General features: G+C 42.0%; 8 protein-coding genes across 16 annotated transcripts; 3 read left to right on the top strand and 5 right to left on the bottom strand.

Annotated features, from left to right (window-relative positions):
• Window positions 1-4,258: 4,258 nt before the first annotated feature.
• On the bottom strand, window positions 4,259-17,117 carry LOC135502132 (N-acetylneuraminate lyase B-like). Of its 3 annotated transcripts, none has more exons than XM_064794722.1 (11): window positions 17,019-17,117; window positions 15,601-15,636; window positions 14,032-14,093; window positions 13,277-13,347; window positions 12,599-12,686; window positions 10,682-10,739; window positions 10,285-10,360; window positions 9,875-9,967; window positions 9,202-9,347; window positions 7,325-7,496; window positions 4,259-6,289 (listed from the first exon to the last, which is right to left on the bottom strand). In XM_064794722.1, exons 1-11 carry the CDS (start codon window positions 17,028-17,030, stop codon window positions 5,841-5,843), a joined length of 1,263 nt encoding a protein of 420 aa, XP_064650792.1. In that variant the 5' UTR covers window positions 17,031-17,117; the 3' UTR covers window positions 4,259-5,840. The 3 variants fall into 3 exon arrangements, with proteins under 3 accessions (XP_064650792.1, XP_064650791.1, XP_064650793.1); XM_064794721.1 differs by lacking the exon at window positions 9,202-9,347 and adding an exon at window positions 8,103-8,248; XM_064794723.1 differs by lacking the exons at window positions 9,202-9,347; window positions 15,601-15,636 and adding an exon at window positions 8,103-8,248.
• A 207-nt stretch (window positions 17,118-17,324) lies between these two features.
• Window positions 17,325-24,900, top strand: LOC135502165 (platelet-activating factor acetylhydrolase IB subunit alpha2-like). Its single transcript, XM_064794792.1, has 5 exons — window positions 17,325-17,505; window positions 18,137-18,226; window positions 18,533-18,649; window positions 19,193-19,315; window positions 19,876-24,900. Exons 1-5 carry the CDS (start codon window positions 17,419-17,421, stop codon window positions 20,128-20,130), a joined length of 672 nt encoding a protein of 223 aa, XP_064650862.1. The 5' UTR covers window positions 17,325-17,418; the 3' UTR covers window positions 20,131-24,900.
• A 4,999-nt stretch (window positions 24,901-29,899) lies between these two features.
• Window positions 29,900-66,385, bottom strand: LOC135502117 (transforming protein p54/c-ets-1-like). 4 transcript variants are annotated; one of them, XM_064794696.1, is made up of 9 exons: window positions 66,174-66,385; window positions 65,865-65,977; window positions 64,758-64,902; window positions 41,135-41,257; window positions 35,248-35,448; window positions 34,912-35,082; window positions 34,402-34,581; window positions 33,788-34,045; window positions 29,900-33,638 (listed from the first exon to the last, which is right to left on the bottom strand). In XM_064794696.1, the coding sequence occupies exons 2-9, from the start codon at window positions 65,964-65,966 to the stop codon at window positions 33,295-33,297; spliced, it is 1,524 nt and encodes a 507-aa protein (XP_064650766.1). In that variant the 5' UTR covers window positions 65,967-65,977; window positions 66,174-66,385; the 3' UTR covers window positions 29,900-33,294. The 4 variants fall into 4 exon arrangements, with proteins under 4 accessions (XP_064650766.1, XP_064650767.1, XP_064650771.1 ...); XM_064794697.1 differs by having other exon boundaries at window positions 33,800-34,045; XM_064794701.1 differs by lacking the exons at window positions 64,758-64,902; window positions 65,865-65,977; window positions 66,174-66,385 and adding an exon at window positions 61,138-61,306.
• Window positions 66,386-69,339: 2,954 nt separating this feature from the next.
• Window positions 69,340-73,928, top strand: LOC135502108 (zinc finger protein 267-like). Of its 4 annotated transcripts, none has more exons than XM_064794679.1 (6): window positions 69,340-69,480; window positions 70,293-70,353; window positions 70,937-71,047; window positions 71,248-72,054; window positions 72,466-72,526; window positions 72,993-73,928. In XM_064794679.1, exons 3-6 carry the CDS (start codon window positions 70,964-70,966, stop codon window positions 73,811-73,813), a joined length of 1,773 nt encoding a protein of 590 aa, XP_064650749.1. In that variant the 5' UTR covers window positions 69,340-69,480; window positions 70,293-70,353; window positions 70,937-70,963; the 3' UTR covers window positions 73,814-73,928. The 4 variants fall into 4 exon arrangements, with proteins under 4 accessions (XP_064650749.1, XP_064650748.1, XP_064650747.1 ...); XM_064794678.1 differs by lacking the exon at window positions 70,293-70,353 and adding an exon at window positions 70,150-70,248; XM_064794677.1 differs by having other exon boundaries at window positions 70,150-70,353.
• Window positions 73,929-74,434: 506 nt separating this feature from the next.
• On the top strand, window positions 74,435-80,167 carry LOC135502119 (protoporphyrinogen oxidase-like). The gene is made up of 10 exons (XM_064794704.1): window positions 74,435-74,600; window positions 74,962-75,205; window positions 75,802-75,944; window positions 76,461-76,608; window positions 76,987-77,174; window positions 77,476-77,536; window positions 77,801-77,919; window positions 78,063-78,176; window positions 78,406-78,555; window positions 79,131-80,167. The coding sequence occupies exons 1-10, from the start codon at window positions 74,502-74,504 to the stop codon at window positions 79,317-79,319; spliced, it is 1,455 nt and encodes a 484-aa protein (XP_064650774.1). The 5' UTR covers window positions 74,435-74,501; the 3' UTR covers window positions 79,320-80,167.
• Window positions 80,168-80,522: 355 nt separating this feature from the next.
• On the bottom strand, window positions 80,523-86,308 carry LOC135502152 (uncharacterized). The gene is made up of 8 exons (XM_064794780.1): window positions 86,216-86,308; window positions 84,825-84,899; window positions 84,265-84,449; window positions 83,468-83,542; window positions 82,984-83,113; window positions 82,384-82,555; window positions 81,621-81,715; window positions 80,523-80,725 (listed from the first exon to the last, which is right to left on the bottom strand). Exons 2-8 carry the CDS (start codon window positions 84,889-84,891, stop codon window positions 80,616-80,618), a joined length of 834 nt encoding a protein of 277 aa, XP_064650850.1. The 5' UTR covers window positions 84,892-84,899; window positions 86,216-86,308; the 3' UTR covers window positions 80,523-80,615.
• Window positions 86,309-86,400: 92 nt separating this feature from the next.
• Window positions 86,401-94,888, bottom strand: LOC135502085 (neprilysin-1-like). The gene is made up of 14 exons (XM_064794626.1): window positions 94,595-94,888; window positions 93,634-93,705; window positions 93,201-93,362; window positions 92,611-92,900; window positions 91,798-91,977; window positions 91,587-91,673; window positions 91,032-91,168; window positions 90,536-90,758; window positions 90,193-90,291; window positions 89,743-89,986; window positions 89,238-89,289; window positions 88,644-88,908; window positions 87,668-87,763; window positions 86,401-87,156 (listed from the first exon to the last, which is right to left on the bottom strand). The coding sequence occupies exons 1-14, from the start codon at window positions 94,824-94,826 to the stop codon at window positions 86,980-86,982; spliced, it is 2,316 nt and encodes a 771-aa protein (XP_064650696.1). The 5' UTR covers window positions 94,827-94,888; the 3' UTR covers window positions 86,401-86,979.
• Window positions 94,889-98,697: 3,809 nt separating this feature from the next.
• LOC135502130 (protein C-ets-1-like) lies at window positions 98,698-101,657 on the bottom strand. The gene is made up of 4 exons (XM_064794718.1): window positions 100,929-101,657; window positions 100,084-100,140; window positions 99,486-99,675; window positions 98,698-99,284 (listed from the first exon to the last, which is right to left on the bottom strand). Exons 1-4 carry the CDS (start codon window positions 101,632-101,634, stop codon window positions 98,939-98,941), a joined length of 1,299 nt encoding a protein of 432 aa, XP_064650788.1. The 5' UTR covers window positions 101,635-101,657; the 3' UTR covers window positions 98,698-98,938.
• Window positions 101,658-101,974: the final 317 nt, after the last annotated feature.

The following is a 101,974-nucleotide window of genomic DNA, read 5'->3' as shown; positions in this document are numbered from 1 at the left end:
TTGTGACCAGAGATGTCTTTGGTCTGTGCAACTGGGCTGAAGCAGCTGTCCCATTCAGCTGTCCCCCTGGCTTGTCAGGCCTGGAAAATCCGCCGTCTTCCCAACACGATGAGAGAGATGTGACTATAACAACAAGATCCAAACAGGCATGGCGACAAGACCATCTTGCCAACAAGGTGAGAGAAAAGAGACCATTGCACCCAGACCATATTGGGCTGGGTATTGCCAAAATGGTACGGAAAGCGAAACGACCAAAACCAAAACGAATCGGGGATGGTACCGCCGCCATTTTGCTATAAACATGGTCAGCACGATGAGACAATCACAACCATATGAAATTGTGCCCAGCACGTCAACCGTCTCGCCAATACGGTGAGAAAGACGAGACAGTCACAACCAGACCTGAGTGAGCCTGGTACCTCCTCTGTCTTGCCAATATACGATGAGGGATGTGACAATGGGTGATATGAATAAAGACTAGCAAATGCTTTTATCTAAAACTCCATGTACATTTACACCAGACCTTTCTGTACAAAATTGAAGTAAAAGCATTTGCTAGACTTTATTCATATCAGCCATTGACATGGCGACAGAACTGCTACAATTACGACCAAACCACATCGGATATGGCAATGGCAACTAGGCCGTCTCATTTCCAACATGTTGAGAGAGATGACACTGTCGCAACCACATCGAATTGCACCAGGAACTATCACCGTATTGCCAACACGGTGAGGAAAGCGAGACAGCCAAATCAAAAACGAATCGGGGATGGTATCACCAACATCTCCCTACCTTGGTTAACGAGATGAGACACAATCGGATCAAATTGGACTTGGTACCCCTTCTGCACTCCTACTGCCTTGCCACACTATGAGGGACGTGCGACAGTCTGGACCAGAACGAATCGGGCCTGTCACCTTAACTCCATTGTTAACCCAGCGACAGAGTTGAGACAATCACAACTAAACGGAATTTGGTCTGGCACCTCCACAGCGACAGAGATGTGACAATCACGAAGACTGAATTGGGCCTGCCACCTCCGCCGTCGAGCTAACATGGTGACATGGTCGCCGCGTCCTTGCCATACCACATATAAACTATTCGCACGGGAGAAAAACCACTGGCGGCTCAGCCCCCACTGGCGGCACATGACCGCGCCGGATCACGTATTCCTACGGGAGAAAAATCATTGCAGTTTTAGGCTACACGCCGCCCAGGGGTGCCAGGATGGTAAAGACGGTCAGTGGAAGTCAGCAGCCGTCCGGACATGGAATCATCTCGCTGAGAGAGCGAAATATCGCTAGTACCAGGGGTGCCAGGGGCTAGACGCTGTGGGGCTAGACGCTGGAGGTGCCAGGCCGAATTCGGTCTTGCTGTGACTGTCTCATCTCCCTTACCATGTTGGCTGGACGGTGGAGGTGCCAGGCCGAATTCGGTCTTGCTGTGACTGTCTCATCTCCCTTACCATGTTGGCTGGACGGTGGAGGTGCCAGGCCGAATTCGGTCTTGCTGTGACTCCCTCACCATGAAGTATCGTTAGCACCAGGGGTGCTAGGGTGGTAAAGACGGTCAATGGAAGTCAGCAGCCGCCTGGACATGGAATCATCTCGCTGAGAGAGCGAAATATCGCTAGTACCAGGGGTGCCAGGAAGGTAAAGACGGTCAATGGTAGTCGGCAGCCGTCCGGACATGGAATCATCTCGCTGAAATGAGAGCGAAATATCGTTAGTACATATGGACGAAGAGAGAAGAATTTAAGGGGGAAAAAGGAAGGACCGTAGCCTAGCCAATGGGGTAATTAGACTTGACGACGCTAGTGGAGATTGGGTCATCAGAGACATCACCTAATAAGAGAATAGCTAGTACATGTATATCATAGATGGCTGTTTAACCCCTAAACTGACCTTGCTTATTTCACGTGTAAGAAGTAATAGAATGGGCATGTAGCCCAGTCCAGGACAAGTCAATTTTATTGAAGACAGGATGAGATCCTAATCTAAAGACATGGGCCAGCCTGACCTTACTTATCATCAAGGGCTTAAGACTTGATATGAAATCAGCTATTGGCGGAGACTACGGACGCAATACCGCTGGAAGTTCAGTATGATATAGAATAGGCATGCACCCATTGAACATGTTGATTAAAGACATCATTAGTTCCCAGTTTAAAGACAGGAACCAACCAGCCCCTGCTTGTCTTCAAGTCCTCTAACAGACTTTAGAGAAGGCATGCACCCCTTCAACGTGAGGATTAAAGACATAATTAGTTCCCAATCTAAAGTAGTAGCAGCGAACTATATGATATACGCGTCAGACGAAAAGCCAACCTATACAGCAATCTATTTGAGATTTGACCGATGACACTGCTTTAAGAGTAATTGTATATAAGAGAATGCATGCAGTGACCCTCCCGTTTGCGACTGATGTGGAAATCTGTCTTTCACAACCACGCATGAAGACAATGTCACCGCAAGACAATACAAAAATAGGCCGTTCAAGAGCCTTCCATGAAGACGATACACATATTACTGCATGTCCTCTTGTGATCAGATTGTGACATTGTCGTTAAGTACTCATAGCGACAGTCATTCTTTAACAGCGTTTTCCGGGTTTTCGTTGGGTTGTGCTCAACCAAGATCGCCACGCCCTGGGACCGATTATTTTTGTTCCGTGGCGCCGCAAATCCTTCTTCCTCCCGTTTTTTCTTGGAACAAGATCGCCGTGACCTGATACACGGTGCTTTTTGTTCCGTAGTGCATGGCGCTGTAGTATTTTGGAGATTTTTTCGAGTTTAGGCATGGAACAAGAGGGTTCCGGTCTTGACTGCCTCATCTCCCTCACCAGGTTGGCTAGACGGTGGAGGTGCCAGGCCGAATTCGGTCTTGTTGTGGCTGTCTCATCTCCCTCACCAGGTTGGCTAGACGGTGGAGGTGCCAGGCCGAATTCGGTCTTGTTGTGACTGTCTCATCTCCCTCACCAGGTTGGCTAGACGGTGGAGGTGCCAGGCCGAATTCGGTCTTGTTGTGACTGCCTCATCTCCCTCACCATGTTGGCTGGACGGTGGAGGTCCCAGGCCGAATTCGATCTTGCTGTGACTGTCTCATCTCCCTCACCATGTTGTTGACTAGACGCTGGAGGTCCCAGGCCGAATTCGGTCTTGCTGTGACTGTCTCATCGCCCTCGTCATGTTGGCTGGACAGTGGAGGTGCCAGGCCGAATTTGGTCTTGTTGTGACTGTCTCATCTCCCTCACCATGTTGGCCGGACAGTGGAGGTCCCACGCCGAATTCGGTCTTGTTGTAACTGTCTCATCTCCCTCACCATGTTGGCTGGACGGTGGAGGTCCCAGGCCGAATTCGGTCTTGTTGTGACTGTCTCATCTCCCTCACCATGTTGGCTGGATGGTGGAGGTGCCAGGCCTAATTCGGTCTTGTTGTGACTGTCTCATCTCTCTCACCATGTTGGCTGGACGGTGGAGGTGCCAGGCCGAATTCGGTCTTGTTGTGACTGTCTCATCTCCCTCACCATGTTGGGTGGACAGTGGAGGTGCCAGGCCAAATTCGGTCTGGCTGTGACTGTCTCATCTCCCTCACCATGTTGGGTGGACAGTGGAGGTGCCAGGCCAAATTCGGTCTTGCTGTGACTGTCTCATCTCCCTCACCATGTTGGCTGGACAGTGGAGGTGCCAGGCCGAATTTGGTCTTGTTGTGACTGTCAGGGGTGATATGAATAAAGACTAGCAAATGCTTTTACTCCGGTTTTGTACAGGAAGGCCTAGTGTAAATGTACATGGAGTTTTAGATAAAAGCATTTGCTAGTCTTTATGTTGCCTGGACGGTGCAGGAGACAGTCCCAATTCCTTCTGGTGACAATACCAGGGCAAATTCGGTTTTGCTGCCATAGTTTCATTTCCCTCTCTATGTTGGCATGATGGAGATGGTGCCAGGCCCAATTCACTGTGGTTTTGTCCGTCTTGTTAATTTCACCATGTTGGCAAGATGGTAGAGTTACCAGATCCGAATTGTTGTACCAATCCCATTCCAAGCGAGGACAAGTAAGGACTACAAATCCAGAATGGATGTGATTAGTATTCATTCATCCCAAATTGGTCCTAAGGGGACAGGGGACAAAGTCACAACCTGGTTGTTAAAAACAAATCACCCACTATCATCTTGGCATTATTTCAAGATGAAGCGACACAAGTTGTTTTGAACAGTGGAATCCTGAAAGCTGGAATAAGATAATTTAAACAAAGCTTTCGGCGTATAATTTGTCAGAAGACTGCTCATTTAATCAAGAACATAAGTCATTAAAACAATGGCACTTTTTAGCTTAATCCCAGCACTGACAATATATGACGAAATTCAGAAGACATATTTTGATAAAGTCCTTTCGGAGTTGTATTGAAACAATGCACTGATTACTAAAACTAAATGCATTAAATTTGCAGCGCAATTATAACTGAAGCACCATTTGATGAGATACCCCATTATGAGGTATCACAACATACTAAACTAACAATCACACACTTTCCCAGACGAATATGAACATTCTCCAAATTGCAATAGCTACATGTGGATTCAATCCCTCCGATGAAGTCATATGAACATTCTCCAAATTGCAATAGCTACATGCGCATTCAATCCATCTGATGAAGTCATACATGGAATTCTTCACAGAATCCTAATCTAAACCTTTATCTGCAGATTTTGAACTCAAGAATTGGTCAAATCAGGAATGATACAAAGTTCAAAATTAAATGCAGCATGACATATCTCGCCTATGGAATGTTACAGGTTGACAACAAAGAAACAATTGTATTGATGTATGCACTGGTTTAAGCTGACTAAGGAGTGTGTATACCTTGTACACGATGCCTATTTTGACCTGTAATAGGCCTACGCCATAAAGATGCCCCTTGATCAACTCAAACAATGCACACAGTATATTGACACAGCTACACATTGAGATTTGCTATGCCTTTTCACATTAGTAAAAGTTCTGTCAAAGAATACAGGCTATTTTGATAGTAACAGGTACCACTATATCCTTTATTTTGGGGTTTATTTTGGCCTTTTCTAACCAAGGTTCCAACTTTAACAACCATCACAACATCAATTTATTCTTTATAAACATCAACATTTTGAACACATTAACGTCGACTATTTTTCAAAATATCTATAAGTGATATCTGATATCTGCGGCATTCAAACATGGCAACAGAACTAGTCTTACTGGTGTCTAACAACAAATGGAACACCCCACCCCTAGCAATTCATTTTTGTAAGTTTACAGACCAATCTCAAAAAGGACAATTTCTTCTAACAATATAAGTTGCCAACAACATTTATTGCAATTTTATGCAACTACTTCTACACAGGCAAAAGTGTCTGTCACAGAATCATTTAACAGCCAATGGAACATGCAGAATCTGTGATGATTAGTCTCAGACATAAATTCTATGATGGATTCCTTTGCCTGTGCAAAACTTCGAGTCCTGAATTTGTGCCCACAATAATCACTGGGCTAAAATATAACTGACCATTTTTAAAAGGAACATTTTTTAAAGTGATAATTCAATTCGGAACCAATTAAAGAATTCTCTATCACCTCTATAATCAAACTTTTCCTGTGTTTTTGGCGCTTTTAATAAAATTCAGATCTAATGATTTCGTTACCAATTTGTTCTTGGCAACCGGTACTAATCCTCAACGACAATAGACACGACTTATAATCATTAATGCATCTCGGCATGACTACAGATATTCGAAATAACATTTGTATCACAAATCAAAGCACATCAATAATATATTGACAGTCATCTAAGGTCAGCGCCCTCTAGCCTTCCGTCAGGAGACTAGTATTTGACGTCTGCTTCTCGAGGTGTGACCCACTGCCACTGCTGCTCCCACTGGCGTGACGATGCTTCGTACCGTGACCCATCGACCCAGTATGGTGACCATGGCTGAAGGAACCATGACTGTGAGAATGGTTGAACGATCCATGTGGGTCGGTCGTGGCTTTAGGAGACGATGGTGGGTCGCCGTCGTCCGTGAGAAGACTCGTCGCCCGATGCAGCGTGCGTCGTTTGTCCTTCGTCCGCTGCGTCAGCGGCGATTGGGGTGGTGTCAGGTGATCCTTCGTCCAGTAGAAGAAGCCAATATTGGTGAGTTCCTGTTTGAGGCCGTCTCTCTTCTCTGCCGATAGTGGCTTGAGGGGGAAGCGGGGCGGACCGACATCTGGTCCGACGAACCGGAAGATCTCTTTCAGTTCGGCAACACCACCACCTGCAAACAAAAGTATAGATAGCTGATATTACTCACCAATCATGATTCGAGATTTTGTGTTGGCGCAGAGACCAACAGCAACACCAATGTTCGAAAAAGGGCATTCCAGTCACAGTTATATCAACATCAGAGTGGAAAAGAATCCAACTTTGTATACTCATCTGATAGAGGACGACTCTCTTTGACAACCTAGGGTTCCTACAGGTTTTCTCCTGCACTACAACGCGCCAAAATATTGTCCAAAGAGCCAGTAATGACCATGCAAAGTTTGCTAAGGTGCTCTCAACGTGATGATAAACAGACTAACAGCAACACCAATGTTCAAAAAGGGCATTCCAGACACAGTAACATCAACATCAGAGTGGAAAATAATCCGACTTGGTGTACTCATCTGATAGAGGATGACTCTCTTTGACAACCTAGGGTTCCTACGGGTTTCCTCCTTCACTACAACGCGGCCAAATATTGTCCAAAGAGCCAGTAATGACCATGCAAAGTTTGCTAAGGTGCTCTCGACGTGATGATAAACAGACTAACAGCAACACCAATGTTCAAAAAGGGCATTCCAGTCACAGTTATATCAACATCAGAGTGGAAAAGAATCCAACTTTGTATACTCATCTGATAGAGGATGACTCTCTTTGACAACCTAGGGTTCCTACAGGTTTCCTCCTTCACTACAACGCGGCCAAATATTGTCCAAAGAGCCAGTAATGACCATGCAAAGTTTGCTTAGGTGCTCTCGACTGGATGATAAAAATAAGGCCGGGTCTATTTGGCAAGCCGCTCGCCCAACAGGCATCTTTTTTTGTCCTGTTTGGAGAGCCGCTTGCCAAACAGCACTAAAAAGCCACCCTGTTCGGCCAGCCGGGCTTGCCAAACAGGTAAAAAATCTACCCTGTTTGGCGAGCTGGAGACTTTACTTTAATATTACTGAGTTCGGCTCTCCATTCAGGACAAGAAAAAGTCGCTGTTTGGTAAGCCGGGCTTGCCAAGTAGTCACTTCCTAAAAATAAACCACCATTCTCCACTCACCGTATTTGTTCCTGATGCTGATGACATCCTGCACACGTTTCTGCTCCACGCGTGCCGTATAGTTGTCACTCTTGTTGAACGCCTCGACCATGCGATGGACGACGTTGGAGAGGAAGTTATAGGTTGATCCGACCGCCCAGTCGATGCCAAGGGCCATGGCGCCAAGGTAGACCTAGGGAAAGGAACACTCTGTCATTGACTCAAATTGGCCACAAGAATCTCTGAATGTGTCTGCCTAGGTTTCTACGGAAATATTTCTGCAGGATATTTGTGGTTCTTCATCTGTTTCTTCAGGTTGGACAAAATCATCATTCACGTCGGTTCTCACAACCTCATAGAATCAAAAGACCTGGTCAGTATTTCTTGTTTGTCCGTTGGGCGTTTCATAGTCACAGGTAGAATCAGCTAAGAGTCCTAACAGGCCTGGATATTCAGCAACAACAAAAAGTTGTGGCCAGTGCATAGGACGTGGCTGGATGATCTTGATGTAAAGACTGCTTTTTTTGGCTAGTTATTTCTGTGAGTGACCTGTATTCCTTTCCAGGGATGCCAATGAGGTATGGCCTAAAGGCAAAAAGTCTTGTCCCAAGATCAGCTCACCATTGCATAGAAATGCCTCTTAAGTGTTTACTTACGGCCCAATTTGAAAAAATCTAAGACCCAGAGAGAGCTGAGACAGAGATCTATTGATTCCAGCCATCAAATTTAGCATTTAGTAAGAGGAAAAAGTCCAGAATGCAACTAAAACTGGTGATTTGACGTCCTTGGTTTTTCTTACCTCGTCCAGCCCCAACATAACCTGGAAATGCCCATTATGCATGCACTGCACCTGGGACGCCTCCATCAGATGCGTCGACTGAAATTTGACGCCCGCCAAATTCGGGATCGTATTTTCGGCCTTGTCGAAGAAATCTCTCATATCAACTGGAAGGAAGGTCAAGGTCGTACGGTAAGGTCAAGGTCAGGTGGTGACATTCAAGGTTGTTGATGTGATAATGAAATGAAGGTTCCCTCTTCTTACTTGAACATTCAGTCTAGGATGAAAGGGACCGTCGACTACTTCTCAAAGCCAACTCGTAAAGCATCGATCCCCCTTACAAACTTTCCCCGGGCTCCGCACCCTTGTCAAGGAAAGTACCACCGACATCTTTGTTAAAAACTCAGCTCAATGTGTATCATCCGTGTAGTGGTGGCATCATTCCTACTAGCCCAGGCTAGAGGGAAATTCCCTTTAGCTCAGTCGGTAGAGTGATGGCCTTATAAACGAGAGGTCCCGGGTTCAATCCCCGGTTGGACCTTGATGTTTTTCCTCTGTTACATCCGTTAAGCATGTTATGAGTTTCAGAAGCCACTGAATCCATTTCAGATCGTTTCATGTGGACGCAACTTTCATACCGTCACTCTTAACATTTTTTTTGCATAAATAGTGACATCGTTATCATCAAGTTTTGATAGCACTTTGTGTGCTTTGGTACACAGACCAAGGGTGCTGTGAGCTTTATTTTACCAGAGATATCTCATTTTTTTTCCAAATGGTGTCCAGCTGCTTTTGCATCAAAACTCTTCATGCTAAGATTGACACTGCCCTATGCACCTCATCCGTGGCAAAGGGGTTAAAAATTCATTACTGAAAGCCGAGCTTTGAAAAATTTTCAGTCAAGTTGTGAAGGGAAGGAAAATGGCTGGAATGGAAATGTTAGAATATCATGGAAGAAGTTGGTTATTGAGTCAGGCAAGGATGATGTTAAACGATGTTACTGATTATCAGGTATGAATTGACTGGAAAGCCAAATCAGCTGCAGTAAAAGGAGGGTCTGGATAAAGGATATTTTTTATATTATTAGGTTAAAACTGTGACCAAAAACTCTGCGACTCACGTCGTCCGCACCACAGAAAACTTGATATTTTCCTCCATGCATGTCCATGATTTTGCAAGCTTCATCGAACGAGGTGTCTGAATATTTGATACCGTGCAATGTGGGTATCTCATCCTTGGCCAGCTCAAACACCTTCACCATGTTTACTGAAAGAGACCAGTTGAAACCAGAAGACCGCCAGGCACTTGGGGATGAAATAGCATCAATGGAATACATAATGCATTTCTTGTTTACCATACCTCAAATATTGTTTATTTTAGGCCTCCTTTGTAAAAGTAAACAGTAATGGGATGGTTGACTAAAGTGGCAGGCAGAGAAGATCATGTCGTGACATGAATCGGTGATGTAGGGACTTAGGATCACAGTCAAACCCAACAATGGCCAGTTTTACCCGCAGATAAGAGATATTTCTGTCCCATATCGCAGCGATCAAACCGTCCGTTCGCACAGCACCGACATGAATCAGTGATGTAGGGACTCACGATCACAATCAAACCCAACAATGGCCGGTTTCACCCGCAGATAAGAGATATTTCTGTCCCATATCGCAGCGATTATGATCGCAGGTCTCAGTGACAGAAACCATCCATTTGCACAGCACCTTAGAGTCAAGATGACTAAACTGACAGCACAAGACCATGTAGTCTCACAGGTCGGGGTTCTCCATACTCACATGTGACCCCAGTCATCCTGGGAAGGTGGTAATAGTAGAAGGGTAGGTCTGGAGCACACTCCGCGATCTGCCGGCAGTACTCAACTAAATCCTCTGAAAAGGCAAAAGTACAGCTGTTTTAATACTCTGTCAGATTTTCAGGAGTATTTCTTGGTGTTGTGGCTGGCAAACTGAAGTCGTGAATAAAATCTAACCCACAATGGCTAGAGCCATAGTAATGTGAACTGTTAAATGCTTGCAAAGCTAAAAGTTGGCAAATTTGCTCATTTTCAATTTGGGGAAGACTACTCTCATTTTTGCAGATATGATTTTGAAAAAATTTCTAACTTTAGCCAGACAGATTTCTTCAAGATGTCACAAAGGGATATCATGTGTTTTGAGATGAAACAGTTTTTTATAATAATGCATACCCGCTGACTGTGGTTTGAAGAAGAATGACGGTAAGGCGGCAATCGCACTGGCTCCGATCTCCTGGGCGTGGGTCGCCTGGAAAGAGGACGAAAGACGTGAGACCAGGGCAATTTCCTTACCAGGAACTCCAAGGCCGAAAACCTATCTGTGGAGATTACATGTATACTGGGTGTCTCAAAATAAAGTTAATTCACTCTAAGTCATATTCACCTTGATAGAAAGGTGTACCTTGTGTCTTAGGTAAGGACGTCTCCCTCTCTAATGACAATGTCATCATAGTCAAAGAAACTGAGCTGCACTAAAGTCTTGTTCTAATGAAATGGGTCAAAATTAGGACTCTTAGCTGATTTTACCTGTGACTATGAAATGCCCAACGGACAAACAAGAAATACTGACCAGGTCTTTTGATTCTATGAGGTTGTGAGAACCGACGTGAATGATGATTTTGTCCAACCTGAAACAGATGAAGAACCACACATGAAGCACAAATATCCTGCAGAAATATTTCCGTAGAAACCTAGGCAGACACACTCAGAGCTTCTTGTGGCCATTTTGAGCCTGTTGAAAGTACTGTCTGACACTGGCCAAGCCTTGAACCAACAACCCTCAGATCACCAGTCACATGTTCTGCTACAGTGCACACGTTCATTACACTGTTCTTGCTCCTTACAATACAGGTACACAACTGTTGGTATCTGGCCTAGTCCGCGTCATATCTAAATGTACATTGTTCAGGCCTCTCAATTACATGATTCCTACACCGTATAACGGTGTAGGCCGTACAGGATGTCCCCAAATTAGGTCTATTTTTTTTATTTATTTTTTTTATTTTTATTTTTTTAAAAATAATATGACCCCCTGAAGCGTTTTTTGACCCCTAACATAACCAAATCTCATCCAAATGGCCTAATTTTATAGTTTTACCCTAAAATTATGATTTTTCAGGTGTATGTGGTGATATCAGTCACTAACTTTGATTTATGACGTCGCTGTTCAGGCAAATTGGCGCGATGAAATGTCCCCAAATTAAGCTAATGAAATGGCCAGGGCCATTGTGCTCACCTCATGTGGAGGAAAGATGGATAAAGAGCATCGTATTGTGTCATGTAGTGTTAGGTTTGATGTAGGTCCAAGCAATTACAATTTCCCCAAAATGGCCAATTTACAGTACATTCGACCTCTGTGACCTTGAAAAGTAGGTCAACCAAAGAAGACCCGGGTGACACATTGAATGGTTGTTAGAATTAGATGTACCTATGATATAAAATTGGTGCCAATCGGGCAAGTCATTACTATGAATAATGGCATTTTGAAGAATTTAGGATTTGGCCCCCTCCCTGGAGGCCAAACGGCAAATCAGATCGCACCAAACTTCGGTACCTGAGATCACCTGACCAAGGGGTACATGTGTACTTAATTTGTGATCAATAGTCATTGCAGTTAAGAAATGTGCCATAGTTACGGCCTGACGGCGAATTTACGCCATTTGACCTCTGTGACCTTGACAAGAAGGTCAAATTAAAAACCTGTGTGACATATACTGTATGGTGGTTAGATGTACCCATGATATCAAATTGGTGGCAATCGGGCAAGAAGTTAAGGAATAATCACATTTTTAAGGTTTTTGGATTTTGCCCCCTGGTGGTCAAGTGGTGAATCATATTGGACCAAACTTCGGTCCCTGAGATCACCTGACTAAGGGGTAAATGTGTACCAAATTTGGTATCAATAGTCATTGCAGTTTAGAAACGTGCCATCGTTACATCCTAACGGCCAATTTACACCATTTGACCTCTGTGACCTTGAAAAGGAGGTCAAATCAAAAACCCGGAGGATATATGATGCACCTTTGCTAGAAGTACCTACCATATTTTTTTCAAAATTTCCCGACTACTATTAAGGGAGATATTGCATATTTTCACTTTTAACGTTTGGCCCCCTGGTGGCCAAACCATGAAACGAATCGGACCGAAACTTGGTCTCCAAGGTGTCATTACATAAGGGTACATGTGTACCAAGTTTCAACTCAATAGCTCTAACAGTTACGAAACGTGCCCTGCTAACGGACGACGGACGACGACGACGACGACGACGACGACGACGACAACGTCGACGACGACGACGGACGACGGACGCCACGGTATGGGATAAGCTCACCTCTGCTAAGAGGTGAGCTAAAAAGCAAAAAAAAACATGTCCCCAAAATAGGCTAAAAAAATACAGGGTGTAGAGGTCTCAACGTAATTGAAAGGCCTGTTGTTTAGACTGTGTCAACTCGCAAAATTACAAGTCTAATATGAAAGTAGGCCTTACTTTCCAGCACCAGCTTTGACCCACATCTCTGCATGTCTTTTCCTTTCTTCTATCGTCATAGACAAGCCCTCACCAGTCGTACCATTCACTGAAGGGGAAACAGTCATTAGTCCTGGGCCTGATTGCTCAATCGGCTTTCGCACAGGCAGTATGAGCTTGTTAGAGGGTAACGCGTGTAAAATTTCACCATATAATGTTTTTGCTGTTTTTGACAAATGACTACGTCACTTTCTCATAAATCGGTAAGGTTTTCGAAATGCACATTTTCTAGAAATTGATGGTTTAATCCTGCCCGGACGGCTCGCTTCGATGCCGTTTTCATTGATGACGTCACAACATGAACATTTTCGCGGTCGCGGTGGTTTACATTCAGCGATTTTATAATAAATCTAATCAAAAACGGAAAATTTGAGCTTTACATTTGTGATCAACAATTAAAAACGGACGTATTGCCGCAAAGTTGTAAATCACATCATAGTATCACTTTAAGGACTATCGGGACTGACAAGGGCATGAAATTTCAAGGACACATGCAATTAGAAGGAGTCGAGAGAGAGATCCCACTTCGATCCTACAAAAAAAATATTTGAACCCGGGCCAAATCTTGGCAGTACTGGAAATGTTGGCACCAGTTTTTACCATTGCGACGAAATTTAAGGAACTTTCTATTCTCCTTACCGAAGACATTGACAACTTGATTCTCATAGAGATGATCGATGTACGGCTCAATCACATCCAAGTTGAGGTCCCTGGAAGAGAACGAAATGTGAGAGCATCAAAATGAGAATTTCGTCCTTCAGATGGCAGAGTTAACATTGTGAAACTACTTCATGATTCCTTTCAACACCTGTAACTTAAACTCCAACTGAACCTATACAACATGATGTATAACTTGGTGCGACCTCTAAAACTTACATTTGGAGATGATAGAACCACTGACTGGGCCTACGAACGACAACATTCTTCAAACCACAGTGACAACTATCTGCGCCTTTTTTTAACAAATACAGAAATGAAGGTTCCTTATGATAATAATAATAATGAGTCTTTTATATAGCGCAATTCCGTGACACTATAGTTCTCGCTCAAAGCGCTTTGGGATATCATATTATTACCCCGGTCTCCACAGAAATCAATCAGGGGTTTCAAGGGGCAACCAGAAGGTGCTCACTTGAACTCGACCAGTAGGGAAACTAAGCAGTGACACGACCGGGAGTCGAACCCACGACCTCCTGATCATGAGGCCGACTCTCTTCCACTGCGCTACTGCTGCCCCATGATGCCAAGCTCCAAACCACAGGACTTTGACATGAACTAGCAGAGCACAGGCACTGCGCTGCTAACAGCCATGGTGACGCATGCACCCTTTACACTTACAGCTGGAGCAGTCGAACACGGCAGAAGAATGAAAGGATCGTTTGTATTTAACTTACCCATTAGCGTTGAAGGGTGTGAAGACAGCAGCCACAAGGCCACACACCTTGTTATCATGGCCCTGAAAATAAGACCGGAAGTGCATAGTGTAAATTGATCACTCTTTTTGAGCAAGTTTCCTAAGCACGTTCTGGTCATACACGTATCTGATACAGGGCTTCAGTTAAGGCCCGTGTCCACTGGGTGCGTTATTACGTGCGCTATCATGCAGCGCACTGCGCATATGTAACGCGTTGCGTAATACGGGCGTAATACGGGCGTAATACTATGTCCATTGGTCCGCATGCCTTCCTTGATCCCTTTGCACATATTGCCACCCTTTCATATCCTAGGCCTATGGTCAGTTTCTATTGACTGATCACATAACACATACCAGAACTACGTTGCGTGATCCGCTTCATAAAGAAAATTTCTTTATGGGCCGTATTACGTAGCGCAGTGCAGACCGTGTCATGCACAAAAGGCCAGGGTTCTTTGAAAAGCCATTGAACTTTACAATGCGCAGTTTCTATGCGTAATACGCTCCGTGATAACGCAGCGCCAAGGCAGCCCAAAACGCACAAGTGGACACAGACCTTTAACCTCCAAAACATGTCTGTTTACCCTTCAAAATGAAGAAAGGACCCTTTGTATGTCATTGGAAATCTCTTCGGAGAGCTCTACACTAAGCGACCGTCCAAAAATGATGTGGGACCCTTAAAAATCAAATTTTGTGAGGTTCAAGCGGCAGCCCAGAGGCTGAGTATCATGAACAAACAGGATTCTAATATTTTAAAGAAAGCAGCATTCATGGCTTCGACATCTCCGAAAGCCTCTTTGAACACAGAATTTTATCTCGGCAACAGCGACGTCCTTTCAGCTGTCATGGAGGCAAATTTGATTGAGGAGCGCAAGGCTGTTGGAGTTGGGGGAACACCGAGATTGCCCCCAGGCCCCACTCAAAAAAAGAATCGTAACCTTGCTGAAAACAATACTGGATTAGCATTTTCTAGAAGACAGCACAAAATGCAGTACATGAGGACCATCAGGACTCTCATGCATTTGCCTGCACACAACTATCGAGCTTTGGGTGAGTGATTTAGCGATCGCAGAACATTTGCGGGTCAAGATGCACGAGCACAGGCAGGTGAGGAAAATAAACGAGTTAGACAGACGCATTGGCTGATATTTATAAAAGACTAGTAAATGCTTTTACTTTAAACTTCATGTACATTTACACTAGCCATCTCTGTAGAAAACTGTAGTAAAAGCATTTACTAGTCTTTATAAAAGACCAGTAAATGCTTTTACTTTAAACTTCATGTACATTTACACAAGCCATCTCTGTAGTAAACTGTAGTAAAAGCATTTACTAGTCTTTATAAAAGACCAGTAAATGCTTTTACTTTAAACTTCACGTACATTTACACAAGCCATCTCTGTAGAAAACTGTACTAAAAGCATTTACTAGTCTTTATAGATATTAGCCAATGACAGACTAGCAAAGCCTCTCGGTCAACCTTCACATCCAAAAGCAAGAAGCGGATCAAAAAGAGGGAGGCATGTATTTCTGTGACAACGATACCTACATCGGTAACAGGCATTTTGGTATGCTCAAGTTCCAACTGAAATTATCCAAAAAGATAGAAAAGATTTGTGTTGTACTGAAAGCTGCGTGAAAATTTATTACAAACATGACATGAGAAATATACTGCCCCCTCTGACAGATTTTGAGTCCCATGAGAAAAATATAAATCCAACTGTTCAGAAGACAATCACGAGTACAATGGCATTGTGCAGCCATTCCCATAGGCTAGCATGTACATGTATTGTAAGCAATTGAGAGCCGACAGACACTGGCAGGGACCTGTCAATTGAAGCATTTTCTATTCTTCATGTAATGATTTGGATGATGGCTCCCTGACCCTATTTGCACAGTAATAAATTATGAATGATTTCTCAGCTTAATAAAACCAACTGGAAAATATCATTCTGTACGGGTGAACTTTAAAAAAAGAATTTAGGAAAACTCCTCTCTTTCTAGCATGCAGTAAACACTCCGAGTCAATGGAATGACCTTGTCCTCATCCTCACCATCACACCAGCTGACTACGCCATATAATTTATTCCCATCAATTCAACCTCAACCCAGACAGAAATCAATAAAGTATCACGTGTACATCAAGCATTACGGAAACCATTCACCCTGGCTGTAATTATGTTGCTGGTGGTGAGATGATGATGGATGTGTGTTTACATTCAAGAAAACCAATATTGTTGGGTGAACTATGGTATTGGTAGCATTAGTACTGGGATGTGAGGGGGCATTCTTCAAACCATGCATCGGGTAATGGCATCGAATATGTGCTTCCATCTACACTGTACAACATTTTAAGTCAAGTTAGGTTTATGAAGAAGAGTAAAGAGTAAAGAGAAATGGGTTCTTAAAATTAGTAATCGACTTAATATTATGATAAGATTAAGAAATTAGCATGAGGCAATCATCATGATTGAAATTTTAAACTGGTGTTTGTTATAAAACAAAAAACTTGGCCCCAAACTGATCGAAGATATAAACTGTATGACCATGTTTAAGCGAGTGAGCAAATTACGTCACTTTTAAACAATCACATCCATCCATCCATAGGCCTATTTAAAGGCCGAATAATCATATCATCCATCCATCCATTAGGCCGAATAATTTTAAGTCCCGAGGGCTTTAGGCTGTACCATCAGTATGCCATGTTGATATGTACATGTAGCTATAGTACAGGGGGATCATGTACACAAATTTGAAGACTTGACCTACCCCCCCCCTCCACTGCACAGACACAGTCAGTGCATATAGATGTACTGATGTAGGCCTATGTTGTTATGGCACATCACTGACTTGGAGTTTGGACTTTGGAGAGAACTTCCATCTTCTAACCTATTTTTCACAAAGATACACCATAAATGTACAATATCAAAGACCATACATTGGAAGAAATGTATACTTTATACTTACATCTCGTGGCATATTACCGATTTATCAATCACACGATTATTTTAAGCAGTTTTTAGATCGAAAAATGTTAAAGTATTCAACATTAGCCTTGACCTTTGACCTTTGTTACTTTTCAAGTCGGCTGTAACGAAACAAATTCGAAAACTATGTTACAGAAAAGTTATCACCTGTTTAATAAATGATAAATGATAACACCTAATGATAATCACTTTGAATCGATTAAATTAATTATACATACAAATAGCTTTTGCGCGCTGTCGTAACCACTGGTGCATTTTACGTTTGTTCCAATTTTAAGGAATAAGACGTAAGCGGATGCACCTGTCGCGCCTGCGCAGTGTTAACATAGTCCACGAATTTCCAGAATTTCTCCAAATTTTGGTATTTTTAACATTACAAAATGCACTGTTCCAAACCAAAAGGGAATCCTGCAGCCATTCCAGTCAAACAAGAAGATACTCATCTTGATGGACGATGGATGAGCTTGGTAAGACAGCCTGAATTTGATTGCTGATTTTATGTACCGTACGTCCATAGGTGTAGTGACTTAGTTGGTGTTTGTTGAAAGAAGTGAAATCGATCATCAGATTATATTCATGGACGACATGGATCTGATGATCATCATTCAGATTCATGGCCCATGGGCATGGCCATGAGACATTTAAACCGCTCCAAAAGAGACGAAAATGTAACATCATTGAAATAAGCCTGTGATTCCAAAATGAAATGTAATGTTGGTTACTGATTCAGTTATTGTCGGATGAGGATCAGGAACGTTCATCCGATGATCAGTCTTCTTCTTCCATAAGTTTCGAGTGCATCTGCACCGACCCTGTCTAGTGTCTTCGGGTGTTTGCCCCGGCTCAACAATTGATCCATGCCTGATTGCCGTCCCAGTTTGCCACTGCAGAGGCCGCGCATATCCTGGCCGGCCAGAAAAATTTAAACTTTGCTGGGGCTACCCAAGGCCAAACTCGGGGCCAAACCATACAGTGGCACTGATCGACAGCAGCACAATCTTCAATGCATTTGACTTACTATTTCGTGGCCATCTTGTATAGAGTTGGTCAGCCTAGTATTTGCAGGTTCTTTCATTCAAAACATATTGTTTCTTTCAGCATGAGGATTATGTGAGTGAAGCAATGGGGAAGGAGCCAGATGTTTTGTTCGTTGGAGATAGTTTGATACAGCATTTGGCACAGACTCAGGTAAATCACTGTCGGTTAAGATCAACTTGGCATCATTTTTGGCTGGATGGAAACCTTAGATGAGAGTATTTTCTACTGAGCCACTACATTTTCTCTTCGCTGACGAAATAGCTTTTTCTTCATCATTTGAGTCTTCTCCTAACCCTCCAGTGGCTGAACCTGCTCACACTGTTTTGTCTTGTTGATAATGAAGACAGGAGATATGGGCTTTAAAGTCTTTGGCCAAAGTGCTGTACTTGTGAGACCACTTGAACTACAAACTGAATAATTCTCAAGTTCCTACGTCTTCGAAATCTCTACTTTCAGCATTGGAAGAATATGTTTGAACAACTTCACTGCCTCAATTTTGGCATTGCTAAAGACCAAACCCAGCATGTGCTATGGCGACTTGAAAATGGAGAATTGGAAAATATTTTACCAAAGGTGAGAACATTGTGGTTTCGCTAACGCTAACAGATATATTTGTTCAACAATGTCCTCAGATATGCCTATATGTTGAAAATATAAATTGGAAAATATTTTACCAAAGGTGAGAACATTGTGGTTTCGCTAACGCTAACAGATATATTTGTTCAACAATGTCCTCAGATATGCCTATATGTCGCTGTGCTAGATTTTGCAATAATACGCATTGCTGCCTGAGACTTGAGGCATGATAGGATTAAAAATATTCACGCTGGACAAAACATGATCAGTTTAAAATTAGTGTTCTGAGCAGGGTTTCCGCCAGGAATTTACGTTAGGGGGGGCACAATCCGGAAAAAGAAAAAAGAAGAAAAGAAAAAAAAAGAAATTTTTTTGGCTAGATTCACACCTTATCTTATCTTTTTCATTTAGCTGAAAAAAGATATATTTTGAAATCATTACTCAGCAAAGTTGAGGGGGGGCTAGTGCCCCCTTGCCCCCCCCTCTGGCAGAAACCCTGCTGAGTTTTCTTCGTCTGATTTATTTTAACTCTTTTTGTAGGTGATTGTGTTATTAATCGGTACCAATAACCATGATCATTCAGCAGAAGAGATAGCTGGTGGGATAGAGGCCATCGTTGATCTTTTGTTATCCAAGCAACCGCAGGCTCAAATTATAGTTCTTGTAAGTACAGTGGAAACTCTTTCAGCGGACACCTGTCTATTAAGGACAACCTCTCTATTAAGGACAACCTCTCTATTAACGACACTAGGTTTGGTCCCAAATTGGTGGTTTGCATTCAATTTGACCTCTGTAATCAGAAAACCTCTCTATTAAGGACACTAGGTTTGGTCCCAAATTGGTGGTTTCCATTCAATTTGACCTCTGTAATCAGAAAACCTCTCTATTAAGGACACTAGGTTTGGTCGAAAATTGGTGGTTTCCATTCAATTTGACCTCTGTAATAAGAAAACCTCTCTATTAAGGACACTAGGTTTGGTCCCAAATTGGTGGTTTGCATTCATTTTGACCTCTCTAATCAGAAAACCTCTCTTTTAAGGACAAGTTTTGCCAGGTTTAGTGGATTGTGGGTGAAGCTGTCATTTCGTTCAAAACCTTTGCGAGGCTTCTGGGTTCACATATATTTCAGCTCCTCCATCACAATGTTTGATGAGGCAGCAAATGCCTCCAGTTCTGTATCATGACTGTACACTACTTAACCACAAAACAATCTGATTTTCCAGGGCATTCCACCACGAGGAAAACATCCAAATTCGCTGAGGACGAAACTAGGTGAAGTCAATACTATGCTATTGGGTAGTCTTAAAGATAAGCCTAAGGTCACATTTCTTGACGTCGGGAAGGATTTCGTCGAAGAGGGCCAAATCAGTCGACTCGATATGTACGACTATCTGCATTTTACTCACGATGGTTACCAGAAGTTCTGCGAGCCCCTCCTAGAGGAAATTCAAGACATCGTCGGGATTACGAAGGCGTGAATCGTCCATTATTAGCTCGAGAGATCTTTCATTGTTGTTGTAAGAACATTGGTGGTGCATTCAAGTGACTATAGGTGTCGCTTAGCGTTATCACGTCTCATCGATGTCCGTTATCAAAAATATACAAGCAAGATGTTCATTTATTCGTCTCGCTTGTGTAGTTTTGATATTACGTGTGTATGTGAGTTTGTGTCCGACTGTTACCAACGGTTACCCTGTTCTGCAAAATGACTCAAGTAGTCGAAGGGGGTTAATAAGCTAAAACTGGTAGGAAGTTTTGAAATGTATGGCATTCGGTCTGTTTTCTGATTTATGCGCGGCCTTGGTGTTCTGGGATGGGAGTCCGACTCAAAAGCCAAGGATGATAGGTTAGGGCCTCACTTCTTTCGCTGCCTTGTCCCCCATGGTTCAGCTACTGTTTAATAGAGCTGTATTGGCTGACCCTGCGATGAATTTAATCTTCCGAGTCTTGTGTGGTGCCGGAGCAAAATAGTTTCTAATCAGCTTTGATATACGAAATTCATCCACCTCCCTCGATAAAACTGTTGGTAACATTGGATACCACTGGTCTGATAACCATTTGCTTCAATCATAATTATTATAAAAGTAAGAGCTATATCTGCAATTATTATTTCCGTCGCGCTTCCTGGTCAGAAGTGAATGCATCAGGACTGGTTAAGAATAAGACTCTGTGCTAGAATTGGATATTCCATGTGAAAGATGGGGCGAGCCAATGGGTGGTGTGGGTCGAGCAATCGGATCTTGGTCTGTGACTCAGTTGGTTGTTCAGTTCCGTTGCGACCCAGTAGCTTTGATGTCGGGCCTAATGTTTCAGAGAAGTGTTGAGGTGTAATGTACTTGTAATCTAGTACAATGTAGTTTAAACTGTCAACAACTGGACAAGCTAGGCCTTTTCATGCCAAAACTTGATAATGGGTGATATGAATAAAGACTAGCAAATGCTTTTATCTAAAACTCCATGTACAATTACACTAGGCCTTTCTGTACAAAATTGAAGTAAAAGCATTTGCTAGACTTTATTCATATCAGCCAATGGCTCTGCAGTTCTTAAGAAGAAGAACTGATTCCATATTGTGGGGTCGGTCAAGGAATTTATGCCAGAATTTCTTGGGTCGATGTAGGGATAGGTCCTTTGGTGAATGGCCAAGGGGCTGGACGTAGAGATAGTTTCATTAGTTAAAAGCCTAGTGATAAAGAACTTGTGAACATTCAGATAAAATGGTCATATTAGGTTGTAATCAGACGATTTTGGTCATATTTTGTTTGCATGGTGTCGGCAAAATATTTGTCCTTGCTCTGATAAAATATGTGAATGTATAATTGTAGTATGTCAAAAATGTAGCCATCATAAAAAAGATGTAAAAATTATTTGTAGTGTTTCAACTGATGTAAAATTTAATGTGTTTGGATTAAAAGATAAAATATATTTTCTTTGGTATCCTGTTAAAAAAGGGTTAAACTGAAAAGGTCTTCTCTGCCCATCAGGTGAGTGATTCAGATCGCTGCACCAAGCAATCATGATTGCATGCAACAAAAATTGCTTGTTTGCGATAATCGTTACTTGAACCTCCGACACAACAAAAGGACTCAATCTGGATACGCTAAATTTTACTTCGGTTCTGTATCTTGTTTGTTAATATTGATGTTAATCATGATACATGCTGCTGGTTGTGCTACGTAAATGTCTGTCGTTGGGCTATTTTCATGTGTAGGGGATCACAAAATAGTTGCTAAGGAGACTCACAACTTGATTAACCAGTTAACTGCGTACCACGAGTATACTCGTCTAGCCTTGTTTTCATTCCATTGCGTACGATGGACATACTCGTCCCAGTTTTATGACCCTAAACATTCGCTGCTACACCCTTGGAATCCCCTAAAGATCGTCAGTGGTGCTAGTTCATGCTTCTAACACCATGCGCCGCCACTGTACTGTCGTGTGCATGGCCATTTTTCCCGCTGTTCTTCAAGGGAAGAACAAGTTGAAAATAGACGAAAAACGTCGTTTTCCTGAAATTTTATTACGCAATAGGGTGAAAACTGTGAAAAATTAATTCTGCAGTTAACTTGTTAATTGTTCACAGGGTGGTGGCCGTCAAGTCAAGTCAAGCATTATGCAGGTGGTCCGCTGACAAATGTGACTCGCTCTACCAAAACAAGGCGCTTGTCGCATCTGAACTTGACAGGTTGATACGGACTTGTTGTTCATTTCCCTATTGTAGACCTTTTGTGAAATGTGACCAAATCAGTTTGTAGTAGATTTCACAAAAGGTCTACAATATGGAAATGAACAACGAGTCCGTATCAACCTGTCGAGTTCAGATGCGACAAGCGCCTAGTTTTGGTAGAGCGAGTCACAAATGGTCATGTTCGTGTTGAGTTTTCATCGATAGAGAGATTCCTCTGCAATATTCTGAGGTAGAGCGTAGTCAAAGAGTGATGATGTGAAGTCATTTTTGATATTGCGTTATGCTATCTCGGAATGTCGAGACTCTATGATTGGAACATGTCAGGAAAGTGACAGGAGTCGAGATGTTGGATCACACTATTAGCCCCACTCTATTGACTGGGAGCTGCGTTAATAAATTCCACCAAAACAGCTGCATTCCAAGTAGGCTTACAAAGATTTATCATGTCATGGTTATAGCATGTCCTGCCATTGCCAAAATCTGTCGAATTATTGTCCATATATATATATATGTATGTATACTTGTCGTAATATCATTTCGCAGGCTGTACACACTTCTGAAATCGTGTGATGTTAGCAAAACTTGCGGCATTTTACATGATGCATTATATGATGTGTTCAGCAATTCATCCCTTTCCTGACCAGAGCCCCCTAGTGGTGTGGGGGAACAGTATGACTGTGGGTCAACTGGTTCCGACGTCTACCTGTGAGGTTTCCCTATAATTAGACGAAATTTTTTCACTGCACCACAAGAGGTGTCCATCTTAAAAGAGGTGAATTGTTCGACTTGAGGAAGTGAGTTCCCAAAACGTGTATCAAATATGGCCGAGTATATGTGCTAAATAGTGCTATTGTCATTGCCTTCAAATGTACAACTTGTTAGCTGAGCTGTAATGTGGATTTAAAATTTCACCGCTGGGGAATTCATTTGCAAGACTGGGCCTAAGTCAAACATTTTGCATTCTGTTGGCAGTTTTAGTTGAGATTATCCATGAATTCATTCGGCTTGTATTTTCAGCTGTCATTTTGTGCTTAGTTTTGTAAAGACATGCTAATCTCAATTTCTGATGGAGTAGTATTAGTCGTAGTTCCGAGACCCGTGTCTTCGCCGTGTGTCAAAAAACCCGGGGCGCACTTACACCTATCAGTGGTGTTAGATAATGGTTAATAGCCCCGGCGACAGGTGCGCTGTAGGTAGGGAGCTCCCTGTGTTCACGCATGCGCAATACCGAGGCAACTACACCGCACCATCTGTCACCGGATCTTAGAACTTGCAATTGCCGTGTCTATTCAGATTCCACCTATCAAAAAGCCTGTGTTGAACACGGGTCTAAATTAGCCCCCGATTTGGCGCATCGAGCTAGATGGGGCTAATAGACACGGGGATTTGACACACGGGTCTATTTAGACACGGCAATTCATAAGTGTAAGCGCAAAAGACACGGGGATTTGATAGGTGGAAGTACAACTGTAGTTATAAGAATCCAAACATGGTGTATGGGCTATAGGGCGGCTATAGAGTGATACTGTATCATATTACGCTTGTGTAATTATGAACTGCCGGGTATTAGACTGCCTTGTTGAGTCCAGTGTATATGCTACTCTACTGATTCCTCCAATACGCTGCAACAACATGCCAAACTAATCCATCTTTTCCTCTACCCAGTTGGGTCCAGTGTTTATCATCATCATCATATCATTACCGGCGTCGTAACCCTATTGGATTTTTGCCGGAGGTATGGAGTCCACTATAGGCTACTGTCCACCTATGTAGGATCTTTTACTTGCCCTGGCTCGGGTACAAGGGACCACGGCTTTTAGTCTCATCCGACAGACCCTCGAGTATTTCATACGTTAATGTATGTATTGTGAAGAGCCAGGAATTTTAGTTCCTTGAAAGCCACGCCGGTTCATCCAGAAATACAATCCTGGGTTCTCCCCGGGATCGAACCCGGGCCCTATTGCGTGGTAGCCAGCAGTGTTAACCACTAGGCTATGAGGCTCTTATGCTACCCAACTGATCACATTCACATGTAGTTTAAGTTCAAATATATACCTCAGCTTGCCATTGCCTCATTAGCATTGGCACGTTATTAAGAGAAGAGCATTTTCATATTATGTGCTAGCTTAGCTATTTTTTTCTTGAGTAGATTTAGTTGTTTGCTTTGTGTATTTCATTGCATAAAATCATGTAAATTTCCATTCTCTTTTGTACATATTGTATATTTTTGCTGTCTTTGACCAGCTCATGTCTGTATTCGATTATAAAATGATTTATGTACAAAGTGTACCACATCTTGAATGTTCGAATTCTGCAATGCGAACTTTCACCACAGATTAGAATCCTGCAACTTGATTGGCCTAGTTTCTACGATTCAATCCTGTGCCATAGTTAAATCTCGTCCCATTTATGCAGTTTCTTGGCCAAAAGTTAAATCTGTCACACTTCTATTCAGTTTAACATTGAAGGGGACCACGTTCTGAATGTTAATGACGTGGGAAGGGTTAATGGCCCTGTTCATGTTAGAAAGAAAAAACTTTATTATCAGGAGCCTAGAATTGTCAATATTGTTGAGCATTTGTTGTCAGTTCAGGCGTCCGAATGATCACAGTAGTGCATGGACATGCATTGCGAATTTCTGCACGTCATGAAAATTAGATTTGGAGATACTGATGACTGCCTTTAGCCATACTTTGGTTGTCTACAGCAAATGGCTAACATTTAATTTCATCTCTATATTCTCGCTTTGTAGAAATGACCCGCTTATTGCAATCTCTTTTTTAAAACCAGTTCATTAGTTGGAAAGGGGCTTATTGCCTAAGTACAGCGTAATGTAGGCTTGTAGAAATGGCAAATTCATGTACATTATTATCGTCGCTCTGTGCAATAAATTATTGAAAATAAATGAAGTGTTTTCTCACTTGTATTTCTGCAGCTAGAGTAGTCTATACAGGATGTCCCAAAAAAGTCCAACAAGAAATCAATAGCATTCCGCGAAGATGACGTCACTGCAGCTGCTGCCCTCTATTTTCCCCATCACTGAATTACAGTCAATGTCGGACAAACATGCGGTTTCGTAATGGATTCAGGCTTTCTAACTAGGGCAGTTAGATTCAATCTGGCACATGTCCTAGTGTTGGAAATACTATGGTATCATTCATGCTAAAAACAATGCAGGGTCAAAGATAATTGACTTTGAAATAAGCTCAAATGCGTAGAAATAAGTGTCGATGTCCGACTGTCACGTGACTAAAACGTCATCAATATCTTATGCAAATGACCTTGTAAGCTACAAATAGTAACTTCGCGGAATGCTATTGAAACAGCTGAATCAATCCAGACTTGGTCTTCAAAAAAGGCTCGAGAGCTGAGAGCTTGTTTCATTCGCTGGTTAATTTTGGCTGGGGTTGGTCATCTGGGTTTCTCTGCCAGTCTGGCAGTCAATGGCTGATATGAATAAAGGCTAGCAAATGCTTTTACTTCAATTTTGTACAGAAAGGCCAAGTGTAAATGTACATGGAGTTTTAGATAAAAGCATTTACTTCTCTTTATTCATATCACCCATTTCCTCGATTGGTGCTCAACCGCACTAGTGAACTGCTAACAATAGTATGATTGAACACGAAATGGCTAGTAGGCGAATTGACAAGTAGGCGCAATGGCTAGTAGGCGAAATGTGTAATAGGCGAAATGGCTGTAGGCGAAATGGCTGTAGGCGAAATGATTGTAGGCAAAACGGCTGTAGGCGAAATGATTGTAGGCAAAATGGCTGTAGGCGAAATGATTGTAGGCAAAATGGCTGTAGGCGAAATGATTGTAGGCGAAATGGCTGTAGGTGAAATGATTGTAGGCAAAAGGGCTGTAGGCGAAATGATTGTAGGCAAAATGGCTGTAGGCGAAATGATTGTAGGCGAAATGGCTGTAGGCGAAATGATTGTAGGCGAAATGGCGATACACCATTTAGTACATACACACGAAATCTTGGATTCACATGCCAGCCAACTTATGCAAAGCAACTGATGAAAGCACAAGTATTGTAAGAATAATACATGTGACCCATCGCAGCAAAATCAGGTGCATGTCTCACTGAAGATGAGCTTCAAATGACAACAGGAATAAGTACTCAATTGATGTACTCGGATTTCACAAACGACAGACAACAGTGAAATGAACAACCAGACTGTCTCAGCCTGCCACGCTTAGAGCAACATGTGCCTGGTTTTGCAGTGAAGCATGTCTCTTTTGTTAAATCTGGGAGAAATAGGATTCAACTTACCCATGTGTCAGGAGGACTCCCGCACCCCGGCCATGCAAGGTCAGTCTTCAAGCCCTTGTTGGATGGAGCTAGTCTGAATATCTCGGTTCCTTGTGGCATTCTTCATTCTTTCCATTGCTTGTTCCCGGGTGCAACCAATGGGAATATCCAATAAGCCGACCAAAAGCTCAGTTTGTGAGTGGCCTGCAGCTCACAGGCTCACAAGGAACTAGGAAAAATGCCACAATCAAACAGTTTACGGTTGCATTACCTTGTAGACTATATGTGGTCTCTGTAACAGTTTGTTAAATCTGGGGGCAATAGGATTCAACTTACCCGTGTGTTAGGAGGACTCCCACACCTCGACCATGCAAGGTCAGTCTTCAAGCTGGATGGAGCCAGACTGTGTATCTCGGTTCCTTGTGGCATTCTTCATTCTTTCCATTGCTAATTCCCGGTTGCAACCAATGGGAACACCAATAAGCTGACCAAAAGCTCACTTTGTGTGTGGCCTGCAACTCAGAGGCTCACAAGGAACTAGGAAAAATGCCACAATCAAACAGTTGATGGTTACATTACCTTGTAGACTATATGTGGTCTCTGTAACAGTGTTCCTGTCGTCTTTGTGGCTAGGTCTGATGGATGAATGGGCCTTGAAAAGGACCACATTGCCTTTTATAGGCCTCTAGACCTATGAGATAACAGAGGTGATCATTAAGTAGGCCCAATTACACAATAGACATCTTCTGTAAGCCATCATGACAGACGTCTTCTCTGAGCCATCAGACTGCTAGTGTGGAGGGGTAAATCTTTGAGTCAGATTTGGTAAACTGTGGACATCTGATTATCAGCCTTATTTTAGACAATGGAGACATCGCTGCCCAGTTACAAATCGTGGTCATCAGAAATCGATATCTCAGACAGTTATCACACATGTCCCCTTAGGATGGAATGGCACAACCAGACATATTTGAGACTGAGCTTCGAGTGCAGATGTTGGTACTGTAAACACACACAGGAGCTACCATGACTCAGGATCAAGAGGCCAGCTCCTGCCTCGTCTTGGCGTGAATCATGACAGACATATTAAGGGATGAGCATTTTTACATGCCACTATGGGTAGGCACCAATTGGTGTTATTCCAGTCACTTAGGCCTTGGCTGCAGGCAGGCCCGAGGGTGAGTCCATCACAGGCACCTGTCAACTTTGACGGGGTGTTTGGCTTGCTCATTAGGTACAAGAGACCTCAGTTTTAAGTCTTTTGAAGCATAAGTGTCGTGGTCAAGAACCTGGTGACCAAACAGCCGTGATCCTTCCGTGAGTTGAACCCAAGACCTCCCAATCATGAGCTTGGCACAGACGTCACTTGAGTAGATAATAAAGGGTTAACAAAAAGAATGCAGAAACAAACCAAGAAACGAAATTTTATGAATTTATATCTTTAATTTCTTTCACCTTGGAATTTGAACAAGAGTTGAATATGTCATTGGAACATATTCTTGATAATAATATCATGACACTATTTTTTTGTAACTGCTAGTTTTCATTCAATTGAATTAGCTATAATCCACTAAATTTCCCAGTAAATGTGATATCAAGACTAGCGCCAAATGAAAAAGAGAGAGTTTACAGTATTTCTGGCACTTATAATGAAAGTGAAACAGGACTATTTCTACACTAAAATCTCGGACATGGAATCAAAATGCTGCTTCTTTCAAAACGAGCAAAGTTTAGAATAATTTTGGCACATCTTTGCTAACTTAATCAACTAAAATGCACACTAATGTTGTTCCTATTAAAGACCCCCCCCCTAAAAATATTTGCATTTTTTTCACAAAAACACTCAAGGTGGACATTTTCCTCACATGATAACACCAAAATAATGGTTATAAGCAAAGTTAGTTTTGCTAAAAATATTCAAATGCGGAAATTTACAAATCGAAGCTGTAATTTTTCCCTACAATTAATAATCATCGACAGGCAGCTAATAAAATTACACTGATTCACTTTAAACAAATATTTCTTCTGCAGCCAGCAACTGATTTTGTACAGAATGTCAGTCACTGGTACACATTATAATTATACTTAATCATAAAACATACATTAGTTTCAATCAATAAATCTCTGAGATCCATCTTGTATTTATTTGCATATGTCTTATAGAAAATCGATATTTTTTCAGATATATTTACAGAAAATAGTACTGGGTGTTCAAAACTACTGCTACTGACTTCCAAGTAAAGGGTTAAAATCGGGTCATCCTGCCTTTGGCGATTCTAACATCACATTAGCAGTGTCCACCAGTGACGTCAAAATCATCAGAGGCTGATTCCATAACACGGCAAAGTTTAGTCAATCTACCAGAGGAGGTAGGCCTACTCATCAAGAAATGGAGGAGTCAGCTGGTTCTTTATATACAGTAGAACCTCTCTATTAAGGACACCCTCGGGACTGACAAGTGCTGTCCTTAATAGAGAGGTGTCCTGATTAGAGAGGTCAAATTGAATGGAAAGTACAGTAGAACCTCTCTATTAAGGACAAGCACTGTCCTTAATAGAGAGGTGTCCTGTTTACAGAGGTCAAATTGAATGGAAACAACCAATTAGGGACCAAAGCTAGTGTCCTTAATAGAGAGGTTGTCCCTAATAGAGAGGTGTCCACTGTACTTGTATTTGTAAGTAGATTTTGTTTTAAAATAACACAAACAACTGGCAGGATCTGTTTTTTTATGGGGGTTTTACCGGACCATTTCAGTTAAGAACACCCAGCACTAGCAGAAACATGTAAAATCGCTTATCTTTCAATAATAATGTTAAGCATTCAGCCTACAATTACAATCAGAATACGAAAATAAATGCCCTTATTCAGTGTCAGTTTGCATAGCAGATTTGTTCAGGAGAAATCACCACTAAATTTCTAAAAAAACATTTGAGAAAGATCCCAATGAATAAAAGGAGGTTGTCTGGAGATAATGCAGAAAACTCCACCTTTAACAAGTTTGAAATAATGTAAAGGACGTCACAAAATACTGGCACAGACACAGATATCACCTTTTTACAACAATTCTTCATCGCAAATGATTTCAACAGCGTTTCACGGATATACAATATTTCAGCATTGAGTGCGCATCTTAAAGGACGCACTGAGTCCATTGGGAAGACTTTTATGACAAAGTGTGAAATGGAGATACAATTTGTGGGTCTATCAAAATATAAACGACATTCTCCCTCTCGGAGCTGACCTTAGATTTTTCTTAAATTGTACATCAGTTGACAACCCACCCTGCCCGCCCTCAACAGCCCTTACGAAACCATTTTACCACGGTAAATGTTCATGCAATATCTGAATTCATCATGGTGAATAGGATTTCACTGTGGTAAAGTTGACTTTACCATGGTGAAGATTATCTCACCACGCTCACCATGGTAAATCATGACTTCACCATTCCAAATTCACAATGGTGATTTCTTGTCAATTACCATGGTAAATAGAGCAGTTTACCATGGTAAATAGAGCAGTTTACCATGGTAAATAGAGCAGTTTATCATGGTAAATAGAGCAGTTTACCGTGGTAAATAGAGCAGTTTACCGTGGTAAATAGAGCAGTTTACCGTGGTAAATAGAGCAGTTTACCATGGTAAATAGAGCAGTTTACTATGGTAAATAGAGCAGTTTATCATGGTAAATAGAACAGTTTACCATGGTAAATAGAGCAGTTCACCATGGTAAAAATCGATGAGAGTTTCGTAGGGGAGATTTCCCTATTGACGAAGACAAGGGATTCCCTGAACAGTAGGATAAACGAATACTTCGGCCGTAGATAAGACCTGCTGTCATCCAATAATAATAATAATATACCTGATCAGAATATATGCAAGTTAAAAATATCAATATGACTTTAACAATTTTGAGTCATAATCTCGAATAACAACGGGAACCAAGGTTGTTGCACTTGCCACAGTTTTCTCATAGAGTAAACTGCTAAAAAAATTTACGTTTTATTTTTGCATGAAAAAAATCACAAAAATATTTTTTGTAGAAAACCACCAGAGAAATTTCCGCAAAAATAGAAGTTAATAATTTTTTATTTTTGTGAATCGTGAAAATAAAACGGTGGAAATGTTTCAAGGTTGACAGTATGAATACCCCCAGCAGAGTCACAGAGCAACACGTCTTTGTTTTGTGAACATTATACATTATACTTTGAAATAAAATTGGAAAGTAAACCATTTTTGTTGCCATCAGTAATCTGTGGGGAGTATGTTACAGGTCAATTTGAAACCATCTACATGCCATTTTCTTATGAAGTCAACTGTATTATTCCACCGCTAAATGAAAGGCACCCAAAAGAGGCAAATCTATATACCCAAGCCAGTTTTGATGGCGAAATGATTTTGAGCCCACTTTTCCTACATCAATATCGAATGACCAGCACTGAATTTCAAGTCAACTGGGAGATTTCTATTTTCATAATCCCGGCATTCTTTTTTTAACTGGAGCGAATTTCATAAAACATTTTCAATGCTGATTCACAATTCAACCTAAAAAACTTGAGTAACTAAATTACAAAACTTTTGCACTATCATAAGCATCAACATATACAACAATTTCTGAATGAAAACATAGAGATTTATTTTTATCTACAATTTTGTTTTAGATAATTGACTATTTACAAAACAGGGATTGCATTTATTCAAACTCTTTACAGTACAGCAGTATTGTGACCCAATACAAAAACGAACAGTGTGGTACATGTTTTATGTTTTGCTCAACAAAGTCCTTTCTTCTTCCCCTCCCTCAGCGATTTGTTTATGTCCAAATTTTCAAGGCACCATACTTTTACACACCAATTTTTTAACATTTCAGTGGGTCTTGTAAAAGTAGACCATTTTGTTCAGCCGGGTCCCCTTCCAGCAGGATACCAATTAACACGGACAACCAGTCTGGTCCCAAATGTCGAGAATTATGCTGACCTCTTCAGGTTTAATATAAACATTCTCAAGTCCCACAATCCATCAACCAAAATGGTGCCCATACTCAAGACGCTGAAGGCTCAGTCATTTCTTTTATCATCTTAGGGCTTAAAAACTAGGTGCTTTAACATTTCTAAACATTGAGTAGTTCAGACTCACACCTATTGTGAATTTTATACTTGGTCGGTCCCCCCCCCATCAAGAGCACATTCGGTACAGCACAAGTGACCCCCTAGATAATCAACTAAGATGACCATGCAATCGTTGAACACCTTCCTCCCCTCCAAGTGTTATACCAGATAACACAAATCCTTATATAAAACTATAAAATAGCCTGGGGTGATTGATATTCCCAAAAACTAAAAAAAAGCCGTTTGCTAGGCCCCTATATTGCGCCGGAATCTCCCCATATCTTACACTAACTGTCTATTAATTGACCCTTATAAAACGTTTTCACTCACAAAAATACAAAATGTTACAAAATTACAAATTCTTAACGAAAAACTTGTTCCATGCAGCAGTATTCGTGACCACAATGGCCGCAGGAGAGTCACGTATCACATGTACATCATATGGATCCATACTTTTAAGAGAGCACCGTTTAGTTTTGTAACATCCATATATGTATAAAACGCATTCAAAATCTTCAAGTTGAAAAATATCAGTAAAATTCTTAAGAAATGCAGGCATGGCTGAAAATTTATCAGAACTTAAATTATTTAAGGGAGCTTGTACATGTAGGCAGGAACCAAGTAGGACAAATTAGGTTACACAAGGTCACCAATAGGGGTCCCTCTCGTGTGATAGTACAATGAAACTATTCACACGAGCACAAGGAATCCATTATGCTGAATCAAACACGACCCAGTCCCTTAGGCCTATAGTCACCTGATAACCAATTTAGGCCCCTTATAGCTCCTGCCAATTGTGCCCCTTTAAGTCAGCTAAAATGCGCTTTATGGCTTCTACACTCAAAATGGATAAACACGTTTTGTTCATTTGCAGACAAATTTCACAATGGCAGGCGTAAAAATTATTGCCCAAGATACCCAATGGGGTATTGGAACCAAAAATTTAGTTCATGATGTAACATACATCGTCAGAAATAACAGTTCAGCTCGCAGACTTAACCTCCTTGTGCGTATCATGATAATAGTGAAATATTTACAATTTGTACAAACTTCTCACTGGCAGAGTCCCTTTTCAGGCATATGCCTCTTTGAGAGTTAAAAAAAGTCCCTTTTCAGACATATTTCTCTCAGACAAAATGCCTCTTTGAGAGTCATTCCAGACATAATGTAAGCCTCTCTGAGAGTTGGACAAAGTCCGTTTTCAGAATTGTGCCTCTTTGAGAGTTGGACAAAGTCCGTTTTCAGAATTGTGCCTCTTTGAGAGATGGACACAGTCCCTTTTCAGACATGTCTCTCTGAAGTTTGTTCCAAGTGGCTGTTTGTTCCAAAAGACTTCGATGAAAACAGCATCACTGAGTCAGACGGTTTCAATCTTTTTGCTTCACGTTTTTCACTGGCAGTGATTGTGCGCGTCCTGTTAACAAAGGACGCTAGACAACCGGAGATCGTTATCTCCAACAGAAAAACTAACAACTTTACAAGACACACCTCCGATATCACATTCGTCACCAACAGATGGCACTTTCGCGAAAAACCTTCCGAACTGGACCTGATCCCGCAACCATGGCAACCAAACAACATTCCCACAATGCACTTCATTCGTCCTCCTTATCGCTCTGTGGCGTGAGATCACAAGCTGCGAACAAGTCCTCCGGTGTGTATCCCAGAAGGCTTTGCAAATCGCAAACGAATCGATACACGTAGCGTTTTCCCGCCGTCTTGTGTATAATGTTTTTGTCATAGTAATATCGGAGTCCTCGACTCAGTTTTTCGTAGTTCATTTTCGGCTTGTTTTTCCGTATGCCCCAACGCCGTGCGACCTCGTCAGGGTCGGATAATTTGAACTCCCATCCATCGCCAGTCCAGCAGACGAAATGTTGGCATTGTTTGTCGGTGAGAAGCTCGAGGAGAAATTGCCACAGCTGTATTGGACCACTCCCTGAAATAGACAATGAAATACATCAGAAAACTGGGCTCGACCAGAAAAATTTTTCGATTATCAGCGGCGCTAAAAATCCAAGATGGTAGAAATTGCAAGGAAGGAACGATGAGGGGTGGGAGATAAAAGAATAAAAATTCCATAACTACCTTTGAACATACCTGAGTAGCCAGCCAGCTGAGCAGCAGGTATCACAGGCTTTGTGTCGTTGGCAACCATTGCGTCGTTGCTAAGGCCGCCATTGTGCATTCCGTTGCCATAGCAACCATTCAGGCTTGCACGGAGATCTGTACTCGACCAGCTTTCGTTGAGTTCCGGGTGAGGCCAGTGGTCGTTGGTCATGTTCGGTACCATGTGATATTGGTGGGAGTATTGTTCACGGCTGTGGGGGTCTAAATAATTACCAGCTGAAATGGAAGAGGATGTATTAGAGTGCTATTGAGCAACTAGGCCCATGATACAACTATTACAAAGGCTTTAACATGAGGAGAAGAACAGAATATGTGACCCGCAATTGCAAAATGAGCCGCATGTCGCTCCGAGCTTGACATGTTGAGATGGACTGGTTGTTCATTTCACTATTGTCTGCCTTTTGTGAAATCTGAGTATATCAATTTCTTCTATTATGTCCTGGTGTCATTTAATAATAGGCTGATCTTCTGTGCGACATGCGACTCATTTTGCCGTGGTGGGTCACATAATGTTCCTTCGGACAAGGTACGGATTTCCCACAAAATGAACCCAAATGCAAGTCTGTACAAACCTTCGATCTTTCTTGGCGGCTGATATTTCTGTTCTGGCATTATGGGATAGAATTCTGAGTGTTGGTTGTCGTAGTAACCGTTCTGAGTTTGTTCTGATAGCGTATGATAATCGACTTCATCGTAACCGTTCTGGAGAGGTTCGCACTTTGGAATCGTATCGGGAGACATGTGATAATTTCCTGAAAACGAAAATTCAAAACGTTTAGTTATATTTCACAGTTACCATCTCTGTTTTTGCTGTCACGAATGAACCTTGGTCAGGCTGCTACTACACTTGGGCTCCAATTGCAGTAATTAGCCCAGTGTATCCCGTAATTAGCCAGGGATAAGGAGCCATTTGCAATCTACTTATGTTATAATCAGTACTTGGATGCCTGTGGGGATTGGGGCCATTTTCTTGTTCTGGCAAGGCACTAGGTACTTGAAAATTGGGCGAAAATAGGTAAAATTCGTTGTTTTTTTCTCAGAAAATTTTTATGTATCAAAAAAATGACAGGCTTCCATCTCACCTTCAAGATATGGCTGTGGAGTTGGACAGGTCACCGGTGGCTTCGTATCTGGAGGGATGTAGTTTTGATTGCCGTTATAAAATGTGTCGTTTGTGAATTCCGGAATCACAACTTGAGTATCGCTGAAATCACTGGGTACGTTGCATAATGACGCGCTGTCCTGGGCGACCTCTGGAAAATTTAAAATTTATTGTTATAAAAGAGAAAATGGTGGCAAAGTCAAGAACCTGGGTTTTTAAAAGCAGGAGCTCCAGGATTCAAATCTATGCTAAACATGAAATATTGTTTCACCCAAGAGTGAATTCAAATGAAAAACAATTTTGAAAATCTACGCACCTTTCTGAAGCACATCCAAGTGTTCCCAAAGAATATCCCCCATAAAAGGTGGCGCCAGCGTCAGGAAGACCTCTTTGGGAAGTTCGCACATCTCGCTTCCCTTGACGAGGAAGTTCTCCATGGTGATACCCTGAAGGTTGAACTCTTTGACGGCCCAGTTCAACCACTGGTTCACGTGTACCTCACTCCAACGTTTCGGGTCTGAAAGTATCAAAGAAGGGGGGAGTTTTAAAATGTGAGGAAATACTCTGGGTTTTGATTCATAAGGCATGGGAAGACTGGCCTCCTTGGCATCGGCCGGCAATCAATCTAGGAGAAGAATCACTATGAACAACACATTCCTCATTAGCCTTGGACGGTAAGACATCTGGGAGGAGACTCAAAATCAAGCCCAGCCAGCATCTGGTTCATGTGGGTGCCTCCTGTAAAGATCCAAGCATTTGGACTTTGAGGAAAATTGTGAGGTGTTCTGGCAAAACCAGGCACTTCTCGCCTTTAGAGAAAAGGGAGAAAAAGGGGAAAAGTGAAGAAAAAAAGAATTAAAAAAAAAATATATATTTTTTTTTAGAAAATAATTTTATGAGTCCTGAGAACCCCCTGAAAGCATGTAAACATGTCTAGACACCATTATAAATGAGTAAAATAGTATATAAGGTTCTGTTTCTAATGCTTTTCATACTGAATAAGTTCTCTTTAAAATAAGGTTTTCTCAAAACAATGGTTACTAAAGAACTTGATATATTGTGAACTCGAACATTCATATCTCAGTAAATTGTCAACCAATAGTCATGTATCATACCTTATTTTAAAGGTAATTTCCTGCAGGAGCAGCCCATACCAATAACTCATTTTCAAAATTTGGAGAGAAGCGCCTGGTTTTGCCAGAACACCTCACAATTCAGAAAGTGTAAGAGCTTTCCAACTAATGGATAAGTTTTGACAATTATGTTTCGAGAATTTATTTGGGTAGTGGCCAAAATAGATGTCGGCATCAGTCCTAATGCTTTCTGACTCATTGACATTATATCATGGATAGCCAAATTTATTCCAATGTTTAACATCTGAGCAATATTTTGAAACAGGTGAAGTGATTAATATTCATGAGCAAGTGTTTAGGGAGTGTTTCATTCGAAGCAAATGTGCAAGTTTGCATATCAAATGGTGACTCGGGTACAACACTGAGAGGTGCTCCAGCTATTGGAGGGAAATTACGACAGAGAGGAAAAGAGAATGGTCAACAATTACCAAGCTTGCCTCAGTTTACCTCAGGACAACGTGACATAACACAAAGAATTGCAAATGCGGCAAATCGAAACCATGATCGCTACAAAGTATATAATACTGGCGAAACATGATCAACGCTTTCTCCTCATGATGCCGAAAATCTTGCAACAGCATGACCCAGTTACGAGAGAACGCGCCAATCTGTATAACAACCGCCTGAAATGATGCTGGTAGCGATAATATACCATCATGTCTGCTGATGATATCATGTCACTTTTGACCAATAAGTCAAATCACTTAATGTATATTATTAGAAAATTTGTTATAATCGTCCATTGTTTGAAGTGGAATTCATGGAAGTTTCACTTTCTCATATCGATGACAGACTGACCGATTTATGAATTGTGTCATTTTCGTTAATTTGATGGCTGTAATTTGAGGAATTTGGCATGACACTTTGATATAGTTTTATACATTAAGTATGAGTTCAGTTATGTTATTTGAAGCCATGTACAGTAGAACCTCTCTATTGAGGACACCCTCCGGACTGACAAGTGCTGTCCATAATAGAGAGGTGTACTGATTAGAGAGGTCAAATTGAATGGAAACAACCAATTTGGGACCAAACCTAGTGTCCTTAATTGAGAGGTTGTCCTTAATAGAGAGGAGTCCGCTAAGGGAGGTTCCACTGTATATCAATAACACAAAACACTGAACCATATGGTAAGTTTGAGAGCAAGAGAAGTTCCCACAGAAATATCAAGTTGAAGTTCAAGTCGGAGGTGTAAGGCCACATCAAAACAAATCAAAAATCTTTAGAAACTATTGTCAAAATAAAAATCTAATCTCAACTGACCATCAATAATTCATATCAATTCTAAAACGTGACATAAATACACCACGAAGCTGATAAAAAGAAAAGTTGTGAATGTGACCCTCCCACATTAGAAGTTTACATGGTGAGAAATGCAAGTCTTTGCAGGATATACTGAGAACTATGATCCAATATTGACTGACCATCCATCAATAATTTATATCATTTCTTAAAGTGACGTCCATCATAAGTGCGATAAAAAGAAAACTTGAGAATAAGAACCCGGCCGTCTGTGACGAACATTGAGCTTACATCGTGAGAAATAAATAAGTCCAGCATCGCCTGGGGAAAACACAAGTTGAACAATTTGTAATAATACATCATACATATTGTAAACCATGTCTAAATTTATAACGGACGATCCTAATAGACTCTAGACAACAAAGGCATCCATTTTGCCATCAAAAAGTCAATGACGTGCCATGATTAACGACGCTATATTCTCCCTCCTGCGCTAATTTTGGCGCTGGGCGATTATTCGTGGATCGAGTGGGAACATTGTGGTGGACAACGTTCCCAGATCCTGCAGGGACCTGAGGGCCGATACGGGCCGAGAATGGCGACGAGAATATGTCGCACTGATCTACGAATGTCATGCCAGGGCATTAACCCTTTAAAGTACTGATCAGTTATTAGTCCAATGTTTTATGATTGAGAACTGTAAATGTTTATGATTGAGAACTGTGAATGTTTATGATTGAGAACTGTAAATGTTTATGATTGAGAACTGTGAATGTTTATGATTGAGAACTGTGAATGTTTATGATTGAGAACTGTAAATGTTTATGATTGAGAACTGTAAATGTTTATGATTGAGAACTGTAAATGTTTATGATTGAGAACTGTAAATGTTTATCATTGAGAACTGTAAATGTTTATCATTGAGAACTGTAAATGTTTATCATTGAGAACTGTAAATGTTTATCATTGAGAACTGTAAATGTTTATGATTGAGAACTGTAAATGTTTATGATTGAGAACTGTAAATGTTTATGATTGAGTACCGTAAAATGTTTAAACCACCAAACTCTCAAACCCTGGGTTCAAGTGATGACTCATCCATTCAGGTCCTAGTGCATAGTACCATAATGCAAGCCTATGCACTAAGAACCTCTCAATATGGTGCTCAAGCAGCAAATGACAACGCGACCAGATTACGTAGACCTTTCTTACCGGCGGTGGGGTTTCAAATCTACATTCAACTTCTTCACTTATACAAGGCCATATAAACAAATTTCACTGGTGGACTGGCCCTTTAAATTTCTGTTTCCTCCAAAGTTAAACATGTACCTTGAAGAACTATTGTTTACACACCCAAAGTTCTTGTAGTATTGACTTTTCACTTTGAAAAGCGAAAGTCAAATCTACTCCGGCTCAGGCACACCCAGTCTGAATTGTTTCAATACTATAATCCTGATTACATGAACTTGATCAGACCCAGAATCAACAGTTGTCTTAGAAGTAGGATATGGTCAACCGAAGTGGACAATCCTATCCCAGGTTCTTTAGAAAGTGAAAATATTGGACAAATGAACATCACCCCACCCTTGACCCAGGTCATTAAAAACTTCCTGTGAGGGGGTGGATAATTGGGATGGAGACAATGTCTGTTAGATTTGAGACTTTTCACTGTAATTATTGTCCTTTTTCTATATGATTTGTATCAGTAAATGTTATGTGAAACTGTCAAAGTTAGTTGTGGCTCATACAGCCCTTGTCAAAAGTAACATTCCTTGTCATAGGACACAAAATCTGAAAACTTTGCCCCATCTCCTGCCGATTGTGGCTCAGACTCTAAGTCCTCCAAGGAGAGTATTCAGAAAGACTATTGTCATCAGGGGAAAAATTTGATTATTAGCCCCTAGCAACATACGGTGATGCTACCGCTCCACCTGCAATCAGAGTCCAGGTCCATCTCGGTGATAAACCATGACCGGTATGCCCCGCTGCCCTGAGGGTCCCGGTCCATGTACCCTGATGTCATTAGGGGATAGCGGCCATTTGTTAGCGGCAGTAGTGAAATATGTTACTAATCAGAGAGGGCTTAGCGTATTGTCGTTCTAATTTTGGGTGTCGGTACTGGGCAACAATTGAATATGGCATGTCGCTGTTAAACACGAAGCATTGTTTGTCCGAGATTCTGAATCGCGCCTGTTCGGAAATGTTTAGAAATGCGAAGACCTTTTAACAGGTCATGTTTCGTTGAACGGGGTGTAATGAAAGATGTGTAAAGTTTAAAGGTTTCCAACTGTTTCTGTGACCCATGACCACAGGGGTCCGCATGGGTCAGAGTCGTTCCACAAAATCCGTCAAATTACACGGAATATCGAAACCTGTATTTATACTAAACAGAGTAGAGTATGATTGGTAAGTAACATTTACTACAGCCTCCAGCATTTCTGGAGTGAATTGTAAGATTTTGGAGCAAAACACCCAAACCTATTTTGGCAACTTTTGCCTCACAACGAGAAAAAACACCATGTTTATCATGGCTGTGCTGTGATGTCATTTGGCATTCATTTTACCCTCCGACTGTTTTCGTCAAAGTGAGATGATTATCTTAGTCATCTTGTGCACATACATTAAAACCCAGGTCAGAACAATTATCAAATCACAATTTTTTAGGAGTGGCATAGTAAACTATTACACTTTTTTACAATCGAAATGATTCGATCAAAATTGCTCGTTAAAACATGCGTAATTATTCACGCCAGAAAAAAGATAACTAGCAAACATATGCTAGAGAGAGTGCCCACATTACGATGGCTTTATAGGGGTCAGTGTTGAGTATAAACCAATATAGCATGTTTCACCAGTTAAATGTATGTATCAATCAAGTACGTGAATTAGTAATTACTTGCTTCACAGCAAAACGTGGTATTTTTACTGCAATATCAATCGTTTATGTAAGTTTGAATATATAAAACTGATGAAGGAGAGGGACCATTGTCAATGCGTAATCAAGAAAATTTACAGACCTGTTACAAAGTTCATAAAAGCCAATGTTATTCCTTGCCAAGTCTCAGGACAGGCAGTGAGGAATTTTTCACACCATGGATGCCCGTAGTCAGTAATTTGTTTAACGATTACAAACCATTTTTACAAGTCTGTGGCAAATTAATTCGTTAGTAAATCGTACGAGATTTCGTAACACGAGTTAGTAAGCTGTGGGAAACAATTAAACCTGATGCGATTGCTGAAATTATACACGATGTTTGACTTTGAAGTGAGTTTAGGATCACGTTATGTGAGTTTCCCATGATCACTTGGGATGCACGTTATGGCAAATGTGGTAACTCTGAAAATCTCTGCTCTGTATTTTATAAGAATGCCCCTTATCATCGCCCATCCTCTAAATTTGGCATTTCTAGCTAATTCAATCGTTGTCAGGAGACCACTGAGACCAGGCCTATAGTTTGGCCCTACATTTTTAGCCACTGAATAGTTGTGCTCTGTATTATAGAAAGAACACCCCTTATCATTGCCCATCCTCTAAATTTGGCATTTCTAGCTAATTCAATCGTTGTCAGGAGGCCACTGAGACCATATAGTTTATAGTTTATAGTTTATAGTTTATAGTTTATATAGGCCACTGAGATGCATATAGTTTGGCCCTACATTTTTAGCCATTGAATAGTTGTGCTCTGTATTATAGAAAGAACACCTCTTATCATTGCCCATCCTCTAAATTTGGCATTTCTAGCTAATTCAATTAAGAGACCAGGCCTATAGTTTGGCCCTACATTTTTAGCCGTTTGCCCAACGACATGCATGACCAAGTTTTCTTACCTTTAGGTATGTTCATCCGCTGTTGTTCTTTTTCGAAACTTTTGAAGCTCGCCAGGAGAACTTGGGACATCTTCTGATTGGTCCCTGGTGTGAGTGGGGGCACCTGGTGGCTCGTGGGGAAATCTACAACGAGAAGAATTTAAAGACGTCAGAAAAGATGCTTTATCATACGCAATTTGAAATTCTAGGGGGCATATTCAGGACATAATTGAAGCCAATGGGAAACAGCAGCGATGAGCTGGAGTGTCAATCTGAAACTAAATTCTTCAACGTTGAAATTATGGATTATTGATACTGGCAAAAGATGAATAACCTGCCTTAAAAAGAGAAAGCAGATTATCCAAAAATGCACAGATTTTTAACCTACGACCTTAGCATACTGATGCTGACACCTACCGTTTCCATAGAAACCATTCTGTCCATAGCAACAGGGCGAATCGCTTGGTTCCCTTTTGATCTGCGGCTTGCGGTACATAATTCCGACAGGACAACTGGCGAAATCCCGACCACCCATTTGTGACAGAGTCCGGAGAATAAAACAGTAAGGTCCTGGGGCAGATTAAGTCCGAATAATATAATAATTCACAATCCTGATCAAAAGCGCTGACCTCGGCAATTTGTCCTTTTGCCTGTTAAGTGCCCGGTTTCGGATTTCAGGTTTTCAATTTGAGTCAATTTTGCACAATTCTGGTCCGATGTAATTCTTCTTCAGTTTCCTGTGATAAGCCGTTATAACAATCGGAACGGAATCCTTTACTCCATTATTCGCACTCGAGACGTTACGATTCTATTTGTTTGAATTTGGGAAGTAGAAAAAGTCCCTGAAAATTTTAGACGCGGCTTGATTGAATCTTCAAGAAAGGAGTCTGTATTTCACTATGGGATTGATTAAGAAGAATTGATCAATCTTTGACAACAGACAACAAATTGTTTGATCGGAAGAAGCAAAAATCTTTGAGCTAAAGAGTTTGTGTGATAAAATCAGTCAGTGGTGTAAGTGCGAGCGTCCCAAGAAAGAGAGCAGAGCAGAAAACGTCAGAAACGTCTTTGACTTCGAAGAATAACTGAGTAACGATATCCAAAACCAAAATGACGATATCTCACAACGACAACTTAGGCTTTGATTGTATCGAGTGGGAGTAGGCCTAGGCTCCAAGATGTAAGCTTACACAATGACCGAGTGTGAGTTCCATTGAAGCCTAAATGACCATAGACCACTAGTTAAATGATCTTTACTAGAAATCGTCAATAAATCACTTGTTAATTAGCCCACGATTGCCTATTTATGAGTCATGTAATGAGCCCACAAATATAAACTGAATATAGAATAAAATTGCAAATTATGGTTTTATTAGTAAATTGTAAAACCTGACGCCGAGTTTGAAGAACTTTGGCGCACTATTGATCATCATATTTTGATGGAAACAGTTCAAAATGTTACCAACCGACATGTAAGTATAGTATGTGTTTAGCATGTTTATGGCAATTTTATGGATTGCCGAGACACAATTTCGACAGAGACTGGATTATAAATAGGAGACACTTGAGCAATATTTAGAACACATGTCCCTAATGGTTCATCGCAAGAGATTTAAATTGCAGTTTGGAGTGATTGGAATGAAATCGCTTTTTAGCCTCGACCACAGAATGGGACATGAGGTGGGGAAAAAAATCAAATTTTTAAAAACTTTTTTTTCAAAGTAGTCAAAATTTCATAATTAGGCCATGATTGAATACAGGCACCTTGGGACAATTTTAGTACCATTTCTGGATTACTTCAAATAAATTTTAATTCGACAAATTTTCGACAATTGTTTCTAAACTATCAGATCTGGAGATATTCAATGTCAGATTTAATAACTAAATCGCTGTTATAAAATATAATTGACCAAATGACTGGCGGCATGTGTTGGTCTATATTATGCCATTTTATCATCATTTAGTCAAATTAAAAGTCGTAAATTCATACATGTGTCGAAAGCGACAATTATCTATTGGAGAGTCCATCATTAGAATAGCGGTCAGAATGATTCAATGCAGCCATCAGTGTCGGCAACTAGAAAGTCTAGATCGATATTGCAAAACTTTCTTACGATTTTTATTTTTGATCCGTGAGATAGTCCATAGCTTCATCATTACATATGTGATAAAAATAAATTGGGCATAAAATTGCTAATTTGGACTTTTATGGTCAAGGAGGTCTTAGCTAAAGGCCCTCCACCAAGCTCGAATTCATTCACACTCATTTCATCAAGTGTTATGAAATCATGGCAACTTGCTAGGTGGCAAATGTCATGGACAACCTGTTCAAATGTCATGAAAATCGGAACAATCCCAAGTTATGGGGCGGATCCAAGGGGCAAGGTGCAGCGATCACATGTTCCAGAAAAATCTCTGAAACCGACCATCTTCAATCATGGGTCCCAATATCACAGATTCTAAGCCACAATTGACATCAATAGGGAATCACAGTGATAAACACAATTGCACCAATGACAACCACATTAGTCAGATTACTCACCAGGGTGTGGGATGCAATTTTCAACCAGGAACAAAGACCATTTCAATATCGCTAAGCGCTGTCCTAATTAAAATAATTTCAACATCACGCAAAGCATATAGACCCCCATTATTTCGATGAACTTATAATATATCTAGGCCTACACTAATTACCCATGATATTGTGCATGTTTGGCCACAAATGTAATCGTTATTGGGATGCAATTTAAGACCATTACTCCACCACAGAACCAATATTATTATTCTATCCATTGCTATAGGCCTACAAGTAATTCGAGCTAATTTGTGGAGCGTGTGCCAGATTTACATTGTGGGGAGATGCTGACAACCGATCTATCACCGGCACCGACATCTCGAGTTGAGTTGAGTGTTGACATCACGACTCTTCCATCCAAACTGTCCCCTTTCAGACATTGAAAACATTGGACTTCTATAGAGTTGAGTATTGACATCACGACTCTTCCATCCAAACTGTCCCCTTTCAGACATTGAAAACATTGGACTTCTATAGAGTTGAGTGTTGACATCACGACTCTTCCATCCAAACTGTCCCCTTTCAGACATTGAAAACATTGGACTTCTATAGAGTTGAGTATTGACATCACGACTCTTCCATCCAAACTGTCCCCTTTCAGACATTGAAAACATTGGACTTCTACAACCTTAAAATCAGTTACACACCAAAATACGAGAGAAAACCTAGAGGACTTATCCAACCTTGAATAGGCAGCGCACACCACACAAAACACACAGCTGAAGATACATTCACAGCACAAGTTTGATGGTCCTAGTAGTATCTTGATCTTCGCCTCATTGTTACTCACAATGTCCTTGGTCTGTTTGCTCTTTCCAATCTAAGAGCAATGGCCTCTGTGCCCCTTGTGTGCTCATCAGTAATGGTAAGCAAATATTAACCCTTGATTGGTCAAAATACAGATTCCTTCTAGACTTCTTTGAAACAAGTGGCTTAGCAATTGCAACCACTTAGCAACTGTTCTTATTGGATTATCCATGCTAATCTCCAGAGATTAACAAATCAAGGATCATTATCGGCCAGATTGGTTAATAAAGGGTTAATCAACACTGCTCATAAGTCACTGTATTATTACTCATAAATCACCATATTGTTCCAAAGAATAAAATGTTTCCCTGGAATTTCAGCATAATTAGGAACGTCACGGATAAGCAGTTCCATTGTTTTAGATCTAATCCTTTATTTGATCCTTTCACAGCCTAACCCCCTGCCCCTCTACAATATTTACAATGAAAGTCAAATAGGCCTAAAAAAGTTATGATTTTTAGCCAGCAAACTTCATTTGAAAATTACCCAGTCGTTTAAACTGATTTGATCCTTTCACAGCCTAACCCCCTGCCCCTCTACAATATTTACAATGAAAGTCAAATAGGCCTCAAAAAGTTATGGGGCCAAATTCATCATAAAGGGCGTTTAGCTTGAAACAGCGTTTAACTACTGAATAGACAGATTCAGGTCCTTCATGTAAATCTTCACAGAATATGAATAGGCCCTGAAACTGATTAGAGAGAAGTTGGACACGTCTAACCCTTAAACGCCCCTTATGAATTTGGCCACTTTTAGCCTGCAAACTACACAGTCTAAACTGATTATTTTGGCGACATCCCATTCTGTGCCCCACGATATATCGAGGTCACTAGGCCAGAGCTGGTTGACAATAAACAAGTAATGAACCAAGATAAAGAACACATTAGGAGAACCATGAATGAAGGAAGAAACAGAAATACACCTTTTTTGGTGACACATTTCCAGAGTCCAATCACAACAAGCCCTTGTGGCAGGCCTTAAGGTATAAATACAGCTGAACCTTTCATTCCGAAGGCAAAAACAGACTTATATATAAATGTCTTTTTGCTTTCCCGGCAAAACATCATGAAAACTTTAGACTAATATGCTGAATGCTAGTTAGACAAACCACTCTCGGCCCATAACCATGAAACCAGACACCTAACACAAAAATTTCCACTTTCTTTTCCACAGGCTGGGACTGTCTTTCATCAATGAAAACACATTTCAAAGTTGCCTGATGCAGCATAGCACCCATAAACAATTCTAACCAATTTCTGAGATAACTTGACTGTTTAGACTAGCCTGTTCAGAAAGAGCCTTTTCATCATTGAACACATATATAACACAGGTCCAACCGCCTAACTCAAAAAAACATCCCAATTCCTTGAAAACAGACTCTGAGAATCCTCTTTCACCAGCTAGCAACAAGTTGCCTGCCGATGATACCGGTATAGCACCCATAAATTCACCGCTAAAAATAGTGCAACATTAGCCCATAGCAAACACAGTGAAATACAGGCTCCCAATGCTCGAATCCATATCTCACCATCCTATACCTGTAGCGTACAGTTTATATCCCAGGAAGAAGAAAACAAATCGTAATGTTTCTGGTTCACTTTACGAGATATAAAGTCACCAAAGTGTCCGGCAACACGAGACAAATCGTTATATCCAAACTTCCTGATGCTCGAGATCTTTACTACCATTTCCGTCCATTTACACACTCTTATGCGAAGTTGGAAAGTTTTATGAATGAAGTGATTTTGTGAATGACGAGGCCAAATGTTTCTATGGGTATCCTTGGTTCTGATTGGCCGAGCTATGGCGTCTGAACATGAATGAATCCCACATGCTTCCATTCACACTAGCTGTTGCATGGAGCACACTCACCCTCCTCTGCCTATGAATTTGAGTGACTCACATTAGAGAGAAGTTTTAAAGTAACATGCAAAGTTCAATTGATGGAACGGCCCCTAGCGAAACCGATGTAAATTGTAAAATTAGATGATGTGGTTAGACCGAGATAAGTTGATACAAGGGGGCAGAGGTGAGATGCTGTTTAGAGCACCCATGAGAGCCAGGATGGAATTAGATCTATCATTTCAGTAGCACTACTGTAAAAGCCTATAATTTCTAAGCAAATTTGTTTTGGTGATCCTAAATGGTTCAGTCCCTGTTCCTCCGTTTCAGTACCGCACCTGAGTCAAAAGATATGAAGTCCCGTACCCACATTATTTAAAGGAAAGTAACGCAGATACGAATAAGAATCGAATGGTAAATGGGGCGTCATAGAATCACTACGTCATGACGCAGGAGCAATCCGAGTTTCTTGTTTTTTACCTAGTGTCTAGGCTGATTTTGAAAGACGTCATGTCGACGTAGTTTTTCGACCCATCAGGTTTCTGAAATCATGCAGTGGAATATCAGCCATTTCAAAACAAAATGGCAAAATGAACACCTCCCCTCCCGCTCTGAAGGCATTGAAGAACACTTGCTGATTCCGCAGGCATTCATAACAGGAAGAGGAAGACAACAAGACAATGACAAAGTAAACAAAACCACAAATCAAGTCCAAATTTCCTGACAAGTATCGAACAGCTGAACATGTCCAAGTACAAAAACTTAAATTCCCACGCACGATTTGTGAAAAAATTGATTTCGTAGAACAACTGGATCTTGAAATGTGAACTTCAAGATCGGACAACACAGATGCCAAGGTCGATTCTTAGCTGCATGATGCATAAATTAGAATGGGGCGTTCTGGTTCTAGATTCTTGAAACCTGCACGAGTTGAAGATGAAGCTGTCACGATTTAGTTCCACAGCTGGGGGACAAGTGGCAGGAATCTGAGCTCGCATCTTCTATTTTTAGATGAGAGACTTGAGAAAATCATCCCATATTGCTAAAGTTGCCAAACCCTTTCAACTGGAAAAACTGGAAATTATACTTACATGCCAACTGGTAGTTACATTTACAGTTCCCAGTCAGTCAAAATGACATATTTGGATCAATGTATAGCATCCAAAGGTTTTGGAAGATATGCAGAAAATGGTTGGCAGCATGCAGTTTAAAGCATAGGTCTATAAAACCCCCTCCCCCACACACTCCCAAGACAATTAGATTGGCTTCAAAAGTCTTAGCAACAGTTAGTAGAAGTGTATGACATTGACTGATCCACAATACAGGCCTTTCTTATCCAAATAGGCCTACCCCAAGCAACACAGCTTCATTTCACCCCCTTACGATGCCAGCCACCTTGATGAAGCAAATGTGTCATGTTCAGCTAAAAAAGTCACAGTAGCCTATTCAGAAGATTCTAAGTCTAAGACCTGACATTTCTGGCACCCTGCTTTAACCCTGTGTGCCCAACACCAACACCTTATCTGATCCACGTAGACACTAATCCTGGCACCATGTCCCTGTACCGCAGCACCCAACATGGTTACAGTAAATGTGTCATGACCCCCTAATCTTTGACACCCCGGCACTGCTCTGCAGGGGCTGACCTTTTTGTGTGGCACTTATACCAATTTCACAGTTACTTGTAACACCAGTGACCAAGGGGGACCAATGATCGCTTTTGAACCCGGGTATATTATTTGAAATTTTTTCCAAAATCATTTTTTTATTTCACCATCAGAAACGTTTTGTCTTAAAGGGTAACTCGTGTCAAATTTCACCATATAATGTTTTAGCTGTTTTTGACAAATGACTACGTCACTTTCTCATAAATCCGTAAGGTTTTCGAATCGAAATGCAAATTTTTTCAAGAAATTGATGGTTTAATCCCGCCCAGACGGCTCGCTTCGATGCTGTTTTCGTTGATGACATCACAACATGAACATGTTCGCGGTCGCGGTGGTTTACATTTTACGATTTTATAATAAATCTAATCAAAAATGGAAAATTTGAGCTTTATATTTGTGATCAACAATAAAAAACGGACGTATTTCCGCAAAGTTGTAAATCACATCATAGTAGCCTTGACAGGCGTTTCGAAGTCAGGAGCTTTTGTAATGCAGATTTCTCGTGGTACGTTACTAAAACTTGAAATCTTAGAAAGAGGATCAAAAGTATAATTGACGACACCGTGAAAACCACAGTTCATGTTCTGGTCGATTTGGATAACTTGACCCTCGTCATGAGACATCTCAACAAGGCCATGAGCAGTCAACCGGAACCTAAAACTTCCCTCCAAAACACTCCACGGTCACCCAAAGAGCGGTTTAGTGATTAAGACCAGCCCTAAACAAACTTGACCATTTCCATTTTTACAGGAAAATCGAAAACTTGACGATTTCCACAAACCAAACGACAGCAAGGAGCGGCACGGAGCACTCTTCACAATCGGAGGTCAGAAAGGAGAGCTGCTTGACTTATTTGTATGTCACGTTTAATAGTTACTCAACGTTACTTGGAAGATGAAGAAGACCTTTGTGACAGACTCAAGGGGGTCTGACCATCACTCAAAATGTCAACTGAGCACGACATGTTTTGTTCTAGCAGGACAAGGAATCATCCTTTAGATGGTTAGAGATGGCCATCAAGATGACAGTCTATGATTACGACATAAATGGTGACACTTCTGGTTGTTCTTATGTTTCTCTGTGAGTGTCATCCATCATTAAGTTTACTTTGTAAGAAAACGACTCTGACTTTTTCAACCCCTTCTGCCTTTTGTTTCCAAATTGGCCTGACCCCTGTTTTGATCATTCAGCAGCCTTCTACTAGCACAGAGAAGCGAGGTGGTGTAGTGGTTAGAGGGGATAAGACATCTGACCGAATGGTAGTGGGTACGAAACCTTTCCGAGCCACTTTGTTCTTTCCACGTAAGAGTTCCACAGTTTAGTGTACGCGCTTGTCCTCAAAATCCCCCAGAGCACTCCGAGAAGCAAGAAGTGCTTTGAGCAGGGTGGACTTGGAAAAGTCCTACATGAATGCTGAACTTTACTTTAACTTAAAGAGATACCACTACGCTTAAAATATACATGTTTCATCTTATAAATGACACCTCAGTACAATTATTTAGTCTCCCTCTTTCTTATATCACGAACACTGGCAACAAAGATATCTAAGTTTAGAACCCGGCAGTTGTAAAACAAATTGGACTTGTGAAAACATGTATCATCTTTATGATGACTAAGTTTTATAATTGAAATAATGAAAATCACTTCCTGTTCTGGTATATCTTGAAAGTACCGTAAAACGACACCCTGAATAGAAAGTATCGGTTACCTCTAGAGTAAATCATCGTCCAACACAGCTGCCGAACATGTTGTGTTGGCGCTGGCTTAACGATCGCCTGTGATGTCACAGTAGTTGTCAATAGCGATTGGCTGCGTTGTATTGATGAGTACGTCAACTACGCTGAGAATCTCCGTGAAGGGAGATCGCGTTTCAGCAGCGGAAACTGGAGCCGGCGATCGCAGAAGGTCACCTCAGGCAAAACGTGGAATTCCCAGCATCCCGTTTCAAAACAATCAATAAACAAATGGGATAGAAATTAACTGAAATGAACGGCAGGTTTTTGCACAGGTGAGGCATGATGGGACGTGGACATCTGCGGCCGGGCACATCGTTTTGGAGCGTGTGACTAAGCCATGAATGTGAAACAAACCAGTCATGAAGATATCATTGTAATTACAAAAACGTTCCGTAGATTGAAGGAATACAATTTTTGCAACTGGGTCTGTACGCATAATCAATTGAATTTAAAACTTGTATTACAAATGAGAAGACTTTTTTCTACACTTTCGATTTGTACACAGCAAGTGGTACAAAACACATGAATCAAAGACCAACACCATTCATTGCTTATGGCTCAGGTAAATTGGAATAAACATGGCCGCAGTGTTATTGTGCAGGCAAATGTGGTGAAACTTGGCATTTATTGTAAAATCAGTCTACACTATGAGTGAAACGTTTTTTCATATTTTTACACAGTTGAAACTTTTTCAATTTAAGTTCAATTTGCAAATTTTTGAACCAAAGGATAAGAGGCTTCCTCAAAACATGGCATTTTGTCCCTTGATACGACCTTTATGTGTAGCTACTTGGTAGTGACTGATCCCACTGTTTTTATTTCATGAACTACAAGCCACACGGACAAAAAATACAATTTCGCATCCCTGTCGAAACAAAAGATCGCATCGACACACTTGTGGGTGCTGGTCGGCATGAATGGGAATCGGGGTACATCAAGTGCTACACACCCTATTCATACCGGCCCATGGGAACAGAAAGATTTTCATGAAAATTTAACGTGACATCCATTCATTATCGTAAACCTTTTGTCTTGAAAATCGCCAAAAAGTGAATAAGGGGCACCCTCCATGTTTGCACTTGGTGTTCATTGGACAATTGTTGCAAACCTTGAGTGACTTCACTCAGTCCTTCAAAGTGATTTAAAGGGTCTTTGTTGGAGAGCAATCCCAATCACTAGCCTGTGACTGATGTACATTTTGGACGTATGATGCACATGTTTTGACAGTAAGCTTAAAGTGGAATCAAGTTAAATAGAGTTCAATGTGATTCCCTGTACATTATGTACATATAGCTATGCATATTGTCAACAGATTTTGGTCAAAGTGGGCTGAAACTGCTTCAAAGTCATAGTAACCAATCACTATCCTGTAACTGACGTACATTTTGGACGTATGATGTACATGTTTTGACAGTAAACTTCAAGTGAAATCAAGTTAAATAGAGTTCAATGTGATTCCCTGTACATTATGTACATATAGCTATGCATATTGTCAACAGATTTTGGTCAAAGTGGGCTGAAACTGCTTCAAAGTCGTAGTACTATGGATCCACTTTCGTTACCAAAAGTTTACACATTATTTCATTCATAAATTTTTTGAAAAATGTCTCGAAGTGGAGTGTTTTGTATCAGATGCACATGTGAATTGAAAGATCTCAGATCAACTACACAATATACAAGTACATGTATATAACAACTCGATAGCATCAAAATGATGATACCATTTTCGATGGTCGGAGTCTGTTCTCTGGAAAACAAAGAACTCACTCCCACCCTTGAAATTAGGATACATTTCATTTTGAACGAGTTCTAAATGTTTTGGATTTCAATTTCTAGCCAAAATGGAGGTGCCTATGGTCAAACCTTGAATCTGAAGAGATCACACATGGGGGTTGGAGGAGGGAGGTCAACGGACCCCACTGTCATAAGAACCATGTCCACCAACATCATACCTGTCTTTATGGGAGAATAATTGGACCCCGACCACGATGATGGTATTAAAATTACCCTGCACACAAACATATCAGGGAGATGTAGCCATTTTTGAAACTAGGTCACAGACCTGCCCCACAGACAACAAAGAGGAATTGTGCCCCAAGCAAGTGTGAGCTATTCTTAGACCAAAACAAGTGTACACATTAATGCTTGGTTTAATCTTGACAAACGCCGAGAATAAAGCGCTTTCAAAATCGCTGAAAAGGACGATTTAGAGTCTAGAGTCACAAGAGTTCATTCATGGTTTTTCATGAATGAGTCTGTGTTGTTCGATCGCGACCAATCGGAATGAAGTGCACAGGAGTACGCCAAATTTGGAGAAATTTTATGAATGAGCTGTTCAGCGTGATGTGTACTACGGCGTAAAGAGAGGTTGATAATGCTTTAGGAGTGGTTTGTCTGTGCTAAGTAGACAAGGTGCATGTACATTATCGTGTGGAGTTCTAGCCGATGCATTCCTGATTCTCGCCAACTTAAGATGAAAATAATCATAATGCCCAAGTTCAACTTATCATTAGTCAATTCAGTAATGCATTTTACATATGACAGGCACTACCATGTACAGGCCCAATAGGCGATATAAGTTTGTAACATAAATTACACTTTTTCATCTTACACCGACAAGAAAAGCGATTCTGTTTTATAAATGAACTCGTACATTGGCACACAGGTAATTTTGGCTACATTGAGTGATATAGAACCTTATAAACACATGATTGAGTTACCGAACAAGCATTCTATACCACCTAACGTATTTCAAGAATTGTTTTTTAGCACAAACCCACTGGTATAATGTGTTCTATTCGTTACGTTTCTCCGGCTTCAAGTTGTCGGTTGAATTTCAGGAAGAAACTTTTGACGAGACAGAACATGGTGACCATGAGTCAACAGTAAGTCAATATTGGGGTTCATTTCTATTGCAATAGTCTCCTACTAGGGGTATCCGGGGAACTTGCCGACAAACTTCAAGTGGTCCAGAACAATGCAGCTCGTTTGATAACCCGTACACCATGTAGGAATCACATCAGCCCGGTTCTAGAAGATCTTCACTGGCTCCCCGTCCGTGCCCGTATCGAGTTCAAGGTGCTAACTCTAGTCTACAAGGCGGTAAATGGTATTGCCCCTGATTACCTGCAGGATCTTTTGCAGTTATACACCCCATCGAGGTCACTCCGATCATCTGACAAGAACCTCCTATCTGTGCCGCGTTCAAAGACTACATCATTTGGTGGGCGTGCCTTCAGTTTTCTGGCTCCCCAACTGTGGAACTCTCTAAGCTGTAATCTACGGGACACTCAGTCACTCCTTGCTTTCAGGAACACTCTAATGCAAGTATCAATTCTACTTTTTCTTTCGTCAAGACATCACCATCAACAATATATCAGTTATCACCGTCATATAAAGTAACCGAACTAATTTTACTGGGTAAGGCTGTATGTTCGACAAGACATCGACACATTAGCATCCTTATTCTTTCCAGCTTCGCCAAATTTTCACTAAAGGAAAAATAAATACTACTCAAGCATCGGCAAAGATTAGTGGTGATAGCTTAACTACCCTTGAGGAGGGGGGGGTACAAGAAACGAATTGATACTTGCATAAAGACGGTCCTATTTCAGAAGTACTTAGCTCGCTAGGGGGTGCACTCGAACAGTTTAATTGCTGGATTTGAGCGCCTTACAAGTTTTTTTATTGTATTGTATAATCTGAGGGTAGACGGCACTAAAATGAAAATGAGTGAAGGTTGATGCTCCCCGAACACCTGTTACTAGTGGTCCACTAACTCATATTCTATACGCTATTGTTACAGCAGCATCAGTCACCTTGAAAGGACACAAACTAAATACCAGCAGTATTTTGATAACGTGTAGGTTTTTCAACTCATAGACACTCAAATTTAAATGACAAAGTTAGCCATCATACCCCTGGTGTGTCTGGATGAAGACTGATGTCTGACAATGATATATTACCTTTTCAATATCACAGGACTAACAATAGCGACATGCCAGCACATTCTAGTATCCATTTTTTATTACACTGTCCACCATCTTCTGTCCTGAACAGTAATTTGAATCACAAAGTGATGTTCCATATTTGTATGCTATCATTGTCAGAGAGGATTTCAATGTATGATATGAGGGTGTAGTTCATTTGTAAACAGCATCATGACTAAAAGAAATGAAAGTATCATCAAATAAATGTCTAAAACATCTTGCTCAGTGTTCTCCACAGGGTTTTCTCAAGGTACGGTGATACCCTTTCATGACGTTTTACCAGTGTGCAACACAAGGTAGAGCGGCCAGCAATTTGAGGTAGGCCCTATAGGAATCCTCTACAAAGTTTGAGAGCAAGGTAGGGTGGCTCTTCCAAGGTAGGGTGGTAAGGGTGATACCCTTGATTAACATGACGTTTTACAAGTGTGCAACACAAGGTAGGGTGGCCAGCAATTTGAGGTAGGGTAGCCCTATAGGAACCCTCTACAAAGTTCTAGAGCAAGGTAGGGTGGCTCTTTCAAGTTAGGGTGGTAAGCTGCCAAGGTTGGGTGGGCCACCCTGACAAATAGCCTTGTGGAGAACACTTTTGCTTACGATGTTTCATCTTTTAAAATGGACTATGTATTAGCCTTGTTTTGACCACTTTGGGGACAACCCACAACCTTTTCGGTTGGCATGAAATGTGTCAAAGGCAGATTCTTGGTGGATTAGGCCTAAAATGTGTAGAGTTGAGCAGTTTAAGAATAGAAATTGATGTACCTACTGTAGGTATTGGTTGTCCCAACGAACAACGCTTGGGTTAAGATGCCATTTTGCCCAAAACCTCGTCAGTCGCCTAGGGTTTGACCTTGATTTCAGCGCCAACCTTGTTGTGTTTGGTGAGACAACCAGTACCTCAATTTTGTTATCGAATATTCTTTAACAAATTCTGAAATATGTTGCAATCTCTGAAGTCATAAAAAGTCATCTTGAGCAATCGAGAGTTTGAATCGATCTTCTCGTTATGCAAATGTGGACCGAGATGGATAGGTTGCAAATTTAAGAAATGAAATTTGCCAGTTGGCAGAATCTCGCTTTTTTTAAACAGACTTACAAAGTCAAGCTAAGAGCAAGAGCAAAATCTTAGAATTTCCAGGGTAGCCCCAGCTAAAGCAAATAAATGAAGAAAAACATGCTTTCTTATTTCCGTGTATTGTGAGAGGAGAGCTAGTAGGTATGGTTCAATCTGGAATAACATTGGATAGCGCATGTCGATTCCTTACAAATTGTACATAAATACTCTCAGCATGTAATTGACAATTTATAGTTAACCATCCTGGTCTCTTGATACAGGTACGATTCTTACTCTGTGGTTGCAGACTTGAGAGAAATGCACGATGGAAACAGGGCTGGGCGAAGAGACTACGGGATTGGCTTGCGGCTGGGATTCTGGCGTAGCCACATGGTACGCCCACACCTTATCAGACCACACAAACCGCCAACTATTCGAAACTTGAATATTCCAACAGGCTCAAGTTTAAAATTTCATAACGGAATTTGAAATAGCTTTTTGTGGTAGGAATAATTTACAGATTCCATAAAAGTTTTTAAAATAAAATAACATTTGAAATGAAAAATCTGCTACTTACTGGGCATCATAATCATGCTAAAGATTATTTCAACGCAATTTTCCAAATTCCTTGCATCCTAGAATGTCACTCATCAGCAATTACAGACATAACACTTACTGTAACTAGAAGCCTTGTAAATCTAATTAGGCCTATGCATTGTAAATCTTCCTTCACCTCATTAAAGGGAATGTCTCAGACAACACTGTTGCATGAGAAGTGAAGTACCATGGCCTTAAAGTGATACTATGATGTGATTTACAACTTTGTGGAAATACGTCCGTTTTTAATTGTTGATCACAAATGTAAAACTCAAATTTTCCATTTTTGATTAGATTTATTATAAAATCGCTGAATGTAAACCACTGCGACCGCGAAAATGTTCATGTTGTGACGTCATCAACGAAAACGGCATCGAAGCGAGCTGTCCGGGCGGGATTAAACCATCAATTTCTAGAAAATGTGCATTTCGATTCGAAAACCTTACCGATTTATGAGAAAGTGACGTAGTCATTTGTCCAAAACAGCTAAAACATCATATTGTGAAATTTGACACGAGTTACCCTTTAACTATGAAGTTAAAGGAGATGTATCATAAAACGAAGACCCATACAATGAGAGGGCCTCTCTTTTGAAAAGCAGTATGTCACAGCTATTTCCTAACATAACACACCCACTGTCTCAAGTTAAGACACATATTCATTATGAGACATTCCCTTTATTTTCCCTAGGCCTAAAATGGCGTCGGCGTAACTCCTGGGCTGAGGTCAAATATCAGATCACATAATAATCCTTCAATTGTCCTGGGCCCGAGGTTGATATTGTGGTTTCGCATCCAATTAGCCAAGAAAGCGCCCAATTAGAGATCGGTTAAGATATTATCTGTTTTGGCATATGGTGACCTCTGAGACTGGGCTGGAACAGGAAGGAAGCGGGGAGAGTGTTTCTGAGAGTTCTACAGCTGAATCGCTCAGATAACATTATAATTACAACTGACTTTGATTACTGCATCATGGTCCAGATCTAGCATGCCTTGCACTTGTTCTTTCATCCAATTAACCCATATTTAACCCTTTATCATCATAAAGATACGAGAACACTGTACTATAGCTACTTTTTATGTATTTCGTAAAACATGTCATGGTCAAAGGTGAAGTGACTTGTCCAAGTAACACTCAACATGTCCTGCCAGGTTTAGATACAGGGGAAGACGCCCAGCTCATGCGATCCCCTTTTCTAACCCGTAGCTGGCTTTTTGGTCATGGGGCAAAAAGGTTCAGAATGCTTTGTATCTGCCCATGAATTTTTGGGTAAGTGACGCAAAACAAACACCGACTCCTCTGATCCAGCCTTTCTCAGACCCGGGGATCCACATCATGTCAGTAACACATCCACGATGTCCATCAACCGAAAACTTCATCACCAGACCATGCCCCCTCGTCCGCGTTCTAAGAAGTTCCACTTCTTCTCGGCAGATCACTTTAATATCCAACCTTGACTTTCAAGGGCGTTTTGAAGAGACCCATGGAGTCCCATTCAAAGATACCCAACTACCGATGATGATAATCATCAGCTGTCCCTCAAGATTGTCAGTGTCGCCAGCACCCGCAGGAGATGCGGACAAAAATAGTCCTGTGACAATGGCGTCGTTCTGATTATCGGTAATGATGTCACCTTGAGTCAGAGCTAATCGACCGAACCTGTTTAGAGGTCCCGAACACTGGAAATTATGCAAGCCTTGGTAACAAATTGTTGGAGAGGGGAGGGTGTGCTCCGTAATTTGATCTCATCCTTCTTCGGGCAAGATCTTTTGCTTTTGAATTCACTGAATATTCGGGTGAGGAGTAGCGCATTGCATAAACCCATAGCGAAAATGAAAGTGAGGAAGTCAGCTGTCTCTTATAGTTTGCTCATAGTCATGAGGCCGTATCACTTTAGGCCCGAAAATCGACAAAATGGTAAAATGAAAACCAGAGTAAAATTTTGAATAGTTGCTTTGGGCAATTTGTCGAGGGCTGTAGGATGAAACCGGGGCAAGAGGAATGCTATGTGGTCCAAGAGAGTTGCCCTAGTATCTATCACACGAGTAGGGCTGATCTCTAGACCAACTGGAAATCGGAATCCAGGACATCAGAGGTTGCTTCAACTAAACTACTACGACGACAGCCCAGAGCTGCATGCTGATGATGATAGGACAGCCACTTGCATTGGTTTTCAGAAGAAAGCTTTCAGAAAGCATGCATTGTCCTACAAGTTCAATCCAAACCAATTACGATTTTGCTGCAGGGTTCAATCTCGTAGCTCATGGTCCATGCCACTCCTGGTATTCACAGGTGAATCAAAACTGCAGTGATAAACACCAGACCATTTTTGTTGCGACATTGCAGGTATTGAAATTACCAATCACAATTTAGCTGCAGGGCTGGGTAGATCTCATATGTCATAGTCAAAATGGTTGATGCACTTCTGGTATTCGATGACCGATCAAATGGTAATCGATGGCTGTGAGGTTATCTAGCATAACTTGGCAAACTCTATCCAAAATTCTGCGAAAGGAAAGCGCACGATGACTCAGGACAACTTAAGGCCAATGAAATTTGATTTCTTGGTTCTCGTCACTCAGTCCCAAGTCGGCGAACATTCATCTTGTATAACAATTTTGACGGCAAATATTAGGCCCGGAGTATCTGGACAAAAACAGCAGCTGAACCTGTATAGGCCTATAGCAAGGCATCACTCCGCAAAATGTCAACAGCACCCTTGAAAGACAAAATTAATTTGGATAGTAACGAAAAAGCAGTTCTTGAAATCTTGGCACATGTTCTGGGACACTCATGCAATCCTCGACCTACATCAAGTCAAAATGTTGTCCAGCCGACAAACAACCTCACCCTAGGTGCCAAAGTATACAGCTTACCCAAAAAACAACCTCCGCCTCTGTCTTTGAGGTGGGACCACTCATTTTTTTCTGTTTGTAATTTTTTCTCCACCTCGAGGACTTTTAGAAATCATCATGAACCCACATGCAAGAGACACGTGCCTCCATGCACTGAGGCTTTCGTGACATCTAGGTATCAACTTTTTGCCTACGCAAATACCATCAGCATAGGCAGAGTTGTATACCTTCAGCAGCATAGAAAGACAATACTCTAGTTTCACCGCCATAAGACCATTTCCGAATATTCAAGAAACTGGAAATACTATGCATGGTCATTACAAGTAATGCCACTAAAGTCGAAAATGTTCAATTTTAATAGTCAAGATGTCATGTGGTTCCGACCAGGCTTGGTGAAGATTTTGTAGTAAATGATAAAGCAGTCTTACATTAGTGATAGTAGAGTATACACCAAGATGGTTGTTTCACATCTTTTAAAGTCTCGTCAATAGAATCGTCCAGGGTTACGACCAAGAACATCTTTTTCTTCGTCAGAGGCAGCCAAACAATTCCTCCCAACTCAACCATGGAACCTTCTGCCGCTGAGACTACATTTCGGTCACAGCTGACAGACCATTCAGGTCCTAGACAAGGACAAGACACTTTAAACATTCATCCCAAGTATTTTAACAAAATGCTGAAGACTTCAGACTAGAATAGCACTGTTGGTTCCATAGAATATCTCAATAGTTGTACTCCATTCATGGGCGAGCATGTGTACAAGTGCATGACGATGCGTATGGTGAATGGGCGTTAGAAGACTAAACATTGATCATTAAACTCTCCAGACCAAAGATTGATGCCAGGCACTGCGCTCTGCTCCTTTTGCTCCAACGAGTGCAAGCTTACCGCACTCCAGGCACTGAAAGAGTTAATGAGGCCTAAAGTGAGGGGAAATTGCCCAGTGATCACTTCCTTTCATGTGAAATGCAAGGAGAGGAGCATTTGGATGACCCATTAGGACCAGAATGATGGAGACCTCAGACTATGGTACCAAATCCGTTATTTCCAGTCAACTGTGGTATGGTTTCGTGAAATACTCGCCCCTATGGAGAGAAATTGAAACACTAAGGCTGTCCTTCGAGTCGCGTCGAGCAGAGCCAATGCGCGGTTAGGCTGAAAGGGTTAATGACCAAGATTGCTCGACACACATCACCTCTCGATGCTGGAGGCATGTCCAAAAATACAACGCGCCATTCATGGTTTCAATTCATTCATAGTTCTACGAATGAATCATTGTTGTCCTCGGCATTCTGATGCGAAGTAATCTGGGGACAGGACAGATCAGGCATCCCACCATCTAAGGATTCAGCGGGCAATGAGTTATCAAGACTCCTAACTGTGTGGGTATATATCCACATGGGTTCAACACTGGACACAGACACACTGCTTGTGACCTTTTGCAGGTCACTTTACTGCGTGTGGATCTTTTGGAACGACGACCGATAAGCCACCTGACGAAGACAGCAGCCAAGGACTGAGGCAAAACCTCCAACTCAAAAACAAGTCTACGGCCATGAAAAGAACCTGTTCTTGTATGCAGCGTGTCCCTGGGCATAAATCACAGAGGAAGCTGGCGTGGGGTGTGCTGTGATATTGTGCCCGTGTCTATAAGATACAACCTAATTGTGTCACCTGGGAAGATTTTTAGCTAGTTACCGCTGTGTTTTTGTTTGGTAAAAAATGCCCCCTGAAAAATCAGACGAGTTCGTCCACAACTTTTGAATGGCGAAAGCTTTGGAAAATTAAGAAGCAGCGATGTGTTAAGTTTCTATTCATGTGGATAATGAGTTGATAAGTTATAGCTTGTCTTCAAATGGCTGAGAGTTGTGAAGATGAAGAAGACATGAAGACAGGTGATACAACCGGCCTGATTGCTAGGGTGCAGTTTGGTTGGTAGGCCGTAGCTTTTGAAACGTCATTATCATGATCATAAAATAGATGGTTTTACAGAACTGGCATAAAGAGGTGTCAAACCTAGGGATGTTCACACCAGCCCCTAGGTGGGAGACAACGTGGGGGTCTTTGTCTTGGGAACCAGTGTCCCCCCCACACCACAATCTAACATTGAAGATGAGACTGATGAGTTGTTGGCAGCTGTGACATGGAAACTAGTCTTATCACCTTGGGGTGTGTCCATAGAGCAAAACAACTGAACATTTTTTCATCATGTTAAAATGTTGTCTTTGGAAGTCCTCTTCCTTGCAAAACTGTTATTTCTGGCCTGATTTTGAAAATTCAGAGTTCCACCGAGAGCTTAGGCATAGGCCTTCCCATTACTGCTGTCAAATAAACCCTTAAGGAGGAGAAAAACCAGAAATTCTCCAGAAATCAGAAACGACTCATGTCGTAAGAGAGGGATGAATCATCCAACAATAACACAATAGGACAGGAATAATACAACGGCCAAGTAAAGAAAATACCGAAAATATCATATCTGACATGATGAGATACAAAACAGTTGCACCGAGTGACCCTGGAAAGTGACCAGTCATGGGTCACATCGTATTTGTCGAGATTTTACGCCTATCGGTATCTGAATCATGTTTCATTAGTCCGCTGCGGGAATCTCAATCTCAGTCGTCTAAAAGACCGAAGTGTTTTTCCCTTTTTGTCTATGACACACGCCTATCATTTAAGGACAGAGCTGGTCATGGGTCCTATCATTTTGTGACTAACACAAAAGAGCGTTGGAATTTGTAATCAGTTTATGAAAGTGAGCTTACTTGTTATTAAATTGTGAAGAAAATGCACATCATCAACACTTTATAAAGTGATCAAAAAAGGGTAAACACAAATTGTCGAAATCTGGGTTATTTTACTCACATTTAAAACAAATCAACCTCAAATGCAAACATCCACCTACCCTTTTGATGGCAGTAACTCTTGTCAGTGAATTGCTGGTAGCGTTGGGAGTTGTTTGCAGTTTGCGACGTCCACCAATATCCCGCTAAGTCGAACATAATATGCTCCTAAAGTTCGAATTGGTCAAGATCGCCAGTCAATGATTAGACTCCTTAGTGTACTTGAATTCAGTAAGGCCTATATAACAAGTTGTTGAATCCACGACTGCAAAACTACTTATGCTTCAAATTAGAATTGTTCCTCATTAATACTGCCACAATTAACCATCTTCTAATCTAAGATCACCAGACTTTGGCTCTCACTCATACGGCGATTAGAAACAACTAATATGCTAATTACCCGACTGATTTATGCTAATTACCCTTGTCAACTCTTTAAGTAGCTGATCAGCCAATGTCACCCTGACTTCACAGATCAGACTTTACCCAATTGATACACAAAACTGGATCACTATACAGTAATTTAATAATTTTCACAGCTTAAAATGGAATTAACCCCTTGCCAACAATACCGAAACTCCTTAGCAATATGCGTACAAGAAGAAACTAGAGAGACAAAGGGATGTGATAAGGGTATTTTAAGATACACAAAAGGATCAGTAGGTCCATAGGTCATTAACCATGGATCAAAGTTATCCAAAGGCCCTGCAGGGTGCGAGTGTTAACAAGGGTACATAGGCCTGACTTATGTTTATTTAGGGGGTACAAGGAAGGGCAAACAGAGGGAAGAGTTAACTGTTACATGTAGTCCAATGTATGCATTTTGATGGGAGGGCAAGGGGGTAGAATTGTAACCCCTTATATGAAAGTTATGATAAATGTCCATGTTGTTGGCAAGATGATAAAAATTCATCTGAAAAAGTCACAACTTCAGGAAAGTCATCTTACCTAAAAAGCAATCTGAAGCAGTTTAAATTGACAACTACTGTAAAAAGTAAAATTTCATTAACACCCTGTAAAATTCAATTTTCAGAATTCTTTCAGAATCTCGGGTATCATTCCACTGCTATCAGGATTTTTAAAGGTTCCTATAAACGGGTATTACAAATAGTAATGAGATGTATGTCAGTGCTTTAAATGATAGATGATGTTTATGTATGTGATCATCTACTGTGTGAGTATTCCGTCATTAATATTCCTAAAGTAATAATCACGGCTAAAAATAGTTGGTACTTTCCCACGTTCTGACCACAATCGGCAAACACTGCCTGGTTAACCGAATGCTAAACTTATAGGATTCACAAACAGATGCAATATCGTACTAAAACCCATTATCGTGAATGTTTTCAAATTAGCAGCAAGGCGTCGAAAATTAAGACATAACGCACCATTTGTAAAAATCTGTAGCAAATTACCGAATTCCCAGGAGAATCTCTGAAACTAGGAAGCTAAATTTGAGCCGGTTTTCGAAAATTTTCTACCTATGATTTTGACATTTTCGAACAGGTGAGATAATGATATTCAATACAATGAATGCTCATTAGAGTTTTTTCCCCGATACATTACGCCATATTTGGACACGTGGCCGGGCTATACCTTCGAGCTTCCCTGGACAGGAAGTAACCGATAATTTAAAATACGCCAATATATTGCTGCGGCTATCTGTCTAATTGTGTCGTAATTGATAAATATTAGTCTTCTTTAGCGTCATTAGCAGAGAAATTTTAACCGTTTTCTCTTAAATATTTTACGCGGCGTGGGAGGTCATCTCACTTTCCCCAGCAAAACTCAATAATTTGCACTCAATCAACCTCTGCTCTCGGGAACTTTTAAGTAAAGCCAAACTTGATGAAATCATTTGAAGTATTTGAGGAACGCAACTCGTCTTCTGACTACTGCGATACACTCATCAGCACCTCGTTATAAGAATAGAGCTTTTCTCAAACTCTTATACAGTAGAACCTCCTTAAGCGGACACCGCAATATAAAGGACACCCTCTGTATTAAGGACACTAGTTTTGGTCCCAAATTGGGTGCTTTCATTCAATTTTACCTCTCTAATCAGGACACCTCTCTATCAAGGACAGCACTTGTCAGTCCCTTGGGTGTCCTTAAAAGAGAGGTTTTACTGTACTTCCACAAGTACATGTGATGAGCAAAAACTAGGTATCAATTAACTTGTTATGATCGGTGTATCCAACGTCCATCTGGGAGTGTGTGTACATACTTTCCAAGCCTTTCCAGCATTGAGCTAACATAATAACAGGTTTAAAAGAAACCCACAATAAGGATAGGATTATATCATCATCATCATCATCATCATCATCATCATCATCATCATCGGAAGCATCTTCATCATCAGACACCTAAAGATTCTGACTGAGCCATAATTCATTTCAAATATGGTAGAGTTAGGCTACTTGAATGGTCTCTTTTAACTACAGTAGAACCTCTCTATTAAGGACACCCAAGGGACTGACAAGTGCTGTCCTTAATAGAGAGGTGTCCTGATTGAATGGAAATAACCAATTTGGGACCAAAACTATTGTCCTTAATACAGAGGTTGTCCTTATTAGAGAGGTGTCCGCTAAGAGAGGTTCTACTGTAGTTCCAGATTTTTACTTTCATACAGGTTGAAAAAAACGTTTTCTGCCTTGCAAGCCTGATGGTTTTGTCATGAAAGCTGCAACAATTAGACCTAGACCCTCGTCCTAAAGTAAGTTGTCTTAATCTGATTTAGTTTCATCTAGAAGTTCTGTACCAACACAAATCATGGCAAATTACAATACGCAGTCCACGGAAGTGATAACCAAGGGTTAACATTTGATATCAGAATAAGAATAGAGATTGTTTGATATGGTGTTAAGACAAATTTATTCACCTAGAGCTCTTCCACTGCCTGCGAACCATGCACGCTTAGTACCTTGCCCAGTACCCATGTTATTTTCGTCCCCGGAGAAATTTCTGAATGAAATGGGGTCAGGCTATTTCGTGATAGATCGGGCATGTGGTCGACTTTTTCTTTACATGTCACGTGATCAATTTAGATTCTCATTCATACACACGGCATTGATAAAGTTCAAGAGGCCCCAAGTAGGTTGCGATTTTGATTCAGACATATCGAGGCCTAAAACGAGGCCTAAGCTTTACGAATGGCTGGTAGAGCATGTGGAAATTAATAAAACTTATAGCCTTATCTTTATTTTAGACAGTATTTTCCCCATATGGATGTCACAGTAAAACTTTACCACTTTCCATGATGCTTATACAGTAGAACCTCCTTTAGCGGACACCTCTCTAATCAGGACACCTCTCTATTAAGGACAGCACTTGTCAGCCCCTTGGGTGTCCTTAATAGAGAGGTTTTACTGTATTAAAAAGGCCTACACCGTTTGAGGAAAAAAAATCATTCAAAGCTGAAAGGCGCAATGAAGACAATCACACACAGGCAATTAAATTGGATGCGACAAAAATTAGCGACAAAAATTAGCAACTTCCGAGTGTTGCCTATAGTTGTCCTCTCTGCGACTCATCTTGACCACCAAGGTTTTTGTATCTCATCAAGATTCAAAACATTAGCATACATATGGCCCCTTTATATCCTGGCCACATTTAAAGGAGGTATAGACCATGAGGTTCCAGATGACTAAAACCCTGATCAAAGAAAATTGAGGAGACTCACCGAGAATGCTGTCATCTGATAGGTCGCTCATTGATGGAACTTTCTGGATGGACGATCGAGGTTGTGGGCTTGCCTCGCGATCACGGTTCAGCACATTACTTAGTTTGTCAAACTCAGCGCTCCATTCCTCACTCTGCACCACCGCCTGGAAATACGATTAATTCGTGAAAAATTAACGCAAAAATCCCCCAAAATTTTGAAAAGATCATTAGAATTATCTATATGTGTGCGAAACAAGGCTAGGGGACAAGCGGGTAGAATATACTGGCCGGTGCATAATTAACGGTACACAGCATTCAGCATTAAATATTTGACCTTACACTTGTGACATTTGAGTATACTACATTAAATATTTGACCTTACACTTGTGACTTTGAGTATACTACAAACTTAATAAATTGATAGGGTCAATATTCACAAATTGAAACAGAAAGCAATCAGTTATTTTTTCGAATTAAACCAGGTTTTTTTCAACAGAGATCAGCTTCTGACAATAAAGTCCTAGACACTCGAAACAGAAATTGGCATTTTCCTGTCTCAAAAGGCAATTTGGTACCAATCATGTTCACCAGAAACTTGATCACATTCAATTAGAGGCACACTTGAACTGATTAAATTATGTTCAGAGCAAATCATATCAATTTTTAGATGTTACTCAATTTTGATGATTGTCAAAAATAGGGTTATCACATTCAAGAAATTTTCATATCAAATTACCAGCAGAGGATTTTTTGGAGGAAGGGGTCATTAATTTAAATTTCATGATAATGTATGCCCAAATGACAGGCCCCCAATTGTCAAGTTAAAAATATTCTCTTTGAATCAAGTCAAGATGTGAATACAAAATTGAGAAAAGTAGGATGGGTGGATGGAGGGGGGGGGGTTGCCTACTGAGAGTGTGGGAGGGAGGGGTTAGGCCTGAGCTGACTATCATCACTTCCTTGATCCAATTATGTAATCAAGACCCTGTTATCAGAAAGCCAGTTACCATCTCTTATCAGCAACAATGTATATCATGTATACAGCTATGCTAACCAACTGCACAGTATGGGTCCTTTAATACGCATCCCACCTCGTCCTCCAGGCAATGCCTATCATCAACCCTACCTTGAAACTAAGCAGTGGTTTAACGCCACCAAACGGCTTCTTTTCCTTCGCGAAAAACTGGCTGGCCTCGGCAAGCATATCTTCGTAGAACCCTAGGTCCATGCCAACACACTCTGCAAAAAGAATACACTTTGTAGACCCCTCTAATAAGGCGGAAAGAGTTGACCCACTTTAAAAAGTTCACCAGAGACGCATCGGCCATGTTTCGCGGTCATGAAAACGCAAGAAGAAAACGCTCTTAAAGACAATAAATTGGGGTATAAATACGAATCAAAAGGCTTCAATGATACCTTAATAAGATTAACATACCTTTTAGCTGTGTCCGGCTGCGATTTCACGCGTTGTCGTGGTTTCTAACCCGTTAAATACTGCGGTAGAATATTGTGATGAAAAACGGAGAAAACGTTAAGAATAAAGCGTTTCACTTAAGAAGTTAGACGACTACAATGTTGCAGTCTTTAGCAGTCGTCTCGTTCCCAAAGTTCTTCAGCCACCGCAAGATCCAAATGTACTTTCTGAGAAGTCAATATTAACAGCTAACTCACTAAGCATCCACTAGTTGATCGAATGCATGTCCATGTATAAGGATACATAAGCACGCAGTAGTTGATTCATAAAGTTGCTATGATTGATGGCTCAGGCTTACGGTTCTGATTGGCTGATATATGATATCAAAGTGACCACGTGGGTGCCATTCATGTTTAGCTCAATACTATCACCGCATTATGAGCTATCATAGGCCTACCACCACATTATGAGCTATCATAGGCCTACCACCAGAGTTAGCATCAGCTATATATATTTCGGTACCAATATCAAGTCCAAAAATATAGGAACATAACATCCATGATCAAAGTGGAGAATACATTCCCAGTGATGACATGCGGATGGTGGCAATGGAAGTCGAAACGACTCCTATCTGGTTTTACAGTAAACTACGAATCGGCATCATTGCAACGATGAACTCCTCTAGTTTTACCGAACTAACCCTTACGAGAAAAATTTTTCAAATTTACCAAGCTCACCATTGTGAATTCACCGTTCACCATGCTGAATTCAGAGTTTACCATGCTCACCATGGTAAATATTTCTCACCGTCCCAATTCACATTGGTGAAGTGCTGTCAGTTTATACCATGTTGAATCGTGGATTTACCAAGGTGAAATTGAGCTCACTGGCAATGATGAGCTGTACACTTCAGTTCTGTTAAAGTTCACAAGACCTTAAGCCATGACTACCCAAACTACATGTACTTGCTGTTGGTTGAAAATACAAATATCAGGAATATCACATCAAAAGAATCATTTAAGCCGCGTCGGAAGTATGAGGACTGATTCGGTCTGGCTGTGACTGTCTCATCTCTCTCACCATGTTGGCATTACAGTTGAGTAGCCAGGACTGATTCGGCTTGGCTGTGACCGTTTCATCTCTCTCACCATGTTGGCATCACAGTGGAGCAGCCAGGACTGATTCGGTCTGGTTGTGACTGTCTCATCTCTCTCACCATGTTGGCATCACAGTTGAGTAGCCAGGACTGATTCGGCCTGGCTGTGACTGTCTCATCTCTCTCACCATGTTGGCATCACAGTTGAGTAGCCAGGACTGATTCGGCCTGGCTGTGACTGTCTCATCTCTCTCACCATGTTGGCATCACAGTGGAGCAGCCAGGACTGATTCGGTCTGGCTGTGACTGTCTCATGAGAGAAAGGACTTTGGGAGGATTCACCAGTCTTCTAAGATGACTGTGGTCCCAAGTAGTACTCAAGTTGTACTTAAAGAATTTTCAGGTAGATATTGGGTACAGCCAGTCTCGTGAGATCAGATAACCAGCTGGCAGAGGTTGGTTGTTCCACTGTCCGTCCTTGTGAGATGATTACCACGGTACAACCAAATCAGTTGTCTTGTATCACCCATGTAGAACGCGAGTGTAATGTTGTTTTGTACAGCTAAAGGACCCTTTGAAGTTGTGTCAATGACTTCCCAACCTGACCAGATAACCAGCTGGCAGATGTTGGTTGTTCCATTGTCCGTCCTTGTGAGATGATTACCACGGTACAACCAAATCAGTTGTCTTGTATCACCCATGTAGAACGCGAGTGTAATGTTGTCTTGTACAGCTAAAAGACCCTTTGAAGGTTGTGTCAATGTCTTCCCAACCTGACCAGATAACCAGCTGGAAGAGGTTGGTTGTTACGTAGGCTGTCCTGTCGTCTCCAAAGTTCATTAGCGGTAACCTTGGTGTAATTTTTAGGTTGTGTCAAGGTCTTCCCAACCTGACCAGATAACCAGCTGGCAGAAGGTAGTTGTTTCAGAGTTTTTATGTTGTGTCAAGGCCTTCGCAATCTGAATAGATAAGCAGCTGGCAGAGGTTGATTGTTTCGACATCCCACAGACCATGCAGACAGAAAGATATTGGGATTTCACCAATCGCAATTGCCGTTGCCTGTTCCATGACAGAAGACGGACAATAGTGCGATGGGCTTCATGATTCGGCCTGGCTGTGACTTCCTCATCTCTCTCACCATGTTGACAACTTGGCAGAGCAGCCAAGACTTTTTTGCCTGGCTGTGACTGTCTCATCTCTCTCATCATGTTGTCAGCACGATGGAGGAGCCAGGACTGTCAAACAGTTGTGTGAGCTCACTAGAGCTTGCACTTACATAATAGTGTAAAACTAAAATTTATATAATATATATATATATGTATATAAAACCGTCATCGGATGCGCATCCGATATGCCACGAGATCCTTCACCGTCAATTCCCTTACCGTCTTCGGATCCGATATGCCACGAGATCCTTCACCGTCAATTCCCTTACCGTCTTCGGATGCGCATCCGATATGCCACGAGATCCTTTACCGTCAATTTCTTTACCGTCATCGGATGCGCATCCGATATGCCACGAGATCCTTTACCGTCAATTCCCTTACCGTCATCGGATGCGCATCCGATATGCCACGAGATCCTTTACCGTCAATTTCTTTACCGTCATCGGATGCGCATCCGATATGCCACGAGATTTTTTGTAACTTCACCGTCAATTCCTACAGCTATACCGTCATGGATGCCACCAGCTTTGTTCGCGTTGTAAAGGTTTCGGGGATACGACCAATGCATGCGAGCACCGTCGGCGGAACCCCAAACCGCCCTCTCGATCTATCCGTAAGGACAAGCCACTCTCGTGACCGTCACAGTTACGGACTCCGGACCTCCAGACTTTAGAGACCGAGCTTTTCTTTACCTTACAATTACTGTATACTCGGCGCCTCACTTATATGTGTTGTTTTTTTCACATACATTGTTCTCGTGGTTTACGGAAAAGTAGGCCTAAAATGTTATAGTGTCTAAAAACAATATTCAGTTAATGGAATTACACTTTTTTCCATTACTGCTTGCTTGATATTGCCCTAACAACTTTTTCATGAATCAATTTTGAGCATTTTGTTTACAACGTAGTTATTATAGCACGAATTATGAGTCTAAAATGCCAAATACTTGCAACTATTATGTTAATCACTGAAATCTTAGTGTACTAATTGCTCGCTATAAGCTAGGTTATTGCGCCCCTAAACCAACGTACTGACAACGCTACCTCCCCGGAACTCAAACTTTAACGTGAGTTAATTGTAATCTTACTCTCTATATACCAAAGTGATTTACCTAGGAATACAGTTGCACTTCACTGAAAACTAATGATGTGTTGATGAGTTCAATGAATCCTTCGATTCCTTTGGTTTTCTTGGCGAACTGACGTCCGACAATCAATGACCCGTTGACGTGTACCTGCAATACGCCATTGCCGTAGTGTGTAAACAGATCTATTTTTGGACGAAACTCAGCCCCTCACAAACTTTGGTCCATTTCGCCAATGATGACACTGCTTCTAGACTGTACCACAGCACTTTAAGCTGTAGCAGCGCTAAGCAAGAGTCAAGACAAATGTCCGCTGCCAGCCGCTGCTGGACCAACCCCCTTGCCCGCCCCCCATCATGATATCAGATTCAGAGGCCTGGCTGAGCTCTGTGATTTAGCCAAATTCAATATGATTCTTTTCTACTGTGATGTTAAGGCCCTTGTGTCATGCAGCGTATTCGGTAGCACCGGTACACAACTTATGTTAAACCGCGACGTCTGCTGCAATTCAAATTGCATATGACGCCAACGGAATTTGACGACTTGTTTCTCAAATCTTTTAGTGAACAGTTATCACGGGCTGTGGGAATTGCGAAGGGATGGTGTAGAGTATCGCCACAACAATGTTGATATGATCACTCGTCATTTCAGCGGGCATGACTTGGTACATCCAGTGACCCAGCAAAAGTAGCCTCGGTACAGCCAGAAGTAGCAACAAATCGCAAAAGGGGATCCTTCTATACGCATATTGTACGTCCATCACTGAAATTTATGTACTAATTGCTCGCTTTAAGCTAGGTGATTACGCCCCTAAACCAACTGACAACTCTACCTCCACGGAACTCAAACTTTAACGTGAGTTAATTGAAATCTTACTCTCTATATACCAAAGTGATTCATCTAGGAATACAGTTGAACTTGACTGAAAACTAATGATGTGTTGATGAGTTCAATGAATCCTTTGGTTTTCTTGGCGAACTGACGACGTCCGACAATGAATTGTCGACGGGTAAATGCATCATCACAGTGCATGCTCATGCTGCAATACGCCATTCATGTGCCATTTGCCATAGTGTGTAAACAGATCTATTTTTTGGATGAAACTCGGCCCCTCACAAACTTTGGTCGATTTCGCCAGTGATGACACTGCTTCTAGGCTGTACCACAGCACTTTAAGCTGTAGCAGCGCCAAGCAAGTGTGAAGAAAATTTCCGCTGCTGGATCAACCCCCTTGCCCGCCCCCCATCATCATCAGATTCAGAGGCCTGGCCCATGCCCTGTGATTTAGCCAAATTCAATATTTTTCTTTTCTACTGTGATGTTGAGGCCCTTGTATCATGCAGCGTAATCCGTAGCACTGGTACACAACTTATGTTAAACCGTGACGTCCGCCAACGGAATTGTGGAATTGTGACGACTTGTTTCTCCAATCTTTTAGTGAACAGTGAGCAGCCCACCAGGTAGAATGTCCACCATCACCCAAGGAATTGATCGTATTCCTGATTCTCTCGGCTTTCTGGTCCTCAATGAAGATGGTGCTGTACTTAGTGTAAGTTTCTGGCAGATTTGTGAAGCCTGCAAGAGCATAAGTAGGCCTACATGATTATCCACAGAATGATGCCAGTCAGGTTTTTATGTTTACTGGTAAAAGCTGTGCTGAGTTGGATTTGACAATAACGGATTTTGTAAGGATTTGATCTGTAAAAATATGGTGACAATGATCATGAAAATTATGCTAATTTGTTGTAGGTTTTGCAAGCCAAAAGTGAAATCAAGATGGAGGTCGAAATTGATTGTGTTCCTATCAAGATTGGGCCTGTCAAGGAACACCTGGGACAAACTGAACAAAATAACAGAGAAATAGGATCACCAAAAAGTGATCAACGGTCGTGTGTTATCAAAAGAGAGCCATGCCAAGCAGAGCAGTTCTGGGATGCTGCAAATGTATCTGTGTCAGAGAATGGGGTTTGGCGTGACATGAGTAATCCCGATTTACGTATCTGGAATATGCAGACGGATGCCTGTGACTTGAATTTAGCCCGAGTTAAAACTGAAACCAGTGGCATTGATCCAATGCATTTCAAAATTGCGCCCATTGACTCGACCTTTCACCAAGGTCAAAGTGAAACAAACGACAATGTTGATTATCGGGAATTTCAAAAGGTTAAGAGGGAGGTTACGGAAGTCTCTGATGTTCAGTCTCGCTCAACCTTGTATAAAATCTCATCTGATACTGATGTTTACTCAAGTGACCGGCTAAAATTTAAGAACGAGTCGATGTTCAGTGACCAGGCTCTAGTTTGCAACATGTCGGCAGCTACCCTGCTAAACCCTGTTCCCGCTGGATTGATTCATGTGAAGCAGGAAGAATACGGACATGAATCGTTGCTCGGGGGTCAAGAGTCAGATCGTTGCCTCTCAGTCACCGGAAGTAGAGGACAATTAAAGATTGAGGTGGACGACTCACCTAACCCTGTTCCCGGTACGATGCAGGAGCCAGATGAACACATGGATGATAGCTTGTATCACCTTGGTGTGGTGAAAGCTGAACATGTTGTAAGTGTCTGATTATATCACTACAGGCCAGTGTCGCTCTCCCAGCTCGTGAGCAGTATGATTGAGGATGTACAGTAGAACCTCTCTATTAAGGACACCCTTGGGACTGACAAGTGCTGTCCTTACTAGAAAGGTGTCCTGATTAGAGAGGTCAAATTGAATGGAAGCAACCAATTTTGGACGAAAGCTAGTGTCCTTAATAGAGAGGTTGTCCTTAATAGAGAGGTGTCCGCTAAGAGAGGTTCCACCGTATTTGGTACACTTTCAACTGAGAAGCCTTTGCTTCATTAGCTCCAGTTGGGCCAAATTATATGCCTGTCCATCCTTACTTTTGTAGTAACTAATGACTCTTTTGTAGTAACTAATGACTCTTGTGGAATCTGTCATTTACTCATCTAAAATCCATTTCAGTCTTCTAGCAAGTTTGCATCGGAACTCCCAGTAATTTGTGAAACAACTGGACTTAACAGAGGTGAGCATTTTTATTCCAAATAGAAGGCCATGCAACCATTGTGGATTTGAGCTTTGGCCGACCATGAATGTTGTTATTTCAAATAAAGTTTTTATTCTGCTGTTTAAGGACGTTAATGTACGTTTTTATATGGCGCTTCCATGTGGCTGGTTTGAATTTAGAATGTCCTCCTCCTAGAGGTCTTTCTCTATCATGCAGACAAGCAACTTTCTGGGCCCTGGGGTTGTTGTTCAGACAATGGGTGATATGAATAAAGGCTAGCAAATGCTTTTACTTCAATTTTGTACAGAAAGGCCAAGTGTAAATGTACGTGGAGTTTTAGATAAAAGCATTTACTACTCTTTATTCATATCACCCAATGTCAGAGTGTTCCTTCTCCCTGGTCGGTCATCAACCAAGACCAGTCTGCCCCTCGACTTTGGTTTTTTTCTGAGGCCTAATCTCCTTGCTTCTCCTCTGTTTGCAGTATCAAAATCAGATGAAGACGTCCACCAGTCCGGATGTTCAACCAAGACATCGGTAAAAAGCTCTCTCACGGAACATAAGGAAGTTTCGAAATCCCCCAAACCGGGAGGAGAATCTTACAAATGTAAGGAATGTAAGGATGTCTTTTCATGCGAACTTGATCTTTTGATACACAAGCGGGATCACTTGCTGGACCGGAGATTGAAATGTGACCAGTGTTGTGAAACATTTGAGTTCGACAGTTTTTTTGTTCGCCACCGACGTATTCATACAGGAGAAACACCATTTAAATGCGACCAGTGTGACAAGGCATTTAAACAGAAAAGTACACTCATAATTCATCAACGTATTCATACTAAAGAAAAACCTTTTAAGTGTTACAAATGTGATAAGGCTTTTGAGGAGAGAAGTCATTTGACGTCTCATCGGCATATTCATACAGGAAAAATACCATTTAAATGTGACCAGTGTGATGAAGCGTTTGAGCAGAGATGCGACCTTATGACACATCAAAATATTCATACAAATGCACGAGAAAAACCTTATAAATGCAGCCAGTGTGATAAGACATTCATGCACAGAAGTGGGCGAAAGCAACACAAACTTACTCATGAAGAAGAAAGGCCTTTTGAATGTGACCTGTGTGATAAAACATTTACGCAGAGAGGTCACCTTAAGACACATAAGCGTACTCACACTGGAAAAAAACCATTTCGATGTGACATATGTGATTTAGCATTTGCTTATAGTCATCAGCTTGTTCGGCATAAAGATCATATTCATATCGAGGAAGGCCTTCTGGACATCAGCATGATGAAATGAGTACAAACAACCCTGTGCTAGTTCAACGTTTGAGTTTGAAACAAGTCAGATGCACAAACTATTCTGATCCAGCCTCTCGCATTCAGGGCATTTATTGTGTTTTATATGATTTTACAGTCTGTGTTTTTCACAATAAACGTGTTATACTTCAGATTCTTCTTTTTTTTTCCGATTTATAATTTATGTCAGTAAAAGCAATGGCTGAATCTATGAGACGATTCAGCAGGAGGTTATAATCGAAATCCCAACATTGTGGGGTCCAGCTATGACCTTGGGGAAGTCTGTTTTTCTATGATTGCCCCATCCCATGATGAAATGTCAACCAAGATTCCTTATTATTGGACTTGGTGCATAGCCTCCTTGCCCAAGGATTGACAGAATATTTCTTTCATTCAAGTCAGAAAACTGAGAACCTGGCAAATGTTGAGAGACAAGGCCAATTATCCCGATTTGTGTCCAGCTGCAGTTTCACCCAACAAATCCTCGGCATTTCGAATTGGTTGACACCCCTATTTCCTCAGGATGTCCTGTCGTTAGTTCGGCGGTTGAAGACAGTTCGTTTTGAGTGGAGAGACCGCGGTTATCGCGGAATAATCGCGAAACAACACTCGCCGACAATAACCAAAAAAGAAAGGTTCTGCTTGATTTTCGGACTACAAACTTCACGATTTTCGGGTCGATTTAAATAATGGCACAAGTTGCAATTGTTGGAGGTGGAGCAACAGGTCTTGCTACAGCCTTTTATCTGTCTAGATACGCGCATTATGGACGACATATTGTGAAAAAGGTGTGTGTAAGTTGGGGATGTCCGTCTTTAGGTACTTTTTTACACTATGGATTCCAATGGTGACGTTTTATCGGACGGATTATTATATAAAACATATATGTTATAAATGCCTTGGCCTAGTTTTTAATGTTTCCAATGCCAAGTATTTGTAGTCGGGTAAGCCTTTGCAAGACTGGTTACGAAACTAAAGTTATGAAAAAGTGGGGAGAGTGATGAGTGTTCGGGGCTGCGTTTGGCCCTTGGCCTTGGCTTGGGCCTTGGGGTTTGGTACCATACCCCTTCTGTGGGCCTAGTCTATTTCACAACAATCCAAAACATTTCTATTGTACTGCAATGTCCCTATTTATTTCATTCCTTTCAGATAATTCTGTTGGAAGGGGCAGAAGATGTCGGTGGCTGGATACAGACAACAAGAATGCCAGACGGCGCTGTATTCGAACATGGTCCGCGAAGTTTACGCAGTGTCGGCAAGAGTGGCATTAACACATTAGAACTTGCTGAAGCCCTTGGTTTAGAGGATGAGATCCTGGCAGTGCGGCGAGGACATCCAGTCATGAAGTACCGTTTTATTTACATGAATGGAAAGAGGCATGCAGTGCCAAGCAGTAGGTTTTTGTTTAAAATAATAACAATTGCAAGTGTCACTTACAACATTTTGTTACTCAGGATGAACCAAAAGTTGAAAGGATTTGTAGTCTGATATCAAATATGATAGAGGTTATCATCCTGAAACCTTTCTGCATGTCCAGTAGACCACAGATGGGCCCCTCAACCAGCACTACAACTGGAGCATTTCTGACTTGTCCCCATTTGTACCTGGGTGGAGGAAGACATATAAGACAAAGAGACCTGCCCAGACCCGCATGCCAGCTGTGCGGTTCAAACCAAGGTCGAGGGACCTCTCGACTTCAATCGAGATTCCGAGCCATAGCGGCCCTCTATATTGCGTCAAGATGTGATATGACACAATACAGTAGAACCTCTCTATTAAGGACACCCTCAGGACTGACAAGAGCTGTCCTTAATAGAGAGGTGTCCTGATAAGAGAGGTCAAATTGAATGGAAACGACCAATTTGGGACCAAAACTAATGTCCTTAATGGAGAGGTTGTCCTTATTAGAGAGGTGTCCGCTAAGAGAGGTTCTACTGTATATAGTCTAGGGCATGTAACTGACTAAATGCAAGAATTGTTTTCTTACAGATTTGATGTCCGCTATTTTGCCCGGGCCCCCTTTCAACCAGTCACTGGTGTGGACTCTCATAAAGGAAGTGCTCAAAGCGGGGGAAAAGGGATTGAAGGATGACACTATACACAACTTTGTTTCAAGGAGACTTGGGACCAATGTAAGAAACCGAGGTCATAATTTTTGTACTTCGATTCTTGTTTTAATACACAGTTGTTAATTTGTCATCAAACTCATGCGCACACCCTTTCTCCCGGAAAGACCCTTGACAACCACACCCGCCAAGACCGGGACGTCACAACCACCAAGAGTGACGCCACAGGGCCAACCATCCAACGACGACTCACCAACAGGGTGGAGACGTCAAGACGTAAGGACAATCAAACGATATTTTCTCCGATCTGACGCCCAAGTCAGTCGTGCAACGGTCTTGCCACTGGACACAGCAGCAGCTTTTCACTACGTTCTCAAACTCTTTTACCTACCTGGAAAACCAGTGACCTCCATTCAGTTTTCTTTTGGTCAGGTGGTAAGCTTACATTCCCTTGAGGTTAAAGAAGTTTTCCTCAACTTAATGGGCTGGGACTGGTCAGTTTCCTTAAGTGTTCTGGTGAGTGTTTGCCAAAGCCCTGCAGTACCTAAATGGTTAATAAATATGACTTCATCTGTCTTCCAGCTGGCCGACTACGCCGCTGATCCCGTGGTCCGAGGAATCTTTGCCGGCGACATCCGTGAGCTCAGTATAAAAGCGGTTGCACCAGAACTATTTGAGTTTGAACAGAAACATGGTTCTATCATTGTTGGTGGATTAAGGCGCAAGAAAGGTAACACACAAATACAGTACAACTTGCATCAGACTCAGTTGGACCAGGATTGTTTGTCTGATATACAAAATCACTTTGACTTGGGCTTTCGACGACCACTTGTTACATACGAGTGTCGTGTTGATGCAAGTCTGATTTGTATTCACGAGCTTTCTGAAATGTGGGGGCGTAACATGTAATGTCCCACTCCAGTGAATTACAGTGGAACATCTCTGTTTAGGGACTGTTCTCGGAAAGGCAACCAAAATACATCTAGAAGAAAACTTTAGCCGACTCAAGAAGGTTTGGTCCAACAGACTACTTGACATTTTTCATCCTGTCTCTGGGCTGCTGACTAAATATTCATGTACGGAATTTGGATTTGTTTCCTCTCTTCAGAAAAGCTTGAGCTCTCCAGTGATCTTGTCAAGAAGGCCATGGGAGAGAAATGGGGCATTTGGTCGCTGAAGAAGGGTCTGAAACAGCTGGCAGAGGCGATGGAGAAGGACTTGAGGAAGAGAAATGACGTTGAGATCGTGACGGGGACAAAGTGTCAGGGATTGACCTTCAGTGAGGGAAAAGTCAAGGTTTGTTACACTTGATGCTATAAGAAATGAATAGGGGAAGTCATTTCAGGACAGGTCATTTTGTAAACATTTTAAATTGTTTTTAGTTACTTAAAAATGAAATTGATGTGACACAAATGTTACTATTACAAGTTCCTTTTTGAGAGCTTTCCAATGATCATATTGTCAATAGGTTTTGTTTGGGGCCAGAGCCCTGGTCCTGGTGTACACTTACACTATCTCTGTGATGTACTCATGTAACATAAACCAATTATCAGCATCGGTAGGTTGAAGTAACCGCAGGTTTTCCTGTATTTTCTAGGTTAAGACGGAGAAAAAGGAATACACTGTGGATCATGTCTTTTCGACGATATTTGCTCCAAGTAAGTCTGTTTTAGAGTGACGTCCTAGAGTGGGCCTACACTTTGTTAGTAAGCCTATCAAACACTAGCTAATTCTTCAGAAACATTGGTCTTTGCCTTGGAATCAAGAGAGATTTGGTCCGAATTAAAGGAAACCTCAGCATTATGAGAGAGTTGCCTTCTCTGTCGTTTATTGCAAGTGGAAGTGATCCACCCAGAGATCAACTCATGACCACAGAGATGACAGACAGAATAGTTACTATTTCTAACCGTTGCTTTTTTCAGACACTGCTCAACTTCTACCAATAGAACATGTCGATCTCAAGAAGAAACTTTCGAAGATACAAGCAGGCACGGTAGCCGTTGTCAATGTGGAATATAACGGAGTTCCAATGCCTGACCCGGTAAGATGTCAGATAAGGTCCTTGGTGCACTAAACTTACCTTGATCGAGCTATCCCCTGCTGAAAAACTTTAAAAATCTGAGAAAACTTTATTTTGAACTTGGTTTTTAAGTGAGTGACGATATCAACTCTTCTTTAATTCAGGGTTTTGGCCATCTCATTCCATCCAAAGAACCGGAGAAGAATCTTGGTGTTGTTTATGATTCAATGGGCTTTCCTGGTCACGATCGCAAGGATAAGAAGTCGCAGAGATTTACTGTAAGTACAGTACAAAGACGGGGAACCCCAGTTTTGTGTCTATTTTGAAGGAAGAAGTAACGTAGGGTTGGATGCCTTTATCAAGGGCACAGAGTCGACTGTGATCCTTCCAGAAGTGGAACCAACCACCTCCTGATTATGAGCCAGGTTCACCATGCACTTCTCTCTTGAAAATCTAGAAGACATATTGTTTGTTTCCTAGCCTAGCTATTCAGCTCATATTTTTCAGGTTATGTTAGGAGGAGCTTGGTTCAACAAACTTTTCGGTCCTCCAGAGTACGCAAAGAATGCGGAGATTGAAGACGCTGCATTGACGAGTTTAAGGAACCAGTTGGGCATCATGGAGGATCCAGAGAGGACCATCTTAAACGTACAAAAGGTGAGTCAGGTGTCTTCTACCCAGAAGGGCTTCAGAATAGGCTGACGAGAATCTTCTCAATGTGAATGTGGAGCCGGAGACTTGACTCCAGTTCATCTCCTTTGGCCTGCTCCCTTATGAAGAATTGAGAGGAATACTGGCCAGGACATCACCTTGACCGCAAAGCTCTTGGGCTCTGTGGTGGAACTCCCTAGGACAGTCGACTTTGTTACCGGACTGACTGTCTAGTGAGCATCTTGAAAATTCTGAATGCAGGAGAAGAAGAAAAGGGATTCAAGCCTGGGAAGGCTTCATGCTCAACTCTCCGTCAGAAGTCTAGCAGTCTAACCAATAAACCATCATGCTTATGACAAATACAGTGGAACCTCCCTTAGCGGACACCTCTCTATTAAGGACACTAGTTTTGGTCCCAAATTGGTAGTTTTTATTCAATTTGACCTCTCTAATCAGGACACCTCTCTATTAAGGACAGTACTTGCCAGTCCGAAAAGTGTCCTTAATAGAGAGGTTCTTCTGTACATGATTCATTCTAAAAGTAAACACAACTTGATGTTCAAGTGTTTTATCCTTTACAGAACTGCATTCCCCAGTACAAGCTCGGCCACACGAAGCTCTGTGACGATATCTGGTCGTACACAAAGGAGAACAAACTACCTTTAAGTCTACTAGGTTGTTCTTACAAAGGTGTCAGCGTCAATGACTGTATCTATAATGCGCGTCTCGAGGTGGCGAGAGTCTTTCCCGATCTGTTTCGACCGACGTGAGGAACAGAGAACCTGATGGGGTAGACTGGTTCTTGTTCCATTGCTGGTGCTTAGTGGCTGTGAGCCTCTGATCTACAGGGAGTTGCGTACAATCAGTCAAGGCTGGCCAATTGTAAAAGTGCTAGTGTCAGGACAAGGAACTAGTCTAGTAGTGATGAAGTATACTCTGGTGCTGTTTGTATGCCATGCATTTGTCAATTATATGCTGTGCATTTTTCATGATGACTTTCCATTTGTTTAGTCATTGCTCAAGGGCTTTGAACTGCTATATATTTTTAGAGCTTTAGGCCTAAACGCGTTTTTTTCTGTTAATCTGTTCTTATTATTTCGAGCACTACTAATGCCACAAGTACCACGGCGCGAGATAAAACGAGATTGCAAGAAACGTCCTCGTCCCTAAGATCCGTAAGCCAGGCAAAAAGAACCTGGGTGCCGTTTGTCTAGTGTAATAGCACCCAGGGTGCTTATTGTCCAGTCGATCTCGAACCTGGGTACCATTTGTCGGCACCCAGGACGACATCCACCCTTTCAGCCTTAGTTATAATGGCCGGAAATAAGTAGAACTTGCTTTTGTACTGTACCATCAACGACTCTCAGATGATCCACCATTTTGCTGTGACAATCTGAAGTTAGTCTTTCCCATATTTTCGGCTGAATTTCATAATTTCCTTGCCGACAGTGGATCTGATGGGAATCACTGTAAATTCACATATGATCTGTTTTGTATAAAATGGTCATGACAAAATAATATATATATATTGTAACTTGTTTATTGGTGAAGGAAAATGTCTATTTTGATGAGAATTTTTTGCTTTGATATAAAAATTGCTGCTTCTAGACAATAAATGCTGGCAAAGAATTCTTTCCCCTTCGTGTCTTTGGTGTTTCCGGATGTCCAGTCAGATTTCTAAACTGTGATTTTTTGGTGCCACTGTCTAAGTGGTAAGTGTGACCATGACTATTGACCACAGCATCATTCTCAAACACAACATCAGCTCCAGTGGTGCCCAAAGAATGTGTATGGGTCGTCCTAAAAGTGGCTGAATCTCTCACTTGGCTATTGGCAAACTACTGTATACGGTACTAGGACCATTGATACCTATGGCTACCGTGTTCACAACTGCAATGCATCGGGGACTTGGGACATTCTTTAGTCTTTCTTCGAATGGACACACATGGTGAAAAAAGGAAGCAACTATTCCGTGCGAGAATCCTTTATTCCAGCCAATATTCTTTTTACATGCTAAAAGCTACCAAGCTATCATGAGCCACAACATCGGTATTCTTCTCACATACTTAAAGATACCACGCTAGCGTGAACCATAGCGTCAGGAAGAGCACTGAACTTTGCAGACCCTCTGAACCTCTGTTGAAGGGAGGCATTGGCTTCACTACTGGTATTTCACCTGAAATCGAGACAATGGGTGATATGAATAAAGACTAGCAAATGTTTTTACTCCGGTTTTGTACAGAAAGGCCTAGTGTAAATGTACATGGAGATTTAGATAAAAGCATTTGCTAGTCTTTATTCATATCACCCATTGAGATGGGCCTGGATTAATCAAACAGGTTTTGCTCTAATGTTGGCGTTATCATATTCAGTTGATTCCATTTATGTATCATACTTAACACCAAATCGATTAAACGACAGCATTATTGGGGCAAAACTTATTTCGAACAACCGAGATGGCTGGGAAATGTATGTATGTATGTATATACCATATTTAAATTTAAGCGCCCTTTTCAGATTAAATCCATTCAAAGGCGCTTTTACAATATTTACAATATTTATAACAAAATTACAATCGAAAAAAGATGGGTCTTGAGCATCGTTTGAAATGACGCAAGGCTCTTTGCCTGCCGGACCTCAAAAGGGAGCCCATTCCACAAAACAGCTGCGGAGAATGAGAAGCAGCGCTCCCCAGTGGCATGTTCAACATTCGAAGTCTTAATTTCATCAATCTATTCTTGGGAGTTCAGACCTCCCTCAGGTCAACATTCTGGCCACGCTCCTTGTTACCAACTTTCATTTAACTATCTCCATTTTAAGAGTTGATAATTTCCTCTCAACTTGGCAATCGGAGACTTAAATATACCCCCCCCCGCCAAGGTACCACCCCCCATGATTCCTACCCTTCCTCTTCTTCATCATATGTGCCAAGGGTCCTGATTTCTAGCCTTGCCACAAGGGCTGGGCCTTGCCGACTTCGATAGACTTGCAGGCATTTACAGCCCATATTTGCTATCAGTTTCTCTAATTTTAACCTCGGCTTAGAAGGCCAGTCTCCCCCAGATACCTACCAGTTTTGCATGGCCTGATTTGGCAGGGCCGGTGTTGCCATTTGACCTTTGGTTCCGTCACATTTGCTGGGAGTTTAGGGAGGAAGGAGACAGCGCTGAAAAGAGGAGTCAAGGATATGTCTCGGAGGTCAACTGTGGGTTGCAGTGGAACCCTCTCTATTGAATACAACCTCTCTATCAAGGACACTAGTTCGGTCCCAAATTGGTAGTTTCCATTCAATTTGACCTCTTTAATCAGGGAATCTCTCTGTTAAGGACAGCACTTGTCTGTCCCGAGGGTGCCCTTAATAGAGAGGTTCTACTGTATGATGTGTTTGATGTGTTCCATTCATATAAATCAGATCATGATAGAGAGGGGGACTTCGTAGGTGTCCTCCGGGGTCTCCAGTTTCCTCTACGTAAATTACAATCGCTCAATATATATTGTTTATGGAGCTAATGTCCCAGTTGACGCTCAGCCTTTCAACTCAATCCGACAACCCTAGAGGTCAGCTGTTCTCATCGGCATCCTCTGTCTAGACTGCTATGAAGTCCATTTCGTCACCCTGTTCTTCCTTCCGGGCGACAAGACGTAGAGGCCGGTCCACTACGTCCAGAGTGCACCTCTGTCGGCCACAGGATTTCGGCTTTCTAGGGAACGGTTAAAAGGGGTTTGTTTTGCGTGGCATCTGCGTCGCCAATACTTAGGTAAAGTGTTATAATGATCTATTTGACCCCACCCGACCAGCAAGGCGCTACCAGTACCGAACCCCTATTTATTAACCTTTCGTTCGTGGTCTTCTCCGACTCTTTTGACGGCAGCGCGCTGCCAATGGTGTTCTCGTGCCAAAGGTTGTAACCCACGATCTCCATACGGCAGGTCATGTTCCTTGCTTGCTTTCCCGGCCCGCAGTGGGCATTGCACTCGCCCCATGCAGTCCAGTTAGTGCAGTGCTCTGAAAGGAAGGTAAAAATAATTTTCATGAAACACCCATAGGATTAAAGGACAAGTTGATATGTAACAATAAATCTGTCCACCTTTAAATACAAACAGAAAAGGTGCTGGCGCAACTCTGTCAATTCCTGTGCAAGAGATTTTAAAGGAGACACCGGCTATCTAGGCCCTGTATCACTGCTGCATCGTCCCACTGCTCAGCTCACTTCCTGTAGAATCGTTCATCAACTAATTTGGCTTTGCCCTTCACGGTCATCCTACAACAGCCCGAACTTCACATAATATTCACCGTCAGCATGCAATGGAGAGGAGCATGTGAATAGCCCTCCGATGCTAAGATTTCAGGTCAACATCGGGACAGACGTCGAAATTTACAGGAATCAATACGTTTGCGTAAACGTTTACAATCTAAAACTCGAATCAACCTACGGTCGAATTGTGGTTTCGGCCAGCCTTTATTGCAGTCGTCAGTCTCGCAGCAGAAATTACAACGCTCGTCCCCTGTGATGTTACCATGCACGCATGCTTTTGGTCGTTTAGAGATACGGCGATCACATGCCTACGATTGAGAAAATGTTGAAATAATGAAAATGGTGAGAGAGCAACGGGAAGGGCTTGACGACTAAGGGTTTTACATCTCATCAAATTCTTATGTCTTCAGGATGACCCGGTGTCAATCCTAGTGCCGATTAATCGAAGTATCGCCGACCAGTATTGACACCTGCATTTTTTGTCGCTCCACAAAAAATGCAGCCGCAGTACACCGCACGCTGCAATATATATTGCACCTGACATAATAGGTTGGCAGTTATTGCTGGATCGATGATCCACTAATTTCATTGAAGATTCTGGGATAACGGAAAGAAGGAAAAGCATCACAGTGTGATTAGAGCATGGATACTATCCCACTCACCTTTTTCATTGTGCACTGCTTCTCGATTTTCATCTTTGCATTTGTTTGCTGTATCTTTACTATACATGCCCGCGCCTAGAAGATGGACGGTATATATATCAAGGAAGTGACTACTTGGCAAGCCCGTCTTACCAAACAGCGACTTTTTCTTGTCCTGAATGGAGAGCCGAACTCATTAATATTAAAGTAAAGTCTCCAGCTCGCCAAACAGGGTAGATTTTTTACCTGTTTGGTAAGCTCGGCTAGCCGAACAGGGTGGCTTTTTAGTGCTGTTTGGCAAGCGGCTCTCCAAACAGGACAAAAAAAGATGCCTGTTCGGCGAGCGGCTTGCCAAATAGACCCGGCCATATATCAAACATGTTTTTAAAAAGGTAGGCTACATATAGCAAACACCGAGGGTAGAGACCGAAGATGACATCGCCACCGGAAGCGTGTCAACATCAAGGCCGAAAATTTAAGGGTATGACGTGTCGGAAACGTCACAGATATGCAATAGGTCCACTAGTGCTTTTTGTGATGGGAACGCGACCGGTAAATCACCCACATAACGCGACAGGGACACTCCCAAAAAGGGTCCAAGAGACCCGTGTCAGGATCCGAGTGAAATGTATAATGGATAGTTGCAACTCGGATCGCATCGTTACACTCCAAGGCCTCATCCAAGGTTACACTCCTAGCAGTATATGTATGAGTTTTCCCACGTCGGTGCCGTGACTGCCACAGCGGTTTATCCTAGTGGAGTTGGGCGTTTAAGGTCGCTCTGGACACTTCTAAATACTCCATCATGATCTACTCACGCTTGAACCTGGTGGACAGGGTTTTGAGACTTCGCTTTTGGAACATTCTTCAAACGACTCTCCTTGACATTGGACACATTTTAACAGGTGCACAGGTTTTGGTTTTCTCTTGACTGGGCCGTTCGCATGATGTACTTTCTTGAAGTCTCCTCCATTGTCGCCGCCATTGTGCCCTTCGAATCCGCCTGGAATAAAAGAAATTAATATTCAAAACATGTATGCTATTCCCAATCATCATTTCCAGTTAAAATAGAATAAATCAGCTCGCTGATTATGGAAAACATGATGATGATAACAGCTGTCCAAGATTATCAAAATTGGCTCGGTATTCACCCATGATCCGTTTGAAGAAGGTCATTGAAATAGGCCATTGAAATAGGCTCCGATCCGCTGCAACTCTTGTAGAGGGGGATGCGCCTGTTGATTTGGTGGGACAGGGACAATTTAGTCCACCATTGCCACCAATAGGCTTTATCAAGAGCCTGAAAATAAATTCCCTGCGAAATACAGGTTTCTGTCAGATTTAAGAAGAATTTGAGTGTTTTCGACAAAAGACTTACCCACGACTAAGACGAGGCTTATCACGAAAACGACTGTGAACAGTCCGACAGGAGAAAGTCCCGACATCTTCGAAACTGAAAGGAATGTCTTGGAACGTCAAATCGAACATTTAATACTTTTCTGCTAGTCCAGAGAGGCAAAGATCCCTGATTGGCCGATCGTAGCCCGATCGAGCGATCACCCGTCGATCGGCCTGTGTCAGTCTTTACATTGTCATCTCCGACACGACGTGATCAACGCACAGGCATATGAAAATAAGAGCTCAATAACTCCCACAACCCCCCCCCCTTCAAGTGAACCTCCCCTCCCCACTGATAACACACATAAGATAATATTCTTTTACGAAGACCTCACGATACAGCTGTGCCTTTACTTTGATTAATGATTTATTTAATCAATTTTGGCCGTTTGTTTTCAGACCTTGAAACAACTGGACGCTTTTATCCGGAGTTCACTTTGTATATTTGTTCACATGCGGCAATTTTGCGGCCAATACAGCACTCAACAAACTTGTGCCAGTCGTTAGGATCGAGGACAGTTTCTCGGCTATAGATGCAATTCCATAGGCCTATTGGGGGATCAGTGGCATATTCGTTAGAGTTAAGCAACTGGCCGCATAGAATCAGGGTCGTAAAACTCCCATGCAGTCCATTTCGTCGTCCTGATCGCCTCTCCTGCATGTATATACTGCGCGACAAGACAAGGCCGGTCCACTGCGTCCGGAGTGTAGGGGTCCTATACATGTACGTTTTGACACTTATCTCGGAAGGATGACTTCTGTTTCTGGTCCTTCTTCAGTCATTCACGTCGAGTTATAGTTCTATCTCAAATACCAAACTCCGGAAGCAGTGGATGGTTATCCGCGCCCCTCCCTCAATAGGATGACTACAAATTATCCCGAAGGACATGGCCATCCCTCTGGTTACCGGGAGGGGAGCAAATACCACTCTTGTGGTGGTGATAGTGGTAGCGTGTGTGTCGGGATCACATTTTCTTTCCCAATCTACATGAAACCACGTTTTCAGTGACGTCTGGTGCAATTCTATGCTGTCTCTCAAACTGTCTACTGTATGGAAACACTGTTGTATGGGGTACAACAAAAAAGAAAAACGAAATGACGTATTCGGGTCTCAACGGCTACTAACCTATTTTTATACTCCGGACGCAGTGGACCGGCCTCGTTCCTCACCATAAGGAGACCAAATTAGGATGACGCGGTGGGCTGCCCAGCTAGTCTAACCTATTTAAGGAAATGGCTGTCACCGGCAGCGAGGACTCGTCCAGTATAGTACCATAATGCATAAAATACGGCCGATGCACTTTGAGAACCAACTACCAGTCACTTTGGGCGACTGGAGTCTTACTCAGCCGTCGAAAAAAACCTCCCTACCTTCACTTGGTGACCTACTCGAGGAGGTGATACAGTCCAAGCCTTCCCCAACCACTGAACTAAAAGCCAATTATCCAGCCTGCAGTATGCGGCTTAATAAACCGTCAACAACATCTGTTCGAACACTTTACATTAATATTAAAGACTAGCAGATGCTGAGGTAAATAATGAAAAAAAACAACTACTGTTGATTGGATAGATAATTATATGCGTAACAATGCGTTACTTAATGTTTATAAAATCATGCAAACCCTTGCTGCATGTACGGTATTCAATTTCCAGGTGCAATACAACAAAACAAGTTTTATTTGATATTTACAATAAATGCACATGTAGTCTACTCTATAACAATAGAAAACTTAATGGTTGCGGTAGTCTTGCCACCTTGGCACCAGTGGTTTTCAATATACGCCGCCTCTCGATATTTCTATTGTAAACGAGGTAGGAGTATCAAAAACCTGAATCTCAGGATGTAGTCTTTCTGGCCTATTTCAAATGACAGTATATGATACATCTTGACCCGCCAAGTCGTTCAGACAACGCACGTATCAGTGATATTTACGATTTTCTTTAAATATTTGCAAGGAATAAACTTTGGATTAAACACTTCAGGATTACAAAACAAAACAGAAAATATAAACTTTTAGCCTCCAGACAACACCCCACATCTGTTCGAATGTTTATGGCAGATTTGGCAGAGTGACGGCTCCTGATGTATGATTGGTTTCCATCAATGTGACGTCATCATCATCCCTGAACACTTTCTACCAAATACTGCACTTGTCGACCGGATTCATCTTGCTCCCAAGTGGGCAGTTATAAGCCTTTGAGAAAGCGTCTAGATTGGAGAGAGGGCCTATCACACGGAACATGGTGGGACTGTGGTTGTCTGCGAGAATGTGGTTCCTAGCCATCTCCGGTCTCGCATTTGAACACCAGATCTGGAAGAAAAGAAGTTTTACTTGTAAACTGGATAAAAACATAATGATCAAAGGTAAAACCATCTTGACCCTCAATGTATTGACGTTGCTCAGCTTTGAGACAGCGCGCGTCAATGGACGGAGGCAATACCGCCAGAAGTTCAGTATGAGATAAAACGAGGTGGAGTCGGAAGTAGTAGGGAATGGGCAGATCTGCTTCCAAGCACCTTGACCCCCAAGTTTTGGATCCACTCCGCCGACCCGGTGTAACATCTGTGGTTGTTTCCCATGTGTCAGTGTTTCCAAACAATAGGCAGCTAGAGAGACCATGACTTTTCAATAGGGGGAAACACAGAAAAACTTGTCAATCTATCTTTTAGCGTTCCCAAACAATGAGGGGAAACACTCAAAAATAGAAACACTCAAAAACATTACACCGGGCTCCGTTACACCAATGAGAGGAGGTTACGGAGTACCTCTGATGGTTCAGAATGCTTCCCAGACGACCGAGTTACATTTTGGGTTCACGTACCTGCGCAAAGTTAAGGAAAAAGAGTTGTGTTTGCGTGAGGTTGAGGCCTGGTAGCCGCTGCTCGGGCCCATGCTCTTGGACCCACTTCTGGTATGCCTGAAAAAATACTCATTTTACAAAATTTGTGATGACAATCCAATGAGAAAACGCGGAGACCGTATTGAATTCATCCAACGCCTACCTCAATATAAATACACTTGAATTTACTTTATGTACCAGTTTCCAGTGAAAATGTCTCCATGACACGTACACTCACTCATCAGTGCAGAGTAGACGACCGTCGCACGTCACCTTCTGGGGCGCGAATTTTTTTTCCTGGACCTTGGGGGCACCATAGCGTACATTTGTACAGGGACTTTCAGTCAATCAGATTTCGACAATTACATGACGTCAGAAGTCTTAGAAACCTTAGAGCAGTTGGTAGAGCGCTCGTCAGAAATGGCAGAATACGATGTTCGATCCAAAGGTCGCGAGTTCGAATCCGGTTGTGGACAACTTCTTTTTTCTTTTTTTCTTTATATTTTATTTTTATAATGCGCTTCTTTTCCCTATTATTTAGATTTAGATATTTGAGTTATGCTGCCTGCAACATACCTACAGAAAGGACAATAACAATAGCCCATCTCCAAGATCCAAGGGATAGTCCTTCATCATATTGAGTATGAATATACAATGAGACTTGTCTCATGTGAATGGTCTTCCTCCAGTATGAATATGTTTCTCTGCAATGAGACTTGTCTTTCGATACTGCCTCGTGTGTATGGTCTTCCTCCAGTATATTTTGATACTGTATGCTGAGAACAGCGTTATTTGAAGCATCATTTTACAGAAATATCATATTACTTCTAAGTTTCATGATGACGACACAGATTTATCGGATTCTGATTGGCTGAGAACCTGTGTACAAATGTACACTGTACTTCCCGAAAGGTTCAGGAAAAAAATTCGCTTCCGGGGCGCCCCCTTCCCAACTCACCCGAAATGCCTCCTTCAGGCCACCATTGTCAGCGATATTTTCGCCCTGTGTCAGCAATCCATTCACGTTCATATTAACACTATCTAGCCTATAGTTGCCGTACTGTTCGACCATGCATTGGGTCTTATTCTTGAAGTGCCTGATGGTCTCTTGGTCCCACCAATGGTGCAGCTTGCCGTCCCCGTCAAACTGTCTGCCGAGGTCGTCGAATCCGTGCGTGATTTCGTGACCTATCACCATACCGATACCGCCGTAGTTCATATAGCTTCAAAAAGACGAAACATCATAATCTATGATTGATCGTGAGGTCAATGGTCAATGCACTCTCAGTCTGCATATCATAGCACCAACGAGAGTTATGAAAATACAATGTATCGAGAAGGTAAATGTAGCTGGCTCATTAAGGACGCAAGTTGACGCATTTCGCGCCTATCAAGGAGTATCATCGAATAATTCACAACAAAGATCTATGACCGTTATCAGACAACCAAGAAATGTAAACTATTGCTACATAGATATTCGCAGCAGTGCTGATATTCGATAGAAAACATGCATCAGAATGTTGTGGCAACGACTCTGAAAACAGTAACTTACTTAGGGTTGTTCTTGTTGTAGAAGGGTTCTTGTAGAACGGCTGCTGGAAACACTAAAAGACGGATGAACACTATAAAACATGACAACTGTTATGACTAAGAGCCCGAGTTCGACGTCCGGCATTCGAAATCTTTGAGAACATCATTCACGCTTAGTGTAATGCACTCTCGCTTGCCAAAAGTCAAAATCTGTGGCCCTCTCCAACATGTCAAATAAGAGGAAAATATGATGGGATTGCTAGTTCTAAACTTTATGCGTCTTTATCAAGATCGTTCTTTGAATGATCACGGTACCAATGACATCCGGATGCGAAGTGCAGGCCTAACCCCATCCTCAACTTCAGGCCAACACTCGGCTCTAATGACCGCAAATGTGCGAGGGGGGAGGATACGACTGGCTCTGGTTTTTCGAGGATGGCCTGACCCGAGAGTTGAGCTCAAATGCTCTCATACAAGATAGTGCGAAATACGAATGGAAATCTGATCATTCACAAATGTCAATTTACCGAGGTGGTTCTTTGTTGGATCATAATATGCATTGACATCCGCCGGTCTGGTAGCATCCCATTTACTCCTGGCGACTGGTTCCCTTAACTTCCTCAGATACTTGTCCGACTTGAAGGCAATCGACTGGAGCACATTTTCAAAATGGCGCAGCCGGTTAACATTCAGACGACTGTATTCCTGCTCTAGTTCATCGTCGTCAAGGATTCGATCGGGGTAGCCAATGAGGTGGACCATGTCATCTGCCTGAAAGAAGGGTAGCCAACCAAATCGTTGATAAGAGCTGAGGATATTGACTGAGTTGATGGCCAAGCGTCAACCAGGAAAGCCCTAACCAATAGAGGGCAATATCATGTCCCAATGCACGAGGAAACCGGAGACATCGGAGTAATTTTCACTAAAAATATCGACTGCCCCTGTCTCTGATATTCCCCTGGTGAGCAAACACTGACCTTTTCTTTCGCCACTCTTGTCGTTGCTTTATCCATCCACGGTGCCTCGTCCAACAGCATTTTCATGACGTCCCCTATCATCGAAAGCATCTCTGTCACCTGAAAAGATACTACGTAATATTAAGAATTATCTTCTTTCCGGCCCTGCGTTTTCTCAGTGGCGCTGGCTCTCAAGAACCACGAATCCAACTTTTCTTTCTACACACTCTCGCGCAAGTGCCTTTCGTGGTCATTACGAAATATTGATAGCGACCGCGACAGTCTCATGTTACTTTGAATCCTTTTAACAGCGTAGGTCGTGTAGGTTAGTCTCAAAACAGCTAGAAGTACATGTAGTTCCTACCTCGTGTTTACTTCCCTCGTCAAAGTATCTCTCCACAAATATCCTCCCCACCGCAGACGGGATGGCCTGATCCGTGAGCTGGACACACGTGTGCCACCTGGGCAAGTTCTTCTGTACACCAAACATCTGCCGTTTGTAGTCGCCCAAGAGTTGCCTGAAGTCGCTTGATAAGTCCATGATTGAGTCCTTGACGAGGATTGACATGACGTAGTTTGCCACTGTGCTGCAAAAGGTACAAACGGTATGCGATAGGGAGAATCAACCAACGACGATTAGCCTCAAGGCAGCAGTTCCTGGGCGGCTTCGAAGCCCATTAAGTCCAGCAGAGCTACCTGGTATTTGAGGTGCTCAACTCTTGCACCACTATTGTAAGAAGCAGCCCCACACACACGGACAGGTCAGAAGCTTTACTGTCACAGACTTTCTTAGGCTATGACAGGAGCCACTGAACCTTTTTTCGTGGTCATTAGCACATTTTTGGGGCCATCGGACTCACCGTTTTGGCGTACTTTCGACTAAACTCATCATCTTCTTAAGGTAATCTTCGGCCAAGACTATGATCGGCTCTTCCTCCGTTACTGGTGCGTTGATGACGTCAGCAAGGACGCCATTGATAAATCGCAGCCAATCAAACTGAAACATCGACGTCAAAACTGTATCTTATGTACGATAAGACAACTAGAATGATCAAAACAAGACAGATCACAAAAATAACATCAAAATCCATTGTTGAATTACAAATTCTACACAGCCACAACATTTCCTCACTCTCTTTCCAATGTGATGAGATACTGCGGCCATCTTTAAAGATGGATGCAAAAACTTCATTGACAAACAGTTAACTTCGTGGCGCTGCCATCCGAAAAGAAATAGTTGAGGATAATCCGGGTTGTTGTCTAATCATGTCATGAATACGTTTTCTTCAGACGCATATTTCAAAGGGAAGTTGGGGAGGAAAACGCGGCCCCGTAGTTTGTTCAACAGTCAACAGTTCACGTCAGATAATGAATAATAGAGAGGTTTGGACATATTGCAATCAACTGGAACGTACCTGCGGTATCCGCCTCTTAAGTTCTCCTATCGACATTTTGTCATAAAGCGCCATGACGTCACGTCGCTGTTCTCGTTTTAACGTCAACTGGAATTGAAATCAAACCAAATGGAGTTTTGTTCGTTTGTAGGATTCGTTATCTGCAACTTTTTCAAGCATGTATCTTATAAGTGTTTTGAAGAAGCATTTCAACCAAATTTCCAGGACTTACATTTGCCAGTTTTATCTCAAAGTCGACCATGTCGCTGGCCTCTCTTCTCGCCCTGTTCTCGGGTACACCTAATTTCTTTGCCACACTATAGGCGTAGTCTTCATACGCCATGAGGTTGGAGGAATTCCTCAGGTGGAAGTAATAGTCACGACTTGGCAGGCTGAGTCCGCCTTGGTCGAGCTGGAGAGGAAAAAGCCAATGCAGGAAAAACAACTTTTATTCCAAGGCCAAACCATGGCCCTGCCTACAGTACATTTATTTCGCCATTTTTTTGATAAAATAAAATTGAGTATCCGATTTTTTTTCTCTTTCAAACTACATGTACCTGATTTTAAGCAAACGCGGAAGGCCATAAATGGTGACAAGAAAAACAATAAAATTGACCACTTCAAAGCATGAGGTTGATAGTAACCCGGGGATGGTGCCATGAAGGGGGGGGGGGGGGAGGTTTCGAAAAAGCGGCACTGAATAGCGTTTCTTTTTTTTACATATTTCTATCTTCAGTGTCAAGGCCAAACCCATTTGATCTCATCGACACCGATGAAAAAAATAAGCACCACAAGGGCCATTCACACCAAGTAAAGAAAGAGTTCCCCAAGGTGCCATACCAGGTCCTGTTTTATTCACATTATAGACTAATCTCAAAACGTGAGCTTGCTCCGTAGATTTTTCAAAGATCTGTGATTTTTGCTGTATGATGGTACTTGTGGGATCAGAACATGGTTTTGTGTTACAATGTATAAAGCTGATGCCTCAGTCAATCTTCCACATAATCCCCCTGGTCACCGAGGAGAAAACAATCGATTGACTTACTTTCAAGACGCGCTCAGTTGGTACCTTGTAGTCAGTTCCAACCACAAGATACATCAAAGCACTGTTACCCATCTTCCGGCCTTTCACCAGGGTGTCAAGAAGATCGAATGCATCCTCGTCCCATGCGTCTCCCTCAAGAATTGGCCAGGAACCGAGGTTTTCTATCAGCTCCCTAAAAGGTGTATCACCTCGGTTTTCTATGGTAGTCTCATCGACGCAGGCTTGGTACATTAGCTTCGCCTTGGCGACTGCTGAAGGCTCGTCTGGCAAGGCCGGAGCTTCTAGAAGAGCTAAAGAATAAGTATTAGAATGATATTTATGTTTCTTTTTGGCCTCCACGGATTGAAGAGTTATTTATCTTTTTGACGACAGGTGATAGTAGAGACAGTCTTTTTGGTCTCCACGGATTGAAGAGTGATTTATCTTTTTGACGACAGGTGATAGTAGAGACAGTCTTTTTGGTCTCCACGGATTGAAGAGTTATTTATCTTTTTGACGACAGGTGATAGTAGAGACAGTAGGATTGGATTCACCAATGTCGTGTATCGTAAAATTGGTCATGAAATCTCGTCAAAACTTTTTAAACTTACCTCGTAACTTCCCCTCCACCACCTCTCTTAGCTTGACAAAGCTACTGTAGCTTCCAAACGTGTCGGGTATGGGGTTGTTCGCGGCCCAATTTCCGCAGGCATAGTGGTAAAAGTCATCGCAGGGAGGCTTAGTCTGGTCCATTGTGCGAAGCATTTCGGAAGCTGGAACGAGAACGGGTTAAGAGTCTGAAATTAGCCTTTATGACACTGTAATGTGGGACACTGTCAATATAGTGTTGTTAGTATGTTGGTTTGAAGTGACCAGCGAGTGAGTTGGGGCACGTAGTAGATTATCTGTCGTTATCAAGTCGTTAAATTGAGGATGAGGGACCTCAATCACTGTAAAAAGGTGGAGCTAAGATGTTAGCTCACTTGAGGAGAGAGCGGTATGAACCAGTTATTAGGAGAGGTGGCCGTTATAGAAACTTCTTACCCGTTTCTTGACAATGTTGAGTGTCGCAGCTTCCTACCAATTCTGAATCTATGAGGCTAGATGGCGAGGAGGCTGAAAAGGATGTTAAGGATGTTGAAGGCTCGGTCATCTGGCATTGTTATGCTTTGACTCGCGAGTAATAGAAGAGTGAATCTTGTACCTTGAAATCCGTACTTGTCGTTATGAATGTCATCGAATTATGTTAATCTGAAAATCATATTTATGGGTGGGTACCTTGGTCTTTCAAATAAAGAGTCAGGCAACTAGGGAACGCATGGTTTCAACATCAAAGCCACCGCCCGTTCCGACAGATGCGCGTTGGGACAGAGCTCTCTCGGGTCAAGCGTTGACCCAAGCCAATTCCACACAACTAGAACTTGAACAATTCTCTGATCAACTGAACATAACCATTACAAACCCTCCATTTTAAAGCAAACACCAGCTTCAAATTCACTGATTTCTGTTTCATCTTTTACTTTTCGACAGTTTTGAGAAGTAGTGATGGCACTGATTTGAGAATAATTTTAGAAATGCGTTTTTCTACTCCACCTCATCACATATTGTTGAACACGCCGTTTGGCTTAAACCGTACATTTATGGTGTGTACATTTCGAGTAATGCATGTAAGATACAACAGTTTATGTACCTGCCAAAAGTTCGCCGTTGATTACAACCTAATTATCGATATTTTATTACAAATTGCAAACCGTACAGTGAGTGCATGCAGCCTGATAGCGGTTTAAAACTTGCCGTGACCCGACTCATTATTTGAAAGACTCTGCATGTACCTTATATCATGCGATATGTCGTATTCAAAAGAAATACAAAATTACTTTGGTTGCCAAAATTTTAGTTTCCCCTGAAATTACAAACTGCGCTTGAAAATGTATTGGCATTGTACGGCCAAGAACATTCTACGTGTGGCATTGTATGGCATTGAGCATACTTAGTTACCACCTACCTTGCACTGAGCTCTTCACCTCGCGTATTCGCCTGATGAGGTTGTTCTCAGAGAGCGCCTCCAGGCCCGCCAGCCGCTCCGCCAAATCCACTGGCTCTGCCCTTTCATTCCAAATCCCCTTGGTTGCCCCGCCGGCGGAACCGCCACCCCTCGCTGTCCCTCCATCGTCCACAGGCAGCGAGAGACAAGTCCGTAAGAGTATCAGTACTGTCCAAAGAAGTGGTAAATCCATGTTTTTATGATGCGCAGAAAGGTTATCTCAATTGTAAGCTACTTTGAGTTGTTTCAGGTGAAGGTTGTTGCTGTAGGCCACGAGAGAGTGAAGTTTTTTGTCTGCTAACGTGAACACCTACGGTAATAATTGGCTCTTCGCTTTGTGAAATACCTTTCGATCGGGTACGATGGTTATGTCGTCGTCACACAAAATTGTTCTGTAGTGTTAATCTAACCCCGCTCCCGGTTAATCATACCGAAAATGGCCATTTCACCTGTCAAGTACAGAAACCGAGACGCATACTCCACGCAGCGTTGAGCTTTTCCTCAGCCTTTGATGCTCCGATTATGTTTTCGAAAACCGCCATCTAGTGTCAAGTTTCACAACGACGAGCAGGCATCACTGATCATGGCGCTGAGGGCCCGAAAATCTATCACCTTTGGCTAGTATGAGTCAACGAAAGTCGACAGTAATTCCCCATAGGACAAGGAGAATGTTGGCGGTTCAACCCTCCATAATCTAGGCTTTTCGGAGGATTGGATCAGTCGGATTGCCGGTGCAGAAGTTTACAATGTCCTCGGACAGGAAGTCCGGCGAAAAATAATAATTCTATAATGCGCGTTTCAGTGCAGAAACAGTTTTCTTATCGCGTCTGGCTTTTCTGAAGGTGGAAGAAGGATGATCATCATGTTGATTTTATTGGTGGGTAAAGGTAAATACGTCATGTTCCTTAAGTTTGCCGAAGTCACCTGTATGTTATGTACATAAAATGATATATACTGCATTGCTCATCTCAGCAAACTTAGAGCGAGATTATTAGAACGAAACCTGGCTGAGTTATAACACTTACATACTTTATTTATTCGATTTCGCATTTAGCGGCTGCTAGCGAGGTTGGCGAGGTTGATCAGCTCACCAGCGTAAGTGTCGCCACCACTTCTTGTCCACGAGGTTCTACACTCACACGCGGAGCGATATATGTCATGCGCCGGGCAGATTTTTGTGTGGAAATACACAGACGGTACAGAGTCACTAGGACTGACCGTGAGAACAGTCATGACATGGAGGTAATAGCATTCCGCGACGTTACTATTTATAGCTCACAAGGTCATTTGAATAAGATATTGATGACGTTTTAGTCCCGTGACAGTCGGACATCGACACTTATTTCTACGCATTTGAGCTTATTTCAAAGTCAATTATCTTTGATCCTGCATTGTTTTTAGCATGAATGATACCATAGAGTCAGAGAGAGAAATATTCAGAACAATTATGTAGTATTTCCAACACTCGGACATGTGCCAGATTGAATCTAACTGCCCGAGTTAGAAAGCCTGAATCCATTACGAAACCGCATGTTTGTCCGACATTGCCTGTAATTCAGCGATGGGGAAATAGAGGGCAGCAGTTGCAGTGACGTCATTATCGCGGAATGCTTTTTGGACGTGACGAGAGTTTTTCAGGTGCAAAGGACAATTCCGATCATATGCAGTTCGAAGGGCAGAGCAACCATACTTGGCCCTTTGTTGACACTTTAAAAACACCTGATTGACACAAAATGATGCGAAGGATTTCGTAGATATATAGACTATTTTATTCAATATACAAATATCTTACAAATGGGCATGGAAAGTACACTTTAGTAACAAATGCTCCTTAATGTATTGTGGCATTGAGCGTTTATCAGGTGTGGATCCGTATCACATGACCACACATACAGTGTGTCACAGAAAATCCTCAACTTACAGTAATGAAAATTGTTTATGCCTGGCTTTGCTCAGAGTTGAAATTGGAAATTGGAAATTGGAGTTACCCCTATAGGGGGTCATCCATTTAGGAGGTACGCATAAAAGTCTTAAAACTTTAGACCCCTCCCATTCAAATGGTAAAAAATTACTAAATGGCAAAATTTCGTTCCCTCTCCCACACACTCGGATGCGCACCAAGAACAAAATTTACAGTTTTACGACCATCCTGAACGCTGCCAACAAAAAGCATGAATTTCAGGGGTTGCCACCAGGTGTCTCTGCGAGTCACTTCCCGGTATCGCCGCCATACCTGCTAATTTTTTTAACACCTGCCCTCGTTGTCCTGCCAGCATTCTATTTCCATGGCAACTCTGATGACACCCCAAGGTGTAAAAATGGCGCAACGTCTTGAATTAGATACCGGAAGTGTATCATAATACATGTACGTGGTTTACTGCCCGTTTCTAGTTCATTATTCATTGACAGAAAAAACAACGGTTTGCGAGATCGAAGGTAGGCCATACCATGATACCAAGAAGGATTCACATTCGCGGTTTACAAAAATTACAAATACATGCAGTGTATATACATGTATTGGGATTTGACCGTTTTAACGCCAAAATAAATAAACTTGAACCAAAAGGCTCGAACAGCAATTAAAGCGGCTCGGTGGGGCGGGGGGGGGGATGTTAGGGAAGCGGTAATAATAATCATGACTTTCTGGAGTAAATTACAAGTCACCAGGACTTGGAACATTGTTTGCCGGAAGATGGCCAAGAAGTTTGGTTCCACACAAACACGTTGGAGGGCGCATCAGACTGGCGCCTCCAGCGGGATGATGGAGAACCTTTTTCGCAGTGAACTTCCGATTCAAAGTAGTATCTCTAAAACTATATACACTTTACAAACTACATAGATTTGTAACAAAAGAGTTGGCCCCTTTGCAATTTTACAGAATAATACAGAGTTTCTAAGAAATATTTACAAAAAAAACAAGATGACACATATTTTAGCCCAATGGAAGCCGGTCCTCTATCAAAAGACCTACCCTAGCTCCAATTCGGAGCTACTCAAAATAGAAAAGACAGTATTTCTAGCTTACTTCTAGCTCCAAAAAGGTGCCACTTTTTATAAAGAAAAACAGAATTCCTAGTTTACCTGGCTCCAGATGTTGGAACCTCTTGCGCAGAATAAAGAGTTTTTCTTTGTACAAAAGTTAACGGCCCCAATTCGAGGCCTCTCTTTAAAAAGGTTTTTCTAAACTTTTTCTTCGCCCCGACGTGGAGCAGCCATCGAAATACAGATACTGTACCACTATAAAAGTACACTTTTGTACAATGAAAGTTCATGACTGTACAATGAAAGTATATTATAACTTTCAAATCAATTTTTCGGACCTTTCCTTTTCCTGTAAAGTATCTAGAAAATTCTGATTGGCACACATCTTTAAATGGAAACAGACTTTAAAATATCTCATACCTATTTTGGAAGTACCGCGATTAAATGACAGGCGGATAGGTCCAAAGCCCCAGCGCGCAAGACAAAATAATGTTGCTGGCGCCGCCTGGCGGACATGGCCTATTTACTCCGCACCCCGAATGATTAAGTACAAATTGTAGAGCACCAATAACACAGAGCACATGAAGCCTTTCGAAGGCCTTTACATCAAAAAATAGTTCAGTCAGCAAGAAAATTTATGGAACGCTTTTGAAACTGGCATCAAATTGCAAAAGACACGGACGGTGATGATGATCACCATGGCTCAAATTATATAACATCGTCTAAGTAATAATCTTGCATGTAATTGAAATTAAGCAACTGGCCGCAACCATATATTTAAGTTATACATGTACAAATGTTTGAGCATGCATCAGCGGCGCCCAGCGCTCAGCTTTTGGCAAGGAGTTGTCACGGGTGGAGGTGGCAGCACCATCAAATACAATGCAGGTGCTGCCATCTTCAGTGCCGCGGGAACTCCGAGAACTACTTGAAAGTGGTGCCACTCCTTGCAGTGGGGAATTTGGAGGGGGTGCATGAAGCGCCCCCCCCCCAAGTAGGACCCTAGGACCCCAAACCCTCCTCGTTTTCAGGACAACACCATCGGGGCTCTATTTCGGTTCCCCTTTTAAAAATTTCTGGATCCGCCACTGACCAGGTGACACACGGTACCCAAAGCAAAAGGAATACCAAGCAAAATGGTCCACTTCACATCATGCATAAATCTGAGGCGATTGTTCACAAAAAAGTCGCCGGGTGGCAATAATGGTCCAGTCAGCCATGACAGATTCGGCAGCAAAATAGTTCACATCAACTGATTGGACGAGGAAAAGTTCTTCAGAGTGCTGATTGGACAAAAAGTAAATCGTCGGAAGCATTTCAGATTTACTGTTGGTAATAAAGTGGCGACACCATCGGCTGTATCATACCGGAAGGTGGGTAAAATCCGTAGTTTTGGTACGCAGGATACGGCGGTGGTGGGTAGTGCTTGAGCCCCCAGCTATCCTGCATGTCCAGCATACGACCATCAGCCAAGTACCCGTGGTCCATCTCATACTTCGGCGCTGTGATGTAACCGTTCTGGACCTCAGGCTGTTGCATGGCCTGGCTCAGGGCGAGGCCGGCGGTATCCATGGTGGGGCGGCTGTTCTGATAGATGACCTTGAAGTTAAACTTGTACGTGTATCGTTTGCCGTGTACCTTCGTCATGATCAACTTGTCGTAATAATACCTGGATAGGAGACGGAAACATGATGCATTATCATACCTGAATATTAGTGGATTTCATTTTACACAAGCGGACCTCGGGTTGAAATTAGGCAGTGCATGTCTTTAGTCTGGCGAAGAAACATCATCAGTCCTGATGCAATGATGGAAGAATCAACAAGCCTTGCAGCGACATAGTTCACAATTTGACTGAACATTATCTTACCTGAGTGCCCTTGACAGCTTATCATAATTCATATTTGGTTTGTTCTTTCGCTTTCCCCAGCGTCTCGCGACTTCTTCCGGGTCCACCATTCGGAACTCTCCGTTGGGCCCGTCCCACGCGATACAACTGGTATTACGCCCGTCCGTCAGGAGCTCGAGGAGGAACTGCCATAGTTGGATCTGACCGCCAGCTAAAAGAGAAATTGAATGTCAAAAATGTGATCACACTTGAATGAAAGTTGACATTTTTAACACAAGGGCCTGGTTTTTCAAAACAAGTTTTGTCATGAACGCTGATGTGAACTTAACATGGCGTTATATCCTTCATTAAAGCACATTAGACTTAACGCCAAGTTCAGATAACGCCAGCGTTAGTGACAAACTGCTTTTGAACAGCCGGGCACTGGTCATCAAAGTATTCAGGCCATGGGCCCAACTGTCCTCCAAAAACAAGTTTTCGCCACGGACATGATTACATGTAGGTCCGTGCTGGCGCAAGGGGTGCTGGCGTTAAAACGTAAAACCTCTTAAGACCCACTGTGATATCCTTGCTATTCTATACCATTATTTGAGGCACTGGTAAACTGAATCTAACTTACCGGTCGGGATCGGGAAAGACTGCGGCATCTTGAACATATCACTCGATTGCGTGAGATCTGAAGATAAGAGAGAAACATTAGATTTAGGTGAGATAATGCGCCAAAAAAGATTCGCTAACCAATATTCTGAAAATAAGTTGCAGGGCTTGGTTGATTAAACAAAATGTCACCAACAGGGTGTTGTATTTAACGCTATCTTTAAGTTAAGCAAGGTAAGCTTAATGCACCGAGTTGGTGACTACCTTGTTTTGAACGAACGGGCCTCTGGAAGCTGAACGTCAGCACGAATGGTGACGACAACGCTGCCGCCAAGTTTAACGTAAGCCGGTTAAGGGGTGGACTTACCAAACGTACACATATTCGCATAATAATCGTTCAGCGCGTTGTAAAGGACTAGATGCAGTGTGACGTCGTACATTCACATTATATGCACGTGATCTTGTCAATTACATCATGAATCAACGGCCGGGGGTTCTTTCTGTTTTTCACACGTATATTTCTTTCTGTGAAAGTTCACACTCTGAGATGTCAGACGGAACTGGTTTTCCGTGTTCGTGATACTTATGTTGTTTGAAGTTAATAAGCGGGTAAGGGGTAACTCTCCGTAGGCCGCCGGAGCTGAATTCATACTCCATGAATCCTGGCGTAAGCACAGGCGCGAGAAGGTACGAAAGTCATAGCGAGCGATCAGCTGCCGACTATAAACCTGATATACAACCTACTGTCTCTCGCCTGTGACTGCATGGCTTAATGGACATTTGTGTTGGTACTCCTGCCTGTAGTTCACCTTAAGCAAGGAACTTAGCTATATCCTTATGTTAGGGGAAAGGAGGGAACTTACTCACCTAATGGAAATGTATTTGCAGCTCCCACGGGTGGCTCTTGTTGTTCTAATTTTATGGGCAAATTCGATAAAGGCGGCGAAGACATCTGTGAACTTTGACCGCCGTATCCGAAAGAATATTGACAAGTAGCACGCTCCATTTTCACATGACTGTGTCCGTTATTATTGTTTTTAGCACACCCTTTACAAGACGCCATGTGATCCTCGTAAGATGGCGGGTCACTTAACGGAAGTGACGTCACAAGTGTCTGATCGTTGGCGGAAGTGAGTTTTGAGATTGCTAAATCTGAGGCAGTGCTGATTGCAGAGGCAAATTTTTCTAATGTTTCATTAGGAATGGTTGTAATCGCCGAGGCGATTTTCTCTATTGCTTCATTGGACAGTGATGATGATGACGTCATCGGTGATAAATCCTGGAATGTGTCGCACGATGACGTCATATTCTGATAGTCTGTATATTTTTGCGGCGATGATCCGAGCTCTGCTTCCGTCATGCGTGAATTTATCAACGCCTGCTCCGCCACTGACGTCATGACCGATGTGAGCGTCGGAAGCGTTTGCTGTGTTGTTGTTAGTGATGTAAGGTCGTCTGCTGTGATGGTGCCGGACTCCACCTCCGCCTCTGAGAGTAGCCAGGCGGTTAATGGTGAGGGGCAGTTCAGGTTCATGTTTTCGTCCAACATCTCAGCACTAGGATGAGGTCCCATTCAAATTAGACGAGCATGCGCGTTCGCAGGAAGTACTGAAAGAGGCAGAATGAAAAAAAATGTTAATAACCTTTCATATGCAAATTCAATCGCGGACATAAATGTGATTCTTTGGTCCCTGGAAAAATTCTGGCATTAAGAATTAAAAATGGTCATTTCAATGATTGTTACACCGGCCAGCGCCCACTAAGACGTTTTTTTTGCAATAAATTCTGCAATGTCAGTTGTCTTTTAAAGCAAATGACCCGAGGCCGCGCAAATAAAATCAGCAGAAATGTGACAAAAAGTTCTAAATATGCTAATAATATTCTGAAACAAGTTATTCCGACAAGTGTATTTT

Source organism: Lineus longissimus, chromosome 18, assembly GCF_910592395.1.
Source record: "Lineus longissimus chromosome 18, tnLinLong1.2, whole genome shotgun sequence".
Lineage (NCBI taxonomy): Eukaryota > Metazoa > Nemertea > Pilidiophora > Heteronemertea > Lineidae > Lineus > Lineus longissimus.
This window is presented reverse-complemented; position numbering and strand designations above follow the sequence as displayed.

What these genes read in the sequence shown, in the direction of transcription:
- LOC135502132 (XM_064794722.1), bottom strand. An exon ending in TCAAGTTGTCAATGTCTTCG is followed by an intron (nt 12,687 to 13,276) that starts GTAAGGAGAATA and finishes TTTCCCCTTCAG; the next exon opens with TGAATGGTACGACTGGTGAG. An exon ending in CAGCATCAGGAACAAATACG is followed by an intron (nt 6,290 to 7,324) that starts GTGAGTGGAGAA and finishes TTTTGTTTGCAG; the next exon opens with GTGGTGGTGTTGCCGAACTG.
- LOC135502165 (XM_064794792.1), top strand. Translation starts at nt 17,419, where the DNA reads ATGCACTGTTCCAAACCAAAAGGGAATCCTGCAGCCATTCCAGTCAAA. An exon ending in ATGGACGATGGATGAGCTTG is followed by an intron (nt 17,506 to 18,136) that starts GTAAGACAGCCT and finishes TGTTTCTTTCAG; the next exon opens with CATGAGGATTATGTGAGTGA. An exon ending in AGCATTTGGCACAGACTCAG is followed by an intron (nt 18,227 to 18,532) that starts GTAAATCACTGT and finishes CTCTACTTTCAG; the next exon opens with CATTGGAAGAATATGTTTGA.
- LOC135502085 (XM_064794626.1), bottom strand. Translation starts at nt 94,826, where the DNA reads ATGGATTTACCACTTCTTTGGACAGTACTGATACTCTTACGGACTTGT. An exon ending in GGTGAAGAGCTCAGTGCAAG is followed by an intron (nt 93,706 to 94,594) that starts GTAGGTGGTAAC and finishes CATCCTTTTCAG; the next exon opens with CCTCCTCGCCATCTAGCCTC. An exon ending in TCAACATTGTCAAGAAACGG is followed by an intron (nt 93,363 to 93,633) that starts GTAAGAAGTTTC and finishes TTCTCGTTCCAG; the next exon opens with CTTCCGAAATGCTTCGCACA.
- LOC135502117 (XM_064794696.1), bottom strand. Translation starts at nt 65,966, where the DNA reads ATGGACCTAGGGTTCTACGAAGATATGCTTGCCGAGGCCAGCCAGTTT. An exon ending in ATCAGATGACAGCATTCTCG is followed by an intron (nt 41,258 to 64,757) that starts GTGAGTCTCCTC and finishes TTCTCGTTGTAG; the next exon opens with ATTTCCCCACGAGCCACCAG. An exon ending in CTTGGATGTGCTTCAGAAAG is followed by an intron (nt 35,083 to 35,247) that starts GTGCGTAGATTT and finishes TAAATTTTCCAG; the next exon opens with AGGTCGCCCAGGACAGCGCG.
- LOC135502119 (XM_064794704.1), top strand. Translation starts at nt 74,502, where the DNA reads ATGGCACAAGTTGCAATTGTTGGAGGTGGAGCAACAGGTCTTGCTACA. An exon ending in GAGGCATGCAGTGCCAAGCA is followed by an intron (nt 75,206 to 75,801) that starts GTAGGTTTTTGT and finishes GTTTTCTTACAG; the next exon opens with ATTTGATGTCCGCTATTTTG. An exon ending in AGAAGTCGCAGAGATTTACT is followed by an intron (nt 78,177 to 78,405) that starts GTAAGTACAGTA and finishes CATATTTTTCAG; the next exon opens with GTTATGTTAGGAGGAGCTTG.
- LOC135502152 (XM_064794780.1), bottom strand. Translation starts at nt 84,891, where the DNA reads ATGTCGGGACTTTCTCCTGTCGGACTGTTCACAGTCGTTTTCGTGATA. An exon ending in AGCAGTGCACAATGAAAAAG is followed by an intron (nt 83,114 to 83,467) that starts GTGAGTGGGATA and finishes TCTCAATCGTAG; the next exon opens with GCATGTGATCGCCGTATCTC. An exon ending in GAGAAGACCACGAACGAAAG is followed by an intron (nt 81,716 to 82,383) that starts GTTAATAAATAG and finishes TCCTCTTTTCAG; the next exon opens with CGCTGTCTCCTTCCTCCCTA.
- LOC135502108 (XM_064794680.1), top strand. Translation starts at nt 70,964, where the DNA reads ATGTCCACCATCACCCAAGGAATTGATCGTATTCCTGATTCTCTCGGC. An exon ending in AAGATGGTGCTGTACTTAGT is followed by an intron (nt 71,048 to 71,247) that starts GTAAGTTTCTGG and finishes AATTTGTTGTAG; the next exon opens with GTTTTGCAAGCCAAAAGTGA. An exon ending in AACAACTGGACTTAACAGAG is followed by an intron (nt 72,527 to 72,992) that starts GTGAGCATTTTT and finishes CTCTGTTTGCAG; the next exon opens with TATCAAAATCAGATGAAGAC.
- LOC135502130 (XM_064794718.1), bottom strand. Translation starts at nt 101,634, where the DNA reads ATGGGACCTCATCCTAGTGCTGAGATGTTGGACGAAAACATGAACCTG. An exon ending in TGCAAATACATTTCCATTAG is followed by an intron (nt 100,141 to 100,928) that starts GTGAGTAAGTTC and finishes TCTTATCTTCAG; the next exon opens with ATCTCACGCAATCGAGTGAT. An exon ending in AAGCTGTCAAGGGCACTCAG is followed by an intron (nt 99,285 to 99,485) that starts GTAAGATAATGT and finishes TCTCCTATCCAG; the next exon opens with GTATTATTACGACAAGTTGA.